At 42.5% G+C, this 144179-nt stretch overlaps 1 protein-coding gene across 1 annotated transcript; it reads right to left on the bottom strand.

Annotated features, from left to right (window-relative positions):
* Window positions 1-45133: 45133 nt before the first annotated feature.
* On the bottom strand, window positions 45134-113333 carry LOC119539714 (androgen dependent TFPI regulating protein). Its single transcript, XM_037843430.1, has 6 exons — window positions 113046-113333; window positions 103003-103137; window positions 101358-101459; window positions 71422-71537; window positions 54189-54340; window positions 45134-45972 (listed from the first exon to the last, which is right to left on the bottom strand). The coding sequence occupies exons 1-6, from the start codon at window positions 113196-113198 to the stop codon at window positions 45938-45940; spliced, it is 693 nt and encodes a 230-aa protein (XP_037699358.1). The 5' UTR covers window positions 113199-113333; the 3' UTR covers window positions 45134-45937.
* Window positions 113334-144179: the final 30846 nt, after the last annotated feature.

Genomic DNA, 144179 nt, shown 5'->3' with positions numbered 1-144179 from the left:
ATTTCCATATTTCAAAATCTATTTAACTTTGCAGTTGAGGAACTTCTACCTAAAATTCCATTGAAAGTGATTAAACTGTAATGTAATGACCTGCTAAAAGGCAAGGAATCTAATAGAACTCTAGCAGAATCAATAGAAATTCTAAAAATGCCTTCCAAGCAAAAAATATGCTCAAATAAAATTATGTGCACCTTAATTGGTATCAATATTTGGCAATACCTTATGCATGAAAAGAGTTTCAAAGATGGATCTTTGTAAAATTTCATTAAAGATCGTCACTAGCAGATGGATATTTGCAAATAATATTGATGAGAGGAAACATTAACCTTGAACCTCAATTAAGTGACATATTATCCCCCAAAAACATTTCATTCCTCTCAATAGTAGACCTATATTACAAGAAAAAAATGACCAATTTGAATTATTATTCAAAATTATTTTGAATTTTGACAGTAAAATTTTGTTGAATTTGTTTTTTCTTTGGTTATTTAAGTATCAATATACTATATTCATTTTTGCCTCTTTACATACAAAGCCTAAAATATTTACTGTCTGGTCCTCAACTGGAAAAGTTTGGTCAACCCTGACTTAGAGCAAGTAACAATTTCATAGGTAGCACATCTACTGAAGTCATAGGAACAAAGATCACTGTCTTGCTACTCTTTCCTGGGAATGCATTCACTTTGTCTTTGGTGGTAAATGCTATCAATTAGCCCATGCTACTCTGGAATCTCATCAGCATCTCCACCATCAAACCAGGCCTACAGAGGACAACCACTGCAGACTGACGCTGATGATCCCCTCACTAACACATTTCTCAATACTTTTGTGAAGGAAGTATCCTTTTGGCCTTCTTGGGGTGTGGAGGGGTGAGGGCAGGGTGTTTAGTTTGAACATGATAATTCTGCATCAATGGCCGTGTTTCCCCAAGCCTTTCAATTCCTTTACAATTTACCAGGGAATATCAGGCATCTCAATCTCATTAAAAATAGGCACCATTGAGTTAATCTACCAACCAAGCAAACCATTAGAGTCACTTCATGCTACACGAGCTAAGACATTAAATCCAGTATCTCTGGTCAGCTTACCTGTCCGGCGCCTTCTCGCTCGGTCCCACGCGTCCTGTCCTCGGCCGGCAAGGAGAACAGAGGGAAAGAGGGAGAGACACAGACAAACTGACACTTGAGGCACACAATGGCAGTGAATGCAAGCCCTTTACTGGAGCCAGGAAGAAAACTTTCTCTGTTACATATTCCACACGAGGCCCTACACCCCGTGGGAGAACAACCTCTATGCGGCCGTCAGGCACGGCTCCCTGTGGGCTGTCTCCCCGAGGCTAGCCCGGGCAATTTCTTATATACAATAGTTACAACCAATGTGCTGGCACTACGTAAGCGTGTACAATAGGCTAGCAGCAACCGCTGCCTCATGCGTCATATGCGGAAGCAGGATACGGTCGCCATCTTGGCTCAAACGATGGGCGGGGGCTACTCTAGAGCAGGTCGCGGCGTGTCCACCAGGCCTTAACCCGGAAAGCGGCTCCCCACATCTCCCCCTTTTTTATATATTTCAACCCAGTGTCTCCATTGATGAGTGTACTCCCGTGGGCTTGAATGACCCACTACATGTTTTGGTGCTTTGGGGAGTCTGGACTAGGCCCCTGCCATTTTACGGCGGAACCTCTGGCACCGACCAGAATGCTTACCTCATATAGAGACCGGAGAGCCCGTGAGCTGGAAACAACGTGACTCTCCCTACAGTACTTCGCCTCGTAACTGGGGAAAGACGGTTGGGGCAGGAGAGTGGCAACCAGTGTCAAAGGCGTCACTAGGCGTCTCTGTGCAATGGCCAGAGCCCAGTCTGGCCACAACTGGGACTCCGCCTAAGAGACTCGCCTGAGACAAAAATTAAGACTGCTGGAGCTATATGTTATATCCGGGATACGGCCATGGACTTTGCCGCGAACCTGGCCCCAGAGCGCCCCACCCCGAGTGGCCGGGACGGGGATCGATCAGTATAGAAGCTGCTGTCAAAAGTACTACAGGTTGAAGACATAGCCATCATAGTGGTAACACGCAGTTGCTGCTGTGCTTGAAACAAGCGTTCTAACAGGCATTTGACGATTACTAAACCCACCAACAACCCTACAGCGAGGAAAACCCAAGTGGTCAGATTAGGCCATGAAAACCAGGAGGTAACTCGGTTCCACAGGTCAGTTACCAAACTGGCAAGGTTGAACTTAACGGGGGTCAACCTAACTTTTCCAATCGTGTCCAGGCTGACGTCCACCTGCTGGGTAAGATTGGCAAAAGTTGGCAGATAAGTATTTTTAAGCCAGTCAGAGACTTTCTGGGTGTTAGTAGTTACATTGGCCCTGACCGGAGTGACGCAAAGTCTGAAAAGAATCCATCGGGTGTCACACAGTTGCACAACTGTTTTCCAGAGCCCATCTATCTCTTGTCCAAGTTCCTGTATTTCACTTTGCATTTTCTGGATCGCTTGCGAATTCAACTCTAACATTAGATTGTGGGCGTGCAACGCGTCCCGGGTGGCATTGGCTAAAGTGTTGACTGTTTCCATCGTCAGGGCGATCTGCTCCGTTGTCCAGGCTTGAAGCACCGCATTCCCCACTGCTGGAACGAACACTGAAGCGACAATGCCGCCGAGATTCCACAGCCAGCTTTTGACACTTCTTGGTTTCCTGTTAAGAGAGGGATTAAAAGGCCCAGAAAACGGAAAGTTTTCCGTTGACACAACCTGGGTAATAGGGCCTACCCAATCAGTGGTATTGACCGGGACCCAAACATAGCTGGGACGGTAGGTTAGGATGGCGTAGGAAGGGAATCCGTTCCAGCATTCAGACAGGGTACATGGGACGCTAGAACAGTTGAAGGTAGGCTCTGTAGAGAGTAGAAAGGCGAAGGGAGGGAGCACACAAACCTGCCTGTGCAAAGGGAAGGAACAATTTTTATCCGCATATGTTCCCTCTGTACCCGAAAAAGAACAATTGGAAGAGTTACCCGTCGCGTCGGTTGACGTGTTGGTAAGGGTACCATTCAATAGCATGAAATAGCGCAGGTCCAGACATGCCCCCAGGGGGTTGCAGGCCAAATGCTGAGCGAAGGTTTGGATACGGGAGGCTATGGGGTCAATTAGCGGTTCTCGACATTGGTTTACGGTACCCCACGCCGATGCCTCAGTATAGTTTCGGATCTTGCTTATTGCTGTGAAATTACGTATGTGAGGGCGCACGGACCAGAGCCACCAGTCCTCACTTAAGAGGAACGGGTGTCTCACGGGCACACAGCTGTGCCAAGAGAAGTCCTCCAGAGTGGCTTTCCTGTGCAGGTCATGCGCGCAAGGAGGGAGAGAAGGCTGCGGGACATCAGGATCTCGAGAGCAGTTAAGGACTGTTGGTCTAAACCCAAAAAACTTGAGGCATCTTTTCGTCTCATTTTTGTTAAGCAACCCCTCACAGTCCTGTTGATAGCCAGCCGAGGTATTAAGAAATTCTAGCAAGACTCCAAAAGTCACCTGAGTGCAATGGGTATCACAGGCAGTACTTGTGCTGTTTGCGCAGGAACAATTAGCTATAGAACGATTAGCAAATGAAAGGATCAGCGTATCATCGGTTAGAGGAAAAGTCTCGTTGAAGGTTATGGAGGAAGCATTGGCAGGCAAAGGTAGATGATGGAGGCTAAGAGTTAAATTAGGAGTGAAGAACTGAGGAGAGGCGGGAGACCCCGCAGAAAAGGGAGCTAACGTCGGGGGATGGTGCCAGAGGCCCCAGAGGAACTGATCTTCTCCCTGAACCACTGCAACACTGCTGAGAAAGAGAAAACAAATCAGGAGGGTATTTATAGGGGAATAGGGGTTGGGATCACCGGTCCTCCCCCTGGACGACGGGGAGGCGGTCAGGATCATTCTCATCATCTTGCTGGTCATCTTGCTGATCGTCACCAGCGTTGAAGGTTGGGTCTCTTGTGTCATATTGGGGTTTTCCCAATTGGTCAGGCTGCAGCTTCTCAGCGCTCTCGGGCGTTGATACGGTTCTCACCAATCTCTCCGGAACCCACACCGGTTGACGTCCTGGTTCCTGTGGGAAGACACAAACAGAGCCTCTGGCCCAGCTGAGCACGGGGTCAGGGCCTTGCCACTGTCCTGACAGGACATCCTTCCATCGGACTAGACCTCTATGTGGAGGACTCGGGGTGGTGTGTTGAAGGGCAGGTGTCATGCCCTGCGAATTTTCATTTAAGAAATTATACGTGAACAAGGCTACAGACAGTTGAGCCCTTGGGGATAGGCCGTGACCTATCCCCTCTTTCTGTTTGTTGAGCAAGTCTTTCAGAGACCTGTGTGCTCTTTCAATGATACCTTGTCCTTGAGGGTTGTAAGGGATTCCGTGCTTCAATTGTACTCCCATATTATCACAAAATTTTTGGAAAGTTTTACTGGTATAAGCAGGTCCATTATCTGTCTTTAACATTTTTGGCTTGCCCCACGCTGCCCAAGCGGCAAGGCAGTGTGCAATGACTTGGTGGACTTTCTCTCCTGTCTCAGCAGAGGCAAATAATATTTGAGAACATGTGTCTACTGACACATGCAGGTATTTGACTTTTCCGTACTCTGAATGATGAGTGACATCCATTTGCCAAATGTCTCCTGGGACGAGACCTCTAGGGTTAACTCCCACAGATGGGATATGCTGTTGAGTAACACAATTTCCACAAGCTCGGACTATGTCTCTAGCGGCCGCTCGCGGTATACCAAACCGCTTAGCCAGGGTACCTGCATTGATATGAAATTTGGCGTGGAACTCTCGGGCTTGCTGATATGGTGTCAGCACGGGGAAGACGTGTGGCTGTCGAGTGGCCACATCTACTATGTGATTTCCTTGGGCCACGGGACCAGGTAGGCCTGTATGGGCCCTAATGTGAGTTGTGTAAAAGGGATGTTGCCTAGTACGAATCGTCTTTTGCAGCTCGAGAAAGAATGTGCTTACAGTGGAGGAGCATTTTATAATGCCCACAGTTTCTAGGATTTGTAGAGAATTTACGACATAAAGGGAATCAGAGACAATATTCAGGGGGCCAGGAAACTCTCTCAGGACTGTAATAGTAACCTGCAATTCAACCCACTGCGGTTTTTGTGGTTGAAAAAACACTGTTTTGGGAGTGTCCCCTTCCACACAATACGCCCCTGTACCGGAGCTGGAGCCATCCGTGTACACGGTGAGGGCGTTCGCTAGTGGCCTAGACGAAGTCACTTTGGGAAAGATTACCGGATGTTGGGTGACAAACTGTAAGAGGGGGTCTTTGGGATATTGGTTATTAATACATCCCGAAAAGGTGCATCGGAGAACAGCCCACTGATCTATGCATCCGGTAAGCACCTCAATTTGTGGGAGAGAGTAGGGTACTCTAAGGTTTTTTGGTGGTTGGCCAAAATGTTGGATGGCCTTCTTGATGGCCTCCAGGGCCAGATCTGCAACTGCGGTAGGGTAATGCTCTAAACTCTTTTTTGGAGAAACTCCGGGGTGGATCCAGAGTAATGGCCCCTGTTGCCACAGCACCGCCGTGGGCTGTGACACCGTCGGCAGCAGGCAAGCTTCGAAAGGCTTATCAGGGTTTATTCTTTTTAATGTGGCACTACTGAGTGCCTGTTCTACTTGGCATAGTGCTTGCCTCGCTTCAGGGGTGAAGGACCGGGGCGAAGCTAAGTCCGGATCCCCTTTAAGCAAGTCAAACAAGGGTCTTAATTCGGCATTGGGTAGCTTCAGGTATGGGCGAATCCAATTTATGTCTCCCATGAGCTTTTGTAGGTCATTGAGGGTGTTCAGGTTATCTAACCTGAGAGACACCTTTTGGGGGGAGACTTGAGTAGACGTAAGTTTCGCCCCCAGAAAGGTGACAATCTCGGTCATCTGGATCTTCTCCGGGGCTATTTCGAGATTGACCTCTCTAAGTGTAAGAACCAAATGTGATAGTGCAGCGTTAAGGAGATCTGGGCTTTCATGAGTCAGCAAGATATCATCCATGTAATGAAGGATCCTTACTTTGGGGAATTGCTGCCGGGTATCGGCCAACTGTGCAGCGACATACAACTGACACATGGTAGGGCTGTTGGTCATGCCCTGGGGCAGGACTGTCCACTCAAAGCGGTGACAGGGCCCCTCTTGGTTTAGAGAGGGCACAGTAAAAGCAAATTTTTGGGTATCCTCTGTGTGAAGTGGGATAGAGAAGAAACAGTCTTTGATATCTAAGATGATAACAGGCCAACGCTCTGGCAGGGCCGAAAGGAGGGGCAACCCCATCTGAACGGGCCCTAAAGGCTCCATGCAATTATTGATGGCTCTTAAATCGTGCAGCAACCTCCACTTGTCTGATTTTTTCTTTATAACAAAAATAGGGGTGTTCCAAGGTGATGTGGAGGGAATGAGGTGGCCCTCTCTTAGCTGATCTGACACCAGAGTGTGTAATGCAGAGAGCTTTTCCCGTGATAAGGGCCACTGAGGCACCCAAACCGGAGATTTGGTCTTCCATTTTAGCTTTATGGGTGTGGGTGGGAACATTCCCTCAGTGGCCCCCAGGAAAAACCCAGGCCTTGCTTGGCAATGTTGGAGGTAGCTTGTATGGGCTCTACACGTCCCTGTAACGAGGCTCCTAAGCCTTTGCCAGGGACATATCCCATTCCTTTTAACAATCGCTTAGAGGTTGGGGAACAACCACTGGTCAAGGTAACGTCCATCTGGGTAAGAATGTCTCTTCCCCAAAGGGAAACAGGCAGGGCCAATACATATGGCTGAAAACTACCTTGGTGTCCTTCTTCGTCTGCCCAATGAAGGGCAGCGGCACTCAGCATGGGTGCCGAAACCTGGCCTATTCCTCTGATGGTATCTTCCGCCTTGCACGTCGGCCAGGTGGAGGGCCAGTCCTGTTGTCTTATAATTGACCGATCGGCCCCGGTATCTAGCAAGCCTAGGAAAGATCTGCCTTGTACCTTGATAGTCAGCATGGGTCGAGACTCCAGAGACATATGGAGGCCCTCAAAAACTTCCCCTGAAGACCCAAATCCCTTATCTCCTCTCTGTCTGGGTCTACTCTGAAAGAGTGTATGCAAGCTGGGTAGGAGCAAGAGCTGTGCCAGCTTGTCACCTTTTGCAATGACCAGCGTACCTTGCTGAGATTGTACCATAATCTGGACGTAACCTGTGAAATCTGAATCCACAACACCTGGTATGACATTTAGTCCTTTCAGGGCTGTGGATGCTCTCCCAATTATGAGCCCAACAGTCTTTGCTGGCAAGGGCCCTTTAAAGGAGGTCCCTACCAATTGGACACCCATGGAGGGGGTCAGTACGAGTCTGGAGGTGGCACAGAGGTCCAGTCCCGCTGACCCAGGGGATGCGCGAATTTGGGCGGACTTCGTGTCGCCGGATGGCATGCAGGGGGGCCCACCGAAAGGGTGGACCCCCCCTGCCCGTTTTTTGGGTCCTGTTCAGGACGGCCAGAAAGGCGCACACCTTGCGCATCGAAGGCTGACCTACAGTCTTCTGCGCGATGAGGTCCCTTGTGGCAACGGCCACATAGCCTGGTTGCTGCATATGGTCTACCAAACTGTGGAGTGGCAGGTGGTTGACCTTTATTGGGACAGTTCCTCTTAATATGTCCCAGCTGGCCACAATGAAAACATCCTCTGGGCTTCATTTCTAGTTCTTTAGATTTCTTTGCAGACACTTGTAAGGAGTTGGCTAGCATGGCAGCTAGACCTGCATTAGTTAACGGGCTGCCAGCATCTCTGCAAAGCCGAACCCAGTCCGTCAGCTGTTTTCCTCTGTTTTGTGCTAGAATAACTTTACATTCTTTATTACACTGTTCAAATATCATTTGTTTAACTACAGTCTCTGCCACCCCTGGATCTGAGAAAATTCTCTCGGCTGCAGTCTGCATTTTGGCTACAAAGTCCACAAAAGGTTCTGTGGGGCCCTGATGAATATTACTGAGCGAGGCTTGAGCCTCTCCCTCACCTGTCAGCTTTTTCCAAGCTCCCACAAAACAACGGAAGATTTGGGCATAGACCTCTTGAGGGAACCGCGTTTGATTTTGGGCATGGGCTCCCCTTCCTAACAGCATGTCTGTATTCCACGCGCCATGTCTTCCCGCTGCGTTCCTAGCCGCTTGTTCCTCAGCTAATTCCTCAAACCACGCTTTCCAATCTATAAATCGACCTGGTGGCAAACAAGCACGGGCTAACTGAACGATATCTGCGGGCGTATGATTTAGGGCGGAGAGGTTTTCAACCATGTTCAGGGTATAAGGGGCATTGGGGCCGTACTGATGGACGGCCTGCCTTAGCTCCTTCAAAAGTTTGTAATCATATGCTTCATATTGATTGTTGCCTTGGTGGTTAATAATAACCGGGTACATTTCTGGGGATGGTTCTGGCTTAAGTGGTTGGTACCCACCTAGTATACCGAAAGGCCTAAAGGTGAAAGAGGGGACCCATTTCCAGAAATGCCTCCCCCTACATTCTGATGATGTGGGGTCTAGGGGGCCTGAGTATTCAGGTGGGGGATACGGCTGTGAATGCCCCTCCCCCGGCCCGCCTGCAAGGGGTTCCGGGTCCCGCAAAGGCGGACCATCGTGATTATCGGATTCAGGCACTAGTGGGAGCTCTCGGTAAGGGCCTTTGGCGGAACCGCTCAACCAGCCCACCGGAAGCCGCGGCGTTTTTTGTGACGCGGCGACAGGCGCCGGCGGGGCGGAAGGCCGCGTGGGTGGGGCGGGAGGTTCCTCCCAATCAATTAATGGAGGCGCTTCCGCTCCCTCACCGTCACCGCTATCCGATTCTGAGGCAGAGGTGTCCGAGCTACCACCACTCAACTCTGGCTGCTTGCCTTTATGGGAGCCGACCGCAGATGACACCGACTGGGTTTCTTGGAGAGCGTGCCGTACCTCTTGCAAGGCGGAGGACGGACTTAGGCCTGTAGTCGACTCCAGTTCAAGGACCGCGCGGACGGTCTCCCATATAGGGACTAGAATTGGATCCAGACAAACGCCCGTCTGACGCGCCCGGTCTATATCGTGACCAAGCTTCAGCCAAGAGGGCAGACTGAGGCTGCCGGTGGAGGGAAACCAAGGGGCAAAAGTTTCAACATCATCGAGAAACCTCTGTAGGGAGCTTTTCTTAACTGAAATACCCCTCTGCTTCAGGAGGGTTTTTAAAGGAGCCAACAAAGGTGAACTTCCAGACTGCCCCATGCTTGCAGTCGGCACTGTACTTTAACCACTCGGAGAGCTCTTCCGAGTCCCCGGGACCGCCTGAGAACCCACGGGCCCTGACTCTCACGTAAAAGGAACACTCACCTTCTCGCGCTGATCAGGCGCGGGAAGTCCGCTGCAATGAAAAAGGAGCGAGGCGAAAGGTATGTGTTTCCCCGTATGGGCCACCACTTGTCCGGCGCCTTCTCGCTCGGTCCCACGCGTCCTGTCCTCGGCCGGCAAGGAGAACAGAGGGAAAGAGGGAGAGACACAGACAAACTGACACTTGAGGCACACAATGGCAGTGAATGCAAGCCCTTTACTGGAGCCAGGAAGAAAACTTTCTCTGTTACATATTCCACACGAGGCCCTACACCCCGTGGGAGAACAACCTCTATGCGGCCGTCAGGCACGGCTCCCTGTGGGCTGTCTCCCCGAGGCTAGCCCGGGCAATTTCTTATATACAATAGTTACAACCAATGTGCTGGCACTACGTAAGCGTGTACAATAGGCTAGGAGCAACCGCTGCCTCATGCGTCATATGCGGAAGCAGGATACGGTCGCCATCTTGGCTCAAACGATGGGCGGGGGCTACTCTAGAGCAGGTCACGGCGTGTCCACCAGGCCTTAACCCGGAAAGCGGCTCCCCACACTTACCCATATCAACAAATTCAGTCCAATCCAGTGTTATATTCCATTTATCCTGGTCTAACATTCTTGGAATCAATCCCACACATATTCCTCAGGTTTCAGCTATTATAAATGAGCAGAATCTTGCATTTATTTTAGGGTAACTAAATGAAATAGTGTAACTATTTCCTTCTAGGTCAGACTTTGTACATGCTCTGCTGAGATCTGACCCTAATTGTGGGTGCAGTGGCAATAGGGGATGACTTGGTTGTATCTTGAGAAGAATGGGTATTTCCTGGCAAGTCAGCATCCGCATTATCAGAGGTTATTCAAGGAAGAGAAGGCTAGTCTCTTTAGACCTTTGGAGGTAGACTTCTTCCACTGGCAAGGGAGGTTCAGGTGGCTCAAGTCTTGAGGATTCTGAGCTTCATCTGAATCCAGCCAGATATCTCCATTCCAAGTCTCAGGATCCCACACCTTCCCAATCAATGACCTAACCTTCATTTGAGAAACTCAAGAATCTATGAATTCAACTTTGATTATAATTCTGCAATTGGACAATTAACCTTTATGTCTTATTTCCAGCAAGCAAATAATAGAACTAAGGAAAAGAATCTTTCTGGACTAGCACAGGTTTCTGGTGTTCTATGACTTGAGCTGAGAATTTAAGGATGCAAGCTTGTCATTCTCTTTCATTAAGTGCTTTGATGCACTCAGAAGAAACCATTCCATGCTACAGTCCTAGAAGTCAATATTATTGCCATAAGAGTCAAGAATAGCAGTTACTTGGTTTTCCCAGGACTCTTTTTTATTCCAGGTTTTTTTTTTATTTTAAATAGAATCATATTTACGTATTTTTCCATGAGGCCTTTATTTTCTGCACATGTAAGTGCAACTTATTCATTTTTTTTTTTACTTTAACTTTTTTTTTTTTATTAAATTCAGTTTTATTGAAATACATTCAAACACCATATGATCATCCACGGTGTACAATCCACTGTCCACAGTATGATAACATAGTTATGCGTTCATCACCACAATCTATCTCTGAACATTTTCCTTACATCAGAAAGAACCAGTACAAGAATAAAAAATAAAAGTGAAAAAAAACACCCAAATCATCCCCCCATCCCACCCCATTTGTCCTTTAGTTTTTATCCCCATTTTTCTACTCATCCATACACTAGATAAAAGGGGTGTGATCCACAAGGTCTTCACAATCACACTGTCACCCCTTGTAATCTCCATTATTATATAATTGTCTTCAGGAGTCCAGACTGCTGGGTTGGAGTTTGGTAGTTTCAGGTATTTACTTCTAGCTCTTCCAATACATTAAAACCTAAGAGGTGTTATCTATATAGTGCATAAGAATGTCCACCAGAGTGACCTCTTGACTTCATTTGAAATCTCTCAGCCACTGAAACTATTTCGTCTCATTTTGCATCCCCCTTTTGGTCAAGAAGATACTCTCAGTCTCACGATGCCGGGTCCACATTCATCCCCCGGAGTCATATTCTGCATTGCCAGGGAGATTTACACCCCTGGGAGTCGGGTCCACGTAGTGGGGAGGGCAGCAAGTTCACCTGTCGAGATGGCTCAGTTAGAGAGAGAGAGGGCCACATCTGAGCAACAAAGAAGTACTCAGGGGGAGACTCTTAGGCACCATTACATGCAAGTTTAGACTCTCCTTTGTGGTAACGAGCTTCATAAGGGCAAGTCCCATGCTCGAGGGCTCAGCACATCAAACCGCCAGTCCCAATGTTTGTGACAACATCAACACCAGTCCAGGTGAGGATGTCCAACACGTCCGCACCTTCCCCCAGATCCTCGGGGCTGGAGAGGGGGAGGCTGTAAATATATTTTTTATTATCTGCCCAAATTACTTTACCCAGGACTCTTGATTTAGTAAGTACTCCATCAAAATCAACCATAGGTAAAAATTTAATTGTGATGCCACTGCATGCCATTGGTTGCAAGAATCCCATTTCTCATTGGTGAGTAGCTCAGTATTATACTCAAAACCAAGTATTGGAGTACAGTATTCCCCAAATTCCATGTTTTGTTATTTTTTTTTCCTGTATGAATCAGGATCCAGTCATGAGACAGAAAACATTCTAGTTCTTGTAAGGGAGAATTATTAACTAACTAATGAAGTACTGAAAAAGCAAAAGGAGAAGAAACTGCAGAAAGCACTTACCTCCCTGTGGTGGTTTGAAGCTGTACGTACCCCCAGAAAACATGTTTTTAAACCTAATCCATTCCTGTGCATATGAACTTATTGTCAGTAGGACCTTTTGATGAGGCTACTTCATTTAAGGCATGGCCCACCTCAATCAGGATGGGTCTTAATCCTACTGCTCAAGTCCTTTATAAGTGGAATGAAATTCAGACAGAGAGAGAGAAAGCCACAGGAAGCAAGAAGCTGAAAATCAAATGGAACCCAGAAGACAAGAGGGAGACCAGAAGACACTGCCATGTGCCTCGCATGTGACAAGCTAAGGACCGAGGATTGTTGGCAGCCAGTCGCAGAACATCACAGACTTTGGGAAGAAGACTTGATGACACCTTGATTTGAACATTTTCCCAGCCTCCACCATGAGCTAAAAAATTCTCATTGTTTAGCCCCACCCATCTGGTAGTATTTGCTTGAGCAGCTTAGGAAACTAACACACTCTCTTCGACCTGGGGGAACGAAAGGAAGAGGTTGGAATTATTAAAGCTTAGAAGCTTGGAAAGGGCTCACTATGGATCCAAAACAGATCTCTGGGAGGGAGATCTGTTTGGCTAGTGGTGTTGTCTTCGAGCTTGGATGAAGGGACCCAGTGACATTATTCCAGTCTACTCGTGTTTCTGACGGGGCACAAGCATTAGAAAACTACAAATTGGAATCATCTTCCTAATGTAGCAAACTGTCACTGCCAAGGTGAAGAAGCAAGGCTGGGTGATGCTGAGAGCAACAAGATGACAAGAAGAAGAAGGAAATCCCTTCATATTCCTCCATCGTTCCAGTCCTCCTCTATCACCCCCTGTCAAAAGAGGCAAACATGGAAGCAAATGGCAGACAGGTGGATTTCAGACTGTTCTGGAATTACAAAGCTGGGTATAGAAGGATGGGTTTAAAGCTGAGAGAGACTAGCTTAATAACTGGCTCACTAATAAAGTGCACTAGGATGAAGTCTTAACCATTTTTTCTTTCAGCACCCTTCTAAGACATGGTCAGAGTTAGGACAATAATTAAGGTTATAGCAGAAGACCTACATTTCCCCAGGAAAGGAATACTGTTGATTTCCCTATGAAAATGTTTCTTTTTAAAGTAGCCTCCGTGGAGTTACTTATTTATACTATGAACATTATTTGTTAGCTCATGTGTTTATTTAATGCATGCTAGGATGAACCTCTTGGGTTTATGGTGTTTGCTGCCTGGGGATGCTGTAAAGTAAAAAGGAGGGCTCATTTAAGGTAAATGTGTTTTCCATTACACCGGTAGCAAATTTGTCTGAAGTCAGCCAGGGTCCTGGGCGATTTTCTATTTACCATAGGCCATTATTTATCACCAGAAGGGGGTGTTTTAAAAAAAGAGAGAGACACACAGAGATTAAAACACCTCATCCATGCTACTTAATTCATTCTCACAACCTCCTGGGGGAATTGGGAGAGGGTAGGAAGCCTCAGCACCTCTATTTATGTCCTGGATGTATAAAATGAGATTAATTTTTTCAATAGTATATAAAATCCATTTCAGAGATTTATCATTGGTCTTTCAAAAAATTATTCTTCGGAACAAGATCAGTTTATTTAATTTCACATTTTCACCTAAAGATTAGGTGTTGACAACTGCCATGCCACTAATTTCATCATTGGCTTAAAAATACTGGGGAACTGGCTACTCAAGATCTGTTTTCTGGTGTCCCATTTCCTTAGTTTTTTTCTTTAATTTTTTTTGTTAGAGAAGTTGTGGGTTTACAGAACAATCCTGTATAAAATACAGGGTTCCCATACCCCACCCCACCACCAACACCTTGTACCAGTGGGAACATTTGTTACAATTGTTGACAGCACTTTTTAATAATTGTACTATTTTTAAAAAAGTAATTGCATTTGTTACAATTGATGAGGGATTATTAAAATAGTATTATTAACTATAGCCCATAGTTTACATTAGGTTTATATAATTTTTCCCATATGCCTCATTATTAACACCTTATATTATTGTCATATGTGTCATATATTTGTTATAATTCATGAAAGAACATTCTTATGCTTGTACCATTGAATATAGTCCTTCATCTATAATAGGATTTACTGGGCTATACAGTCCTGTGTTTTATCCTTCAATTTTTACTCTAGTGACATGTACATCCTAAAGTTTCCCCCTTTTAACCACATTCACCTATACAGTTCACTGCTATTGATTACACTCACAATAATGTGCTACCGTCATCACCATTCATTTCCAACCTTTGCCATCAGCCTATATAGAAAATCCATATGAGTTAAGCATCAGCCACCCATTACCTAACTTCAATGTGTCTCCTGTGTAACCTATATTCCAGACTCTAATGCCATGAGTTTGTCAATTATAATTAGTTCATAACAGTGAAATCATAAAATATGTGTCCTTTTATATCTGGCTTATTTCACTCAGCATGACATCCTCAAAGTTCCTCCATGTTGTTGTCTACATCAGGACTTCATTCCTTTTCATTGCTCAAAAATATTCCATCGTATGTATATACCACATTTTGTTTTTCCATTCATTAGTTTGTAGGCACTTGGGTTGCTTCTGTCTTTTGGCAATTGTCCATAATGCCGCTATGAACATTGGTGTGAAAATATCTGTTCCAGTCCCTGCTTTCAGTTATTCTGGATATATTTCGCAGCTCTACTTAGTAGTGGGATTGCTGGATCATATGATAATTCTATACTTAGCTACTTGAGGGACTGCCAAACTGTCTTCCACAGCAGCTGCACCATTTTACATTTTCACCAGCAGTGAGTGAGTGTTCCTATTTCTCCACATCCTCTCCAACACTTGCAATTTTCTGTTTTTTTTTTCAATAGTGGTCATTCTAGTAGGTGTGAAATGATATCTCACTGTGGTTTGGGCTTTCATTTCTTGGCTAGTGATGCTGAGTGTCTTTTCATGTGCTTGTTAACTGTTTGTATTTCCTCTTTAGAAAAACGTCTGCTCAAGTCTTTTGCCCATTTTTAAATTGGATTGCTTGTCTTTTTATTGTTTAGTTGTAAGATTTCTTTATATATTCTGAATATTAAACCCTTATGGGATATGTGATTTTCAAATATTTTCTCCCATTGAGTAGATTGTCTTTTCACTTTCTTGACAAAATCCTCTGATGCCTGAAAGTTTTTAATTTTGAGGAGGTCTGATTTACCTATTTTTTCTTTTCAGACTTCTGTTTTGGGTGTAAGGTCTAAGAAACCGTTACCTACCACAAGATCTTAAAGATGCTTCACTACATTTTCTTCTAGGATTTTTATAGTCCTGGCTCTTATATTTAGGTCTTTGATCTATTTTGAGTTAATTTTTGCATATGGTTTGAGATAGGGGTCCTCTTTCTTTCTTTCGTATATGGATATCCAGTTCTTCCAGCATCATTGGTTGAAGAAACTATTCTTTACAACTTGAGTGGACTTTACAGTCTTGTCAAAAATCAATTGGCCGTAGATGTGAGGGTCTATTTGTGAACTCTCAATTCAATTCCATTGGTCAATATATCTATCCTTATGCCTGTACCATGCTGTTTTAGCCACTGTAGCTTTGTTGTATGCTTTAAAGTCAGGAAGTGTAAGTTCCCCAACTTTGTTCTTACTTTTCAAGATGTTTTTGGCTATTTGGGTCTCCTTACTGTTCCAAATAAATTTAGTAACTGGCTTTCAAATTTCTGTAAAGTTGGCTGTTGGAATTTTGATTGGATTGTATTAGATCTCTAAATCAATTTGAGTAGAATTGATATCTTAAGAATATTTAGTCTACCTATCCTTGAACCCAGAATGTCCTTCCGTTTATTTAGGACTTCTTTGATGTCTTTTAGCAATGTTTTGTGGTTATTTATGTACAAGGCCTTTACTTTCTTGGTTAAGTTTCCTCCTAGACATTTGACTTTTTAAGTTACTATTGCAAATGACTTTTTTTCTTGGTTTCCTCCTCATATTGCTCATTACTAATGTATAGAAACATTACTGACTTTTGCATGTTGACCTCATATCCCACCACTTTGCTGAACTGGTTTATAAGCTCCTGTAGCTTTGTTGTTGACTTTTCAAGACTTTTGATGTATAGGATCATGTCATCTGAAAATAATGAAAGTTTTACTTCTTCCTTCCCAATTTGGAGGCCTTTGATTTCTTTTTCTTGCCTAACTGCTCTGGCTAAAACTTCCACTGCAATGTTGAATAATAGTGGTGATAGTGAGCATCATTGTCTTGTTCCAGATCTTAGAGGAAAAGCTTTCAGTCCTTCATTCTTGAGTACTATGTTAGCTGTGGGTTTTTCGTATATGCCCTTTATTGTGCTGAGAAAGTTTCCTTCTATTTCTGTTTTTCAAAGTGTTTTTTTATCAAGAAAGGATACTGAATTTTGTCAAATGCTTTTTCTACATCAATCTATATGATCATGTGATTTTCTCCTTCAATTAGTTAATGCAATGTATTACATTAATTGATTTTCTTATGTTGAACCACCCTTGCATACCTGGGATAAAACCCATTTGATCCTGGTGTGTAAGTCTTTTAATGTGCTGTTGGACTCCATTTGCAAGTATTTTGTTGAGCACTTTTGCACCTATATTCATCATAGAAATTGGTCTGTAAGTTGTCTTTTCTTGTAGTATCTTTACCTGGCTTTGGTATTAGAGTGATGTTGGCCTCATAGAATGAATTCCCTCCTTTTCAATAATTTTGGAAGAGTTTGAGCAGAAATGGTAATAATTCTTCTTGGAATGATTGGTAGAGTTCACTTGTGAATCCATGTGGTCCTGGGGTTTTCTTTGTTGGGAGGTTTTTGATGACTGATTCATCTCTTTACTTGTGATTGGTCTCTTGAGGTCTTCTATTTCTTCTAGAGTCAGTGTAGGTTGTTCATGTGTTTCTAGGAATTTGTCAGTTTCATCTAAGTAGTGTGATTTGTTAGCATACAGTTGTTCATAGTATACTCTTATGATCCTTTTTATTTCTGTGGGGTCGGTAGTGATGCCCCCCCCCTTTAATTTCTGATTTTATTTATTTGCATCTTCTCTCCTTTTTTCTTTGTCAGTCTGGCTAATGTTTGTCAATTTTATTAAACTTCTCAAAGAACCAAGTTTTGATTTTGTTGATTCTCTCTATTGTTTTTCTAATCTCAATTTCATTTTTTTTTCCTGCTCTAATCTTTGTTATTTCTTTTCTTCTGTTTGCTTTGGGATTAGTTTGCTGTTTTTTGTTTTTTGCTTTTTGTTTTTCTAGTTCCTCCAGGTGTAAAGGTAAGTCTTTGATTTGAGCTCTTTCTTCTTTTTTAATGTAGGCATTTAGGGCTATAAATTTCCTTCTCAGCACTGCCTTCACTGCATCCCATAAGTTTTGATGTGTGTATTTTCATTTTCATTTGTCTTGATATGTTTACTAATTTCTTTTGTAATTTCTTCTTTGAGCCACTGAAAGCTTTTGAGTTTGTTGTTTAACTTCCATATAGTTGTGCATTTTCCAGTCCTCTGCCTATTATTGATTTCAAGCTTAATTCCATTATGATGAGAGAAAGTGTTCTGTATAATTTCAATCTTTTAAAATTTACTGAGACTTGTTTTGTTACCCAACATGTGGTCTATACTGGAGAATGATCCATGTGCACTTGAGAAGAATGTATATCCTGCTGTTTGGGGTGCAATGTTATGTATGTCTGTTAGGTCTAGTTCATGTATCACATTATTCAAGTTCTCTGTTTCCTTATTGATCCTCTGTTGAGATGTTCTATCTAATGATGTGAGTGATGTATTGAAGTTTCTGACTATGTTTGTAGAGATGTCCCCTCGGTTTTGCCCATGTTTTTGTTTCATGTATTTTGGGGCACCATGGTTAGGTGCATAAATATTTGTGATTGTTACTTCTTCTTGGTGGATTGACTCTTTTATTAATTTATAGTGTCCTTCTTTGTCTCCTATAACAGTTTTGTATTTAAAGTCTATTTTGTCTGATATTAGTATCAGCTCTTTTTCAGTTTCTATTTGTGTGGAATATTTTTTTCCATACTTTCACTTTCAACCTATTTGTGTCTTTGGTCTAAGGTTAGTCTCTTGTTAACAGCATATAGTTGGATCATACATATTATCCATTCTGCTAATCTGTGACTTTTGATTTGGGAGTTTAATTCATTAACATTCAATTTATTACTGTAAAGGCAATACTTCAACCATTTTATCCTTTAGGTTTTTAAATATGTCATATCATTTATTTATTTATGTCTCTCTTTTTACCCTTCTAGTTACCCTTACTGATAGTGTTCCTTTCTACACTCTACCCCAAGCCTCTCCTGTCTCTTCCTTTCAGCCTGCAGAACTCCATTTAGTATTCCTTGTAGGGCTGATGTCTTGTTGACAAACTCTCTGTTTCTGTTTATCTGTGAATATTTTAAACCCTCCCTCATTTCCTCATTTTTGAAAGTCAGTTTTGCTGGTTAAAGATTTCTTAGCTTCCAGTTTTTTCCTTTCAGTACCTTAAATATATCATACAACTGCCTTCTTGCCTGCATGGCTTCTGATGAGACATCTGCATTTAGTCTTATTGCAGTTCTGTTGTATATGATGAATCACTTTTCTCTTGCTGCTTTCAAGATTCTCTCTTTATCATTGGCATTTGACATCCTGATTGGTATGTGTCTCAGAATAGGGCTACTAGGGTTTGTTCTGTTTGGAATATATTGCACTTCTTGAACATGTATATTTATGTTTTTCATAATAGTTGGAAAAATTTTGACCATTATTTCTTCAAATATTGTTTCTGTTCTGTTTTCCTTCTGGGACACTCACAAAGCATATGTTTTTGTGCATGATGCTGTCATTCAAATCCCTGAGACCCTGCTCATTTTTTCCCATTCTTTTCTATATCTGTTTTTCTCTCTGTAAGATTTCAATTGCCTTGTCTTCTATCTCACTGATTCCTTCTTCTACCAGTTCCAATCTGATGCTGTATGCCTTTAGTGTATTTTTAATCTCTTCTATTGTGCCTTTCATCCCCATCACTTATGCTATGTTTCTTTTTATACATTCAAATTATTTTTTATTCTGCCACAGTGTCTTTTTAATATCATTTATCTCTTTAACCATATTTTCCTTCAGCTCTTTGAATTTATTTTGGAGATTTGTTTGAACATATTTGATTAGTTGTCTCAAATACTGTGTCTCCTTTGATTTTGATTCATTCCTTTTTCTTAGCCAGATCTTCCTGTTTCTTAGTATTGGTTGTAATTTTTTGCTGATGTCTAGACATCTGATTATCTTGATGGGTTTATGCTGAAGGTCAGTTTCTCTCTCCTGCCTAGAGGTTTATGGTTGATTGGCTTTGTGTTAAGGATCTTCTTCACACTTGGTTCAACTTATTCTAGACCTTTAGAATAATCCATGTTTAACTGATCAGATTTTTTTCAGTTCTTCTTCATCTGATTCTTGCCCTGGATATATGGTACAATTTGGGGGATTGAGCCATTTTGCAGTTGTTTCACACCCAGGAGAAAGCTTCCTTTCTCTTTTCCTTCTCCGGGAATGTTGATCCATTCTATTTGTTTTTTATTTGATGCTATACTTTTTTAAACCTCCTTTCATTGGCTCTTGCTGCTTTTGCCCGGAGGGAAAATTCTGGTAGGATGGTCACCCCAGAGAGGACTTTCTCAAGTCAGTATTTTCCAATCAAAACAGGCCTAGGGCCACCCCACCCCCCAACAAGGGGCTTAGACCAGTTTCATAGTGCCCTAGGAGAGGAAGCCAGGAAGGAGGCCAAATGTCTCTTTGACAACTCCCTGAATCGCATTTTCCTGACCTGCCCAGCAAATGGCATTCTTCAGCAGTCTGTTCCCCAGAGGCCTAAGGGTACTGTGCCTTTAAGTGTCCGCCAACGCTGCACTTGTTGGGGTGGGGTTGAAACTGAGGCTGCTGCTTTTGTCTGGGAAGGGTTGAAATGTAGTTGAGAGCTGAGACCCTGCAACCTGAATTCACTAATCAATAGCTGTGATCAGTGCTTGCTGTGCCCTATCCCCCACACCCACCATTTTTGGGAAAGAAGATTATTATGTCCCTTACTGTCAACAGCAGCTAGTTGAGGACTGGATCCTGAAGTGGCCTGACACAAGAGTTGGGGGTGGGCACCAGCCACCATTGGCATGGTGAGAGCTACTCACAGTTCTTCACTGCAGTTTATTGGTCTCTTCTTCCCACTCTCCCCTGTATGCTGTACAGTGTTCTTCTGGCCTCCAGAGCCCCAGAACAGTTGTTTCAGACATTTCCTGGCTGTTTACTAGCTGCCCTGGAGGACTGAGCCCTGGAGCTCCCTTTTCCATCTCTCCCCTTTGTAGTTGTACCTTTGCCTCGTGTTAGTCTATTTGCATCAGGTTATCCAATAAGAGTAGGGTGTAATTTAGAATAGAAAAGAAAGAAATGACAAGGTAGAAAGAGAGGAAAAGGCATGGAAAGCAAATTGGAGACAAAAAAAGTTTATTTCTAGGCTCATCACCTACTATGGTTTAGTTATTCACTGAATCATGTAATATTTATTGAACATTTACATGCCAAGTACTGCAGGATACAAAGTCTCCAGATATCAGGCATACAAAGATAAGCAAGACATGACCCCTACCCTCAAGAAGCTTTCTGTCAAGCAGAGAAGATGGATGAGGAAAATAAGCCTCATCAACTCTGACAGATACATGCACCGGGGACTATGGGAGAAGAAAAGAAGGGCATCAACTGCAGACTAGATATCAGAGAAGGCTTCCTTGAGTGGATGGTATGTTAGCTTGTTGAAAAAAAAGGAAATATGATTTTGGGAAGAGAGACCAGCTTGTTTTAAGGCACAAGGGCAGAAAACAACTCAGGACAGCTATGGCATAGGATGAGGACTAGAACAAGAGATATGAGGATGTAGCTATTTAAAACAGTGAAGGGTGTGATATTTCACCTTATTTGCAAGCTAATAGGTTAGTTCGTCACAATTTCTTGGATGCTGGTAGAAGACATGAGACTCCTGGGTCAGAGACAAAAGACTTTATTATGAGCACAGCAACAGTACGAGCCTCAGCATATTTGCGTCAGTTCCCTTTTCCCCTACTTCCCACATGGACAATGTGATGGACCCATATAGATGCTACACGTGCAATGAGTTTGCACTGTAATGAGGAACCCATGGCCAAGGGTCTAGCATTTTTTTTAATCAAGCAGCAAACTAGCTAGTCCTCCCCCCTAGGGAGCAAGTAGTTACATGGTAGTCATGCTGGGGTCACCTTGAGCTATTTAGTTGCCTATGTGACTCACTACCAGGACTGCTCAGTATCAGGAGATGGATGAGCCTTGCTGTCTGGGACCCTCAGCAAGAACACGCGGGGACATTCAGGGCCCACGGTGGACTACCTCTCCCAACAGGGACTAGAGACTTAAGCAATGCTAAGGAATTTGAACTTTGTCTGAAAACATGAGGAGCCACTGAAGAATTTTGATCAGAGGAGTGGGATGATCATAACTAAAATATGAAAAGATCACTCTCATAGCTATGTGTGGAAAGGATCAGACAGGTAGTTGGGAAAATGCAGAGAGATAGTTAGGAGGCTATTCTAGTGTTATGTGTGTTGTAGTGAACTTATCAAGACCAAGGCAACAGAGGTAAGGCTGAGAAGAAGTTGGCAAGTTCAAGGATATTATGTAAGGTAATATCTAATGTATTTTTGTGGAGTTAGTAAAAAGAACAAACTGAGGAAATAATTATTAGCTAATATTTATTGATAACTTATTTTGTGTTATGCATTTTTTTTGAGAATTTAAGTGTATTAACTCAATCCTCATTCCTTGTTAAGAAGATTCAGTGAATATCCCTATTTTATAGATGAGGAAACAGAGACACAGAAAACATATAAAGGGACCTCCCAGTTACCCAGGCCTGTGGGTGGTGCTGGTGTCATGGAGACGGGGAACAGTATACATGTAGCTGATTCAAGAGGGAAAGATAATGGTTTGATTTTGGCCCATTTGTGTGTGAGGTACCTGGGGAACATCTTCATGGTGATCTCTTCTTGTTACCAGAATGCATAAATCTGGATCCAGAAAAGAAGTCTTTGCTGGAGAAATAGATTTAGGAGTCATCACTGAATAGGTGGAAACAAACCATGAATTTAGATGAAGTCACCCCGAAAAGCATAAAGAATGAGAAGAACAAAGGACTGTGGATGGAGATATGATGAAGACCAACATTTCAACAGCAGGAAGAGGAATAAAGCCGGAAAGAAGACTAAAGCAGAGTGATCCGGATGGTAGAAGAAAAGCAAAGAGAGAGTTGTAGCACAGAAGTCTTAGTTTTCCAGGGCTGCTGCAAGAAAGTACCACAGAGGAGTTAGCTTAAACAATGGGAATTTATTGCCTCACAGTTTGAGAGGCTGGAAGTCTGAAATCAAGGTATCGGCCATTCTTTCTCTGGAGCCTGTAGCATTCTGGTGGTAGGTAGTTCACTGGCAAACCAAAACTCAATCTCTGCTTCTGTAACATGGCTGTCTGTCTCCTTCCACCTCCTCCTCCTGAGTCTGAATTTCCCCTGCTTTTAAGGACTCCAGTCATTTTGGATTAAGGCCCATCCTAATTCAGTTTGGCCTCATCTTAACTAATAACATCTTCAAGCTCCTATATATAAAAAGGGTTCACATCCACAGGACTAGGGGTGAGGATTTGAACAAGTCTTTGTAGGGGCCATGATTCTATCTATAACAGAAGCCAAGGGAGAAGAGAATTTCATGAAAGAGGGCGTGCTTAATGGAATTAAGTTCCTCAGATAGGTCGAGTAATGAAAGCACGTAGCCAATTGAATATGGCAGCTTGAGGCAATTTCTTATTGTAAAGAGAATAGTCTAAAGAAGCGGGGAGTCACTGAAAAATTAATTATATGTGAGAAAGTGGAGATACCATGTGTTGCAGGAGCTACCAAGATGATAAAGGCTTTACAGGATGGTCATTCTGTGCTGGTTTAGGGGGTGTGTGAAGCAGAAAGAAAGAATGGCCACAAAATGGAGAGTTTTTCTTTCTTTTCCTAATTTATTTTTTAACTAAACCATATCTCTCTGGAAGATAATGCAATTCATTTTTAAGAAGGTCATAGCAAGGCTATGCGTTCTTCTTACATAGGTTGCAACAAGAAAATGGGCATGTGCCCCAGACATTCCATTTGTGTTTTGGACGGGGCCTGGATTCTGGACTAGTACCCCTGGGCCTTGGTCTTCTGCAACAAAAATTACAAGAGAAGAGTTGAGAGAAGGGAGGAGAGCTGGCTATCTTCATGGACAGCGTAAAATGTACTGTTGCTTTTTCAAAGTGCCGGGAGCATTTAAAGGAAGTCAGGGGCAGGGACAGGCCAAGTAGACCATATGATGTTGGAGTCATCTCTTACTCTTCACTGAAGTTAGTTAATTAGTAACCTAAGGGAGAAAATAAAGGAGAAAAGAAATGCCAGAAATAAATAAATAAATGAATAAAATACAGGCCCCCGGGTCAAGCAGCACGCCCATTGTAGAAGCAGATGATTATTGTAATTAGCGTTGATGCATATGGATAATGCTAATTTGTGAAAGCTGTGCCAGGGTTAATATTCCTTCTGTTCTCCTCTCCTCCTCCAGGCCTCTGCTGACCCTGCTACCCGCTCTGTTGACCTGCTGACTCTACCTCCTTTGTGTTATCTGCTGTGTGTGGGTGTCTGTGCGAGTGTGTATGTGCATTTCTCGATAGCTAGAGATATGGCCATGGCAAGTAGCTCTACAATCAGCAAATATCGCAAACTAGCCCAAAGGGCAGGATAATGTTCTTGGTTGGATGTAATCCAGAATGACAGTCAAGTTCACATTTGCCTGTGATTAATGTGAACTAAGCCCCTCTCACCTGGAGATGAGAGGATGATTGTTTGCCTTAATATTCACTATTGCATGTTGACTAGTCTATCAAAGAATTACTGAATTTGAAAGCTGGAAGGGATTTTGGAAATCAAATTCTCTAACTTCTTTTTACAAATGAGGAAATTAAGGCCTAGATAGACTAAACTATGTCTCCGAGATCCCTGTAGTGCCATGGAGGCAGAGTCAGGATTGGCACCAAGATTTTCCAGTAGCTTTATTGTTGCTCGTTACATGTGACATTCACATGTAGAAGAGGTTAAATACACTATACATACATTTAGGCACATTTGAACGTGACATGTTTTAAAAATCTGCTCTGTCAGCTCCATACTGATTCTTTCTCATGACCGGTCATGGGCCCAAGACCTATTAGGCTATTACTATCTTCTCAGACAATAAAATTTCATTATTTATAAAGCTTCAAATGATATCCTTGATAACCTTGCCCCTTTTATCTTTCTGCATCCTGCCTCTCAAAAATTTTGGGGGGACTTTTTCAGGATGATGAGAAAGGGTATAAGACGGATAGCTCAACACATGCTCATGCCTTCTTTGATGACTGTTTAAGGAGAGCTTCCCCAGGAGACAGGGTGGTGTCTGAACTATGAAGAGATGTATAGGAAGCAGGGAATACTCAAGGGGAAGGCAAGGAAGAGAAAATCATGAGGCATTGGCAGCAGATCTCCCCAGCTCCTGCTTGGTCTCTCTTGGAGCCCTTTGTCACCCTGCGTATTTACCTTTGAAGCTTGCTTCGATGTGTTAATGAGTTTTTCCTTTTAAAGACAGTCGTGCAATCCTCTCTGGTATCAGACAGAGTGCTCATGTTCTTTGCTGGCATTAGTTCCAATAGCCCAAGAGCGGACTCCATTAGCAGGCCCTGGGCTTGTTAGTCATAATTTCCCATCTTTATTCTGCTTTACTTACTCTCCATTAGAACCTGTACCATCAATTGTCAAATCATTTATTTTAACAAATGTTTACTATTTATTTCCACTTAGCATAGGGAAGGCCACTGTCAAAATTTCTGATTTGATGTTCCAACTCCACCACTTCTTAATTGCATGGCTTCAATCAAATCATGTGACAGCTCAGAGTCTTGGTTTCTTTCCCTATAAAGCTGGAAAAATTATTCTTGACGTGGTACTCCAGTGAGGTAAAGTGGGAGATGTTTGTCATTTTTTGGTAAGTGTGGCAGGTAAAATTCTAAGATGTCCCCAAGATTCCCACACCCTGGTATACATGGCCTGAGTAACCTGCTCCCCTTAAGTGTGGGTGGGATCTGAGCATATGGTGGAGTTTCACTACCATGATTAGGTTACTGATCAGTTGAGTTTATCGAACGGGAGATTATCCTGGGTGGGCCTTCCCTAATAAAGTGAACCCTTAAAATAGGAACTGGGCCCTTCTTGAAGAGATTTGAAACCAGAAAGATTCTCCTGCTGACCTTACGGAAGCAACAGCTGTATTGTAAGCTGCCTGTGGAGGGGGCCGTATGGCAGGGAGCTGAGAGCAGCCTCCCTGGGGCTGAGAGTAATTCTGCTGACAGACAGCAAAAAAGTGGGGATGTCAGCCAGACAGCTGCAAAGAAATGAAATCTGCCAACCATCCGAGGGAGCTTGGAAACAGATTCTTACCCAGTTGAGCCTGCAGATGAGAATACAGCTCAGCCAACAACTTGAATACAGCCTTATGAGACCTTCAACAGAGAATCCAACTGAGCTGTGCCAGACTTCTCACCTACAGAAACTGTGAGATAGTCAATGCCTGCTATTTTAAGTCACTAAGTTTGTGCTCATTGTTTTGCAGCAATAGAAAATTAATACAGTTACCCAGTAATGAACACCAAGAGGCAAGAGAAGGGATGAGTGGATATTTTCTCTTTCTTTCCTCCTCACAACTGGGGCAGAGTCTTGGCCAATCAGATATGCCCTTCTGGGACTTTGACTCTGGAGGGAGGGATGGAAAGACTTAGAGACTCTTAGAGATCAACCCCAGAGGCCAATGGCAGCAGCAGCAAGTGCCCTGGGGTTGGCAGAGGCTGGGATGGCTTTCACACCAGACACAACTGAGGCATGATTTTGTATGTGCCACAAGGAACCGATTCCCTTAGACCCTGATGGTTCTCCCTGTTGTGCTGTGCATGTAAGTCCTGAAACTATTCATATCCTTCCAATCCACTTATTTTCTGCTACAAATAGCCAGAATGGCTTCTGCTACTTGCCACCAAGGACTTGGATTATTATAGATCATATATGGAAAAGTGCCTTGGAAACTGTGATGAATGCTATAAATATAAGACACTATTTTAATTGTTTCTCTGCTTTCACTTTCCTTTATGCTCACATGTATCTAAGCCCTCTCTGAGCTGTTATAATTCTTGGTGGCATTCTGTGATGCTGATATTCCAATAAATAAATCTACCTTTATTCCAATAAATAAATGGAAACAATATATGAGTCTGTGGAAATGAAGAGATCATTAACAAAACATCAAGTCACAGCATTTAGGAACTCAGAGGAGGACCCTCTCCCTGGGAGTTTGAAAGGCTTGGTCAGGTTTGAAGTACTTGCCTCAGTCAAACTCAAAGGTTGAACAGAGCAACCCTCTACCTCTGCCTTAAACCATTTTAGAAAATAAGTGTCTGCCATTGTATCTCCAGGGAAGATGTTTCCTTGACTGTTCTTCAGAATGAACTTAGTCTCAGGAATATATGCTCTGACTGGTTCAAATACACATGTGGGATTCACATCTTCACTTGCAATGAACCGAAGTCTGTATTTATTGTCACCGGCTCCCTGTACTCTTGCTACCAGCAGGTGCAGAATGGGGAGCAGGTGAATATGAAGCATTATCTTTGAAAATAAATGATGGCAAAGCACAGTTCGAAAACCACTGTGTTCATCAGAGCAGTCTGAGGGGCTTTGGAGTCAGGGTGGGAAAGAGGGCCCCAGAGAACCACACTCAGTACATGCAGTGCTGCTCTTGCTAGGGTTTGAGGTGATAAGGAGTTTTGAGAGCACTTGAGAGCATATCTATTCATTTGGACCATGCAAACCCAGGGCCTTTGGGTCAAGTTACATATGGCCAAGGGGGCTCTGGGATCCTTCATGCAGAAAGGGAAAAGACTTTGAAGCGGACTTCTTCCATCTACCACATTAGCATCTAGTCTCCAGAAAGAGGAAATGTGGTTTTCGCCTCTGATCCCTGAGAAAGGAGAGGGCCGGGAGCAGCCAGGAAATGTGTTTTCTCTTCAGAGCACAGGGAATGTGGTAGGAGGAAGGAGAGTTGGGCCCTTGGGTGGTACTTTGCCGAATAGCTTCCCCCAGTGCAGCATCCTGAGGACTTCATTTAAGTTGCTACCTAGAGAAAAAGCTACCAGCACATCTCAATAGGAAAAGCCATTGCTTTAGTTTGCTAAGGCTGCCAAAATGCAATATACCAGCAATGGGCTGACATTTAGCAAAGGGAATTCATTAGTTTACAAGCTTACAGTTCTAAGACCATGAAAATGTCCAAATCCAGGCGTCATCAAGACAATACCTTCTTCCCGAAGACCGGCTGTTGGAAATCCTGGACTCCTCTGTCACGTGGCAAGGCACATGGTGTGTCTGTTCATCTTTCCCTTCTTTCCAGGTTGCATTGCTTCCAGTGTCTCGCTTCAGTGGCTTCCTCTCTCAGCTTCTGTGTCTTTTTTTCTGTGTATTTCTCTGAATTTCATCTTCTTATGAAATGCATCCAATAAGAGGATAAAGACCCATCCTGAATGAGGTGGGTCACACCTTAACTTAAGATCCTACTCACCAAAAGATCCTACTTACAATGACTCTACACTCACAGGAATGGATTAGCTTTAAGAATATGAACTTCTGGGGTACATTCAGCTTCAAACCATCACAGCCATAAAAATGAATAAACGCAGCAAACTTGTTAGCAGTGTACCTGAAATGCTTGGGACAGAAATGGTGAGCACACCAGAAAGTCAGCAGCAGAGGGAGGATGGAGAGGAGCGGGGTGCATTGGCAGTGCCCACAGCTGCTGCAGGAGAGGCAGAGCAAAGAAATGAAGCCTGCTCACCGTCCTCACTGGCATTGGAACTGGAGTGGGGCAGGGGCCACCCAGAAGGCTGGGGGCAGCCCAGGCTGGCTATGGGCATAACTGGATCTGTCCTTGAGGTGACTTGGCACTAATGGTAGAGCGCAGGAGCAGAGGGTTTCCAGGCACCATGGCAGTGCCAGAGGCCCATAATGTTTACAGATCATCTGAGCCCTTGGCTTCACAGGTGTGGACTTGGCTGGGGATAAGGGTTGTGTATCGATTGACTCTGCAGAGTTAGCTTGACAATCGATCCCTTTTGAATGATAGGCACTTACGAACATGGTCCATGACTTAGACATTGTAAAACTTTAAAATTCCCTGTGAAAATTATGCTTCCAGTAAAGGATACTATAATTTCAGTATTTTCAAAGCTCAGAAGATAACCAAAACAAGAATGCTAAATGCAGTTTAAATTATATTCCTCAGTTTACATGAAGAGGAGAATGGCTGTAAGTGAAGTGCTTTCTAGTTCGGCAAATTGATGGCTGCTTAATACATTCCTCACTTTATTCACTTTAGTGAAAAGTCAGAGCTGCAACTTTGAAACTAAAGGCTTAAGGTTCTGCAAGGGAACAAGTGACACTGATGTTTGCAACGCCTTTGATTCATTGCTGGACCTCTATGTGATTGACACTGGTCACTTCTCTAATGTACGTTCAAACTGGCTGATTTGATCAAAGTTCTGGATGTGACTGCGAGCGAGAATCATGGAGCCTGAGCAGGAGCTCTCCTGACTAACAGGGACTGATGAGTTGGCCAGGAATGAACATATGAACGGCAAGAACCAAGACGAACTGTGACATTACCAAGCCAAGGCAACAGCAGCAGCAGCTGATTCTCTGTAGGGCATTTCTTCCAAGCCAGCTACTGTGCCGGGGCTTTATATCCACTGTATCTTTTCATCTTCTCAAGTTAACAGTAACCTGCTGTTCCAGTTTGCTAATGCTGCTGGGATGCAAAATACCAGAAATGAATTGGCTTTTATAAAGGGGGTTTATTTAGTTACACAGTTACAGTCTTAAGACCATAAAATGTCCAAGGTGAGTCATCAACAATCAGGTACCTTCACTGGAGAATGGCCAATGACTTCTGGAAAACCTCTGTTAGCTGGGAAGGCACATGGCTGGCATCTGCTCCAGAATTCTGGTTTCAGAATGGCTTTCTCCCAGGATGTTCCTCTCTCGGCTCCTGTGTGTTCTTCAAAGTGTCCCTCTTGGTTCACTCCTTCTGTCTGAGCTTTTATAGTGCTCCAGTGAACTAATCAAGGCCCACGCTGAATGGGCAGGGCCACAACCCCATGGAAATTATCTAATCAGAGTTATCACCTACAGTTGGGTGGGGTGCATCTCCATGGAAACATTCAATCAAAGAATTACAATATAATCAACACTAATACATCTGCCCACACAAGATTGCATCAAAGACAATGGCATTTTGGGGTACATAATACATTCAAACCGGCACACCTGCCTAAGGCCACACAATTATTAAGTGGTTGAATAATGATGATGATGGTGATGATGATGATTGTCCTATCTATCAAAATTTTATGTGTTGCCTAGGCATCCATCTCACTTTGGCTAAGCCTCTACTTGCCTCAACAATGACCTTTGGCCTAGTCAACATAGACTTTTGACCCCAGGGCATAAAACTTCCCCAGAGCTCCAAACCACATCTGCAGCCACCATCCACACGCCTCAGTCCAAACCCATAGCTGGTTCCAAATGATAAGCTCACCATCCCCACCACCCTCGGATCCCCAGTCCTTTTCCACATGTGCTTTGAACTAACCAATGCTTTACTTCCGTGGGAAATCTACTAGCCTCCACCCCTGTACCCAATAAGGACACAAGCCCACGGGTCCCTCTTGCTCTGTTTGTGTGCTCCCCACCTGCTGGTTGGGGACCCTAGCTGATTGTGATTCCTGCCAACTCCTTGTGGCCTCCCCTCTTTCTGGAACCTGTAATAAACCATCTTTCCTCATGCATTATTGTCTCTGTCTCCCCTTGTGTTGCACCTGACCTCCACCCAGATCCAAGTTTAAAATCCAGCTTAATGCAAAACCATGATGATGATGATATCTTACCTCTCATACTGCTTTTCTGTTTACATAATGAATTAAAACAAATTCATCTCATTTTGTCCTTGTAGTATTCAGGTGATGGAGGTATTTTTATCATTTTAATTCTTTGTGTAGGAAAATTTGGAACAGAAATTGCTTTCATAATATTTAATAAAATAATAAATTATACTTCCTCCTTTATATCCATTGCAGGTCTACCAATTTTTATGTGTGTGACATTAAACAAATTACTTAACTTCCATAAGACTTGGTTCCTTGTACTGACTTTGTGGCGTGTAAGGAATGAATGTGATGATCATTATAAATTGTTTAGCACTGCTGGGGTTCAATACATATTAGCATTTTAAAGATTATCAATAGAGTATCAAAATTTTGACATTTTCCATGGGATTTATTTTACAAAATTGTCAAAAGGACTTTTTAAAAAGACAATTGTGTTCTTAGAACAGTACAATGGTATAACCAAGGACATGGATTGAAGATGTATTGTTTGGTTATGTCTTTTGTGTTTTTAAAATATTTTCTCCTCATTATATTGTGTCAAGAAATATATAATGCTTCCAGGGTTCCATTTACTGTGTGAAACATTGGAGATAAACCAATGAACCAATCTGGTTCCTATTTTCAAAGAGCTTATGGTCCAGTGGGGCAACCATTTATGTGGGTTATTGCAATACAGTGTGATGAGTGCCCTATGACCAAGCAGTTTCACTTCTAGGTACTTACCCAGGAGAAAAGAAAACATGTCTACAAAAGGACCTGTAATGGAATACTCAGCAGCCTGATTTATAATGACCCCAAACTGGAAATATTTCAAATGTCTAGCAACAGGAAAATGGAGAAGCAGATTATGATATGTACTAAGCAATAAAAGAGATGAAAAATAGATGCAAAGACATGAATAAGCTTCAAAAACATGCTGAGTGAGAAAAGCTAGACACAAAAGAGTACATTCTATATTTTATAATTTATATGAAATTCTGTAAAAGACAGAACTACTCCATGGTAAGCAAATTAGAACAGTGGTTGTCTGGGGTTGGAGTTGGAACAGGGATTGCCTGGGAAGGAGTATAAGAGAGTAACTGAAATGTTTTATATCTTGACAGGTGTAGAATACACAGGTGTACACATCTGTCAAAACTCATCAAACTGAACAACAAGATCTTCATATTTCATAGTACATAAATTTTACCTTAACTTAAAAGAAAAATCCCAAAGTATTTTATGTTTTAATGCTTTTGGAAATTATAATTTTGAAAATTTTTTATTCCAAATATTTGCTATCGATAGATAGAAATATAATTGAATTTTGTATATTTACCTTGTATGTTCTAACTTTGCTCAATTACTAATAACTTCTGGAATTTTTTATATAAATACTTTTCTTTGGGTTCCACATATTATAGATCTCCTGTTATCCTCCATTCTCTTAAGTACCCTCTCATGTTTCCCATCTTTTTGTCTCTCTGAGCTACAGTTGAAGTTTCTTTTGATCCGTCTTTTATTTCCTCTCCTTTTACCTTTGTCCATTCTGCTGTCAAACTCATCAATTGAGTTTTTAATTTCTGATTTTGTACTTTTCATTTCTAGAAGTTCCACTTGGTTCTTTTTCAAATCTGCTAGGTTACTTTTAAAAATTATTTATAATTTCCTATTTGCTGTAGATATTTGTAATCTTGTCACTTATTTCTTTAAACATAGTTATTTTATAATTTGCACATGATATTTCTGGTACCTGCAGTCTTTTGAGGGTCTGCTTATAGCATGTATTTTTGCTGCTGGTTCTTTCTCATCATAACTTATTTTCTTGTGGTTGGCTACATTGACTATGCACCACTCATTTTCTATGAAACATTATTTGTGGTGATTCCTGGGACTTGAGTGAAGATGCTCTTTTCCAGATAGTTTTGCATTTGCCTCTGTCAGGCACTTAAGGACATTACCTCTCTGTAACCAGTTTAAATTAAATTTTGTGGCTTGAAGTTTTGAATCTTAGCTATAAACCTCAGGAGATGGTTCTGGTAGAACTCCCCAGGGACAAATTAGGTTTTTTTTCCCCCTCTCTCCTTTGCTCTACTCAGCATTAAGACACTTCTATCTTGGGACCTTGTTGTGGGGGCTGGTTTTATTCTGGTTTACCTTTACTGTGAGGATACTAGGCTAATGTAAGAGGGGGTGGGTTCTTGTAAAACTCCCCAACCTTGGTGGACCCTGAACTTTTACCTCTCTCCTGGTTAGTCTGTAAGATCTTCAAAACTGTAAAACAATCTTCCCTGACAAATTATGTCCTTAGAGCAAAGGGCTTTGGTGCTTTCCATGCACCTTTGGTTTCTTGGAGTCTCTTAGACCTTGGTCTTGGAATTCCTTATTATTTTATCATTTCTTTGATGTTCCTAAGGTGACTAGAAAATCATTTTATCCTTTTTTTTAAAAGTGATTTTAGCAAGGGGCTTGATTCAAATAGTCTATCCTATCATTATTGGACATGGAGGAAAAGGAATTTTAGGATTTTTTTTCATAATCTTCTCTTCATAATTTCTAAGTATTAAAGTAATCCCCCAAATAAGAAAGAAAGGAAGAAAGAAAGAAAGAAAAAAGACTAAAAGGCAATTAACAATTAGGGAAAATTATTTGGAACTCATAAAAAAGAAGAGAGAGAGAGAGGGAGGGAGAGAGAGAGAGAATAAATAAGGAAGACTAATAGGCAATCAACAATTCAGGAAAAGTATTTGAAACTCATAAAAAAGAAAGAGAAAGAAAGGAAGGAAGGAAGAAGAAGGAAGAAAAAAGAAAGAAAGAAAGAAAGAAGGAAAGAAAGAAAGAAAGAAAGAAAGAAAGAAAGAAAGAAAGAAAGAGAAAGAAAAAGAAAATAAGGAAGACAAATGACACTCAACAAATAGGGAAAAGTATCTGAAACTCCTGTCAAGAAGCTCAAACTCAAGAGAAAGTTCTGGTTTTCTTAACGTATTAAGAACACTATAGTATTATCAATCACTGCATAACAAAATCCGGCCAAAACTTTGCTTCTTAAAACAACAAATATATTATCTCACACAGTTTCTGAGGATCAGGAATCTGAGAGCAGCTTAGCTGCCTGTTTCTGCCTCAGGATGTCTCAAAAGGTTGTGGTAGAGCTATCGACCAGGGATCAGTTATCCAAAGGCTTGCTTGAGGCTGGAGGATGCATTTCTAAGCTCATTCACATTTCTGTTGGCTGGGGGTAGGGTGGGGGGCTTCAGTCCCTCACTGGCCGTGGGTTGGGGGCCTCGGCCATCTCCACAGGGCTGCCCATGGCATAGCAGCTGGTTTTCTGCAGAACAAGCAACCAAGAGAGACAAGCACAAGACAGAAGCTGAATGTCTTTTATAGCCTAATCTTGGACGTGATGCACCAGTATTCTGCTGTGTTCTCTTGATGACACTCACCAACCCTGGCACAGTGTGTGAGGGGACTGGGCAAGGTGTGAATGCCAGGAGGTGGGGGTGTGGGTGCCATCTTGGAAATGGCTACCACAAACTCCTACATTCAATAAGACTGAAAGGGATAAAAAAGGCCAAATAGAAAAGTAGACAAAAGATACAAGAAAGTTTGTTCATAGAAAAGAAAATGCATATAAATATATGCCTGGTAAAGCATATCTCAAGCATAAAAAATATGCTTAGTCTCCCTCAAGATAAGAATAACACAAATTAAAACTATATCAATATACCATTTCTATCCATAAGATTGGCAAAGATAAACAAAGTTATAGCCCACTGCATTGGTGAGGATTTGGGGAAAAAAGAACTCATAGTTTGTCAGTGAGAGTAACCATTGGTCAAACCTCTATGAAGAGCAATTTGGCCATAACCATTGAAATTAAGAGTACGCATATTTTTTGATCCAATAATTCCAACAATTTATCCTATATATATTCTGGCATATGTGTGAGATGATCTCTGTATGAAGATATTTATCTCAGTGCCAACTTGTAATAGCAAAAGATTGGAAATGATCTGAATTTCCAACCATAGGAAACTGATTAAATAAATTATGATAATATATATATAATAAAATTCTATGTGTCTCTTAAAAAGAATTAGGCAGTTTTCTTTATACTGACTTGGAATTTTATCCAGCATGTACTAAAGATGTAAAAACAACGTGCAGAACAGTGTGTCATCATTTATGACAAGAAAATTTATGTATTTGCTTATACATGCAGAGAGTATCTCTGGAAACATATCCAAGAGAATGTGACTAGTAAATTGCTTTTGGAGAAGTGAATTGGATGGCTGGGGAAAGGGGTGTGAGAGAGACCTACTTTTTATAAACTGATTATTGTATACTTTGAATTTTATAGTGGTTGTATGCATTAACTATTCAGAAATAATTTAAAAATTTATGTTTAATTGGGAAAGCCATAAGGACCACAGTCCCCTTTGTCTAGTTTATGGATGGATGAGTAGAAAAATGGGGGAAGGAAACAAACAAACAAACAAACAAAGGCACCCAGAGTTCTTTTTTACTTTACTTGCCCTTTTTCACTTTAATTATTATTCTTGTTATTTTTGTGTGTGTGGTAATGAAGGTGTCAGGGATTGATTTTGGTGATGAATGCACAACTATGTAATGGTACTGTGAACAATCGAATAAACAATTTGTTTTGTATGACTGCATGGTATGTGAATATATCTCAATAAAATGATTATAAAAAAATTTTATGTTTAAAAAATATATTGTGATAGCCTGAAATGATGGCTTACAAGGAGGAAAAGGTGACTGAATTTGAGAGTGGGAGAAGGAAGTTTCCAGAATAATAATCAGGAGCATACCTCTTTTAAGAGAATTTAGGTATTTGATAAAATGATTGAATTTTAAAGAAAAACCACATTTCTAAAAAGCCAAGGCTGTTCTTTTCTATAGTCTCATATAAGCTTCTTGCAATTAGAGATTATAGATGCCTTTTTCAGTACCTAGCATGGCTGAGTAAACATTTGTTAGATGGATGTCTGAAAGTTACATTTCTGAAAATATGTTCCATCTTTTCAGAAGGTGGACTAAACATTTGCCCAAATGCAGAGTGTGCACATCAAAGGCATTGAAAAGAAAATATCTCATTAGCTCTTTACCTGATGGTGAGGGGGCATGGAGGTAGACGCTAATTGGAACAGGGCAGCAGACTCCAAAACCCAAGCTCATTTGTTTTAATATCACCAAGAGAAAGGATGAGCCCATTTAGCCACCAGAGGGCTCTCATAACCCCATTTAGTGGTGGACCTAGAACCATTCGTGAGATAAAGTAAAAATGAAGTTGGCAACCCGAAGGGAATATATATATCACTCTTCAACCCCCGTTAAACTTATACTACCATGGTAAGTACTTCCTGCCAAGACATCTTATGATGAAACCCAGCAAATGTGCTTTAAATACTCCATCTCCAAATGTCAGGGAGGGCCTCCTTGTCTTTTGCTAACTGCAAAGCGAATTTATTTAGGTCTGGTGACCTGTAATGCAAGGACTGCTGGGGAGGTCTCCCCATATGTTGGGTGGGAAGAAGGAGGAAGTTAAGATGTGGTGCTTCCGTTTGAAGTGGTGATATGTATTTGTTGGAATTTTAGAGATTTATGGAGATACAAGGGGTTCTAAAATTAGGGTTGCCAGAATCTATGGCATTTACAATTTTTCATTGACTTCTCCCATTTTTATGTCGTTGGATCATCTCTAAATAGTCCTTTAGTTGAACTTCAAGTCAGGAAATGGTTGTTGGAATGTGTGACTTGGGGCCCTCCTGCTGATTTTGTGAAGTCATAGAGGCAATAAATTTGTTTCTCTTCCATTAACATCTGCTGATTCCTGGTCTAATGATCTATAATTTAATACTAAATCTACGAGGCTCACAAAGGATAACCTGTAAATATTTCTCATGGGATTAATATAACTTTTGAGTTAAGAAAGCAGAGAAGGAAATGGGTGTTTCTTGAGTGGCAGACACTGGGCTAAGTGCTCTAGGTCCATTATTATATTTCATTCATATTATGGGTTGAATTGCTCCCCTAAAATATGCGTTAAAATCTTAACCCCCAGTACCTCAGAATGTGACCTCATTTGGAAATATGGACATTACAGATATACTCAGTTTAAGACGAGGTCATACTGAATTAGGGTGGGCCCTAACCCAATTGAATAGTGTCCTCATAAGAAAGGAAGAGCTAAAGATAAGAGGGGGTGTTCTAGTTTGCTAATGCTGCTGGAATGCAAAACACCAGAAATGGATTGGCTTTTATAAAGGGGTTTATTTGGTCACACAGTTACAGTCTTAAGGCCATAAAGTGTCCAAGGTAACACATCAACAATCGGGTACCTTCACTGGAGGATGGCCAATGGCATCCAGAAAACCTCTGTTAGCTGGGAAGGCACGCGACTGGCGTCTGCTCCAAGTTCTGGTTTTAAAATGGCTTTCTCCCAGGACATTCCTCTCTAGGCTGCAGTTCCTCAAAAATGTCACTCTTAGTTGCTCTTGGGGTATCTGTCCTCTCTTAGCTTCTCTGGAGCAAGAGTCTGCTTTCAACAGCCGTCTTCAAATTGTCTCTCATCTGTAGCTCCCGTGCTTTCTTCAAAGTGTCCCTTTTGGCTGTAGCAAGCTCGCTCCTTCTGTCTGAGCTTATATAGTGCTCCAGTAATCAAGAGCCAGGCTGAATGTGTGGGGCCATGCCTGCATGGAAATTATCTCATCAGAGTTATCACCTACAGTTGGGTGGGTCACATCTCCATGGAAACACTCAAAGGATTCCAATCTGATCAGCACTATAACTTCTGCCCCACAAGATTGCATCAAAGAATATGGCCTTTTCTGGGGGACATAATACATTCAAACTGGCATGGCGGGGAGGCCATGTGATGGGAGAAGCAAAGATTAAAGGGCTACAGCTGCAAGCCAAGGAATGCAAAGGATGGCCAGCAAACCATCAGATGCTGGGAAGACACAAGGAAGGATTATCCCCTACAGGTTTCAGAGGGAGTGTGGTCCTGCTGACACCTTGATTTTGAACTTCTAGCCTCCAGAAGTGGAAGGCAATACATTTAGGTTGTTTTCAGCCACCCAGTTTGTAGATCTTTGTTACGGCAGCCCTGGAATCTAAGATAATCCCTACAATCAGCCTTCAGCAGTTGCCCCATCCAAGGAGAATTCCCACACATCAGTGCTTCACCACCTTGGCTGCCCACTGGAATGGCCTGGAGGTGCTTTTCAAACCCCCAACACCCAAATCATACCCTGGACCAATTCAGAGTATCTGAAGGAGGGATCTGGGCATAAATATTTTTATGAGGCTCCTGGGTGGCTCATGCAACAAGGATGAAAAGCTCTGCCATTCACATCTCAAGCAGCCCTTAGAGTGTATGTGTGTGTGTGTGTGTGTGTGTGTTTTAAAATAAACTCAATTTTTAAAGCAGTTTTAGGTTTACAGAAAACTTGTGCAGAAAATATGGAGTTCTAGATACACCCCCACCCCCACAGTTCCCCTTATTATTACATCTTGCATTAGTGTGGTTCACTTGTTGCAACTGATGAACCAATACTGATATATTATTATTAACTAAAGTCCATAATTCACATTAGGGTTCACTCCTTGAGTTGTGAAGTTCTGTGAGTTTTGACAAATGCATAATGTCATGTATCCACCATTACAGCATCATACAGAATAATTTCACTGCACTGAAAATGCCCTGTGCTCCAACTCTTCACCCCTCCTCCATCCCCCTGAAACCCTGGTGACCACTGATCTTTTTATGGTTTCTATAGTTTTGCCTCTTCCATAATATCATCATGTTGGAATCATACAGTATGAAACCTTTTCAAATTGGCTTCTTTCTCTTAGCCATATGCATCTAAGATTCCTCCATGTCTTTTCATGGCTGGAGAGCTCATTTCTTGTTAATCCTGTGTATTTTCTTTTTCCCTTCAGCACTCCCCTCTCAAGGTCCATTTAAACCACTTTCATGTACATTAAAACTGGTTTCCACAATGAAATGGCTTTCCCTAGACCTGCATCCTTCCCACATAGTCTCAGTAGGCTAGAGATGAAAATGTTCAGAGTTTTGTCCTTGAGGAGACAGAAGGAGGGTTGTTCTCCTAGATATGAAGGAAACAGAAGCAGGTTTCGGTAGAAGGTTAATGGAGAGGGGGCAGGTATCAGAGCCAGCCAGGTTGGGCTTCGGGGCTCCATTCTCCCCAGGCAGGTGGTCTTGGGAAAATCAGTCAACCTCACTGAACTTCAGATTCTTCATCCTTAACATAGGGATTATGATGTCTACTTTTCAGGGTTGTACAAAGGACTAGAGATAAGGGGTAGTGAATGCCTGGCATGTCATGGGTGCTCAATATATGATATAAATCATTGGTAAGCACTTGAACTAAGAGAAGTGAGAAGAGTTAAAAGCCTGAATTTGACATCCAATGACTTCTGACCATCCATCCCCTCATTTGTAAAATAGGGAAAATAGCTATATACTTCTAGATTACTGCAAGTAATAAAAGATGAATTTGTATCACAAGTATAATGAACTTAGAATTGGTGAAGTTTTACTTAAATGTACTTTGGGATTATTTAGATGTTGGGTAAACAGCCCAGATGGATGACCCTTGATGGATCTTTCAAGGATGCTTATGCAAGGGGATGAGGTGAAATGTCAGGGGTCGAGTGAAGGAGGGGACAAGGGACAAAGGGGTAAAGCAATAAGTCAGAATCAAAGAGTCGCCTATCCTGAGCACCTCCACCCACTAACCAAACCCTGTAACAGACACATAAACACACTCACAACAAGTAGCTTGGAGCTTCATTGACTCATCCTTGGGATCCTTTGTGTTTTGCCTTCAACCCCATCCTCAAAAAATAACAATGGAACCAAGAATTACATGCGTATGACATTTTCATTAAACCCACTAGAATGAATAGAAAAGGTTTCTTTTGTCATTGGTAATACCACCATGCAAGAAATCCCTGGTATTACATGCCTGGGATGTAAAAGGGAGCCCGAGAGAAGTTGATCCATGAGTTGGAAGGACAGTTTGCAACCACTCTTTTCTTTCCCTTCCTTTGAATTTCTTTGCAGAAATCCACATCAAGTGCAGAAACTATGACTGAACTGGTGGCAAACAGATCTCTTGGCCTCTTCCTCTTAGTTTGGCGATACATGAGGGCAATAAAAAGTTTGTGATGGCGGGAAGGGTCTGACAGGGGAAAATATCGGCAGTGCCAATGCAATCTTTTTTGCGAGAAAGAGAATTTTATTTAACAACATGATTTTAAAAATTGGCAAAGTTGAGTTCATGCATATTCATAAAATGACAATGTAAGTGCATTTTAGGATGCATTTAGAAAAATTTTCATATGGAATAAAACACATCTAGATTGAGAGTTTTCAGAGTGGCAGATCAGATTTGCTCTAAGAGTCATGTTTTCTAATGCTATGTCATCTAACTTCATTATTTGAATCTGAATAAAATTAAATGTTGAGTGAAAACAAATACCTGAAGTATAACCCGGCCAGATGTAAACCTCAGTGGGTTTGTAATCTCTTGTAGGAGGAAGTGTTCCCTCTCTTCTTCCTTTCAGCATCCCCCCAGGAGCTAACTCCAGCACAGCCGCTGCTAACAGGGTGAGCTGGAAAAACAAGAGCTGGTTTTGCTCAAGGGTGCGAAGAGTGAAGAGATATAAAACTTTCATCCTAATGCAAATGGCCCCAGGCGAAGGCATGCATAAAGCTGGGGCCACACACCTAATAGGCATTTTCTAAGTATTTGTTGGATGGATGAATGAATCCTACAGGATGATGATAAGAAGAGTTCAATTGAGTGGTGGCGACTCCATTACTGGATTAATAAATCAAGTGAATGGGTCACAACAGATTTTAAATAGTGGAATAAAATATGATAAAAAATAAAGGAGCCTATCAAACATATTAAAGAGATAAAAATTATGTTGTAAAACTTCTGTTTCATCCATACACATGCATATACAAACGTGTGTGTGTGTGTGTGTGTGTGCTTCTACTGGATCATAACGTAAACTGTATATCTGAGGGTATCAGTCAAGAAAGATTAAAGCCATTGGTATAGTGGAAACTTACAGGACAATTGGGTCAGGCAGATCTATCTGGGTTTGAATTCCAATGCCACCTTGAGACACTGGGCACTTGAATCTTAAATCTTTCTGAGCAACAAATAGGTATTTAAGCTAATTCTACATTATGCAGGAGATGGGAGATCCAATGGTGAATAAAGACATACTCCCTGCACTCAAAGTATGCAAATGCCCTTGTTAAGTGTCTCCTCAACACCTCAGGATTTCCATGCCTTGTTGATAAGACGTCTAGGTAAGAAGGGATTGTGGGGAAGTTCAAACCTGACTGTGGCATTTCAGGAGCCTAGGCTTCCTCTGCCCTTTTTTTTCTTTTTAACTCTGTCTCCTCTGTTCTTAAGAATTGTGATGACCCAACCCTAACTTCTCTCCTCAGCCACAAAGCAGGCTTAAATTTTTACAGTGCCAGACCATCAAGCCTAGTGATAAAGAGTGGCCTGTCACAGCTATGTTTTCCCCTTCCCTGCCTCCTAAGGCATATGGAACTTAGCTGCACCATCAGCTGCAAAGATCATTGTCCAGCTCTATTTTGGGGTACTCTAACCATAGAGATGCTCTCTCAGGGAGGACCGGGGAAGGAGAGATGAGATATATATGCAGTCACCTCTCGGCAGCTCACAAGGTAAGAAATTGCGAACCAGGTGAAGTTTGTCATTGGAGTCTGCAGCTGACCTTTTCTGTAACCCATTTCTTTTCTCACAATATCCCCATTTGCACTCGGCCGTATTACGACTTGCAGTCAAAAGTATCTAATATCCTTCATGTCTAACCGAACGCGAATGCATTTAAGTCAATAAGTTACTTCCCTCAGAAGTATTTAGGTGTTAAAATTGCCTGTCGGTGGAAAAGGTATGCTTTCTCCCTTGTGAAAGATTTTTGTATGTTAGCAAGATCTCTGGGATGGCAGTAAGGGCAGAATTCCTTTCCATGGCCTTTGCAGAATCACCCCAGGAGAGTAGCTTGGAGATGTCTCTGGGATGATGACATAAGTGTGTTAGACTAGATCAGGCCTTAAAGATAGGGTAGTTTGTGTCATCTGTAAGGACGGGGAGTGCAGGTACCTAAAGTAAAATCAATTCTGACGTGAACAGACCGTCTTGGATGCCCCCCTCCCCCACCCTCCCATCCCCCATTTCTGTCTTGATCGGTTCACTCTGCAGCTCTTGCAGCACACATTCTCAGTGCTCCAGGCCATTCCTCTTCTCCTTTTCCTCTTCATTAAAATTTAGTTGTCCTGTGTCCCAGTCAGTCGATGCTAGGGCACAGGAAACTATAATTTTTTCCCCAACATTAACAGGATTCTGCAATTTAGGGTGGAGAGCGCTCCATGAAACGGCCATTCTAATGCTGGGACTCTCTGCTTCTGCGGAAACCTAGGCAGGAAGATGTGTGGTGATGAAGCCTATAAGACAAAGAGGCTCTAAGTAATCCTCAAGTCAGTCTGCAGTGTTTTTAGTACTTTCTAATGGTGCAGAGTTAGGTCTTGTTGGGGATCAGACAACTAAGCATGGCCCTGGCCTTAAGAGGTTTGCAATCCACAGCATATGGGATGGGGGCTCTTGGACTTGCACCCTCCCCTTGATATAATCTTCATTTAATCCTGGTAGGGATTGTCATCTGAGGCTATGGTTGAGAAACCAATTCTCAGGTAAAATATTTCCCCCAAGTTCAATACAGAAAGTAAGTGGTGGAGTCAGGGTTTGAACTCAGATCTGGTCTGGTTCTGAAGTGTATGTTCTTTCCAGGATCCCATTTCTGGAAACAGAAGCCAAGGGGTACATATGAAGAAGAGAGTGCAGGAATGCAGCATGGGACTGTGCTGACTGCTAAGGGGGGTTAGAGAAGGGGGTGAGCTGAAAGCACTGGAGGGTTGAGAGAAAGCTTTTCAGGAGAGCTGGGGAAGGAGGAGTCTAGTTAGGTCTGAAGGCTTGACGTAACTGGAAGGAGGGAGGTCTTTCCAGGTAGCGTGCTCAGGGCAAGCAAAGACTCGCGGCAGGGGGGGGGTGGGTAAGAATAAAACTAGTGTGTACTAGAAGGGAAAAAAAGAGGAGGAGTTTTGATTAAAAGCATGGAAGTTACTCCTTGTGAGTCACTTTCTCATTTACCTCATCTTAGGTCCTCTGATGGATGGACAGCCAAAAGCAGGAGGATTTCCCTCTAAAGAAGGGGCAGATGTTCAACAAACCCAGGCCTCCCCACAGTGTTACCTGAAGCCATTGTCTGGCAAGGAGGATGTACAGGCCAGAGATCCCCAAGGCGAGGAGACTTTTCTCAGAAATCCCTTGAGGACTCTGCAGGTTACAAGCTTCATGGGAAGTTGGTGAAGGAGCCAGGTGGCTCTCCCTTCCCTTTTTAGAATCCTGGCCAGTTTCAATTTACATAACACAGCTTAATCCACAGAAACAGGAGCTGCCAGGCAAGTTCTTCCTCTTTCTTTCTTTCTTTTTTTTTTTTTTTTCCCTCTCCAAGACACGGAAACCTTTATTTTCTCCCTATACCACAAACCAGTGCTGTTAAATAATATTGGATAATTGTACCTGTCGTGCTCCCCATATTGTGCTGAGGAAAAATAATTGCTGGTTTTCTGCTTTGCCGTTTAGCTGTGACTCCATCATTTGACGCAGAGCATGTCATTTTCTCCCATTTTAGACTGTGTACAGTCAAACCGTGTGAAAGGACTCACAGATAGCGGCCCTGCGTGTGTGAGTGGGCGCGGGCCTCATTCAGCAATGATTTCTAATTTATACAGCATTGAAAATCCACAGCTATAAATAAACAGTTCTGACTGGCTTTGCTGCCTACTCAAATGCTTTATTAAAAAAAAAAAAGCACAACCAATTCTGTGAGAAAGGAAAACAAGCCTGTGTGGCTATGGATTCTGAGTTCTGATGCTCAGGCCTGGGAGGGGAACATCCAGACTTGGGGAGGGTTCAGTGCTCAGTCTGGTGGGCTTCTGTGGGGACCAGCCTCCCCCTTCTTCCCCCAACCCCCTTGTGCTCCCCCCATGTGGGTACGTGTTTGGAGATTCCAGTATGTGAAACTGGCTTCCTGTTATGATAAGTATTGCAAGCAAGTAGGTGCAGAGGAGCTGAAAATAACTTGAAAAATGTTATGACCCCATCGAATGGAGGGAGGCTGGGTTAATGCATTGCTTAGGCAAACAAGATAAGTCTTCCAACTAAATTCAAAATTACCTATCCCACATGAGAGTATCCCGTGTGAAATAGTCTCTCTCTGTTTATTTGGGTGATAGTTTCCACCAAATTGGAGTCCATTGACCACTTCTCTTCTCCAGCCTTGCAGATGTGGATGTATTTTTTTTTAAGATTTTGGTTGAACAGTGACCACTTTACTGGGTATAAAGGAGGAGGGAATGTGGGCTCAGGTATCAACTCTCTGTGTGACCTTGGACCTGTCATTTCCCTCCTCTGAACCCAGGGGTGTGCTGGAGCCAGCCCATACAGGAGTGAGAGGACCAACTGATTGTGCACATCTTTTCCAGATTCTGTGTTCAGCGACATATCAATAGCTTGAAAAAGGCCATGGAGGAAGTATTTACACCATGGAAATTGGCAAACACTGTAAATCAGGGCTTTAAAATTTACTTTTCCAGAGAGCTGTTCATTAAACATTTACTAGCATACTGCAACCTGAAACTCAATTTGCTCATCTGTAATCTGAGGCCATAACACATTTTCTACTTAACTTATAAGGTTCTCACAAGGATCAAATGAAATAATGGAGGTGAAAGTGGTTGTAAATTGTACAGCACTGTATGACTCTTATTGCTGGTATAATCGCTTGGTTTTTATTGTTGCTTTATAATTAGTAAGGACCTAACTCAGCCTTGCATAGGCAGCAAATACTATACACCTTTGCATGAATGTTTAATCAATGGTCATTCCAGGTGTTTTGTTGCTTATCCTTTCCTAATCTACAGCAGTATCGAGGAAGAATTTGTGTGCTTGCATTCGTGCCAAATGGGAAATGGTTCTGAGGTATTTCTGGTGTTGGAAGAGATACTGCACGTTGACCAGTCATGCAGTAATCAAGGTTTAATTTTGTCCTGTGGAATGAAGCCACAAATAGAAATCTGCAGGTTCATGCCAGCCAAGAGCTTACTATGACTAGGAGCAATGTGCAGCGCAAGTCATCTTTGGGGTGTAAAAAATTTGGACAGTCCCCTGTGGGCTACCCAGTTGGGGACTTTCCACCATGACAACTCCTTCTGGGTTCCTGTCAAGACTGGGTGTTTGGGCAGTCAAGAGACAGCAGGTATGGGCGAGAAAAGGTGGTGTTCCAAGCGCAATAAAAAATAATTTAAAAAAAGACTCGAGGCTCTTAGTTATCTAATAGTTGAGAAGGGAAGAGGATTGAGCAGGTTTCTTGGTGCCTGTCTTGAGCTTCCCTTGGGCTGCCTACCCTGTGGGATATTCTTTCTTCTTCCTTCCTCCTTTAAGACTGCTCTTGGGTTCATTTTTACCTGATTTCTTCTATATGATGAAAAAAGGTTAGCAAGCTCTAGTAAACTTACTCTGATGCCCACATCCAACATGGATGGGCCTGGTGACATTTTGGTAGACTTGAACATATTTATCCACTGCTAAAGGTCTGACGTTTGTATTCTTCAAAAAATTTGGCTATAAATAAAGACTCAGAAAATCCACTAGGAAAAACAAAGCAGTGTTCATCAATTTGCTGGTTGATCACATGACAGTCAGCTTTGGCAATCCATGAACTAGCTCAACAAAGTGCTTTATACCCAAGTAATCTCATCAGTCATAATCAGATGACTTCCCATCCAGATTATTCCCCAAGTACAATGTATAACATTTATTTGGTGAATTAACCATGGTTCAAATAGAAGAGATTTTTGACAGTGTCATTGTGTTCAATGTTTATACCTGTCCCAAATGCTTACTCATAGAAAGGACAATATTTCCCAATGTTTTTTTTTATAACATATTTTCTCATAGCTCCAATTAATTTAATATCACATCAGGCAGATTACTTCTGAAGCCATCTCCTTACTTTTATCTATATCTAGAAAAGATAGACTAGCTATCCATCAAAATAACTAGCTCACTAAAATCCGATTTTTAGGAAAGTTGATAATATTTAAAAATGGCACTGGACTGGGAGTTAGAACTGGGAGATTGAAGCTATTATCTTGGTTCTAGCACTAACTCTTTGGCCTCATGCAAGTAACTTCTCATCTAGGGTCTTTGGTAAGGTATCCTCTGCCGAGGTTAAGAGTTTGAATAATGCTAAGTTCCTTTCTCTCTCTAAATATTCTCTAACAGAGTGTATGTGAGTTTTTTTGGCCTTTGATGAAACTTTGACCACAGGCCATTCCCCACAGAGGTTAGACAAAGATAACAAATTCTGAGACAGCAGGATTTGTTTTCGGTGTGTCCTATAAATCTTTCAAAACACACCAAGAGTTCTCAAATTCAGCTACCCTCATAAACCTCTTATTAAACTTCAATAGCACCCCTGTCCTTTCTAACTTTCTATGTTGCTCCACCACCTCCCCCCACCAGAAAAAAAATAAAAATAAAAAACCAGAAGGATGAACTCTGATGTTTTCTTCCTCCTTGATTCTTGGAAAATGGTGTGCGATCACTTCCTCTTCTTAAGTGGTTGCACTGGGTCACCTGTACAAAGAAGAACAGAGAAAACCCTCAGGCTTCAAGGTTTCCCCATGAGGTCTTCTTGTGTGGTAAAGATTTACCCTGACTTGGGGCAGTGGCACTTTCCCCAAGGCAAGTTGATGTTCTTCAAGGGGTTCTGAGAAATAACCACAACTACCACAGAGGCAAGAATCACTTCTGATTCTCCTCGGTGCCCTGCTCACAGTTAACCAGTTAACAGGTAGTGCCCTTTGCCTTCTTGGAGCTCTGCATGTCTAACATGAGGAACCTTTTGCTATTGCTTCTGGCAAGTGTTTGCAGACTGCACCCAGTTCATTGAAAAGCTTTGAGACTTTGCAGAAGGAAGGAAAGACATAACATCAAATTTGTAAGGAGATAGAAGAGTGGATATTCACCTAATTAGGGTCATTCCATGACCTTTCATCAAATCAACCTATCAGCCCCAGTGGAAAAATACTGGCATATTGATTAGTTTTTAGTAAGTTCATTACAAGGGCTTTATTCTACTGAAATTATAGTATTGGATTTCTAGAACGACTTCCATCCAGCCAAGTTGGTACCTCCATATTTAATGATCTTAAATCTCTGCATAAGCTTTAAAATTTCTATAACCTCATTAACTCATTATTCTTCCTGCCTTTTGCCAAATGCTGCCAATTCTACTCTGAAAAATTTTCACATCTAAATCTCTTATCCATCCCTGAAGTTGGAGCCCTGATCACGATCCTCAGGAATTGCCACAATAATCTCATGCTTCCAATGCCTTGCTTTCTATCCCTCAAATCCCAACCCCTCCATCAATTCTGTCTAACAGTGAACATTAAATATCTTCCACTAGTTTTATTTTGCTGTGACTCTCCTACTCAGGGGCCCTGGTGATGGGTGACTTGAACTATTTGTGTCTCCATCCTAACCACACTGATCTTCTAGGACAGCCCAGGTCATGATCACACAGCCCGGCTTCACCATCCTGTCTTCATCTTTCTCAACACTTTGAAAGACAGTTCTCCCCCTTCTTCTCCTCCTTGTCAATCCAGACTACTCCCAGTCATGCTAGTAAAGTGTTACCGTTTATCCAGCTTTGCAGGCTTCCACTTACTTTTCATTTTTGATGTGAATTCTCTCTTCCCTAATTGGATCCTCTCGAAACTAGGTCTCTAAGTACCAGCACAGTAGCTTCTCCTTTCTTCAGTGTTTACCTTGGGTCTTTAATCCATTAATGACAAGTTAATCTGGTGTTCAGGAGCTTGGTCAATATAAACTTCTCAAATTTGTTCTCTGTGAAATCACTCTGAGGGCTCCTAAAACTTCCTTTATCCAGGTGATTTATCAACCTTCAGCCCCTTGAATCTAACTATAATTATAACCTCATTCCTTTTACCCCAGGTGACAATGATTTGAGACTCCATTCTCTGTTTAAGAAATGTAGCCAAATGTGAAAGCTTAGAGAGAAACTGCCCAGGATTGGGAGTGGTTGGTGTGAAGTTCAACGGGGGGGGAGAAGAGAACAGGTGTCCCTTCAGCTGGAGCAGAGTTTCCCACAACCAAAACCAAGTAGCTCTGTGGAGTACTAAGAAAATCCCACCTACCCACCAGGTGCTAGAAAAGACCCCTTCCCCAAACATGTCAGAGTGTGGCGCCTCAGAAGTCATTTCATTCTGTAGAGCCTTACATGGTGTCACTACCTTAGAAGTCATATTTTTCTTTTTGCTTCTAGCAGAGCAGGGTCCCCTCAGCCTGAATTCTCAGGTAGCTGAGCAGTTTTTCTAGCCTTTTTTGAGCCTTGAGATTTCATCTCTGACTGTTTTGCTAGAGTGTCAAGATATGGCTGGAAGTAAGGGAACTGTTAACTTAGTAATAAATCACGTATCTTACCCAGATAAAATTCATAGAATGTATCTCAAACTCCAATTGGGATATAATGTGGTTTGTTATAACTCTTTCCTTGATGGAGGGGAGTTTTCCCAGTAGAAAGTGCCTAGTTTGCTGTTATGGAGTTAGGTCTTAAACTGTGGCTTATTTTCATCCTTTCTTTATCCTATGTCAGATAGTAACAAGTGGGTAGAGATATTTCAGGCCAAATTTGTAATGTTTGTCTTGTGCAAGAGACCCAAATGTTTTCTGCTTGTTTGGCAAAGAAGGTATTCTTTTAATCACCTTCACTATGGATACCATATGTAATTATATACTTTATTATTCTAATAGTCGGAGCACAGGATAGGTAAAAACATACTATTCACAAAAAAAATTACACCTATGTATCTACAACCACAAAACTACTAGATTTTGAATTGAAAACTTGAAGTGCATTTGCCTAGTTTCCGTGGGTTGGCTGGGAAATGAGTGAGAAGGCAGATGGTTGGGGAATACAAGATGTTAGAGGAATGAGGTCTGAGCATAGAAGAGAGAAGTCCACAGTGAGGAAATAACAGGAAGGAGAGGTTGCTGAGGGCTGGATGGAGAACCCCTATGAAGGAAGAGACTGAAGTAATGGAAGAAACAATAATCCAGAGTAGACTCTCTCTGACTTTAGGAGAGATGAAAGTAGGGCAAGAAAGGAGATAGATAGGTAGATAGATAGATAGATAGATAGATAGGGACTAAATGTTTTCAAGTGTACATGGAATCACCTCCATGATGAGGTTCTTGTGTTATTAAATCACCAGGGATAGTATGCAAGAGAGATACACCTAATTTCTTCATGTATAAAACCAAAGCGGTTAACTAGATGACCTCTAAGCTTTTCCCAACAATAAAATCTCCTTTTAAGAAAAATCTGATCTACATCAAATAGTGTTAAAGGAAAGTTTTAAGGTCATTCTGTCAAGGGACCATAACAAGATCACTTAGTCAGACTGAAATTTCCAATTTATAACCTGGTCCTTGGGCGGAAAAGGATCTGTGATCTTGGACCCTGACAAAGGAAAGCCTGACCCCCGGTACGTGTTCGTCATGAATGTAGGAAGAGGGGTCATGGGTCACAGGTAAGCTGACTGCCTCCCAGTCCCATCACCCCCACCCCCATATCACAGGCCCTGCCATTTTAGCCTGGAGGCACTTAGCAGTCCATTCTCTGCCTGATTGCTCTTGAGGGTTGGGTTTCCCTTTCTGAGGGACTTGTGTCCTGGTGTCAACATCCTTATGTCCTAGCACCAAGAAAAACAAACAAACAAACAAGGGAATTAGGCAGTTAAGTGGTGGAGAAGGAGGCCTAGGATGGCACTTCCTTAGAGACCCTTTCTCCCAATCAGGGTGGAAGAAAATCTGGGGCATGCGTAGATGCGCAGAGCAGTTGGCAAGCTTACAATGACCTACCAGATACCGCATCCTCCTGTCTGTCTCCATCGTTGTTTGGAATCAATGTTCCCACATAACTTCCCCCAAAAGTAGAAACTGAATCTTTCTTGGTGGGTGATTGGTCCCAGTAACTAACTCAGCACTTTTGCACCGCTCTGCTCTATCACACATAAAAGCCACTCCATGACAGAAAGTGAGACAGGGACAAGTCAGGCAGTGGAGCCCACGGGAACCTCCTGAGAGCTTTTAGAGCAACAGCATCTTCCTGAAGTCCTGCAGGGCCTTCCTGAGGTCAAAACCACATTTGCCTCCCTGGTACATGGAGCCAGTTACCTGCATCCATGTCCCCCGAGCAGGACCTCATTGCACCCACTCCAAGTTTACATTTGATTCCTGTTATCATTTCTTATGATTATCCTTCATGCTCCCCTTTTCATTTTCACCCCCTGCCAATCACAGATGAGGAGGGAGAGAGGGAGTAGGTATCAGTGCCTACAGCCATGACCAACACCCTTCTCAGTCCAGCAGCCTCAGGACACTGCATTGGGCAAGGATGACCGTAACTGTCATTATCTAAATTGGGATGCGTCCAGGAATGTAGACACTTGTCCTTGGACAGCAGCCTCAGTATCTCCAAGGCACTTGTAAGAAGGGCAGAATCTAGGGCTATACCCTATACCTACTGAGTCGGAATCTGCATTTTAAAAAGATCCCCAGACAATTTAGAGGCCCATAAAAGTTCTGTAATAGTGGTTCTTGATCCTAAGTGGAAATTTAAAATCCTGATAATCTTTGAAAACTCCCACTGCCAAGGTGCTATTCTCCAGAGACACAGATTTAATTGGTCTGGAGTGAGGCCTGAGAATTACTCCCCTAATGGTTCTACAATGTGTGGCCAAGATCAAGAACTATTGCTAGAGAGATCCTTGGCATATTGTGTGGGTCTTCACTGATGAAGATCATTGTTGACCACCTGGGGCAGGGTTTGGTGGCTCCCAATCCTGAACACTATGTCTCAGGATTTCAGAAGCAGCGATTTTGATTTACTCCAGTATCTGATTAGCCTGACCTCCTATTTCACTCTAAGTTATTATTTCGGGAAATGTACTATCTCTGTCAATTTGTATTCGGTTAGATGGGGATTCACTTTTTAATAACCTTAAGCTGGAAAAATTAGAAACTGAAGCAGAAAATGGGAGGGGAGGGTTAGGGATATCCACACAGAAAAGAAGGTTCCTGATTGTAACTGGGAGGGAATGTGATTAGCAGCAATTGTGATCTACCCTTCCAAGGTGTTTTGAAGATGCCAGACCCTGTTCCAGGCACTTGGCACATAGGCAGTTATTTAATATCTTCCTTGACTCTAGGAGGAGGGCACTGCTATTGTCTCCATGTGCAAAAGAGAAAACTGGTAGAGCAAAGAAGCCTTATGTGACTTGCTCAGGGTCACAGGTCTACAAGTGGCAGTGCCAAGATTGAACCCAGCAGTCTGGCATCAGAGCCTTTTACTTAACTACTCCCCGACTCCACTGCCTCACCAAAGGTCTCTTTTGAATTTCTGCTCTCATCCAAGGGGGCTCAGTCTGTGAAAGGAGGCGAGAAAGTAGGTTAGCCCTGGATCTACACAGAATCGAGGCAATCTACATGCTTCCATAGCTCCAGAACATAAGGTCTGGAGAGGCACTCAGAGGTGGGGGAACCACAATTTACTGTTCAAGCCTAGGCAAGTTTATCCAGAACAAAGGCTCCAAGATGGACACTGGGACAGCAGGCATAAGCCAGAACTGTCCTGGGCAAGCTTGGAGGTGGGGTCAATCTACCGAAAGCTCATTTTCTCACTGAGGTTAACGGCCAGGCGTTGAAGTGTATACCATGGGTTACATGGTCAGTTTGTGGCCAAGGGAGGAACATACCCTTGTTTTCTTAATTCCTATTCCATTTTTTTTCCCTGTGTTGAGTATTGGCTGCCCTGGACAGGTATATGTCCTTCAACAATTCACCAACCAGTTTATCATAGCTTCACTCACCTATACTCCTTAAATCCCCTGTCCAATATTCTAATATCCAACCATTAGAGTCACTCCTTATCCACTGTCTCTAGAACACTTTGGAAAACAGGGAGGAAGAGCTCTTGAATATCCTTCCTGTCTATACCGATAGATCTACTGGGAAAGCATAGGAAATGGGGAATTCAAAGATGGATAAGCTATAGTACTAGCCCTTAAGAAGCTCAGAGTCTAACATAAAAGCAAATCCCCAATAATGATAAAATGGTAAGTCAGGTAAATGGGAGGTATACTGGAAGCTGTGGAGCACATGGGAGAGATTCCTAATCCAACTTGTACAGATGGGCAAGGATTCCTGGAAGAGGTGAGGGCCTCAAGTGAGCTAAAATGGGTAAGTCAACGTGAGTCGGGCAGAGACTGTGGTATATGAGAGACAGAAGTCCACAGAGGTGAGAAACATCAACATGTAGGGAAAATAAGTTGTGGGGCCCCTGGGGAACACATTTAAAAGAATGAGAGCAAGGGCTGATGGGTCACAAAGAGCCTGTGTGCCATTGCAAAGGCTTGTGCTTTAACCTGTAATTAGGGAAAACCTTAAAGGGCTTTAAGCAGAATGGGGGCTTGGTAAAATGTGAGCATGTCATCACTCTAGTTTTAAGCAATTGAAAGAGGGTTGCTGCCTTTACAATTTCAAGGGATCTAATATTTCTTTAAATTTTCTTATCCATCCATTCATCATTATTTACAATCTCTTCAGTATTTAATACATTTATGACCATATTCTGATGCTGTACAGAACTTTATGCCCATTCTATTCTTAAAGTGTTAAAAAATTTGCAAGAGAAACACACACACACACACATAATCACTTACAGTATTCTCTATCACTCACGTGAACATTTGCACCCTCATGATGTGAACCATGTAAATGAAGATCCATATGTTGATACTAGCCTGTTTGCTCATTGGGCCCCAATTATAGTGAAAAATTGGATATAGTACTTAAACAATCAGGCTTGTTAAAGAGAGCTTTGTGTTGAAAATAGTGATTTCAATGATAATAAATGTGAAAATTTTATTTTTTTTAACTCAACGGAGGTTTAAAATTCAGTGTAGATTACCAATTTAAAAATTAACCATTATTGAATTCAATACAATTGACTTTAAAAGTTATTGTTCTCTAAGCACTGAATAATCAAGCTTTTCTTTACATTTCTTATATAGCCAAATTTCAAGTGGATTCGTGTCTTCTTTTTTTAATGTAGATTTCGGGAAGGCGTTTGTGTTGGTTTGAAGCTATGTACCCGCCAAAACACATGTTCTTAGATTTGGTCCATTCCTATGGGTGTGAGCTCTTATAAATAGGACCTTTTGATGAGGTTACTTCAGTTAAGCTGGGGCCCAGCGGAATCAGGATGGGTCTTAATCCTATTACTGAGGACCTTATAGGGAAGGTCACAGAGAGAAAGTCAGAGGGAATAGTCAGAAGCTGAAAAGTCACAGAACCTGGAAGGGAAGGGAGGGGCCAGGAGAGGCCAGCATGTGCATTGCCATCTGACAGAGGAGCCAGGGAGCAAGAATCACCAGCAGCCAGTCCCAGAATGCCAGACACCTTATTATGAGCTTCTCAGGCCTCAAAACCACGAACCAATTAAATTCCCATTGTTTAAGGCAACCCGTTGCATGGTGTTTGCTTTAGTAACAAGGAAACTAAAACAGCATTAAAATTTTTAACCAGATTTTCAAGGAGCAAACATTAGGTAGAATTAGATTCTGGTTCTGAAATGTCAACACATTTTTCTGGATAATTTCCTGTGCTTTGGAATCCTGATTCTGGAAGAAAGTTTTAGCATTCCATTTATTAGGGTTTACTTTCAAAGGGGATATTGCCTTTGAGACTTTCTTAACCAGTTAATTTCTGCAAGAGTAGAAAACACATAAAACTACTAGTTGTATGCTTATTTCTCCAGGGTCTCAGGCTCCTCTCAGAAATAAACACTTTTGTACTGAACCTTCTGAAACTGTCACTTTTTTTTTTTTTTTTTTTTTTTTTTGTATATAAGGGCTTATGTTTTCACACCAGTTCGTAGATTGGGTGGAATATGCCATTTCTATTTTGATAGAACAGAATGGTACGTGGGTGTGTGATGTCGGGGGCTGTATGTGACTCCTTGCCTTCCTCATATGCAAAATCAGAGTAGAGTTCCCATATCCCCCCATTGGGAAAGTACTTTACAGCCTGACTTTTTGGTAGTTATTTTTTTTTTTTTTATGAAAACTATTCTGGGGGCTGGGGGTGGGGATTAAATCTTCCACTTTAAAATCAATTCAGATTCTTTTTCTTATGAAGAAGTAATACTGTTCTGCCCACTTGAAATTAGAAATCTCAGCCTACTGACATATTCACATTGCCCAATCTCCTGTCAAAATTAAAGTTCTAATCTCAAATATAAGAGTGATTTCTCTTCTTGAGAAGCAACCTAATGGGAGAGGATGGAAACTCATCTGGGGAATTTGCTCTGTGGTGGGGAGAGCTAGGGGTCACCTGGGTCCATTTCCTTCAAAGAGGAAACCACAGCATTCTAACAGCTTGCGCCCCTCGAAACCTCACTCAAGGAAAGGGGACCCCTGATCCCATTTTTTCATGCTGGGGATAGTGACACCTTCTCTCTGAGTCCTAAGCTCTTTAAACAAGAATAGTTTTAGTCTTAAACCAAATGAAGTGTTGTCTGGGGGACAGAGGGGATATCATTTGATATGATTTTTCCCCCATGTTTTTCCTTCACCGACTTTGGCTGGATGAAGGCATTAAGCATCACTGCCTTCTGGGTGGGACTAGTTTTTCCTTCTGTTTCCAGGAGGAGTGGGGAGAGGGTAAGATTAAGAGGCTCCATAGATGAAAGAGAAAAAACTTACCCCATTTCAAGTGGTTGAGGTTCTCTCCAAGGAGGTAGATGCCAACGCTCAGGAGATAGCTGAGAGAGAAGAAGGCTGTCAGCCCCAGTGGGCTGAGTTTGGCAAACACAGGATACACCCACGTACCAGTTTCAGAGTAGATCCACAGGACCCTGTCCAAAACGACAAGTCACAGTGATTAGGATAGCAGGAGACAAACAAGCCATTTCCTACTCAGGATCAGTGTTAGCTCTAGAGCCTGGGCAGGTGAAAGGAAGGCTTCGGTGACGTTTGTCAATGGCTGAAGTGTTCCCATGAACCAACAGAAGTGAGAGTCTTTTCTGAATAAATAAACTTGGTTAAATAAGACAGAGTGTTTTATGGGCTGCCCTCGGTGGTTTAACTAATCCAATAGGATTCAAAATTGGTGAAAGAATGTGGGAGAACATCAAACACACTGTTAGTCAATGAGAGTATGTGAGAAACCAGGAATTACTCCTTTCCCTGATATATTTGACCTTGTGTCAAGACATGGAGCCTACTTAGATTACATCCATTTGCTGTGCTATTGGCTGGAGAAGTGAGGTTTAGTTTTTTGGCACATGAGAATCAGGTGCTGCTTTCTATTGGGTCTCCAATAGATTAGCCATTACTGTTCTATGCAACATGCTTGGGGTCTAATTTTTGGTCCTGTTTTCAGCTTATCAATTTAGCCATGGATAGAGTGTTAAGCAGGAATGGATGGATGAATAGGGAGGCTCAGATCTTGCTCAGGTGAAGACAGTACATAAGTCATCACTGTAAGACAAGAGAAGGAAAAGAAATTCTAGGAAAGGAGCTGCTCTGCCTCAGTGAAGCCTAAAAATGCAGTTTGCTGGAAACCAGCTGTACCGGAAGATGCCAAAGTCAGAAATAACTTTTAAAGTTAAATATGGGAAGACGTATCAGCTACAGTTTGTAATTGCTTGAGAGTACAGAATCTGAAACCAGGTTGCTATGGTTCAAATCCTAATTCTGCCACTTACTAGCTGGATTATGTTCAGCAATCAGTCTCTTCCTCCCACCAAGTGGAAAGTGGGGAGACTAACACTATATACCTTCTAAAGCTATAGTAAGGATTAAGAGAATTAACATGTAAACAACATAGAACAGTGTCTGGCATACTGCATTTATTAAATAGGGATTCAAAAGCTTCTCTCCCTACCGAGGGATGGCACAATGAGAGCCTTCCCAGTCACCTTTCTTTGAGGCTGCTTATCTCTTGTAACAGGAAAGGCTGGGTCTGAACAACTTTCAAATTTGAGTGGTTAAAACCACATGGATTCATTTTTCATTACGCTCCATGTCCATCCAGGTCTACACAGGGCTTCCACTCAGGGTAGCCACTGAGGATTCAGGCTGATGGAACAGCCACCATCTGGAATTTTGTCCTTCACCTTGCCAGAGGGAAAAGTGGCCACAGGAGGTCTTGCATTAGCAATTAAATGGCCAGAACCCATTAACAATCCCACCCAACCACAAGAAAGCCAGGAAATGCATCCCCACCATGTACCTGGAAGGCAGGGGAGGTAAGGGAGAAATGGAAATATCTGGCAAACAGCCCTAATGACTACCTCATTTCTCAATCTAATTTCTAGCTGAAAACCCCCTTGTTGGTTTTTAATGGCGAACATTGTATCAAATGAGTTTTAATGACTAACTTGGTCCGAACTTCCTTTTTTTCTAATCTTTTACTTAGAACCCAGCCCATGTAGCCCAAATCCAGCTATTTGAAAGCCCTTTGAATAATCCCACTGTGAGGCCAGAAAAGAGGGTACTCAGATACCCCAGATTGTCTACAGAATTCAGATGGAAGAATGAAAATCTGCATTTAATTAAATGTTCAGAAACTTCAAGGGTGACCTCTACTGTTTCAAATACTTCAGTTTTAGTTTGTCAAGTATTTTGTGGCAGAGACGAGAGCTAATATTGAGTGCCGGGACTAGGGTGAGGCAAGGGAGGCACCCAGGGCACAAAATTAAGGAGGCATCACCCTCAGGGTTGCACAAATGCAGGGTCAGCACTTGGTCCTTAGTCTTGGACTGGCAAGTATCGCTGTTCTTCCAAACTCATCTAGCTGCTGCACCCACCTAATCAAAACTTTACTATATTGAAATGGAGGCCACTATGACAGATGGTAATTATTATCATTATTACTAATATTGGAATTCTGAGACGTGAGTCCCATGGATGCATTTTAGAAGAATGTCCACAGTGCTTCTTTCCTTCATGATTGCTTCTCATGCCCATGAGATGATTTGGAGCTATGTACCCCACAAAAAAAAAAAAAAAAAAAAAAAATGTTCTTAGATTGAATCCATTCCTGTGGGTGTGTATCCTTATAAATAGGATCTTTTGATGAGAAGACTTCAGTTAAGATGTGGCCCAGCTGAATCAGGATGGACTTATCCTATTAATCCTATTACTGAAGGACATAATCCTATTACTGAAGGCTTTACAGGGAAGGTCACACAGTGAGAGAAAGCCAGAGTTGGCAGCCAGAAGCTGAAAGTCAACAGAAGGTGGAAGAGAAGGGAGAGGCCAAAAGAGGCTGCCATGTGCATTGCCATGTGACAGAGGAGCCAGGGACCAAGGATTACCAGCAGCCAGCCCCAAAATGGGAGAAAGCATTGCCTTGATGACAAGTTAATTTTGGACTCCTCCTATCTCCCAACCATGAGCCAATAAATTCCTCTTGTTTAAGTCAACCCATTGCATGGGATTTGCTCTTGCAATGGGGAAACTAAAAATGCCAGAACAGAGGAGGTTTAAGAGAGTAAATATCCCCAGCTAGGTAGAACTAGGGATTTTGGAGTCAGGAAGGAGACCTGAATACATTCCTAAAAGATTGTATTAATTAGTTCACTCTGTTTACTTTATATACCTTAAATTAGGTCTTCCTGGTTCTCATGCACATGTATATAAAATAATACACAAATAAGCACATTCCCCCTGAGGCCTGGAAAGTTTCTGCTTACTCCTTCATTTTTATTTCCTTCAGCATAAGGTTTGAAAAGGAAAATTCCTGAGGTAAGCTAATGAATTCTGCATTTTCACAGAGAAAGTGCAAAGAATGTTATAGGTGTGTCGACTGACAGTGGAACAGTAAAGAAACTGCAAATAAAGTATTAGGCAAGATTACAGTAATTTAACAAAAGGTGGTCAACAGACAGATGTGGGGAGGGGGAGAGTTGCACCAGGAGTTGCCATCACTTCTTTATGCTATGCCTGAATAAATAAATGTAAAAAAGAGTAAGAAAGAAAGAAAAAAGAAAAGAAATAAATTGGTACTTATAATCCCATTAACAAACAATCATTTATGTATCAGAGCTGTATTGAGGGTGAATAGGAATGAAAGGGGTTGTGTAAAGGCATGTTTCCCACAGATCAGCACCACAAATATAGATAGGTGCTTGCATGATATATTTCTCAGTTGTGACACTAGCACAGAGAGTTGACAATAGAAGGGTACATGGGAAAAATCTACCTATTGCATACTAGGGACTATAATTAATAGGAATACTTTACTGGTACCACATAAATACTAGGGACAGATAATTAAGGGCTGCCAAGAGCTAAGAGGCATTTTGGGTCATGAGAATTGTTTAAAATGGAGAGCGATGAGGATTTTACAACTAAGTGATGATAATGTAAGATATGGATGGATTATTGTAGACATAACATATGCTATGTGAATTTAGGAACCCCCTACTTTATAAGTCAAGCCCTTGATCTTGAAGCTTGCTCTGGTGAAACTTATGGTTGTAAAGGGGAGGCTGAGCCCACCTATAATTATGCCTAGGAGTCACCCCCAGAGAACCTCTTTTGTTGCTCAAATGTGGACTTTCTCTCTCTAAGCCCAACTCTGCAAATGAATTCATCACCCTTCCCCTGACATGGGACAGGACCCCCCAGATGAGTGAGTCTCCCTGGTGATGTGGGACATGGATTCAAGGAATGAGCCTGACCCTGGCATCTAGGTATTGAGAATGCCTTTTTGACCAAAAGAGGGAAAAAGAAGGGCAACAAAATAAAGTTTCAGTGGCTAAGAGAATTCAAATAGAGTCAGAAGGCTGTCCTGGAAGTTACTCCTATGCAAGCTTCACCTAGATAAGAAAAGAAAAAAAGAAAAGAAAAGAAAAGAAAAGAAAAGAAAAGAAAAAAGGAAAGAAGGGAAAGGAAAGGAAAGGAAAGGAAAGGAAAGGAAAGGAAAATAAAATGTACCTAACTCCTGAGAAAACATTTTCCATGGGGAAGTGACTGATAAGTTAAGAGCAAGCATCATTTGGAGAAAGATTATAAAGTGGAATAAGAAATTGGCTTTATGACTTTACCTTCTATTCATAAGAGTTCTTGCACAATTAGAGTAATCAGAATAAGAGTCCTTGGGTTCCTGTATTAGTCAGGGTTCTCCAGGGAAACTGAACTGACAGGATAATGTGTGTGTTTATTATATATATAATATATATGTAAATATTATGAGATTTATTATAGGAATTGGCTCATGCAGTTGTGGGGATTGGCAAATCCAAATTCCATAGGGCAGGCTGCAAGATGGGAGCTCAGATAAAGGTTTCAGTGAATTCCCCAGAAGAAGCTGGCTGGCTGAAGTAGAGACAGATATTCTTTCTGACTGCTGAAATCATCAGTTCTCCCTTTAAGGCCTTCAAAAAATTGGCAGAGACTTCTCTCCTTGCTGAAGGCAATCTCCTTTGTTGATTGTACAAGTAATCAGCCAAAGATGCAATCAATTGACTAATGATATGAAGCCACAAAAAAGCATCACAGTAACAATCAGGCCAGTGCTTGCTTGACACATTAATGTAACCACCACATTCCACCCCTTGCCATCCTGGAACCATACACATCTCCCTAAACCATACTTACTCTCTAAATAAAAACAGTAACAGTCATACTTTCGCCTAACATAATTCGACTGTCTTGCATACAACCGGAAATGCACTAACCCTTTCCCCAGAAAAGGGTGCGAGTCCTTGGGTAATATTCACTCGTAAACTTGATATCCTATAACTTAAATACTATGACATAAAGTTAATACAATTTATGTTATATGATAAGGGGGTAAGCTACTGAAGAAAACAAAGATGTTTGCTATATATATATATATATACACAAACATGTTCATAACAAAACAAAGAAGAAACACTCATAACCATTGCAGTCCTCATTTCTGTAACTAGTCATGTAGTTGTAACTTGTATTTCTAATTACGTCCCTTCCACTACCCATTCCATGTGCCCTTTACCCTCAGCAAACTCCTCAGTTGGTCATGTTCCTTGCTTGGTGGGGTGACCCAAACCTTTATTCCTAAAGGGTCTGGGTCATTGGTAGTCCTGCTTGGTTGGATGTTGCAATTTTGCATTGTCTTTAATCACAGGGCATGGTAGTAATAAGAGATACAAGAGGGGATCTCCTGCATTCCAGGTGTACTCTTCTTTACTTCCATTGTGTACATGCAGTCCTATTTCCCCTTGATAATTAGAATCAATCACCCCAGCCAGTATAGTAATTCCCTTCCCTTCCATGTTGATTCAGAGGCATGAGGAACCCAAAGTGGCCAGGTGGCAGTCTTAACTTCCAGTTCAATGGAATCATTGTTGTCTTCTTGGTGGAAGCACTCCTTCTTTTGGAACTAAGGCCTGAAAACCAGCAGAGCATAAGGTCACTGGGACAGGAAGCAAAAATGTTTCTAGTGGCTTCCTAGGGTATAATAGTGAGTGGTGACACTCCAACTTCCACTCCTTGATCCGGGACCCATGAGTCCTGGGAAAAACAGCACCATCGAGTGGTCACTGATTTAGTGCATATACAGCCTCCTGGAGAACATCATGCCAGCCCTGCAAGGTTTTGCCATCCAGTTGGCACCATAATTGAGTCTTCAAAAGAGCATTCCACTGTTCTATCAATCCAGCTGCTTCAGTATGATGGGGAACATGGTAAGACCAGAGAATTCCATGAGTATGTGCCCATTCCTGAACTTTATTTGCTGTGAAGTGGGTTCCTTGATCATAAGCAATGCTGTGTGGAATACCACATTGGTGCATAAGGCATTTTATAAGTCCACAAATGGTAATTTTGGCAGAAGCACTGTGTGCAAGGAAGTCAAATCTGTATACGGATTATGTGTCTATTCTAGTGAGAACAAAACACTACCCCTTCCAAGATATAAGTGGTCCAATGTAATCAACCTGCCACCAGGTGGCAGGCTGAGTACCTCAGGAAATGGTGCCATACTGGGGACTAATTTTGGGTCTCTGCTGCTGGCAGATTGGGCACTCAGCATTTGCTTTAGCCAGACCAGCCTCGGTGAGCGAAAATCCATGTTGTTGAGCCCATAATCTTCTTCCTTGCCACGTGACTGCTTTGTTCATGAGCCCATTGGGCCATGACAGGGGTGGCTGGGGAAAGAGGCTGACTGGTATCCTGTTTTGTTTTTTTTTTTAATTGAGATTGTTCACACCATACAATTATCCAAAGATCCAAAGTGTACAATCAATTGGCCATGGTACCATCATACAGCTGTGCATCCACCACAATTAATTTTTTTTCAATTTTTAGAACACTTTCATTACTACAGAAAAGAAATAAAAGCAAAAAAAGGAAACTCAAATCCTCCCATACCCCTAACCAACCCCCCTCCATTATTGATTCATAGTTTGGTATAGTGCATTTGTTACTGTCGATGAAAGAATGTTAAAATACTACTAACTGTTGTATATAGTTTGCAATAGGTATATATTTTTTTCCTATATGCCCCTCTATTATTAACTTCTAGTTATAGTGTCATACATTTGTTCTAGCTCATGAGAGAGATTTCTAATATTTGTACAGTTAATTACGGACATTGTCTACCACAAGGTTCACTGTTTTATACATTCCCATCTTTTAACCTCTGACTTTCCTTCTGGTGACATAAATGACTCTGAGCTTACGCTTTCCACCACCTTCACACACCATTCAGCACTGTTAGTTATTCTCACAACATGCTACCATCACCTCTGTCCATTCCCAAATGTTTAAGTTCACCCTAGTTGAACATTCTGCTCATAACAAGCAACTACTACCCATTCTTCAGCCTTATTCTATATTCTGGTAACTTATATTTCATGTCTAAGAGTTTACATATTACAATTAGTTCATATCAGTAAGACCCCACAATATTTGTCCTTACGTGTCTGTCTTATTTCACTCAATATAGTGCCCTCAAGCTTTCTTCATCAACCCATTTTTTAAGATGGTTTTGTTCACACACCATCATTCCATCCTAAGTAAACAATTGTTTGTTCCCTGTATAGTCACATATTTATGTATTCAGCACCATCACCATTATCTATATAAGGACATCTCCATTTCTTCCACAAAGAAGAAGGAAAAGTCAAAGAAGGTAGAGGGACAAAAGAAAAAGAAAAAATAAAGAGAGAGAGAAAAAAAAAACATGACAGCTAGAAAGCAACAAAAGGAAAGATAGCATTAAACTAAAGTAGAATAGAGTCGGACAACATCTGACCATATCCTTCCTATATGCCCCCTCCCCATATGCATTTAGCTTTGATATATTGCTCTTGTTATATTAAAGGAAGCACAATACAATGTTTGATAATTATGGTCTCTAGTTTGCATTGATTGTGTTTCCCCCCAATCCCACCCTATTTTTAACACCTTGCAATGTTGACATTCATTTGTTCTACCTCATGTAAAAACATATTTGTACCTTTTATTACAATCATTGAGCACCCTAAGTTTCCCTGAATTACACAGTCCCAGTCTTTATCTTTTGTCTTTCATTCTGGTATCCTACATGGTCCTAACCTTCCTCTTTCAACCATGCTAGCAGTCATCTTTGTTCAGTGTACTTACATTGCTGTGCTACTATCTCCCAAAACTGTGTCCCAAACCTCTCACTCCTGTCTTTTCCTTTCTGTATACAGTCCTTCCTTTAGTGTTTCCTGTAGAGCAGGTATCTTGTTCACAAATCCTATCATTGTCTGTTTGTCAGAGGATATTTTAAGCTCTCCCTCATATTTGAAGGACAGTTTTGCCAGATATAGGATTCTTGGCTGGTGGTTTTTCTCTTTCAGTATCTTAAATATATCACCCCACTTCCTTCTTGCCTCTGTGGTTTCTATTGAGAAATCTGCACATAGTCCTATCAAGCTTCCTTTGTATGTGATGAATCACTTTTCTCTTGCTGCTTTCAGGATTCTCTCTTTTTCTTTGATGTTTGATATAATCTGATTAGTAAGGGTCTTGGTGTAGGCCTATTCAGAACTATTCTGTTTGGGGTATGCTGCACTTCTTGGATCTGTAATTTTATGTCTTTCATAAGAGATGGGAAATTTTCATTGAATATTTCCTCTATTATTGCTTCTGCCCCCTTTTCCCTTCTCTTCTCCTTCTGGGACACCTATGAGACGTATATTCCTGCATTTCATGTTGTCCTTAAGTTCCCAGAGAGTTTGCTCATATTTTTCCATTCTTTTCTCTATCTGTTCTTTTGTGTGTAGGCTTTCAATTGCCTTGTTCTCCAGTTCTTGAATGTTTCCTTCCGCCTCTTGAGATCTGCTGTTGTATGTTTACACCGTGTCTTTCATCTCTTGTGTTGTGCCTTTCATTTCCATAGATTCTGCCAGTTGGTTTTTCAAACTTCCAATTTCTGCCTTACGTACACCCAGTGTTTTCATTATATGGTTCATCTCTTTTGCCATATCTTCCCTAAACTTTTTGAATTGACTTAGTATTAGTTGTTTTAATTCCTGTATCTCAGTTGAAATGTAAGTTTGTTCCTTTGACTGGGCCATAACTCCATTTTTCTTAGTGTAGGTTGTAGTTTTCTGTTGTCTAGGCATCTGGTTTCCTTGGTTACCCCAATCAGGTTTTCCCAGACCAGAACAGGCTAAGGTCTTGGAAGGAGGGAATAGTATGCAGTCTCCCTGAGGGTGTCTTAGAAGATTGATGCACCCCTTGAGGCCTCACATCACTGTGCTTTTCCACCCAGCAGGTGGCACCTATCAGCCTGTAGCTCCAGACTGGTGTAAGAAGGTGTGGCCCGTGGCTGTTTTCCCCCAGGCTCTGGAGTCTGGTTCTGAATGGAACCTCTTAGGGATGATATATCCCCTAGGGAGAGGTCATTTACATATAAATAGTCTTTCTGCCTGTGCTATCTCCACCCTTGTCTGGGTCAGAGTGCTGGGAACTGACAGTGGCTGAGGCTTTCTCCACTGAGTCGAAAAGGGGACAGAAAGCCCTCTTCAGGGCCAGTCTGCAGCCACCCTCTGGCTCCCCAAGGTCAGTCATCACCAGAAGCTTCTGTCTGCTTGTTGGGGATTCGTAGCTTGTATTGAGCAGTCCACATTTGTTAATTAAAACTCTAGTTTGCGCTCAGCTGAGTTATATTCGCTTGCTTGGAGAGTGCTGCTCTCCAGCACCATGAGGCTTTGCAGTTCAGGCTGTGGGGGCAGGGGGCTCCCAGCTTGGATTCACAGTTTTTACTTACAGATTTTATGCTGCGATCTTGGGCATTCCTCCCAATTCAGGTTGATGTATGATGAGTGTACAGTCATGTTTGTCCTCCTGCAGTTATTCTAGATTATTTACTAGTTGTTCCTGGTTGTTTAGTGTTTGTTCCAGGGGTACTAACTAGCTTCCACTCCTCCCTGTGCCGCCATCTTCTTCCTGGTTTCCTCTTGATCATTAAATTCTTCCTCTGCTGAAGTCTCACTTTGGTGAGCATTCACATGGGACACAAATATCTTCATGTTTTTTGCGCACTCAGAAAGAAAAGTCTATCCACATACCTCTTCCCCAAACCTCTTTGCCACCAATTTTCTGATCACACTCCTTCCAAATCCCTGATCATCCAACCAAACTGTTGGCCACAGCCCATGAATCGGTATATAAATGCAACTCTGGCCATTTGTCCTTTCAAGCAAAATGAACAACCAGGTGCACTGCTCAAAGTTCTGCCCCCTGGAAGGATTTCCCCCCACCACTGTCCTTCAGGGATGTCCCAGAAAGGGGCTGTAGTACTGTATCTATTTATTGTGCTGAACTGTCTGTAAACCAGGCCAAAGTTTTCACTTCCTCAGTCAACTGATCATAGGAATACCCCATGGGCTCATAGCTGTGGACTAGGAAAGAGAAGGTAATAAGGCAGGAGTGGGGGCCTTGGGCACTTAGGCCACTTCCTTGTATGACTTACTTGTGCCTTCAGTGCCTGTTTGAGCCTGATCTTGTTTATAGCACTTCCATTTGATGATGGAGTACCGCTGAGCACACCCAACTTTATGGCATGGTGGGTCAGACAACACCCAGTTCATGAGATCTCATGGTAACTTGGCAGCCTCATTGTTAAGTGTTCAGTTTCTACTAAAGCCCAGTATTAGGCCAAAAGCTGTTTCTTAAAAGGAGAGTAGTTATCTGCAGAGGAAGACAAGGCTTTGCCTCAAAATCCTATGTGGCTGCACTGTGATTCTCCTATAACAGTTTCCCAAAGGCTCCAAAAAGCATCTCTATTTTCCACTGAAGCTTCCAGCACCATTGGATCTGCTGGATCATATGGCCCAAGTAGCAGAGCAGCTTGCACAGCAGCCTGGACCTGTTGCAAAACCTCCTCTTATTCCAGTCTCCACTCAAAACCAAACAACTGGACTGCCATAGTTTCTTATCTGGGAAATTGAAAACAAAAATGACTGGGCATCTTTTATGTGCCAGGTATGATGCTATGCTCATTCTTATGCCTTATGTCTTTCAATGATAGAATGATAAAGCTTATCTGGCAGGTGGATGGGAGGATAAATGAGACACTGCATATAAAATATCGAGCCCAGTATAGAAAGAGCTCAGTGTAGAGATAGTAGTTCCCTGTATTCAAACATGCATTATTATTTTTGTTATTACAAAATGATAGACTTTGCCTCCCTATCATAGTCGAGACTTATATCTCCTAACCCTAACAGTTGAAGAGAACAAAGGACAAATGAATGTAACATGTCAGTAAAGAACTAATCAGAGAAGGAAGCTCTACAAAGGGATGGGGGTGACAGGGGGTAGGTGCAGTTTAGTGTAATGATCATGGTCCTAGATATATAGGCTTTGGAGTCCAGCCTAGCTGGGGCAGAATATCTACTTTCCACTTACAATTTGGGAGATGATCCTGCATTTCAGGAGAAAATTGCCAGCTGAACTGGGGCAATGTCAGAGGTAGAATCAATAGGATTTCAATACGGAGGTTTAAGGAGAGGGAAGGGTCTGGGGTGACTGGGCTAGTGGGTGGACTTTTATAGGGGGGCAGAGCAGTACTGGGAGTTTTGGAGGAGTAAGGGGAAGAGTTGGGTGATGAATACATCTTTGAACCTGTTGGAACTGAGTGTTTTGGAGTCATCTGTAAAGACAGTGGAACAACCATATCTGGGACTAAAAATCAAGTCCTTATAGATATAGGCTTATAGATACAGATTAGGAAATCATCAAAAAATAAGTAAACAAGGCCATGACCATGGATGGAATTATATACGGAAAGTGTGTATAACAAGGGCCAATTACACCACCTCAGGAAGTACTGAGATTTAAGGGTCAGAGGAGAAGGAACCTATGAAGCAGAACCAGGTAGGAAGGAAGAGAAACAAGAAAAAGCAATATCATTAAAGCCAACAGAGTTTTAAGGAGGAGGAGATGGTCAATAGCAGCAATGGCTGGTCAAAGCTGCAGACAGTTGTATAAGTTAGGAAGCTTCAAACACTAGTAAATCCCATTTCAAAGCACCTTTAGTGATAAGGAAAACTTATCATCTCATCTAACAAGAGAGGGAGAGAGTGGCTGGCTCCATGGCTGGTTAAACCAGTGGCTCAACATCATTGAGAATACAGGTTCTGGTTGACCTCTGCCAATTAATCCACAAAACCTATTGTTTCTTCAACAGTATCTCTCGGGTGTACCCCTCATTTCTGATTGCTCAGTTGCTACCTTCATCAGGGCATTATTAGTTCTTATTTCCATTGTAGGCATGTTGGTTGAACAGGAAGCTGAGATTTGGGCAGGGAGGATGAGAAAGACATGTAGACCCTTCCTCCACTTGCCTTCAACTTCCACCCCTGCCCAGTTTGCCTCCTGGCTGTGCTGGAGCCCAGATGCTGATAATAAGAGGAGTTGTGGACATTCTTATGTTTATTTTCATATATTAATTTACATGAGGGTTAAGAAGTCCTTCTGGGGAAAAATGGGGCTGAGAGTCAAGTTATTAAAATACAGTGAGCCTGGATGACCCCAAGTGAAGGTGGCATTTCAGGAAAGGGTAACAGTGCCCTGGGAGGGAGATCACCACAAGGAAAAAGAAGAGAGATACATGGAACTCAGCTTAGTCTGGGCCTCTGGCAGTTTTTAATGTGTCCTGGGGGTATGATGTCTGTAGGTCTAAGTGTGTATGTGTATAAGGGCATACGGACTTAGAGGACGGTGACACCCAGAGGCCCAGGAAGCATTTCTGCGCACCCTCCACTGAGTGAGAATGGTGTAGAAGAAGGGAATCATGGGAGCTGCTATGGGAAGTGATTTTACGAACATCTCCACCAAGGCTGGGTTATAGCAGCATAGCTGAGGGACTATTGTGCTTGGCATGCAATACCTTGCCCAAGTAGCAGAAATACCTACGGTCTCAGCAGATTCCTGGTTCTACTAAGAGCAGAGGTGGTGCTGCACTCCAGGTCAGCTAGAGCTGCTAGGGTAACCAGGAGCCTTGTTTCACTTCTCCCAACATCGGGAGCGGAGGCCAGTGCCTGGTGGAGATGTTGGGCCCGTGAGGCTGCAAAGCGTGGCTCTACAATCTGCGTGGGAGAGCCGTGCACAAGACAGGGTGCAACGTGGGCGTGCAGGGGCTCTCTGTGGGATATTAGAGCTCTTGAGGCTGGTGGCCTTGGAAGACGGCACTGCCTGCAGCCAGGCGGAAGAGTGCACAGAGCCCCAGCAGGGTGGGACATAACTGGAAGTGTGACACAACCGTCGATGGAGAGTAAGACATTGTGATGAAACTAGACGATGTAAGAATAATCTGGCTAAATTTTATTTTTATATTGTATCATTTTATTTTGCTTCGCATCTCTTTCTATTCTATTTCAAGCATTATTGTCAAGACAAACTCTTTAAAGCCTAATTCTCTGGTCAAGTTATTCCCTCTACTCACCCCATTACCACATCTAACCTTCTTTAGTCTTCCATTTGCAAGCTGTCATGAGCTGCTAGTTCCAGGGTTATTTCCTATTATTCTCTTTCACTAACCGGTCCAACTAAAACAAATTACTGACCCACTGCTCTACTGGGTTCTGCATTCTCTTGATACTCATATTTTTCAATTTGTCCTTTTTTTTTTTTGCAGTTTCAATCCTGCCAATCCTTCAAGATTGCCAGATGCAATGCACATCTTCCATGAACTCTTCTCATACTTCTCATACAGATGTAACCTCTTCCTCCTCTGCATTCTTGTGGTCCCTGGTATTGTTTATGCCACGTTATCACTTTCCATCTTGTGTTCTTATAATATGTATGCATGGCTCATCTCCACTTATTAAGCATAAACTCCCTGAAGGCTGGGACTTGGCCTTATGTAACTTTGCTTTTCCCAGCATGACTACCCCCGTGTTAGGGGAAATATTTGTTGAAAAAAAGAATGAATAAAAGTCAGCAGAAGGAACATGTCTATTTTCCTGCTCCTCACAACTGCCTCTGAGAGAGCTAGGTGAGGTGTTTTGGGGTGAAAGACAAAGAAAGGAGCTACCCTCGTGGCTATACCTGGTTGTAAGTGACTAATGCTTTCCAAAGGAAACGAAAGATTTGCAGTCATTATTACTTGGCGAAGCTTTATTTTCCCACTTAGGGGCCAGCCCTTCAATTTTGCAATCTGAAAAATAACAAAAAGCAAGTGCCACATGTGAGGCCGTCCCCACGGTCTCGGTGACTATTTTTAGGTCATTGTAACATGGTTTCAACAGCGAAATGCCTCTCTAGCTCAGAGTTATTGCCGATTTTCTGACTCATGTTTGTTTCTCACGCTCTCTCTGGCTCTGTCCCATATTCTTTACCTCGTTCCTGATATGCTCGTTCCCTATTTGACCATCCAACTGGCATGCCTCACAGCTGACCCACTGCCACTTCCCTAAATCATCTCCATCGAGAGCTCTGGTTTGTGGGACGTGCCCTGGCCACCTGTGGCCTAAGAGCCCAAGGGACCCCCCAGGGCTGGGTAAGCATGGAGATGGCAGGCAGCTAGGATTGTGAGCACCCCGGATCAGGAACCGGACAGAGGGAGGGAAGCTTCAGCCAATGGAACAGTATAAAATGCCCTTGCATATGTGTATTTGATTTATTCATAGCAAATATGGGCCTATTGGACCAAGTGCTGATTTAGTACCTCTCATTAATGATAACAAGGCCCAAATCCCAAACCACTTCAGGGGCCCCCTTTGGCCCATGGTGACAAATTTCCATCCCTTCCTTCTACTCACTCTCTTGCCATCCCTGAAATGTAGAATCTAAGCACAGAGCTGGAAACAACAAAATTGTGAAAGCATCCAGAGTGCAGAGGCTTGTTTAGGCTTTTTTTTTTTTTTTTTGCATGTCCCACTTCTCCAACATTTAGCAAAACTTTTTTTTTTTTTGCATATCCTGGATGATGAACAAATATCTGGCCGTGAGAATACAGTGAATTTGATTGGGAATTATGAACCCTCAATTTAAGTCCCAGCTTTGTTTGTCAGTGGCCACATAACCTTGGGCATGACATTAAACCTACTGAAGCTTCAGGTTTCCAATGCCAGAAGAGCTCTGAAGCCCCTTCCACCCCCCACCACCTCTGATTCTATTTGTGGATTGATTGATATTGTCATCAGTGGCTGACATCAAGTCTCCTGGGTAACCATGATGCTACCAACTGGCCTCCCTGTCTGCAGACGTGTCCTTCTTCAGTTTAATTTCCACACATCAGCCAGAATTGTCTCTCTAATCATCTTTTATGTGAGCCACTTCATTTCCCTCCTCTACTTAAAGCTTCTCCACAGAAAAGTTAGTTTGAAAGCCCAAACTCACTAATGGCAAGTCACAATCTAGCTTTCCACTGTTCTCCAAACAGCCGTACCCTCGGCTCCTTCTGCTGTTTCCCCTCTCTCTTCTGACTTATTTCTACTCATTTTTTGGGTCTCAGCTTAGGTGTCACTTCCCTTAAGAAGCCCCCTCTGAATATCCCTCCCACGTGTCCAAAGGGGATCCTATAGTCTCATCACCCATCTTCCCATTGTCTGCTGTCTCTCCTCTCCCACAGCCCCCAAGGGCAGCACACTGTCTTGTACAATGCCCTCTCCTCAGAATATTAGCACAGTGCCTGGCACTGATGAGTAATTGAATGGACATATGATGCACTTGTCTATCCTTCTCCCATCTTGTTGCATCTCCTTTCTCCAACTCCCCTCCCCGCCCAGTTCTCTGCATTGTCTGAACACGGACCCAGGTTCAGACAAGCCAAGCCCCCCTGACCACAGCTTCTCATCTTCATACCCCCCACGATTTCCCCACCCTGTTATACCATAGGCCTTAGGTACTCTTTACCCTCTTGGTACCCCAAAAAGGAAAAGAACAACCAGGGTCAGATGTGAACCAATGGTCAACTTCAAAATCCTTGGGGAGAAAAAGTCAATATGTCAAAAGTGCTAACGTATATGCACAAAAAGGCAAGTTAGAAAGTCCACCAAAGTAACAGAGTATGCAAATTCATGTGCGTAATCACCCTACTTCTCCTTGACACACCCAACATAAAGAAATATCTTTATGTAGCCCACCCAGGTCCCAGATATTCTGCCTTTAGTGATTTATTCCTTTGGGTTAAGCCAGATATGGCAAATACTTGGCATATATACCTCCACTCTCCATTCTCATGCTGCTGAATAATCACAGAAGTCTTCCTGATAGTCCTCAGAATCCTTCTCAACACAGGGCTCCAAACAGCAACCACCAGTCGATCTCCAACTTCAGCATTAATCTGTACAAGTGTCCTTTATTACAATGCAAAGATCCCAGGCAGGAGAAGAGTGTAGGACACTGAAGTCTTGGGGTGCACTGATTAAGCCCATGCTTTCTTCAGGAAAGGAGCAGCAAGAAAGAATTTGGACAATCAGGGAAAGAAGGAGAGCTGTGAAAGAATGGGGTGGGGGGTGCAGATACTGTGAAAGGGAAGGAGGGGCTAGGGAGGAACTGTAATCCGAGTTCAGGGCACAAAGTTTCCAAAGTCTAAGAGGTAGGTTGATGGAATCCATGACATAAGCCTTACAGAAGCCCAAGTCCTTTGAAATGTGTCCTCTCGGTGGCTTCCATTCCTGACAGCTCCATACGGAATTAAATCCCACCCACCCCCCGCCCCCCTGCAGAGCAGGGAATTACCCAGATTGTCAGACATGAACAGCTTCTGAGAGCCTAGGGAAGGACTATCACCATTAGCCGCTGTCTGCGGGTATCCTGATCCACATATGCCTGTCAGTAGGAGGGAAAGCGCGGTGCTGGGTCAGAGGCCAGGGGATGGAAAAGGTGTTTCCAGCCACTAGGGGAAGGCCAAGCACAATCCCTTGATTCCAGGCTGTCAGGCAGCCTCTCTGAGGATCCGTGTCGCCAGGTGGTTGAATGACAATATCTGGGTTGGGTCCGTGAATCATCTCCCCTGCCTCCAGCGGAGGCTGCACTGCAGACCCCTGGGCGGTTGCCCAAATGCCCTCTAGGAACTCTGGGGCCAGATGTTGATGCAGATAAGCTCCAAATGGTGCAGGCAATGGGAATGGACAAAACCAAGCAGTCTCCACCTGTGGAATCCTTTTTAAATGGAATGTGTTCAGATGCCTCGAATCATTCAGCCATTCAAATATTTTAATTACAAATGGAACCAAAGATCCACATTTTCATTGGAAAGCAACCTGGGTGACATTCATGACTTGAGAAGGATGGTGTGCTATGTGTGTGAGTACACCTGTGTATTCCTGTGCGTTGGATGCGTCCATGCATATTGAAATCAAACGATAATACTTCTTCTTACCTGCATGTTTAAAGATGATTAAATCTCTGTTAACCCAAGATAAAGGGACTCTGACAGAACAGTACACTTTTCTGGGATATTGCACAGAACCCTGAAAAGACAAGCCTATACTGACTTTCTCTGGGCAATTCTTACCTGCTGATGTAGGCAAGGCCCCCGGCAGCCAGCACGGCCATTCCTTTCTTCCTGGATGAATAGTGGTGTGGCCTGAGGGTGAGCTCAACCAGCGAGGGCAGTAAGATGGAAGTGTGCTGTAGGGGAAAAGATGACAAGTCATCATGGAGGGAGGCCCTGGCTGCTTTTGGGGTCCATAATTCTCTCTTCCCCTGCAATCTCTCTTCTTACACAACTGCTAGATGAAATTTTTGAAGAGTTGGCTTAGATCGTGCTCCTTGGATGCTCAAGGACCTACATTGGCTCCCTAATGCCAATGGGATTGGTCCAAACTCCTGCCTTGCTCCCAAGGCGCTCTGTGATGTGTCATCAGCCTCTGGGGGCCCCTTATCACTCTGCTCCCCTATCCTCACACACATGCACAAACTCACATACACACACACACACACAACTCTCACAAATAGAATTATACACACAAACACATACACTCATACCACAGATGCTGTCACACTGACACACAACTCACTCTCACATACTGCACACTCTCACCCATACTCACGCACTCACATATACACACACACAACTCTCACAGACACAATTATACACATTAACACACTCACACATATTACACATGCCCTCACACTCACTCTACACATTCACCTTCATACTGCACACACACTTATACACTTATACATACTCTAACACACACTCTCCTTCACACCCTCACACTCACACATGCATATGCACACGTACTACACATACAAACATTAGCAGTAGATACACACATATTACACATGCTTTCACACATGCACTACACACACACATACATACACGCACACATACACTACACACACTCTAACACACATATACCCCTGCTCTCACACATGCACTACACACTCGCACATACTACATATTCTCATACATACACTCAAAAATACACACTCAGACGTACTGCACACACCTTCACACCAACACTCTCACACACACACACCCCCCACTAGAAAACGGCTGTTTCCTTCGCTGTTTTGCATTGGAGTGCTTGCTCCAATCTTCGTGTGCTCTCCCCTTGTGGAATGGACCTCCCCTCTCTGTATTAACAGCCTCCGTGTTCTTTGCTGCCAGCACAGTCTCCCGCGATGCCGTCTCTCAATTTGCCTCTCGCTCATTCCTCTCGCTCAGCTCTCCTACATTTGCATTCTGTGCCGCACAGTCTAGCACTTCCTGTGCATGCCCACGAGCCACGTGAGGCCAGAGAAGGAGTGTCACCCCTTCCCTGAGCTCCCCTTGGCACCTGGCGCTGTGTGACCGAGCTGGGCACAGCGCCATTCCGTCCTGCTCACAGGTGGTGGGTCTGCAAGTGGAGTGGGCGAGCCTCCCTCCGGGCCTGTGCCCCCAGACCCTCCACCTCCTCCCCACCCCCTCCCTGCTTCACCCCCTCCTTCCTAACCATCTGCTTTCTCACATCCTTTCCTTCTTTCACACTCTTAAAACTAGCTTTTTAAAAATGACATCATCCAGGATAAAAAGCCTTTAGGAAGAGTGGTGTTTTCAGATGCAAACACCTCTGAATCCTGCTCCCCTCTTGGTTCTGAGAACTAAGTCTGGGAAAGATCACTTGAGTTGCTGCCTGAATCCTTGCATGTATTGTACACATGTATTAAGCTCTTCTGCCTGCTCTTTGTGTATTGACAACATCTAATGGGATTTGTATTTTGCATTCTGCTGCTATCATTGCTGTATCGCTGTCCCCACCCCCCCCCACCCCCCCACACACACTTTTCTCTGTTCCTGGCAGCCTCCCGCACCACCAGCCTCCACCTGCCTTCACCTGTCAGCTCCATCCAACACGTCACTCCCTGGGCCCCGAGGCAGCTGTGTCTGTCACAGTGGCCACTGGGGCTTAGGAAGGCCACCGGCCCCATGTCACTGTGCTCCAGCTGCCCAACTATGCTGCAGGAGCCCCGGGCACCTGCTCTGGGCTGCCTCTGTGCTCAGATAATCCCCAAGGGGCAGTAGCATCCTCCCACCCTGGCTGAGCTAGCTAAGGGCACAGTCAGAAGATCAAAACCATGAGATCAAGCAGTGTGACATGTTTTCATGGGGGTGGGGTGGGGTGAGAAGGAATGAGTCTTAAATACGAGGCGTTATTGGGCAGAGGTTGCATCCTGCAGTGCCCCAGGCATGGCCATAGGTAGATAACACAGAGCTCCTGGGCATCTTGAGGGCTCTGGGTACCCCAGGAACAGCACTGGAGATGAATCATAGCTTTCCTTTACTTTCTCAGGTCGGTCCTGAGCACGCTGACTGGTCAGGTACAAGCACGGACAGTCTCCCAAACCCACTTCATTCCCTGTTATCCTTTGGTCTGATTTTAGGCTGCAGCTTCTGGGTGTCTCCCTTCAATAAAGGAGCATGAGAATTTGGACAAGTTACTGCCTCTCTTTGAGCTTCAGTTTCCTTGGGCTATAAAAGGAAGACAATGAATGGTGAATATCTCCCTGGGCTGCTGCTATGGGGATTGAGATAACTGCATGCAAAATGCTTAGTCCTTGGCCCCTGAAAGCTTTGGTTGCGGGTTAGCTGTGATGGCCACTATTGTGATTGTGATTGTCCTCCTTGGCCACACTGGTGGGCCCAGGGTATGGCAAGGGCCATGTCCTATTGCACCCTGGTTGCACCATGCAGCCTTCACAAGCGAGCAGCTGGAGTCTCGCAGCACAGCCAATCCCAAAGCCTCCCTCCCAGCCCACCAGGGTGCCCCAGCCCCAGCCAGGGCCACCTCCAGACCCGGGTGACAATCTGTGACTGCCATTGCAATTCTTGTCACCCAGAGGACATTTCAAGAGGCGGGAGAGGGAGCCACCTGCCCCTCCACCCACCTTCACTCTGCAGAGCCAGAAAGCTCCAACTTCTCTTAAGAACCATTAACAGGCCCCATTGCTCTGACAGATTTTATTAACCCTGTCCAAAGTCAACAACTTCCTTTCTGTACCTTAACGATCATTTGGAACAGAATTCCAGTGGAATAATGCAGGACGTTTGCATTCGGAGCAAATGAGTTCGGGGTGATTAATGCTTTCAGGACAAATAGCTCAGGAATGCATGACTGGTTACCTCTTCTAGGAACCTGCTCTTTGAAAGTGACATTCAATTGGATTTCCAAATGAATTCTCCCTGATGGCTTCGGGGAAGTTGACTTCAGTGATGTCATTAGTGATGGACCATATCCTGTGACTTAATACTAGCTGAAAGGTCTTTAAAAGAATCACATTTGCTGGTCAGGGTTGGGGGTAAGAAGGAGGAAAGGAAGAAGTCTGCCTTCTGCGAGCTTTCTAAATATTGAGCTTCTGTGAAGAACCGAGTGTGACGCAATAAACCTGGTATTCAGATGTGCTGGTATTCCACTTCGCATTGCATAAATTATATAACCTTCGTCAGGCAGCACATAATTTTTAAAAGAAAAGGAAGAAGAATTTCAGTAACAGAAAAATCAAATATGCTTTCTGCTTCCAAAAAATCTAATAATTAGGCTGGGATTGACACAAATTAGAATGCTGCCAAAAATTACTGGAAACAGTGACTCATTCTGTATTTCAATTAACATTTTCTCAGTTTCCCTTATAAACAGGGAAGCTGACAAAAATTAATTATCTCAGAGGGGGTAAAATATTTCCTTCTAAAGTAAACACTGAAACAATAGCATGTGTAAACAGAGGAGATGGAGTGCATCTGTCTTTCCTTATCAGTTGAAGCATCATCTTGGTAGATTTTTCTTTAAATATCTCTCTCCAAAAACACTGGTTATAAGGACAGCGTTGTTCTTTTCTCACCCGTTTCTACTCAATTACAGCTTCTCCTCCTGTCCTCTCTATAAAGCCTACTTCCATCTGAGTATATTGGAGACAGAACTAAAAGCCTGAATTATTATTGAAGTATTAGTATAAAATTGCACTTTAGATTCTACGGTTGTAAAATAACCTTGTGGATAAGTACTAAAATTTACCAGCCCATAGAGAATTCTTACAAGGTTTTGTGGGTGACAACGTGGGAAACAATAAGCCCTTGTTTTCACTCACCGGGTCTCCCCATACCAGTAGATAAGTAGCTGTCATAAACAATTTCCCTGGGTAGGAAGCTAAACTTACAATGGGGTGCATTTTATCTGACTCTTGCAAAAGAGGCAAGCCTTAATCACTGAGATAATCCATGGGGTCCACATTCATCATTGTCATGCAGGCTCTAAATCCATGAATCCACCAGGCTGGGCTAGTCATACTCAGAACTCAACATTTTTGGAGGACCAAAAGCATTTAATTTTGTCTACTGAAGGCATTTCAAGGAGCCTACCCATGTTTAAAAAATCAGATGATAACAATTTAAAAATACGATCTCTGTCTCTTTCCTTTATTCCGCTTCTCTACTGGGACTATCTCTTGTGTTGAGTTGACCAAGATCAACAAGCCAGCTTCTACCCTCTAAGACCAACCATGGAGAGGTGCTGTCTCTGGGATGCTGTTTCTAAAAACGAGCTTACAGAAAATCACCCACTTTATGTTTGCTTCCATCTCTCCCTTTCCTATGTTCAGGCAATACTTGGCTCTGAGGATTGCTCTCTGATGTCTCTTCCCGAACTGAGGTCCTTGTCCCCAAGTCCCTAAGATAATGCCCTTGTTTGTTTATGGTGCTAATGGATAGAGATTTTTTACAAAGAAGTTTTATTACAAGATCTTCTCATTTCTGGGGACATTGAGAACTTAAATACATCCCTTTTAGAAAAATGCATAAAATGGAAGCCTTGCCCGTATCTCCTCAGAGGCAAAACACATGGCCGAAACATCAATTAAATCTTAAACACAAAAATAACAGATATGGAGATGGAAGCCAAACATACCTTAATAGAATGCTATTATACCTAGGCTTGTCACTACACTGCTAGATCATGTTTCTTAAGCTTGTAAAGTACAGGCAGTAAAGACCTGCAGTAATAGTTGTTTTATTAATTCTTGTAAGGCAATCCTGGCTTTTATAATGCCATCCATTTGCCAGCTAAAAACTTTTACATCACTCTTCACCAACTTCCCCCACCACGGATCCTGCCTATACCTCCCCACCGGTACAGACTAATGTGATGGCTTTTGACCCATTCCCAGAATACTCTGTATCCTAAAAGCAGAGACCCTCTGTATTCTCCATGTCCCCTGTGTGGTAAAAGGTACCGTTGTGGTTTAAGTAAATCTGATAAATGGACACCTGGAAATGTAGACATACGCTATACTGCTGACACCTCTGGGGGACAACTTTTTTTATAGAGGACTCTTCCATTTAAGTAGGAGTCTTTTCAACCTCACATACTAGAACTTTTAAACAGGCTTGGGTTTGTAAAAATTCCCTTTTCCACTTTCTAGGAACACATCAAGTGCAAGGACAGGCACCACTGTAATTAAAGAGAAACTATCAAAATGCCTGGGGAGGCAGGGCCTGGGAAGATAACCCACCTACAAAAGGAGCCACAGGCTTCTCTTTGATCTCCAGAGACTAGCTAGGCAAGCTGACACAGGTCATCCAGCCTGGCAAAAATTCAGAACATAGAAGTTCAAAACCAGTAGCTTTATTTATGGGGGATAAGTAGTGATATCTGTAATTTACTTTGGAATGCACCCAAAATAAGATGAATGAGTGATTGACCGAAGGATGGCTAGATGGATAGATTTGGGATAAAGCAAAAAAAACAAAAAACAAAAAACAAAACAATAACTTACTAATAGGAGAATCCACATGGTGGGTAAACAGGGGTTCATGTAAAATTCTTTCAACTTTGCTTTATGCTGGAAACTTTTCATAATATCAGGGGGCAGAAAATGAATGTTCTTTACATATCTGGAGAGAAAAATGGCTGTTCCATTGGGCCAGGAAGGAAAAGCAGATGATTTATTGATGAACTCTGATATAAATTGAGAACTTTTGGAATCTTATAAAGAGGGTATCTAAGTGACCTTTTCCCTACTGTGTTACTGTTTTTTGGGTTAATATGTAGTTTGGCCAACTTGTCAAGGCAACATTCTTCTAGGAAGCTACATGGCTTTGAAGGTGTCCAGCCTGGTGAGGGAGAGGTCATTTGGGTAAGGGTGAGACGTAAGAAAGAGCTGGGCTCTTGGAGTCCTACGGTCAGGGATAGATCTGCCTCAGTGCTTAATTACATTCAATTTTAATTTTTGCACCAACAATTTCATGTTATTTCTCTCTTTTAACTCCTAATCTCAATTAGATTATAAACTTATTCAGGGCAAAGTTCTCAGCTCCTGATATTTCCCCTGCCCTGCTTAATGCATGCTTTTTCGCTTTTTAAAACATATGAACCTATGTGTCACAGAGGAGGTCTAAATCCTTTATCTGGCTGGCAGAGCCCCTTGTGATCCAGTTACCCGTGCAGTGTGATTTCCATGACCCGCTGCCCCCACCCCGTCTTCATACCCTAAACACTCTGCACTCCAACGAGGACACACTGCAGCTCCCTCTCCCACCACTGACGTGTGGCCCACTTGTTCCTGCCCTCCCTCACCCCCTTGGCCTTCTTTTCACCTTGTAGGTCTCAGTGTAGACACTGATGCCTCCAGGGAGCCTTTGCTGAATCCTGAAACCTACAGTAGATGCTCTTCCTGGGTGCGGTTGGACCTCCCTGTGTGCTTCCCCACCAGAGCAACACCCTAATGCCCTCAGCTGATTCTGGCCATGGCCATCCAGAGACTGCAGCAACTGAGGCTGGGGTCTGCCACCTCTGTTCTCCATGGCCTAGCACAGTGCTCAGCCCACTCTAACCTCTTCATATCTGTGGCATCCACGAATAAACAAATGACACAACAAGATGGGGTGGAAGGGGAAGAAGCGGTCTTCTGCATTTCCCGGGAAGACAAATCCTGGTTCCTTGTGGGAGGAGACAACTGCAGGAGACCAGATACAACTGATACCTGTGGCACAGGTCAGGCTGTGTCAGCAAGAGTAGGGTGACAGAATCAACTCCAATTCAGGCTCGTCACCTTTATCCTTTCTCATGGCTGGGTGAGAAAGTATGACTCCTAGGGACAACCTCTTGGTGCCCACTTCGTAGCAACTAGGCTGTAAAGTCAATGAGCCTTAACTCAATGACCATCCAGGATGGCAGTCATACAGGAAGTTGGAAGATACGCAGTAAGGAGAGGCTTATGAGTCTAAGCCGATCTTGGTTTGTCTTGGTACTTGCTGGCCTGTTCCCTCCCTTATTATGAGCCTGGGTCAGGTAGAAAGCCCCCCAGGCTTTGGTCCAGATCTTCTCTATATGCGTCTGGCCTTCATGAAATCTGTAATCCACTCCTTCTCTGTGCTTCTGTGCCTGGCTCCACATGGCGCCCACGGAGACTTGTTTTTAAGACATAGACAGATGGGCAGCTCTCTAGAAAGCTGTTCCAAGTTGAAGGAAGGAGACTGTTCTTTTCAAGAAAGAGAAAGTTTAGGAAGCATGGGGATCTGCTCTTACATTAGAGGCTGAATTAGTTTCCCTGCTGCTAAAAAAAAAAAAAAAAAAAAAAAGAAAAAATTATACCATACAATGGGTTGGTTTAAACAACGGGAATTTATTGGCTCATGGTTTTGTGGCTAGGAGACATCCAAAATTGAGGCATCAGCAAGGCAATATTTTCTCCCTGAAGCCTGTGGCATTCTGGGGCTGGCAGCCAGTGATCTTTCGTTATTGGCTTTTCAGCCACAGGACAATACACATGGTGGCATTTCCTGTCTCTTCTGGGTCCTGTTGCCTTCCAGCTTCTAGCTGCTCCCTGTGGCTTCCTCTTCTGTGTCCAATTTCCTTTGCTTATAAGGACCTTGCCCATATTGGACTGCAGCCCACCACTTTTCAGTTTGGGCACATCTTCACTAATAACACCGTCAAAATTTCTATTTACAAATGGGTTCACAACCACGGGTCCAGGGTTTAAGACCTGAACATGCTTTTTGTGGGGATGTGATTCAATCCCCAATAGAGACGCCATCCCTCAGAACACCTTCCCTTCCTGTCGGAGATCTCATTACAATTTCAGTAAAGGACTTGGAATATGTAGGCCAGTGTTTTGCCTGGGAGATCGTAGTGATTCAGGAAAGTACCCTGTAAGCACAAGCTCCCGGGCAGAGTTCCAAGCCCTCCATGTGACTGGTTCTATGGTGGACCAGTTTCCACACTTTCTCCTTTCTGTTCTGACTTACCCTTGCTGATCCATCAGGACTGAACCATCGGGGCTGTCCCATTCCTAACAGGACTCAGCAGCTGTGCTATAGGAATGGCAGTTGCTCACCAATGATTTTCTGAAAGCCTGAATTAGGGTTAGTCTGTGTGTGTTGGGGTGGAGAGGGACATACGAGCTCACTTTGGGAATCTTGCCAGTAGAGGAGGAGAAGGACAACTGGGAGGAGTTCTAGAGGGAAGAAGGAGACGTCCATTTGGGAAATGCCTCCATTCAATATCCATCAGATATTTATGAGAAACCGTTACCTTGCAGTACTCTAGGCCATTGGGAGTTATATTAAACATGGTCTGCAAATTCAAAGAAAACTCAGTGTCTTTCAATTTATATTGTACCTCTATAGTGTCACCCTAGGACTAGGCTAATCCTATCACATCAGATGGCAGAGGCTCTGTAAGTATTTGAAAACAATAGAAAGCACCATCCTTTATGAAAGAGAGCAAGTCCCTGTTTAATTCAAAGAGCTACTTCCCTTTGGCAAGACTCACTAAAATCGTTTTGACCTAAAAAATTCAAGTGTTTACCTTCCATAAAAATTCCGGCTTTTGTAGTATCCCAAACCATGTCTGATGATCATATAAAGTGCCACTAAAATTGTTTTGTTTTTTAATTTCAAAATATTAAAAATAGATAACTACACATCACAAGTACTTTTTTCAACTATGAACATTATGATAATGGTTATTATCTTGCTGAAAATAAATGAAAACCAAAGAGCTGTCAGTAGGATATCAAACTGGAGTTGTCTGGTAGGAAGGTTGATATATGAATCTGGAGCTCAGAAGAGAAATCTAGCTAGAGACAGGGATTTGGGGAAGTATCAGAGTGTACATATAACTTTAAGTGGCAGTAGATGAAATGGCCCTAAGAGAGTGTATGAATGAAAAGAAAAGTAGATTTAGGACTAAACACTGTGGACAGCCACAGCTAAGCCAGGCTTTCTCACCCTTGGCACCACTGACATTTTGAGCTAGATAATTCTTTGCTGTGGGGGAGGACTGTCCTGTGCACTGTAGGATGGTTTAGCAGCATCCCTGGCCTCTATCCACTAGATGCTAGAAGCACTTCCCACTCCTTCCCCCAAGTCATGACAACCAAAAATGTCTCTCGTCATCTGCCAAATGTCGCCCCTGGCTGGGAATCACTGAGTTAAGTGATGCGCAAAGGCAAAGCATCATGCAAAGGAAATGACAAGGAGTGGTAAGAAAAGATGGCGGTCAAGAAGGAAAGAGAGTATTTCAAAGAGAGAGGTAAAGTCATCATCACCAAATCCACTGGTTTTAGAGACAAGAAAGTTGTCACTAAGCACACAGGAACTTGCTGCTTGTGTTCCCAAATTGTTTCCTCCCCTGCTGAGTCCTACGCTCCTTGTCCAGTCCCCTGGGCCTTTAGGTTTCAACCTTCTGTTCACAGTATGCTTAGCCTTGGGTTCTGGGTACACCAAGAGCTGGGGGCAGGATAACAGGCTGATGTCCCCATTGCCATGTTCCCCAAACCCTGAGGGGGGCATGGCAATCTCAACAAGTTGGCAAATGTAAAATTAGGGAACCTAAGTGAAGGACAAGTTGATGACACATCAGCTTGTTGAGAACTCTGTAGGGTCCAGGGCACACAAGCCTGGAACCTTGAAACAAACTGCCAAATGTCAAGAAATTTGGCTCACTTCCTTACCATGGACTTTTTTTTTTTTTAATTAAATTCAGTTTTATTGAAATACATTCACACACCATACAATCATCCATGATATACAATCCACTGTCCACAGTATGATAACATAGTTATGCGTTCATCACCACAATCTATCTCTGAACATTTTCCTTACATCAGAAAGAATCAGAACAAGAATAAAAAATAAAAGTGAAAAAAGAACACCCAAATCATCCCCCCATCCCACCCCATTTGTCCTTTAGTTTTTATCCCCATTCCTCCACTCATCCATATACTAGCTTATCATGGACTTTTTTGGAAAAACAAAAACAAAATTTCTCAAAAGGTCACAAAATTCCTTCTCACTACAGAATAATAAAATGTGACTTTCATGAGTTCCTAGTTGTGCTTGGAGAGAGATGCTAAAAACACACAAGCTTTTATTCCTAACCAATTCACATTAAGGGAGCTCTCCAGAATATCCTTCAGAAAAGATCGTGCACTTTTCAGTTCCAAACTCAAAAGAAAAAAAAAAAAAAAAAAAAAAAAACCCAAGTTTTTACTCAAGTGCTTTCAAATCTGAATTTTCACTGGTAAATCTTTTCCTTTAATAGGAAGTGAAATGTTGAAATCTCCCCAGTCTTTATGAGACTTAATTTTCTGATTCAACCCTCAACATTAGACCCCTGATTATCAGTAAGCTGTTAAAATCTCAGGTTTCATGAGAGCCACCAAAGAGCTTGTCCTAATTCTCTTTGTGGAGGTTCCACATTTGTGGATGCAATTTTCATGTACACATATTACTGAATATTCTACCTGCCCTTGGCCCCTGGGAAGTGTAGAAGATAACGTCAAAGAGACCGAGTTCTCCAAAGCTGGAAGGTGATGATTAGCAAAGGGTTTTCCAAGCGGGAGCCATGGTGTTTGCCTGGGAGAAGGAGACACTCAAAGGTCTCCTATCCTTGTCCTTTGCTGTTTTACTCTTTGCTTGCCCAACCCAATTCCTGAAGCTGCGCTTAACTGGAAATTGTCATCACAACCAGTTCACACTTCATGATTTACAATGTCCACAGCATTCTCACACTAACCTTCATGATGTTGCAAAGCAGTCAAATCAGAGGCCCCAAAAGATTAAGGGATCCACCCAAGATCGTGTAACTCAATGGACAAAGCCAGGCTTTCGCTGAGCCTTCAGCACAGCTCCCTCTTGCCCCAGAAGGAGAAACTCGAGGGTCAGTCAAGGATAGAGTGAAGCTACCAGAATAAGGGAGGAAGTCTACCCACCTCATGCTAAGCACTGTGTGAAGAGCTGAGAATTACATGGCAAACAGTTATAGCACCTGCTCTTGTAGAACTTACAGTCTAATGGGTGAGATTCTCTACGAGCAAGTTAAGAAACACATAGATGCCAATGGTGCTGTGTGTTATGAGGGAAATAAACAGGAATCTATGCATCAAGATAAAGTGGAGGGATATGCTTCATGAAAGGTAGTTGGGAAAGGCAATTCTGAGAAAGTGATATTTAAGCTGAGTCCTAAAGGATAAGAAAGAGCCATGGAAGAGCAGATGAAGAGCAATCCAGGCAAGGAGAGGGCAGCATGTGCAAAGGTCCTGGGGTGGGAAAGAGCTCCAAGGGCTGTAGGAACAGAAAGGCGAAGACAGTTGGAACATAGTGACCCGGGGGAGGGAGGTTTGACCTGAGTGGTGAGCATGGGCTAGGTTTGATCAGGCCTTGTAGACTACAGAAATGATGTCAGGTTTTATTCTAAGTGCAGTGAGAAGCCAGTTAAGACTATTAAGAAGGGGGGTGATATTTTCCAGTCTATTTTGCTGCTGTATGGAGAATGTTAAGGATGGAAGCAGGAAAGACTAGTTCCAAGATGTTGATCAATCAGGTGAAAGGGGATGGTGGCATGACCAGGGTGCTGGCAGTGGAGATAGAAAGAAGTGAACAGATTTGTTACATACTCGGGAGGCAGAATGGACAAGATTTGCTAATGGATTGGCTACGAGGATGGAGGGACAGAGGGAGGCGGCAAAGTCAATTCCCGTTTCTGGCTTGAGCAATTCGGAGGATGGGGATTCCATTTCCTGGGATAGAGGAGCCCAGGACAGATTTGGCAGTGAGAGTATAACATGCCCAATTCAGAGATGTCTATAACGTGGGTTAGGGCAATGTCAAGTTGGTAGTCAGTGTGCGAATCTGGAATTCAGGAAGGAGATCTGAGCTGGAACCTCAACAACTGGATAGAATGGGTGTGAGTTGCTGGAGAGAGAGTACTAGCAAAGAAGAGGGCCCAGGTCAAGGGCAGAGGAACACTGCCATTTAGAGAGTATTTAGAGGACAACAGAGATGGAGGTAAGAGTTAAATATGGGGAGTGTGGTACGAAAGAAGCCAAGAAAGGAGAGCTACCCAGAGGAGTTAGAAGCCTCTGATGCTGAATCTTGCTGAGAGGTGAGTAAGATGGGGCCCAAAGTAGGAACACTGGATTTGGCAATGTGGAGATAGCTGATAACCAGAATGAGAGGAATGAGCAGAGTCAGTACAGATAATATGCATGGGTGTGGGGCAATGCTCTTTGGCTCTATTCTATTCTGAGAGGCATAAATACTTCTTTCCTTTCCTATGTGACTTAAATGGTGGTATCTGTCCTGAAGGAAACTTCTAATTAGCCAACTTCCCCTCCTGCAAAAGTCCTAGAGAGAATCAAGGCAGGGCTCAGTGCCATGAAGTTATGACTTGAGGGCTTCCTGTTCTCCAAGGAGTAGGAAGAAGGGATATTCTTTCCCACAGCTTTACTTTCACCTTCTCCTAGTTGGAGTGGTTGGTTCCAAAGAGCAGATCACAAAGAATAGGCCTCTGAAACTGGTAAAGCCTTAGTAAGGCCTTAGGCTACAGAGGGCCAAATCCAATTGCCAAGAGTAGATGAGTCTGGGAAAATGGAACAAGGCAGCATCTATGTTGGCACCTAATGGAAGCTTGGAGGAGACCTGAGAGTTTGGGTTCTGGTTAAATCTCGCAATGGGGGAAATTCCAATTAACAAAACAGAACACGCATTTTCCTCATGAGGCAGCCTGAGTGGGTCTTGCAGGTTTGTATGCAAAACCCCCATGCTGACATCAACGGGAAAGTAAATCAAGCCATCCTGGAGACATTAAAACCCAACCCTGAAACTTTAATTATCTACATACTAAATAAACAGCATGCCCCAGAATATAAAGAAATGCAAACTTGTGCTTAATTATGACATTGCATAGAATGGAAGGCGGGCAATTTGATCACCTCCAGTGATCACACTATGATCAAGGCCTTTTCTTAATTGCCAGAAACCCTGAGGGCTTCTGCTCCAGAGACAGATGCCAGGATCAGAAAGGAGAACACTCTGCCAAATTTGTCTAAAATCACAACTTAGTATTATTAACTAGCAGCCTGTGGAATAAACCTTAGGGAAGAAGGACTGCTGTCCTTAATAAAGGGATGAACAAAACTGATTACTTAATCATTAGTTCTCTTTCTTTGCTTATGCCTATGCCATTAATATAAGTATTTTGGAAACTTTGCAATTTCCTCTCAAGTATCTTCTGACCTTTCCATATTGCCATCCCCAAGTCTGACTACATTATTGAGTAGAATATTGATTACGTGTTAATCACAAAACTGAGAGTTCTGTGCCTTCAAAACAGTAGGGATGCCTCCCGGGGTAGGCAAGCCCATAACAAAAATGGTTTTCACCATAAGCCTTTTCTTGCATTAATTCATTTGAACCTCCCTCACACCAGTCCTGATCCCCTTGCCTTTCTATAGACCTCATATGGCTTCAGAAGAGCGATTGACCATAGATTCTAATTCTCATGTTTTCTTTTTTTCCCTATTCAATTTTCCCTCTCTTACAGGTATGGAAGTGATACACTCCATTTCTATTAATTTGATGGTAAATTGGAATTTATAATGTGCTTACTTAACTTGCAAATGGCTGATGTAAGTAATTATCTCTAGTCCCTCTGCCCAACCATCCAAGGAGTTCTTAGAATGCCTAACTGCAGTCACTCCTCTCCCTTACACTTTATTGTCATCCAGTATTTTAATCTTCTTTTTTTAAACATCAATTAGACAAATTGCTTGCCATTACTTTTGACATTTCAAATGTCCCATCTGAGATCATTTTCTTTCTTCCTGAAGTATATCTAGAATTTTCTTTAGTGACGGTCTGTAGGTGGCAAAGTCTGGCTTAGCAAGCCTGAAAATGTCTATTTTGTCTCTGTTTTGGAAAATACTTTTGGTGAGTAAATAGCTTGACAGTACTTTTTTTTCTTCAACACTTTGAAGCTATTATTCTATCATTGCCTGGCTTTTTTGTTGCTCTTGAGAAATCAACTCTCAGCCTACCAGTCGTTTCTTTTTAGTAAATCCATCTTCTTAATTTGGTTGCTTTTTTTTTCTTTTTGTCTAAGGCATTTTGCAGTTTTACTATAATGTGGCTAGGTAAGCGTGTGTTTTGTTTGTTCCTGCTTTATCCTGTGTGGAATTTTTTGTGCTTCCTGAATCTGAAGATTAATTTTTCATAAATTCTGGGAAATAATCAGGGATTATCTCTTCAAATATTGCCTATATCCCACTCTCTTTATTATCACATACTCTAATTTCAGCTTTGAGGAATTTCCTTTACTTTCTTGTCAGTAAGCCAAGAATTTAACAAGATTTAAAAAATTAATTTTATCCAGCATTTTAGATTTTTCTCAGGCTACTGCCCCACCATAGTGCCAGAAATGGAAGTCATTCAGAACCTTGCCTCCTTTGAATGGGTAACGTTCCCATTCCTTTCCTGGCACGTTAAAGGTTATGGGCATGATTCGAAAAGAAGCATGAATTTTATGGTCATGCATCAGTCAGGAAAACAGAAGCTAAGCTAGGGATTCCAAGGAGGAAGGTTTAGGCAGCTGTTAGAAAGGTTAAGGCAGTAAAAGTCAGGGAAACTTCTGCTGGAACGAGGTGATTCATGGGAGCCCGCCCAGAAGCTGCGGGGAATTTCAAGTCTCAGGGAATTGCCGCTTTTGATCCACTAACCTCGTATCTGCAAACTCCCCACCCGTCTGTCTCCTATTACCCTCCACCAAAGAATAATGGCTTCTTCTCTTCCAACGCCACTCTCTGAGGATGCCTCTCATTGGCTGGCCTTCTGAGACTGTCTCTCATTGGTTAGCTCTCTGAGAATGCCTCTCATTGGCTGAATATATGAAGAAAAGGATTCTGGGAACTGTGGTTCCAGACTTAGACCCTGCGATGTAGAGGACAAGGGAGAAGGGGCGTTGGTGTTTCTGACTTGAAAAATCAGCGTGGGTCATTATGTGTCACTGATAGCACTTCATGTTGTAAACATATTTATTTACTCCTAATAACAGCTCTGAGAAATAAGGAAAGTAAACCTCTTTTGCCCATTTTAAGGAACTGGATTCCCTGAGAGGTTTACTAACTTATTCAAAATCACACAGCAAAACGTGGCAGAAATGGAAACAAAATATAGATTTTCTGGTAGATGGGTTAGTTCTTTTCATGAAACCACAGATAAACTTGTAAAAGGTATCTGTGCTCAATCATTTTTGCAACTTAAACATAAAGCCAAGAAATTTTGCTTTCACTTACTCCAGTCTGCCTTTTATGGATCAGCTCCAGAACCTTTCTTCCTAATACTGTGCTCTCGTTCAACTTTTTAGCCCAAGTGGGCACTTAAGATATGAAAGGACATTTATGAAGATACAAGATGATTCACCAGATGGTCTGTCTCCTGGTGACCTGTACCTGGAGATGTTCTGGAGTATCTGCATCATTCTCTAAATGTCACCACGTCAACAAAAGCCACTTAGACTAAGTATCGTTCTCAGTGGACTTGCAATGCAATATTCCAGTTGTCAAATAGCATTCAACAAATATTTCTTAAACATCTACATGTGCCAGGCTTACAATTTCTGTGATTGTTATATTTTAATGTTACTGACTCTGACATTAGGTTAGCTAAATATTATTTCTAAATATGTCAGTAAAAGTATGCATGTTAATTAAAATGTTCCCACATATAAGTCTTAAACTAAATTCCCTGGGAAATCTGTAGAGAAAAGATCTTTTTATTAAATACTACTTGATAGGTTAAGTATTTTAATATTTATGCCAATCATTGCTATAAGAGAATATTCATTGTCTAGCATGAAATGAGTACAGAAGGAGATATCATCATGGTATTGTCTGTTAGAGTCACATATCCTAAGACAACAGCAAAAACAGCATTTTACAGCAATGGCTGTGCCCTCCTGCCCCTGATCTGTGATCCTGGTGTCAAACATCAAGTCTTTGTTATTTTAACACCATCATAATTAGCTGATTCTTTTTGTGGATACGTGGAGTGTGCACCAACACACCTATCAATTTTTGTGTCAAATGAGGTGCCCTTTAAAGGCATCTGAGCACTTTGACTAGTCAATCCACTGTTAAAAGATTATAACTATATACTCAGTGCCTCTGCACAGTTTAAAAACAGGATCCCAAATTTGAGTGCATCTTTTTTCACACTTCCACCGACTGGAAGTCACTTCTGTCTCACATTGCTAAACATGCGTGAGCTCCCGCTAGAAAGAGCTCTTTCTCATTCCCACTGCCTCACTCCTCTTTAGGCTTGCTCTAGTGTAAAATGTTAGAGAAAATGAAAAAATATGCAGAGCCCCCCTGAGGAGCTGGGGGAGAGGCTAGGCCTGCTTATAGTTGTGCCTAAGTGTCTCCTCCTGAGTGCCTCTTTGTTGCTCAGATGTGGCCCTCTGTCTCTAGCATAGCCAACTCAGCAGGTGAAATCACTGCCCTCACCCCTACATGGGATCTGATACCCAGGGGTATAAATCTCCCTGGCAACGTGGAATATGACTCCCGGGAGGAATCTCAACCCGGCATTGTGGGATGGAGAACATCTTCTTGACCAAAAGGGGGATGTGAAAGGAAATGAAATTAGCTTCAGTGGCTGAGAGACTCCAAAAGAAGCCGAGAGGTCACTCTGGTGGGCACTCTTACGCACAATATAGATAACCCTTTTGAGGTTCTAATGAATTGGAATAGCTAGCAGTAAGTACCTGAAACTATCAAACTACAACCCAGAACCTTTGAATCTTGAAGATGATTGTATAAAAATGTAGCTTATGAGGGGTGACAATGTGATTGGGAAAGCCATGAGGATCACACTCCCCTTTGTCAAGAGTATGGATGGACAAGTAGAAAAACGGGAGCAAAAAAAACAAAAACAAAAATGACTAAAAGAAGAATGGGGGGAACAATTTGGGTGTTCTGTTTTTACTCTCTTTTTTTTTTAATTCTTGCTTTCACTTTTGCTGGTACAAAGAAAATGCTAAAAAAAATTGATCAGGGTGGTGAGTGAACAACTATATGATGGTAATGTGATCAATGGATTGTGTACTTTGGATGATTGTATGGTATGTGAATAAATGTTAATAAAAATATAAAAAAGCAGGGCAGAGACGATAACTGAGAATTCAGAAAATGAAGATATGAAGTATCTGAGAGCTAAGAACTCTGCTCTGATGGACCTGTAACAAGTGGGCAAGTGTCCAGAAGACCTGATAACGCCCCATGGAAGTATTCTTGTGGCTGTTAATGAGTGTATCCAAGGCCCTGGAGCAGGAGAACCATAGAGGAGTTGTACAACCTGGAATTCCCAGTTAGGTACAAGTGGAAGAGACCAAGGGAGGGGAAGGACTGTTTGAGGTTATGTAAAAGTTCCCTGTTCAAGGCAAGGATAGGATCCCACAGCCTGCAGGGTTATTAAGCCACTGTGATGGAGGCTTTCCTGAGTGGGTCATCTAATCAGGAAGGAGGATGACCATTAGAATCTGGAAGAGAAGTCTCTCTTACCCATCCAGCAGGCCGCTCTTGAGCATTTTGGTTTCTAACCTGAGATCATGGATTTTAACTCTTTCCTACTCCTGTAGCTGCTTTCATTGTTTCTGTTGATATTTCAAAGTGGTATAGGATTGTCAGTTGTTTCTCCATCCTGGTTACTCTCAGCATAAAGTCACTTTTCCCATTGCTTGTATTACACACAGTTACCATGGAAACGAAGATTACATCATACAGGAGGGGGAGACCAGCTAGCAAATCCTCAAGGATGCCAAATGATTTCCATTATTTAATGTCCTTGTAACCTCTTAGAAGGTATCTCTATACTTTAGAATCTTTTTATGGTGGTAATTTTATTTATCATGAAATTTGTCATTTTAATATTTTTAAGCAGACACTTCAGTGGCTTTAATTACATTAACAATGTTGTGCTACTATCACCATCATCTATTATTAAAACTTTTTCGTCACCCAAAACAGACATTCTGTACCCATTAAGCAAAACCTTCCCATTCTCCCCTCCTCCTGGCCCTGGTAATCTCTCCTTTCTGTTTCTATGAATTTGTTTATTCTAGATATTTCGTGTAAGTTGAATCATATAATTTCTGTCCTTTTGTCTCTGGCTTGTATATACTTTTTTGATCACTAAAATACTTTGACCTTGAAATTTAGAAATTAGGAAGTGTTTTCGTTGGTATTTCAATGTATAAAAAGCAGCCTGTTGATAAATAGGGGATCTCTGGATAACGGAATTTTAAAAGCAGGCTACTTTTTTTCAGGACACATGGAAAATTCTCTGAATTGGGATTAAAAAAAAAGCCTGCTTTCCCTATCCTGGCTTCTGCTCTCAAGAGACGGAGAAGCAAGCACCACTATTGCTTGGTAGAAGTTACATAACATTTTAATGGGACAGCTAATCCTTTTGGTAGCTCATTATCAGGATCACTTCAGCTTACCTTAAGACTTCCTGAGGTGCCAGATGAATTTACCGTCTTTACTCAGGTAACTCTTTCTAATCCCAATTTAGCTTCTGATTCCACTGTTGAGCTTTAGGCAATCATTTAGCCTCTCAGTGTTTCCCAGGTGAGTTGCTAGAGGAGATTCTAACCTACCTTAGGTTAGGAATGAATAAAGCGATGGGTTGCAAGTGTTTTAGAACCATAGAGCCTCCCATAAATAACAATGTAGTGGTGAAGGCTGATCTATCCAGGTAAATATCAGGGTGTAGGATATGATTAAGATTTCACTCTGGTTCAGTGGCATTAGTCCCCAGGTCAGCAAAGCCCCAAACACAGTTCTTTCCAGAACCTTTATACCACTGAAGCCTCCACTCATTGGTGGAACAAGTTTATCTCTCCCCTCCCTAGAGTCACATGAGAAGTTATTATGGAGTTTACTGAACCTTGGTTGTTGGCGTGACTTGTTGGGCTCTCTGGTCATGGTTGGCATTCATAATTCCTCTTTCTAGTGGGGGCCTGGTCTAGTGTGGAAAATGGCCAGAGTACAATTTAGAATTTGATGGTACAAAAAATTGGGAACAGAGTTGGGTGCCTTGACAGTGAAATGGTTGCTTTTGATATTATGAATTCAAACTCAATGATATTTCACATGTTCTATGAGGAGCATTCTGTTAAAAATGCATTAAGCGATGTGACCCCTGGGAAAAAGCTGTGTAAAGGGTACACAGGCCTCTCTTGATTATTTCTTACAACTTCATGTGACTCTACAATCATCACAAAATCGGAAGTTTAATGAAAAATGGAGTAAAGGCATAAAGGAAAACTATGTAGATAGTAAATGCTGAATGTGTTCATATAAGGGTTATGGAGGAAAGAAACCTGTTTTCTTTCTGGCTACAGATTGGGCTTGCCTTAAGTAAAACATGTATGAAGTATATAAGAGTATTGGAGAAAATTCATATTTAGTGGCCAGCTCTGCCATTAACCAGTTTTGTGGTGTTGGGCAAGTCAGATAATTACTTGAATCTCAGTTTCCTCTTCTTTGAGGTGAGAAGTTTATAGATGACACACATTTTAGCTCTCAGATTCCAGTTCATGTTTATGTTTCCAGGAAACAACACAAGGGAAGATGAATAAGGGCTAGCAACTATTTGATAGTGACTAACACTGACTGAAATCGTTGCCAACACAGAATATAAACAATTTGCAAATACTAAGTTCATTCAGAAATAGAATCAAAATGGGTAATTTAAGTATGTGTTAGAAATAGATTTTTACTCTTCTCCTTTTGCCTCCTTTAAAGCAGGATTTAATAGAGGTAAAACAATGTACTGTCTCTTTCCAGAGTCTCTGTGCCCCACCCCCCACCCACCCACCCAAAAGAAATGTAGAATCTGAAAGTTAGGGAGAACTCCTGGTTTTTCTAGCCAGTCATGTAAGTAGTCCAAGTCCCAACCCACTGGCTGTGGCATATGATGGCATCTCTTCCTGAATCCCCCCATCTTTTAGTCTGTAGTCTAACTATTAGCACTTTGAAATAGACACTATTCCATGTTCTAGAACCTTCCATTCATCTCTTTTGCCTACAAAATATGAAGCATTTTTAGCATTCCTACTCTTTATCATTTGATGCCACTTGTCTTTCTACACCTATCACCCACTTGTTTTCCTTCAAGACCTCTGCTCTTACCAAACGGATCCACTCCCTCATGGTTTCTTGACCTGCCATGGGCCGTGCTGCTTCTCTTCTCCGCCTTGGCTCATGCTTACTTCTACGCAGGCATCACTTGCTGTCTTTTCCACCCATCCTTTGAAACCGAGCTCAAATCTCCACCTAGTTTATCCACCCTTCCCCATTCACCCAGTGGGAAGTGATTGTTCCCTCTAAAATTATGCTCACACTGTTCACTGGAGCTTATCCAATACCTGTATTAGTTGGTGGCACCTTGTGGCTTGCTCCTTTACTTTTTATGAATTTCACGGAGGGAACCTTGTCTTATGCCCTCCTAGCACACACAGTGCCTAGTCTTTGCCTAGCATATTATGGGAGTTTACTGAACCTTGGTTGTTGGCTTGACTTGGTGGGCGTGAAGATGTAACACCTTTCTTTAAATAAAAGTCTCAGTTGGAAAGCTACTAAGGCACAGAGCCTCCTGGTTCTCTCTCCTGTCTCTCAAGAAAGCAGCTTTTGAATACCCACATGAAGTCACTCAGGGTGGATTGTGGGAGAGCTGTGTGGGTCCTTTAATTCTGGCCATGAAGAGTCACATCTAGTCAAATCCATTCACCCAGCAGCCTGCTCTGTGATAGTTTAGAGGGCATGCTCTCTCCATGTCTTGTGGTAAAGCCTTGACTCTCTCGCATCTCCACTCTCTCGCATCTCTTCTCCTAATCCCCTTACTGTGCTCATGCTCCAGGCCAGTGTCACAGAGAAAAAAATCAAAGCTGACATTTTTAAGATGCTATGGGGGAGGGGAGATCATCTTTTGGCAGGTATAAGATGGGGCTCTCTTCATCACTCACACTGAAGAACATTTGCAAACGGAGTCCTGCTGTTCACTAGTGAGATGCCAAGTCATATCCCTTTGTTGGGCCCTTTGGAAGGCTGAAGCTGAGCCAACAATCCTCTTTGAGGGAAAAGAGGCAGTGAGAGGAGGTGGAAAGAAAGAGAGAGTCTATAAGCTCAGGAAAAAGCCTAAGCACCTAAGTTATCATCAGCATCTGGGAATGTCCTGTCTCACTCTCTGTCACTTCTTACCAATATCCTTCAAGATCTGGTTATCACTCCCTCTACTTCCACTATTTTGATCTTCCCTTTTTCTACTGTTATCATACAACTGACATCAAAGTATAGAGTGCTTTTACTTCTACTGAAGGGTACTGCGTAACTTAAAAAAAAAAAAGTTGATTTTCATTATTTGGGGTAGTTATGTTCTATAGTTACTATGAACCCAGAATTTAGTGAGTTCTGAACCACTGCTTCTAGGAGAAATACAGAGCTAAGTTCCCACAAGCTTCTGGTCACAACATTTTCATCAACCGATCATTATATAACCTTGTTTCATGTCTGCTTATTTTGGAAGACACCTCATTTAAAATATATCATTGATTCACTATTATTGAAGTCACAACATTGAATGGCTCTATAATTCATGCCTGAATGAAGCATATCTAACATATACATTTACTCCATAAGGCACAGCACAGCCTTTTTATGCTTAGAAACACTAGATAGCACTACTTTGGGGGGCCATTTTAAATAGTGAAATCACCAACAAAAAGCACAAAAATGTGAAAAAAATAAAATGGCACTAAGTATACCAGAGAAAGGACACTTGTTTATAGGATGAGAGCTAACAAGAAGGCAGAATGTCACCTCGTTCAACCTCAGCTGGGAACATGTACCTAGGGGGACTCAAATTTTTCTGCAAATAACAGCAAAAGTGCTGTGAAAAGTGCTGTGAGTATTGACTCAGGGGTTTCAAATAAATTGCAGTGAGTAGGCAAATTCACAAATACAGAATCTGTGAATAATGAGGATTGTACTTACAATGTGGGTCATTATTACCAGAGTTTAAATAACATCCACCACTTTTATAAAACAAAACAAACAGAATACCTTGTTGTCTGTAGCATTAGGCATCCTTTTCAAAGTTGAGGGAGAATGTGGGAGTAAAATGTAGAGATCAAGGTTTGCATTAGATAGTCTTATCATACACTGTGATAGGCTGACTTGTGGCCCCCAAAGATGTCTAAATATTGTAATTCCCAGAATCTTTGAAAATGTTACCTTCTCTGGCAAAAGGGATTTTGCAGATGTGATTAAGTTAATGATCTTGAGATGAGCTGATTATCCTGGATTATCTGGGTGAACCCAACATAATCACAAGGGTTACTTATAAAGGACAAGAGGATCACTTAGATCTTCCCTTTTTCTACTATCATACAACTGACATCAAAGTATAGAGTGCCTTTACTTCTACTGAACCCACTAAATTCTGGGTTCATAGTAACTATAGAACATAACTACCCCAAATAATGAGAAGGCCATGTGATAACAGGAGTGGAGGCAGATTAAAAAGGTTACTAAACACAGAAGCAAAGAGAGTGGAGATGTGATGGGGAAGCAGAGGTTGGAGAGATGTACTTTGAAGATGGAAGAAGAGGTTGTGAACCAAATGTAGGTGGCCTATAGAAGCTGGAAAAGGTTAGGAAACAGATTATTTTCTAGAGACTCCAGAAGGAACCCAGCTCTGATGATACCTTGATTTTAGCCTAAAAGACCCATTTTAAACTTCTGACCTCCAGAACTTAAGATAATAAATTCATGTTTTTTAAGCCACTTACATTTGTTGTAATTTGTCACAGTGGCAATATGAAACTAATACATACAACATTATTGAGGCTGTACTTCCCCTACCACTCCATCTAAACCACTCTTACGCAGCTCTCCAGTGAGTTCAATATTGCCAAATCTGATGGAAAATTCTTACTCAGGTCAGCTTATGTCATCTGACTTGGTGTCTCAGCAGCTTTTGACATAAAATACTTCCTCTTTCTTGAAATATTTTTATGCTTAACTTCCAAGAGATTGGACTGCTGTGGTTTTCCTCATAGCTCATTGGCACCTCCTTCTCAGTCTCCTTTGTTAAGTCCTCCAGCTCCTCTTTTCAACCATTGAAAGTTGGCTGGGATATCTTCTCTAATCATACCTACTCCCTAGGCTATTGCTTTCAGTTTGACTATAAAACCAATCTTTAAGTTGAAGACAGCCTAATTTGTGTCAATGGCCCAGAAATCTCCCCTGGGCTGAAATGTCCAGCCGTCTATTCCACTCTTTCACTTCAGTGTCTCATGGGCATCTTCAACTTAGAATACCCAAACAGAACAGTTGATTTCCTCCTCTACAACCCTTGTACCTCCTGAGCACCTGTTGCTTAGGCTAAAAATCTCACCTCCTCTCTTTTTACCACAATTCAGTGAATCCTGTTGACTCTACATTCAAGATCCCTCCTCAATACAAGCACATCAACCCCATTGCCACTAGCCCAGCCCACACTTCCATCAGGTCCTGCCACGCTTTGCAATAATTTCCTAACTGGTCTTCACGCCTCCCCTCCCCCATCCCACTTTTACTTGTGTCCACCCTAAGAGACTATTTTCACACCATAGTGAGTGGGATACTTTTGAAATGCAAGCAAATATAGAGAGAGATTAGATAGAGATTAGACAGGCAGACATAGATGATAGATAGATGATGACAGATAAGATAGAGATATATATCAATAGATCAACAGAGGTGCTAAGGAAAAAATATATATATTTATGAAGTATATGTGTATTAGGGGGGTCAGATAAGGCCTCCCTAAAAAGGTCTCTTATTCTCATTATACTGAGAATAAAATCCAAATTCCTTGCAAGTCATGCAAGGCCCAGCCTGCATAATCAGAACCCTGCCTTTATCCCTACACTCTCCATCTAAACCCCTTTACCAACTCTGTGATCTGGCCACTCCAGCATACTGGTTGTTTCTGCAATGTGTCAAGCTGATTTTCCTCTCAGGGTCTATGGACTTTTTCTGCCTGCTTGAACCATCTTTCTGCCAGATTTTCCCGGGGCTGTCTCTTTCCCTTTACCCAAATTTCTGTTAAAATATCAGCATTCCCTGACCACCCTAATTCCCTTACACCCTATTAAACCTACTACCACATATACACACACACACATACGTACTCACACACACAAACGTATGCACATCACTCAGGGCCCTTATCCTGCTTTATTTTTAGTTTTGGCACTCCTCACTACTGAGCATTATATTATGCATTTATTGTCTACTTGTTCATTGTTTGCCTTCCCCACTGGAATAAATGCATGTTTCACAAGGAAAGGCTTTTTGATGGTTTCATTTTTTGTTGCATCCTCAGCTCCTAGAACAGGGCCTGTTGCTTAGTAGGTACTCAAGAAATACTTATTAGCACTCCCTTATGTTACGGTCCAATGCTTTGCTTATTAATTATAATATACCTTAGCTAAACTAGATATAATATACACATATTATAAATATAGTAAATATACATATATACTTAATATATTTACTTTACTTTAAGCTTCTTAAGATTAGAGACCACATCTCATATTTCTTTTGTCATTCCATAGAGATTTAAACAGTGATAAGCACATAATAATGCTTTTTTTTTTTTAAGGAATAATTCTTGATTTTGTCTTTTTGATTTGAATTCAGCTTTGAAAATGACCTGGATGTCTCCTTTTCAAGTGAATGCTCAGTTATGTCAGGAGTCCTTAACCTGAGGCCCATAGATGGAATTTTGAGGATCCATAAACCTCCTAAAATTATATACAAAATTTTGTGGGTATTCACATTTTTCTTTGGGAATGGTCCAGAGATTTTATTAGATTCGCAAAGTGGTCTGTTCCCTAAAGGTTGAAAGCTACTGAGCTATCTAGAAGGTCATTTGCCTTTCTAGACTGTGGGTCTCCTCCACCCAGAGGCAGGGCTGGGGTGAAGGCAGGGAGTGAGGGCGGGGAGGGGAAGGGGTTGGTGACACTTGGGAAGGAGGATGGCCTCGTGCCCACACTTGACCTTCTTCACGCCTCATGAGGCAGCCACCTCTATTCAGCAGCCCAACAATTTCCCACCACATCAAGCTTCTGGGTGGAAGAGCAGATCTGAGATTGGGTCTGAATCCTAGTGACTGACAACATCTTTCACGCTCTCACTGAGGGAGAAACTGGAAGGCTTAGAGTGTCACTCCTTTGGCATTCTGACACCCCACCATATCCCTGGGAAAGGGCTCAAAGGCTTTGCAGCTCATCCAGCCATGCCTCCCCTGTCAGTCACAGCCAGGCCGGGGCATACAAGCCCCCAAATCCACACCACTCATTTGGCAATAATCATTTTCCACTGCATGTCCCCACCAAATCAATGTCTTGTATTAGTAACTAACAATTATTTTATTATTTCAACATTATGTGAGTATACTAGTCTCAACCAGATTTAAGGATGCTAGAAGTCAAGTATCAATCTCAAAGTTCCGTACACATTAGGTACATGATAATTATTTTTCAAGTGAATAAATGACAATACGTTAAATAGCTAAGCTGTATCAGGTACTACCTCCAAGGTAAAGAGCCAAGGTAAGGCCTGTCTCTTAATAGCAGATTGATTTGAAACTGCTATTTACCAATTTGTATATATTATGTCCCCCAGAAAAAGCCATGTTTTTTGATGCAGTCTTATGGGGGCAGATGTATTAGTGTTGATTAGGTTGGAACCTTTGGATCAGGTTTTTTACATGGAGATGTAACCCACCCAACTGTAGGCGATAACTGATTAGATAATTTACAGAGGTGTGGCCCTGCCCATTCAGCGTGGGCCTTGATTAGTTTATTGGAACCATATAAGAGCTCAGACAGAAGTCGCTTGCTACAGCCTCAAGGGACACTTTGAAGAACACACAGGAGCTGAGAGGAGCTGAAACGCAACCTAGGAGCAAGCAGACACCAGCCACGTGCCTTCCCAGCTAACAGAGGTTTTCCGGATGCCACTGGCCATCATCCAGTGAAGATACCCTACTGCTGACATCTTGCCTTGGACACTTTATGGCCTTCAGGCTGTAACTTTATAACCAAATAAACCCCCTTATTAAAAGCCAATCCATTTCTGATATTTTGCATAATAGCAGCATTAGCAAACCAGCACACCCTATTTATTAATATTAATGAAGTCTTTCATAGTTTTAAAACTCTATAATCATGGCTTGAGAGTAGGATGGATAGATACCGGCTGGGAATTCTTACATTCTACACAATAACATATTTATGTAGTCCTTATCAGTTTATAAAGTGCTTGCACACACACTCAGTAGTCATGGATTATTTTTTACTATGGAGGGGCTCTGAGGGGGTTCTCTGATCTATTTTATTTCTTCTTCATGGCAACCTGAACAATTTAGGTTGATTCCCAGAGAAATAAATTCCACAGCTCCCTCCGGTTAGGATCTGATAATTTCCTCAGTTACTGAGAGTTCTCTTACTTCTATTTAAATCTGTCTGCTCTGGTTCTATCTTTAGTAGTCATTTAGATAAGACCTGAGGAGTTAATGTTTTCCTGGCAAAACCTGAAGGAAACCTTTGCTGTACTTTCCCTTCTTTCAAGCAGGCTAGAGAACTGCTTAGCAATAAAACACGAAGGTTGATCTACTTTAAATAAGGCAATCAGGCAGAAATGGCACATCTTAGGTCACCAGCAAAGACAGCTGGTCGATGGTTGAGGCGTGTACATCACTGGCACTGACGTCACTATTGGGTCTGAATACCTAATGAGAGCAGGAAAATGGCATTTAGAGACAACAGGCAGCTTGGAATGGTCCTACTGCAATGGCACATTTCCAGTGACCTGGAAGGGTTGGGCTGGGAGAAGTCCAAGCACTCATGATTAGTCACGGAGGTCTTAGAACCACTCTGTCAAAGGGGGAGAGTGGCATTTCTTAATTTGACAAATACTAATCATAAAACCCAGGGCAACATCACAAATGGCAACAGGGAAAATATTTCCAATCTAAGGCTAGAATAGCAAACATAAGGACTGTTGTAAAATGAAAGAACCTTTCAGGAAAGCATGATGCTGGTTATGCATGGCAATAATTCTTATATTGTGGAAAGGGAAACGGAGCATACAGGGAATGATTTCCTTTGAAAGCAGGGCCAGCCCCAGGTGGAGGCAACTAGTACCAAATGTCAAGCCTGATTGCCCATCATCCTTCCCCTGGCTGCTGCGGTGGCTGTCACCCAGCACTGTATTTGCTCCTTTGGGTTGTCATTGAAGGCCACTGTTAAATGTGGGAAGTGTTCACAAATTGGCCCAGTAACAGTCATTTCCATACTGGTCCATACTAGTATTTAAGAAGTTGTCAGAGAGCATTCCTTGAGAAAATGTCCGGAGGAAAAGACACTCCTGGGAGAGAGGGACGAGAGGCTGCCATGAGGACACCAGGAGATCGGAGCAGACACCAAAAGGACGTGCGGATGTTCAGGAACGACCACAATGGGGACACCCAATGCTAGTGTTGCTGATGTGAGTTTCTCCTAGACATGGCTCTGTTAGGAGTTTCTTCAATTAAGTTAACAGCCAGACAAAGGGTTCTTTGACCGAAGGCATGTTGCTTCCATTGCTTCTTTCCTCCTTGCCATTGTCCCACCTCCTTTGACCTTAGCCCCTTATCTCTCAGGGATCCAGTTTAATTGATTGACCAAAGGACAAGGAGCATGGTCAACAGAAACCTCCAGGTGGTGAAAGCACAAAACTATTTAAGGATATCTATTGTACAGTATCTGCCTTGCTAATTAGCACATGCATCTGATACACATTAACTATGTGCTACCAAAATTATCAAAAATCCATATGGCTGTTTAGCAAGGTCATAAATGCTGGATGTTACCATCACAACTATCTGGAGGAAATCCAACTTTGCTTCAATGTGGAAAATTGGACCCCAATGAGGCGGCAAGCTTAGTTGTAAGAAAATTACAAGATGAGCACTCAAGACCTTGAAATGGTGTTTGATATATAGGTTTGGCCCCAAATAAAAGATACTTTCAAGCTTGTGCCTTTTTATTTTAGTAACATTTAGCTCAACCAGTGGTTTTGAGCCTCTTCAATTTCTTACGTTTTGGCTTTTTTACCATACAGATGGGGATTCTGGACTTTTTTAACGTGAGAATTCTCACTTTACTATGTTAATCAGGCAAAGTGACATCCTTTTAATTTGTCTGGTGAACTATGAAACCAGACCAAGCTACAAGTTCTGGACTTCCTGTATCAAAAGGTAACAAAGTACAAATTGGTCTTAGATTTAAAGCCTAGCTATGCCACTTAGGAGATCCATGGCCCTGGGCAAATCACTTAACCTCTCTGAGCTTTTTTATTCCCATTCATAAAAATTAGGATTATAGTAACATGTAAAGAAGATTGTGTGAGTTAAATGAGCTCATCTCTGAGGAACATACTTCATCCAGTGTAAAGTTCTACAAAAATGCAGGAATATTCTCTACATAGCTTTGCCTGGTATTAATGATAGCGATAAATGGAAAGGGTGATAGGATTGTCTGACAAGGGGAAGATGGTAGAGCGGGTATCCCTGTGAGGAGAATATGCAACATAGAGTTTTTGGTACTCAACTCTAAAATCAATCAGAATCTGGTTAAAGTAATCAGTCAATAATCAATATCTCACTGATCACATAAACTGAAAATAAGTGCTTTGGGGAGGAAGGATGCATGAGAGGGAGCAGGGTGTTAGTTGACTGAGTTTCTTTTCCAAATCGGCAATTCCTTGAATTTTAAGACAATGGAAGAGTTGGGAATAGAAGAAAGACTGAATTTGAGAAGCCTGGCTATTCTACTACCTGGTCGTTTTCCCCCTGGGTTTTAAATGTCACAGGATCTGAGATCTCCTCATAAACTCCTGAGTAATGTGGAAATACGCCTGTAATGTTGAGAAGCTGAGCTAGGATTTTGAACAATTAGCTAATGCTTGAGGCTTCGATGACTCAAGAATCTCGCCTCCTTCAGAGACCTTGACAACCTTATTGCAGCCCCATTTGCTCATCAGCCCATCACAAGTAAATGAATGAATAAAAAAACCAAATGGGAATTTATTCATGGAAATACGTAAACAATAATTCCACTTGCGATACCTCGTCCTGGTGATGTGGTAGCTGAGAAGCTGCTGCTGAGCTGTGAGTTAGTCTTTGGATGTTGGGGTAGATTTTTTTTTTCCAAGCTTTCTTTCTTCCATACCTAGTGCCCAGGTTGGAATGTCATTATATGTCATTTGTTGAAGCAGCTTCTCTTGTATCAATACAGTTGTCAAAAGTTGCCTGCCCTTACGGTTGCATGTCTTTCCAATGACATCATAAGGAACTTGGTAGAGAATCTTGCCTGAACAACCCCTCTTTTCTCAGCAACCTCTGTACCATGACAGCACTAGTTTTTGTTCATTTCATCCTATCAATGGGCTCTTTTAAATAAATAGTGGCAGGTGGAGGAGGAGGAGTGAAAGGCATGCTGGGAGTTGGGGAGAAGTTTGGAAACATAAAACACTTTGGAGTTTTCAGTACAGAAGCTATTGGCTTTCTATGTTCTTTATTTTTTCCCCCTCACTCACCATTGCATGATTCAGCCATGCTGGAAAGATACCATCCAGGGCCTTAGGGTAAAGGAGTTCTCGATCGTACAGAAACAGTGTCCAGAATGACAAAAATACAAACTAGAAAATAAAACACAAAAAGGGCACCATTAGTTTTTAATCAGAAAATAAAACACAAAAAGGGCACCATTAGTTTTTAATCAGAGCTTTCTAAGACTGTCAAGGAAGCATGGTAAAACAAAATATATATCAGTTTTAAAGATACTTTGTGTATACCTTATAGGAATGCAAAAGGAAGAAAAAAAATTGTTATAGAATTGTTTTATTCTCTCTCTCTGGGGATTCCTCAGTTTGCTTGAGAGATAAAGATCAATTGTTTGTCATTGTGGCAGGTGGAGAGGATATGGATAAACAAGATTCACAGATCATTAAGTATTTCATTTTAACCAATGAATTCTCTCTTCTCTATGCTTTCATCACGAATGCGGACAGTGGGTAAACTGAATGGCCTCAGTTTTCTTGCCCAGCCGATGAATAGGCATGGCAAAGGGGAGAAGGAAGGCTGGGAGAGAAGTGACAAACTCCCAGGGTTATTAACTGAGAGTTGGACTTCTCCACAGCTCAGAACTTGGGTTCGATCCTCTCCTCTTGTACACCTTAGATGACCTATCAAAGCATCTGTCCTCTATGTTACAAAGTCAGTGCCGAGATGGAAAAATAAACACCATTAATCCGATCTTCCTATCTTCTTCAACTTCATAGTCTCAATTTCTAAGCTTTAAAAAATGAAGAGACTCCATCATTAATAAAAACTTAGGCTTTAGAGGATTTATGGGGGATGGGGGTGGTGGAGATGTCTGCCAAGTAGACCCGGAATGCCAGTCCTTGCTCTATTATCTGAGAGCTCATTAGTGTTTAGAGAGTTTCATTTTGCATTTTAGTTTGAAGTGTCAGTAACATAGGAAGTTGGAAGAAGATAGCCTTTTCTAATTATAGTCCTGCTCGATCTCCATTTGTTTCCATTCTAGCTAATGAATGGAAACCTGAACAGTGCAACATGTTCAGCAAACAAGCCGATGGTCCCTTGCGTATGTCTTGCTTTTTCCCAACGTCCATTCATTCAACAAAATGAATGAGTACCCACTGTGGGACCTGCACCAGGTTATTTCAGACAGTCTGCCTTTCCATGTGCCAACGCTGAAGGTTCTCATTATATCCTTTTTTTGTACAAATAACTTTTATTTGATGGTTTTCCATTGCAGAAGTAACAAAGGCTTATCAGAGCAAGTGAAACAGGATGTAAAAGGGCAAGTAGTTATCTCTCTCCCCAGCACCTGCCACTGCCATCACCCTGATGGAACCAAGGTTCTCCCAGTTGTGTTTTGGTTGAGAAAGTTCCTTCGAACTTCCCCTTTAGAAAACAATAAGTATCTGGAGTGAAGCCTTCACTAAGTTACAAAAGGTAGTGAGAAAGTTCACCAGTAATGAGCCCCAGGTCATCCAGGCTCTAGGCAATGCCTTGCAGACTCCTGACAGGACATTTGTTCAAATGCAGTCATTCTGGTTTCCCATTAAAGGGCTCCCTGGCAGCCTTGCTACCCAGGAGAAGTGTCGGTCCATGTGTACATGTGTATTGTATTATGGATCCATCTTTACAACTTACTGTGGATACAGGAAAAGCCAGTGTGGTGAAAAGCAGGTCTCTGAAGGCGGTTATGAACTTGACGTCTTCTTTCCCTTTAATTCTTTTCAGCACATCATCCAGGCAGGCGACCCCAAAGAAAATGGCCTGCAAGAACTACATTCATTACAACAAATGAGGGCATTTTCATTTGCTTTAATTAATACATTCTTCACTGACGTAGAACTCCATCCCTCTGGGAGCAATGTTGATTTGAGAAGGAGGGGGGTGTTTGGCTGTTTTGATTGAAGCCAATCCAAGGGCCAGGCTTTCAGCTCAATGGGCCCTGACCTCGCTCGCTAAAACTGATTGAGTAAAGTCGTTTAGGGGCTAATAATGTGTACAGTATTTAGTGTAATGGACTTCAGCTAAAATGAAAACAAAATAGTCAGCTTTAAAGGAGACTATAATGAGATGGATATCTTGGCTCAAAGAAATGAAGAGATGGGAAGAAGTAAATAAGCAGTACAAAGGCAGAAGCAGACACAATGGTGGACATAACCTGGCCTCTTCCAGGGAAGAAAAATTAAGAAAAACGTCTAGTGCTGAAATATCATTTGAAGAAGCCGAACTCAGGGTCAAAACAGCCATGAAGGACCTGGGTGCTCTCCTGGATGAGATGCTCAAAATGGCGCCATGTTTATCTGTGGGAGGAGCCAGTGTACTTCTCACCATAAGAAGGGATGTCGCAGGCACTACAGAGATATGGGTTCTGCTGAGACCCCAAGTTCCATTACATCCCTGAGGGCAGGTACAAGGGAAGCAAAGCCTTTTTCGAGGAAGTAATACAACATCTAAGGTAACCATGTCCCATTCTGACTGCTTTGTGCAAACCCATAGCTTCTGACTTAAGGCCTCATGGGTCACAAGACCAAGTTTGCGTTTGCCTTGGGATCCATCCTATTCTCTGAGAGCTTTGGATGGATCCACACATGAGGCGCCATCTGGGCTTACCCTTAACGTCTGATCCAAGGCAAGTTCTGGAACCCTGGGAGCTGGGCAAAGATGGACCAAGTCTGCTGTGGGGAAGTCTGGACTCTGGGAAAGCTCTAGTGAGTCAACTTCGTGCCACTCCCTGGGCTGGGGGTGGAAGGAGAGGCCACAGTGGCGGATGAGGTCAGAGCTTATACCACACGGGTCCACAAACCAGCAGCGTCAGCCTCACCCGGGAGCTTCTAGAGATGCAGAGCCTCGGTTCTGCCCCAGTCTATGGAATCAAATCCCTGGGGGCCAGGAAACTGTCTTTTTAACAAGCCCTTCAGGTGATCCTTAAAGAAGACTGGATTAGATGTAAATTCATCATTTAAGAATCTTATTGCCGTCTCCAAGCTGTAACAGCTTGTGTTTATGGATCACTTGTTATTGTCCCTGGCACTGATCTCAGCTTTTAAATCTCACAACATACTCATGAGGTAGATCCAGTTATGACCCTTTCTCCCATTTCACAGATGAAACAGAAGTACAGAGAGATTAAGAACCTTGCCTCAAACCTGATGGCTGGCAAAAGCCAAAGCCAGGATTCAAGCTAGAGTCTGGTTCTTGAGCCACACTTTAAAAACAAAAAATAAAGAAAAGCTCAGGGTTCTAAGAGCAGTCCAGATACAGCACTATAGGAGATCAGGGAGAGACAATTATCTCCAAATGGGAGAATTAAAACAACTTCAAAAAAGAGTGAAGCTGGAGTCCCACCCCCAAGATTCTAATTTAATCCATCTGGGGGTTACAGCCGAGACACTGGGGTTCTTAAAATCTTCCCTGGTGATTCCAACCACGTGCTGCTAAGGGTGAGAACCACATGCTAGAGGAGCTTGCATTTGGAGATTCATACCTGGTAGTCTAAAGAGAGAGAAGGGCTGGGGGGATACTGGGAATTGAGCCCTCCTCAGGGAAGAATGAGAATGTTGGAGAGAGAGAGAAAAAAAAGAGGAGAGAAGTGAGAAGCAAAAGCTGGCAGGAAATGTCCTCCTCTAAGGCACTGTTAGGGGCAGAGGACAGCAAAGGTAGCAAAGAACGATGAGAAGGGCAGAGAACTAGGACTGTACAGTGTAACTCCTGCATTCCTGAAGGAAGGGGGCTGGAGACAGTCCAGGGAGGGCTGTGGTGACACTGTCAAATGCCATGAAGGGGCTGCCACCCCACTTTTCATTATTGGGTAATTTTTTAAACTCAGTTTTATTGAGATATTTTCACACACCCTACAGCCATCCACAATGTACAATCAGTTGTTCACAGTACCATAATATAGTTGTGCATTCATCACCAAAATTGAACATTTTCATTACTCAAAAAAAAAAATAAAAATGAATAAAAACAATAATAAAAATTCAAGTAAAGAAGAACACCCAAAACATCCTGTCCCCCACTTTCCCCCTATTATTCATTTAATTTTTGTCCCCATTTTTCTACTCATCTGTCCATACAATGGACAAAGTGAGTGTGAACCACAAGGTTTTCACAGTCACAGACACACCGTGTAAGCTACATAGTTACACACTCGTCTTCAAGAATCAAGGCTCCTGGGTTACAGTTTGGTAGTTTCAGGTATTTCCTTCTAGCTATACCAATACACTAAAACCTAAAAAGGGGTGTCTATATAATGTGTAAGAATAACCTCCAGAGTGACCTCTGGACACCATTTGAAACCTCTCAGCTGTTGTGGGTAATTCTGACACTGGGCTCCTAAAGGGCCTGCATTTGTACCTGCCAGGCATGGAGGTTATAAATGTGCCCAGGCCCCAGCTGCTTTCAGGTCCAGAGGTTCAGGCCACAGCAGGCTCACCCTCACTTGGGAACAGCAGGCCGGGGGCCCGGGCCCGGGAGAGGAGTTCCACACTGTTCCATCAGCCCAGCAAATCACCAGGCACTGAGCAACCGCCAGGCTTTCCCTCTCTGGGGAGAGGCGGCCTCCACCCAGCGTGTGAATCCCACGTGACGGCTCTCCTGCGGACAAAGCTTCCTAGAGTCAGCATGAGTCAAGCTTGTCCTGACTTTCTCTTGCATTTTCCAGTCACAGAATGTGGAAATTGGATTGGGGAAAAGAACAAATTACTCAGACCCTCCGTGACTTCTCCTTCATCAATAAAAATTTTCTCCCCTCCCCATCCACCCCCAGCTCACACATTAGTGCCCAGGCAAATGCCACAATGCACGGATGCCAAGTGTGCAGTCAGGAAAGCATCATCTCCAGTGATCTTAACCAGCGTTGACGTGCAGGATCGGAATCCACAAGGAATATTTATTGAGCCCCCACTTAGGCGTTTACAAGCTCAGGAGGGAGGCCCTAGGGTGGTATCCAAAAAAGTAATCCGGCGAGTGCTGGGACATAAAGTAGCTTGGTGAGCAGCCACTGGGTCAGAGCTGGAGGGCTGGGAGTGTGAGGAGTGGTGAGCTCAACTGGGAGGTTTCCTGGAGGCTGCCTAAGACAGATTTGGCTCAGCTGCTCATCCTCCGAGGACAACATACCCGTTTATATCACACACATACACAAAGAAAAATCTGGAGGGACAAGCTGGTAGCGTTCAAAATTAAGATAGCAACAACTGGCCTTCTTTTAAGGATCTTCCAACAAAATGACTGTCATTTACATTTCTCAACAATTCTGGCTGCCCAGGAAAGCAGGGTTAATGGTGTTTTTTTGTTCAAAGTTTACTTCAGGGCTGCTGCTCTCTGGCTTTTCTTTTCTACCAGTTTTTCCTAATTCCGCGCTCCTGGCGAGTGTTCCTGGGTGACTCTCATTTCTTTTGCTAACTGAAAAACTTATCACCTGGGACAGGGCTGAATTTATTTTATCTATTTATTCATTCATTCATTCATTCATTTATTATAACTAGTGCAATTGGAGAAATGGTAGCGCAAGGATATTTAATGTTTACATTAATGTGTCCAAACAAAATCCACACCCTCTTGAAATCACAGAAACTTCGCTTTTCGAAGTCATCAACTCTATTTCCTTGCCTTTAAGCCAAAACCCTCTTAAAATACCTCAGGAAATGAGAATTTCTTCTATGTAAAAAATAATTCCAGTGAGGGAGATTCCACGAGTTTCCTGGGCAGTATATTACCACTCTTGTCGGATGAGTCAAGTAACCCAGCCCCTCGCTCAGCACTCTGGGCCCCACTGCGCCAGCTGGGACTTTCTTAGTCTTCTCCTCCCTGTGATGCAACACCTGCAGTGGAAGACTGTTTCAGAAAAAAACAGCAAATGCTGACTAACCGTGATGAGTATTTTGTAGAGCGGGGGTGGTAAGGGTGGTGGAGTTGGGTGTGAGTAGAAGACAGCCTTTGTCAAGTACCTGTGTACTTGTGCAATACATTATTTCAACAAGCATTCTTGTGTATTTAGCTTTAGAAACTGAGATAGAAGAATGAGTTAAAGAACTTAAAGAAGGAATGAGAGGAAGAACACAAGTTGGAATGATGAGGGGAAAAAAGAGAAGAGACCAAGACCACCGAGGGACAGATTGGGAAGAAGAATCCTAAGAATGCTTGGCGAGGGTTGTAGACTGATGACAGCTTCGGGCAGCAGTAGTCTGGGACGGAGTATCCTGCAAGTAGGATGGAGCTCCTTAGAAAGTGTCTCCTGCCAGTTGAGACCCCTCCCTGGTCATGCAATTATAAGCCAACTGTGCCAGTTTGGATATATTATGCCCCCCACAAAAGTCATGATCTTTTAACCCAATCTTCTTGGGTGGGAACTCTTGATTGAGTTTCTATGGAGATGTGACTCATCCAACTGTGGGTGGGGCCTTTGATTAAATTATTTCCATGGAGTATGGACTCCACCCGTTCAGGGTGGGTCTTGATTGGTTCACTGGATTACTTGAGAGAACTCAAGAGCTGACACAGACCCTTCCTGACTCTTGGAGATGCTTGGAGACAGAAGGACATTTGGAGAAACTAAGCTAAGAGATGAAGCCCAGAGTTTGCTCCAGGGAAGCTAAGAGAGGACCACGGGATGCTTAGAGAGAAAAGCCCTGGGAGAACAAGCAAGAATGCACAGGAACTGAGACAGAGGAGCTGAAACACAACCCAGGAGCAAAGGACCAGCAGACACCAGCCACGTGCCTTCCCAGCTGACAAAGGTGTTCTGGATGCCATCAGCCTTTCTTCAGTGAAGGATACTCTTGTTGATGCCTTAGTTTGGACATTTTTATGGCCTTAGAATTTTAAATTTGTAACCAAATAGCCCCCCCCCCCTTATAAAGCCAATCCATTTCTGGTATTTTGCATAATGGCAGCTCTAGCAAACCAGAACAGCAACATTCACCAAGTGCCTGTGAGAGGCCAGAGGCTGTAGTACACATAATACAGACCAGGGAGGCTCTGTGTTAACATAGTAATAATAGTAGGAACAGTATGAAGAACTGGGAGGAAGAGGAGGAGGAGGAGGTAGTGGAGGGAAGAAGAAGGAGGAGGAGGAAATGGGAGAGGAAGAAAGATGAGAAGAAAACTGCCTGTTTACTATTTTACAGGATGATGCAGGTCAGATTCCCTGGGAAACAGGATGTGAGATTGAGATCTGCCTGCAAGGGGTGGTCACTGAGGAATGCTCTTTGGAACACCTGGGAGAGGGAGGGAGCAGGAATGAGCATCAGAAGGAGCTGAATGGCAGCACAGTTGCATGATGGTCTCAGTAGACCCTTTGAGGAACTCTGGAGCTGGAAAGGCCCTCAGCGTTGTCCTGGAGCTAGGCCCTTGAAGCCCAAATCAACCAGGCATTGGCTGCAGCAATTTCCTGGGAGGGGGTGTAAACCTTGGGTGAGGCAGCTGCCTTCTTGCTGAGGGCAATTCCGGGAGCCTTGAGCCATTAGCAGCACTGGAGTGAGCACCTCAGTCCAGGGGAGATGGGGAGATCTGGTTGCCTCTCCACAGTATCCACCACATGTGAGAAAAGGGAGTTCTTAACAGAGAAGTTAAGTAACTCACTCAAGATCACACAGCAATTCAGTGGGAGAGACAGTCTGGCTTCAGATACCAGGCCTTTGATCACTAATCTATCTACTGTGAATAAAGAGCCTTCGAAAATCCTGTCATGGTTGTTCAATAAATTATAGCTATTTTATTTCGGGGGCAGGGGGTTGATGAGTCCCCTCTCTGAGCCCTCATCCTCTCAGCTATCAAAGAGCTAAAAAAGAGGCCTTAAATATTTTGTGGAGCAAAGATAGACATTGTCTGACTCTGTTTAGTTAAGAGTTCCAAAAACTAATGTATTAACCTAATAATGGAAATTAAAAGTCAGCCCTAAGAATCGAAGTGAGTGCTGTAACGTGAATGGGTCCCCATCTTCTCACCATTTAGGGTCTGCCTTGAAGTTTGGACCAAAGGAGGTCCTCAGAACCCCTCTTGCCAAGCACTGCTTTCCCACCCCACAAAGACCTTTGTGATACTGTTGCCATTGTTTGAGGATAATGAGGTCAGATTTATGAGGACAAGGGAAAGGTCAAGCCTCTAATGGAGAAGGGGAGTGGGGCCACAGGGTGGCACCTACCCAGAATCACCCCTGGAGATCCCAATTACAAACCCTATGAGCTCTGCAACAGCCAGATTGTTATGGCTGAGTGTCTCCCTCCCCCCCAGTTCAGGTTCCCTGGGGTCAGGGGCCATCCCTGGTTGGGAGTGGAATGGATGGAGAAGAGGGCGAATAACCTTTGTGGGAAACTCAGGCATTTGCTATCCACAGCAGTGTCCTTGGTCTCCTCACCCACCTTCCGGGGCTTCCCCATTAAGCTCTGACTTGCTGCCCCATGCCTGAGCCACAGCCTCCACCACTAGGACGTCAGGCCCCCGTGTCTGAGGACACCCCTGCTCCCTGCCTCCACAGACACCCACTAAGGCTGAGGGTTGGTCAACAGACTGGCCAGTGACCACAGAGTGGGGCAGGGAGGCTCAGTTGAATGGCTCACCTTTGCAAGGCTTACTCATTTTTGTTCCATACTCCAGTGGACGCAGAACGGCCCCAAGACCTGAAGTCAGGGTGGCTCTGGTGTCAGAGCCTGGCCAGCTATAGCAGGAGAAGCAGTGGTTCAAGCTCCTCTAGTTGGTCTACATGCACCTTGCCCAGATCCGTCATCCACCAACCTAGTGCTCAGTGAGAAGGACATCCTACTAAATAACCCTCACCTCTGCAAAGATGAGATGCCTCGAAGCTCACCACCACCTCCCAACTTCTCTCCATCATCTAGCACTCACACTGTGCAGACATGATTTTGAGTGTTTCCCACGTGTCAGCTCATGGATCCCTCATGGTCACTCTGTGGCTAGGTACTATTTTTATTTCTATTTGACAGATGCGGAAATGGGAGGCACAAAGAAGTAACTTGCCCAGCATCACAGAGCCAGCGAGTGGTGCAACTGAAGTGGTACCCCAGACAGGCTGTTCCAGAGCCTTGCCTGTAACCACTGTGCTACACAGCCTCTCACTCCCCAAGGAGAACTGGCTGCTTCTTCCCTGGGGCCAGTTTCCTCTGCCATTCATTGGAGACTCACATCTCCTCTCTCCTTCTTTTACTGTCTTAGGTACTAGGCAGGAATTGGTCACAGAGCCTAATTTTAGGGGCAACCACCACTACCACCAATTCCAGGAGTGCTTGTATCCAGTTCAACCTATCTTAACCTATTAAGAAACATGACATTAAGTCACACTTTCCAGATGACAGCCTAACAGAGCTCAGCAAGAAAATGGCCACAGTTAAAGAGCCTCTCTGCTCATTCTCAAAAGCCAGAAGATGTCAGAAGAGACCCTATTGCACAGGGATGCAGAAAAAGCTGAGGTCAAGTCAAGTCAACAGACCGAGTCACCAGTTTTTATTATGGGGATCCTTGGTGCCTACCATGGTGGCAAAAACAATGTAGAATTTTAAAATTTTAGAGTTGGTAAGGACCTCTAACTTCTGATTTTGAGCCATTTGCAGTTAATTGGAATGTTACTAGTAACATGGGGTGGGGGTGGTTGAAAAATAGACTGTACTGTACATAAATAAGCAGGGACAGAGAGATGCTGTTAAAAAACAAACAAACAAATAAAACCAAACCACCAACTCAGAGAAAGGAAAAATTGGGGCTGGAGTTGGTCAGCAAAGATTTTGGGGGAAATATGGAATTTCAGGTGGTCTAGGAAGGCAGCAAACAGTAGAGAGGGACTGGCTGGCATTTTGTTCAAGGACAGTGTGAGCATGGGTAAAGAAGAGAGAGCAAGCAGCCTGTGGCCAGCAGTGATGAAGACTACGGCCTTCCTACAGACGAGACCAAGCTTCCCAGGGTGGAGCCACACTTGCAGGCTGGTTCTACAGGTGAGCTCTTCTGTCAGGAGTTTGGATTTGATTCAATTAGGTAAGAGGTAACCACTGTAGGTCCTTGAGCAGCAGACCACAAATTCTCGAGCCAGGTCATAATATTAAAAACCAAACCAAGCAAAAACAGTGCTTTGGGAAGATTAATCTGGAATCTGAACGGTCAATGAATGGATTGGATAAGGAGAGGACAGTTTAGAGACGATATGGTCATTCTGTTACAAATAATAAGAACCTGGAATGGGAGATGACTGTATGACTGGGGAGGAAGGGAGGAACCTAAGAAACTTTTAAAAGGAAAAACTAATAGAATTTGGTGGCTGATTAGTCAAGGAAGCCAAAAAAGAGATTAGTGCTTAGGAAAGTATCTTTGACAAGTGTTTTTTTTTTTCTACTCTTGGAAAAATGAGGGCTCTGGGGCTTGCAAATGAACTCGAATTAAGAAGTCAGGCAAGACATGGTAAAAGGGGGCTGGTTTGTGGGAGTAGGTGATAAATGTGTCTTTAACACACTCGGTGTGGGGTGGGACCTCCATACTGCAATTTGGATTCTAATGTCAAGCTCTTTCAGTTGCCAGTTTTTAATATAAAGCAAACAGAGGCACAAAGCTGTTCTTTGCTATGATTCTCTAGCTCCACAAAAGTATTTTTTCTTCCTTTTCTGTTTTGTTTTGTTTGTTTTCATAAAGTCCTAAAATTGAAACAATCAAACACCTTGATATTTTTAAGGACACTAAAGCTGCACTTGGAGCTCGGATCTTTCAGGCCCATATTCAAAAGCTATTTTTTAAACAAGTACTGGCAAAATGGCAAAATGTTGGAAGTCCAGGGTTCTTCAATCTGAATTCAGTTTCCTCTCCTTGGTATTTCCAAATGTCCCTCTTTCTGACCATACATAGTCTATACAAGGACTATGATTCCAGAGGATTGGAATACTTTGTACAGTTTCTGAAATCAGGTGTTTATACAGCACCCTACCTTTTAGTCAAAAATCCCAAACATTTATTAGCATCCCCCAAAGATGTCCCACTTGTGTCTTTTAACTTTAGAAATACTTTTACATATTCCCTGAAGATTTTTTAAAAATCTGTTTTTCTCCCATTCATTCACACTTCATTCATCAGAATGTAGCCCAAAGGGTTTAGAAAACAATCAGAGATTGTGTCCTAAGATTGGTTTTTAAATAGCTTTTTTTAAAAAATAGTTTAAAATATGTATTTGCCATTCAGTTGGGTGATTTGTCCTTTAAGATGGAGACCGCACTTATATAAAATTGGAGTGGGATATGAACATGGCAAAACGTGTTTGCTTTTCTTAGAAAATCTACTAGTCTGTGTGTGCTTTAAAATGGCATTATTCCTCTATTCCAAATTGCACTTCCTACACAACATACGCCACTCTGCTGTTTCCTCCCAGACTTCCCAAGTAGACAACAGCTAAAAATCCCTCCTGCATTTGTAGTCAAACCCATGCTGAACTCATTAGTTTGGACCCTTAGTCTGGGTCATCAGAGAAAAGTTCCAGGATAAGATTATTTTCAAAAGAGCATTTCTACAATTAACTGGAACAAAACGTAGCTACAGAAAATTTCCAAGTTGGGTTTCTCAGAGCAAATTATTAACTAAAAGAGAAAGCCCAAATTCACAAACAATGACAAAGGCAGAGAAAGAACAGAATTTTGCATTTAGTTCTGCAAAGTTGATACATATAAAACGTAGAGACGCCCATTTGGGCTTACCAGATTAAGGAGTGTCAAGTACTTCCACCGACCACCATTTCGAAATATTTCGGATTTCTGCTGGACCCCTCCTAATAGTGAAATGTACGAGTTGAGGAAAATATACCAGCTCAGAACAAGGAAGTGGTATATGCATGTAGCGGCCCTTGTCATGGCTAGCTCTGAGCAGACAACTGTGGTTGTTTCAGGAGCTTCCTTCTGGAGTCCTTCCTTGGGTCACGGAGGAGGTTGTTCCACACGCCCCAGAGGTGGAAAATGCACTCCTCAGGGTGGAGAATTCCAACAGGGGCTGAACTTTGCTTCTCTTAAAGGCTCCTTACCTAATAAACCTGGGAACAGGATTACTGCTGGTTTTTAGATGCCTGCACTTACGTAATAGCAAATAATCTATAGATTTGCATAAATTTCAATGTTAGGGTTAGGAAAGGGCAGGGAGCCTTGCAAGGGTGGCACTTTGTACTCTGCCTTTACTCTCTGTACGTTATTATGAAATAGCCACAAAATCGAATGAAATAGCGCCAGGGCAGTATTCTCTTTTCTTTTCACTCAGACAGAACAAGGAAGTTGAAATATTATCTCCTGAGGAAATGACAGGTTGATAAACCTGGAGGGGGAGATTAGGGGTGGGTTTAGGGGGTGGAGAGAGTAGAGTAGAAAGGAAAAGTGGATTGCAATCTTGCTCCTGAGAGCTCCCAAGCCCTATAAAATCTGAAACAACCTTTGATCCTCCAGGGAGCAAAGAGTTGTTTTTTCTAGTTTGGTGGTTGTACCCTGGTGAGCCAAGGGTTACCCAGGGCCTTTCCAGACACTACATTTGCATAGGTGCTTCAGGGCCCTGGGGGCTGGGGGGTGGGGGAAAGGGAGAGTAGCCTAGGAAGAGATTTCTGCAGCCACAACACCAACATACCTGAGTTTAGACATTGCTGGGAGACAGCGAGAGCCTCTGCATTGCCTTGGAGAGGACAAGAAGGGGCTTGTCTGGGAGGGAATGTGCAGCACCAGTCCCTGACTCGAGCTCAAAAGAAAGAAACTGAGGGAGAGCTGGAAGCGGGGTGCCTTGTGACATCACTGGCTTGTTTCCCTGGGCAACTAACTTAGGATTCTGGGCAAATCCCTAAGAGAACTGCTCCCTGGCCCAGTTTTGTAATTCTGTTGATTTTGTAATTCAGTTGATGCTGTTGGATGATTTAACCAGGGCTTACCAGCACTGGAAGAAAGAAGTGCAGGCTGTATACAGTGGAGACAAAAAAACAAACACAAACTCCTAAGTGAAAACAGTTGGCAAACATCAGGAACTGTAAGATCTGTGCTGCCAACATTCCCAAAGGAGGGTGATCCAGGAAATGGGCAACATACAACACTGTATGGAAATCCCTGGCCAAGGTTAAAATTGCACATAATCATAGCTAATAGTATTGCTAGGCATTGAAGTAAGAACATACATTAACTCACTCAACATTGTCAGCACCACTGTCATAGGTGCTCACCCCCAGATGAGGAGATGGAAGCACAGGATCCTAAAAAGCCATATTTAACAAATAGCGAGAGGCAGAGCTGCACTCTGCAAATCTTACCCAGCATACCTGACTACAAAGTATGCTGACTACAAAGAGACAATGTTTGCTCTCCACACCCCTCAGGCTCTCTTTCCCCTATTTCTTCCTTCTCTGCTGAGCCCCTTTCTCCCCTTTATCTCTCCCATCAGAGAATTCTCTCAGGAAGGGATTAGATATGCTTTGAAGCTTGGTGCACATATGAACTATTATGCTATCCCTCCCAGAGATGTTCCATTTTAAACTCCATTATAAAAATTTGGAGGTATCATCGCCTTATACAAAAATCTCAAACATGAGTCTGCAGATGGGAAAGGAATCAAGGCAAGTGTAGAAAAGGAGGGACAGGCAAGGATCCAGATCCCTGAAATGTTTGTATCCAAGCCAGGATTAGCCTGGGTGCCCATAGATAAAGTCTCTCGCTAATACTGGTGCAGTCATTTAAATTTATTGGTAAGAAGCTCATGTTTGACATTGGAATTCAATTACTTGCTAGCATTTTAATAAATTAATAAGTTTATTAAATTTGTAAATAATAATATGCAATATATTAAATGAGGATTTGTATGTAGAAACTATGTAATTTCATAATTCTGTATCTCTATTTTCTTATACAATTCTTCACAAAAGTATTTCCTACAAGAAACTCTAATTGTGGACGTATTCATATCATAATTTGTATCCTTGGTTCTCATGAAACACATTAACCATCTGTTCCCCACCTGAAACCAGGTGGAGCTTTGGGGAACAATGACAGTTTCACCATTTATTACACAATATTACAGACTGATACATACTAAGTCTGCTGTCAGCCTGCTTCATACCAGATTCAGGAGAAATGCAAGAGATTTGTTCACCGACTTAAAAACTAAACAAAACAAAACAAAAACCTGACACAAATATATTATTTTTACACAGGAAATCTTAAAAATGTTAAAACACACATTTTGTTGTTTGATTTGAACATTGCACAGGCAGCTGTTGGCTATTAAAAATGATGCTCTTTGAAACCCTTTCCCCTCTGGGTGTCTGGAATGCCATTTTCCAACTTCACAATTATTTATTGAACAACAAATATTTGCCAGACACTTGTTAGGCCCTAGGGATTCCCTGGGGGGAAAGAGAGAGCGTATCCCTGGCATGCTGGAGCTTACATTCTAGCAGGGGAGACAGACATTAAACAATTATGTAATGAGGAGTAAATTTATAATTAATGGCAGCTGCTGTGGAGGAGAAGCACAGGGGATTATTAGAGGGTATAACTATCAGACTTGGGTTGTTTGGGAAGTCAGAGGTGTCTGCCCTGAGGAAGCCATGTGTGGGCAGGGCTGGTCCCAATTTCACTCTGGTCATCCTCATTCCCCTTCATGGGGTCCTCTTCCTCTTCCAGCTCCTTTGGGTTGGTATTTCCCAAGAGCTGGCCGAGCCCAGTCCACTGCCCATCTCATGCTACATACTCACCTAGTGATTTTATCCACCATCCCGATTTTGACCTTGCCCTCCAGTTTATGACCACAAATTTTACACTTCTGATCCAGGACTCCTTCCCATCCACACCAAGCTTCAAATATATAGTCAACTATCTGTTAGTCATCTGCTTAATGACTCAGAGGCACCTCAAACCCAATATGTGTGAAATGAACTTATTACCTTCTCCCCAAACTACCCTTCTTTCTCTAGTCTCTGTCTTGAGAAGATGGTCCCGTCTTCTATCTGGGAGTCTTCCTCATCTGTTGCCTCTCCCTCACTCCCCAAACCAATTGATCATCAAATCCTACCAAGTTCATCTCCGCAATATAGCTCAAAGCTGTCCCTTTCTTTCCACGCAATATAGCTCAAAGCTGTCCCTTTCTTTCCATGCAATATAGCTCAAAGGTGTCCTTTTCTTTCCATCCTTCTATCATTGCCTTAGATCAAGTCTTCTTTATCTCTTGCCAGTACCAGAGCAACTGTCTCCTAACTGGTTTTCTGACTTTAGTCTTATCCCCCAAATCTGTCCCTCACGAGGTCAAGGAATGATTCCATCTGAAATGCCAATGTTACCACACCCCTCCCAAGCTTGATTCCCTTTGCGTTATCAGTATCACTCATGGGATAGTATCCAAGTACTTTGCATAAACTGCCCACTTCCATCTGGCTCTAGCATCATCTCCAGCCTCACTTCTTGTCTCACCCTTGATCTTCTTCCAACAGCACAAAATTGGTGGAACTTCCCATCCACACCTGGCTGTCATGCCCCCAGGCTTTTCCTCTCAACTGTCTCCTCTCCCTTGTGACCTCCTCTCTCCAGGTCTTTGTCTGGTTATTTCATAACCATCCTCTAGAAGACAGCTCAGCTGCTTCCTTTTCCAGGATCCTTCCCCGCACCTCCCCCCAAAAGGCCATATTGAATAGTCCCCTCTATTTTTCTTTAATACCCTGTGAATCTCTATTCTTGCATGGTGATTAGGAATTTGTCTTTATTATGGGCTCTCATCAGACAGGGTTCAGGGACCATGTGAATTCCCATAGCTTGGGATAATGCTGGGGACACAGTATTTAATAAATATCTGTTGAATAAATGAATATGTGAGTACCAATGTGGTGGTTAGGAGCTGTATGTACACCATAAAAACATGTTCTTAAACTTAATCCATTCCTAGAAGTGTGAACCCATTGTAAGTACGGCCTTTTTAATGAAGTTACATCAGTTAAGGTGTGGCCCACCTCTAATTAGAATGGGTCTTAATTCTATTACTGAAGTCCTTTATAAGAGAATGAATTCAGAGAGAGGGAGAGGGAGAGAGAGAGAGAGAGAAAAAAAGAGAGAGAGAGGGAGAGAAAGCCATAGATGGAGCAGCCAGAGCTGAACGTCAACAGAACCTGGAAGAGAATAGAGGGACCTAGAAGAGAATGGTGGAAAGACACTGCCATGTGCATTGCCTTGTGACAAACTAAGGACCAAGGATCACCAGCAGCCAGCCCCAGAATGCCACAATCTTTAGGAAGCAAGCATCACCTTGATGACGTCTTGATTTGCCTTTACTCCCAGCCTCAAAACTGTAAGCAAATAAATTCCCATTGCTTAACCCAACCCATTTCATGGTATTTGCTTGGGCAGCCAAGGAAACTAAAACAAGCCAGCATACCTGTCTACTTAAACTTACTATAAAGCCAGTTTATTCATTTAAAACCTACTATGTTCAAAGTGTTCAGTTGCTGAGTTCTAGGGAGAAGGGAGAATACAAAGATGAGTAAGACATTGCCTAAACCCTGGAGGAACTCAAAGGAAAGTGGTGGAGACAGATATGTAAACAAAAATTACAGCACGATGTGATAAGTACTATAATAGAGGTATGCATAAGGTAGTAATGGAACCTAAATTATCCCACACATTATTCTGTCATTCTAAGTATTCCACAGATTGAGTTAAAGATGGATGCATTGTGTAAATCACGGGAAACTCCAGTCACCATGTAAGAGAAAAAAAAGATTAAAGTAATCTTACTGAGCAAAATAGTCATGGACACCAGCACAGATAGTTTTTTCCTGTTAGAGATTTGTCATAGTTTTCCAGGCTGCTATGACAAATACCACACACAGTGGGTTGGCTTAAACAACAGGAATTTATTGGCTCATGGTTTTAAAACTAGAAGAAGTCCAAAAGCAGTATATCAGCAAGGCTTGCTTTCTCCCAGCCCCTGTAGCATCCTGGTGCTGACTGCAAGCCATCCTTGGGTTTCGTTGGCTTGCCTCTTTGCCTCACGTCATGTGGTGATGTCCTCTCATTTCTGGTTTTTGTGACTCCCAGGTTCTCTCTATAAGCCCTCCAGCAATCCAGATTAAGACCCACACTGCTTCAGTTGGCCACACCTTACCTAAACCTAACATCTCCAAAAGGTCCTATTTACAACGGGTTCACACCTAGAGAGATGCAGATTAAGATTAAGAACATGTGTTTGTTGGGGTGCATAATTCAATCTATTGCAAGATTATAACCCATTCCTATGGCCTATCACAGAATGATGAGGCACAGAGCAAGGAATCAGGAAAATGGGCATGCATCTGTGCCTTCATTCATGGGGTAACCTTGGACTGGCCAGCCATCAGCTTTGGGGTGGTAGTTCACCTTGGGTATGAAATGGGGCTCAGAGAATCTGGAGAAGTGACTATTGCATTTTCCAAAGCTAGAACATCCGTTGAACTAAAACAGCAACTCACCAGGGTCCTCTACTCTTTATTGCCACCTGGCCTCTGAAGAGATTGGAGGAGAAAGCCCCAAGGTGGGGACCCCTGCAGATACACACAACCACTCATAGAACAGAGCCAACTTCCACCATGGTGGAAGGTATTGGAAGACTCTGCAGTGACGGCCAGAGGCAGCACAGTGGTGAGAAGGAAGACAGGGATGGCAGAGTGCAGAGTCCTTGGGGTTATGACGATCAGGACTCAGGAAGGGGCTTTTCACACTGGCAGCTGGAAAGGCCCTCCAGCTGCTGGTGCTTAACCACAACTGTTTTGCTTTGGTAGCTGCCAGAATGCCATATACCACTGGCTTTTCCAATGAGGATTTAACTTAAAATTTACAGTTCTTAGACCAGGAAATGTCCAATTCAGGGCATCAACAGGATGATAGCTGGGCTCTTAAGACAAGCTGCCAGCATCTGGGTCACCTCTGTCACATGGGAAGGCACATGGCCAGTGTCTACTGGTCCTTCTCTCCTGGGTTTCATTGCTTTCAGCTTCTGGCTTCAGTGGCTTCCTCTTTGTTTGCTGTGGGTCCTCTCTTAGCTTCTCCAGAACCTTTCTCAAAACTTCTCTGGGGCTTTGTTGTATCTTTTATCCTCTCATAAAGGACTCCAGTAAGAGGATTAAGACCCACCTTGACTGAGGTGGGTCATATCTCAATTGAAATAACTAATCAAAAAGGTCCCATCTACAACAGCTCTACACTCACAGGAATGGATTAAAAGAACACGATTCTTTCTGGGGTACCTACAGCCTCCAACCTATCACAACAACTAACCAATAAATCCTAATAATTCTTAAGCTTCTATAAAAGGCAAGGCAAGGGTGGGACTTACTCTTAATTCCACTTAGCTACTTCACTTGTACAGCACCCTTTTGAGATGGCCCATTTCCTTTTAAAACAGATGCATACTTCCATAGCCCTTACAGTATCCTCAAACTTTGCCCACCCTTCAGTAAATAGTCCCATCTCTAAACTCCCAGCTGAGTGGGCTGCCTTTTCCTATTGGAGCCTTAACTGATAGAGCTAGTCAGATTGTGAACTCCTTCTGGGGTGCCTGATGCACCTCTGGGTTCTGAACAGTATTTACAGCATTAGGTAAATTTCAGATGCTGAAAAGATTTGTTATTTGCATGGACCAACTCTGGTGTTTTGGTATTCTTAATATCTACCTAGGATGTCTCAAACTGTTGGATTTCCTGATTATTGTCACCCTGATCACCCAGTGCTATTGTCCTGTATGTTTCCTAAAACCCCTGCTGCCTATGAACCAGTAACAATTTCACTGCCTTCTAAAGAACCTCTTCCCAATAAAAGGTAGGTGATGCTGGCAATAATTAAATGTGTGTGTGATGCTCAGTTGGAAGAGAGAATTCCAGCCAGTATCTTCCTTCCAGTGGACTTTGCATCCCTAGGAGTTCTGTCCATTGGCTGTACATGCAGGTGAGAATGGAGTCAGAGAAAAGAAAGTGTTTGATCCATTGGGTTATTTTTACCATATCCAAGAGCACTTGCTTTTCTCAGAGGTCACTATGACTGTCCTGCTTTTTAAAAAACCAGAACATTCAGAAAGAGCTCCCATCTAAAGTCTTTGGTGAGAAAACATGTAGGTTTCTAGCCACCAAACCAAGACAATTCCGAAGGGCACCAAACCTGTTGTTTAGCCTGTGACAACTTTCCCAGCCCATTGCTTTGCCTGCTGCATTGGGAAACCTGATTCAGATCTGTCTTGCCTTTTGAGCTCCAGCTTTGGTTTTACAGTGGAATGCAGTGTTCTGTGGCAAACTTTTCAGACTCACTCAGAAGGGCAGAGAGTTCTGTGCTGGTAGCTTTGAAGATGTGTTTTCAGTTGGGAGGTCAAAGAACTCTTCCTGTTTACAAGTATGAAATTGACTCACACTGTTTAAAAAGTTTAGAGCAGGAAAGAACCATTTGAAGTCAGTTAATTCAACCTCTTCATTTTCCAGATGAGAAAAATTAAAGCTCAGAGAGGTTAAGGGACTTCCCCAGAGTCACACAGCTATTATTGGGGAAGAAATGATCAGAACACAGGTTTTCTGAACTGTCAGTTTGGTTGGCTTTCACTGTTCTTTGAATTGCTTTGCTTTGTACCCAACTTTTAGAATTTTGGATACAGGTCTGATGGAGTTATTAAAGAGAAACTGTTCAGGTATGCCAAATTTAGATTCTGAGTCAGATTTCATGTTTTGCACAGCCCCCATTAGGCAGAAATGTATATTTTCTCACAAGAAAAACTCAGACATCTCATAAATATTTTAATATCCTGAATTAATCATCACAATTTAGAAATAAGTTAAATGCTGACCATCAGCACATTCCCCCGTTTCCTGTTTTCTTCGGAAAACCATCACCACAACAAAATAGCAGTTAGGCTTTGGTTATCTTGGTTTAGCATCCTATATAGAAACATGTATACTTATACATAAGCTGCATTTTGCTGATTTTCACAAGTGCTACATTTGCTGAGGAGGGGATATTCAAGTCCCTAGTAGTAATTATGGATTTGTATATTTCTCCTTTCAGCTCTATCAGTTTTTGCTTCCTGTATTTTGTTTAGTGCATACACATTTATGACTACAATATCTTTCTGAGGAATTGATCCTTTTCTTGTTCTGGAATGTTCCTCTTTGTCTCTAGTAGTTTTCTTTGTATTAAAGTCTACTTTATCCGATATTACTATTAGCTACTGTTGCTTTTTAAATTGCTTGCATGGTATATCTTTTTTACCTTTACTTTCAATCTACCTACTTTGTTGAAAATGAAGTTTCTTATAAACAGTTGCAGGGTTAAGTTCATGTGTCAACTTGGATAAGTTATGGTGTTCAGGTGTTTGGTCAAGCAAGCACAGGCCTGATTGTTACTATGAAGATATTTTGTGGATTAAAATCATTAGTCACTTGACTACATGTGTGACTGAGTACATGTACAATCAACAGAGGAGATTGTGTTCAGCAATGAGAAATGTTTCATCCAATCAGTTGAAGTCTCTAAAGGGAGAACGGATGATTTCAGCAGTCAGAAATCAAACTCTACTTCAGCCAGCCAGAGTCTTCTGAGGAATTTGTAGAAACCTCCATGGAGGTCCCAACTTGCAGCCTTCCATACAGAATTTGGATTTATCAATCCCCACAGTTGTGTGACTATTGGTTCCTTTTCCCTGGAGAACCCTGACTAATACAGATTTTGATACCAAGAGTGGTTCTTGAGAAACTGAAACTCATTTGATCCAGGGACTCCAATGGTGCTGGAAGAGGCAATGGCAAATAGAGATGGCAGGCCCCTATAATAGAATTACAATGCATACCATCAGGATTTTGGAGCAAAACCCTGACATCATCATCTGCAGATAACTACTCTCCTTTTGAGAAATAGCTTTTGGCCTGCTACTGAGCCTTGCAAGAGTCAAAATGTTTAACCATGGACCACCAAGTTACCATGAGAGTTGACTGCCAACAAATGGGTGTTGTCTGACCCACCATGCCATAAAGTTGGGTGTGCACAGCAGTACGCCATCATCAAATGGAAGTGCTATATACAAGATAGGTCTCAAGCAGGCCCTGAAGGCACAAGTAAGTTATTCAAGGAAGTAGCCCAAATGCCCATGGTCCCCACTCCTGCCACATTGCCTTCTCTTTCCCTGCCCACAGCTATGGCATCATAGGGGGTTCCCTGCAGTAAGTTGATTGAGAAACAATTTACAGATCGTTCTGTGTGATGTACAGGCACCACCTGCAAGTGGACAGCTGCAGCATTCCAGTGCCACTCTGGGGCATCTCTGAAGGGCAGTGGTGAGGGGACATCCTCCCAGTGGGCAAAACTTCAAGCAGTGCACCTGGTTGTTCATTTTGCTTAGAAGAAGAAACAGCCAGAAGTGTCTTTCTCTAATGATTCATGGACTGTGGCCAATGGTTTGGCAGGATGGTCAAGGACTTGGAAGGAACATGATTGCAAAATTGGTTACATAGAGGTCTGCGGGAGAAGTATGTGGATAGACCTTTTTGAATGGAAGGAAAACATGAAGAAATTTGTGCCACATGTGACTACTCACCAGAGGAGGATTTTAATGATTTAGAGAATAAGGTGACCCATTCTGGGGATACCAGTCAGCCTCTGTCCTCAGTTATTCCTGTCATTGCCCAATGGGCTCATGAACAAAGTGGCCATGGTGGCAAGGACAAAGCCTATGTGTGGGCTCAGTAACATGGACTTCCACTCACCAAAGCCAACTTGGCCACAGCCATTGCTGAGTGCCCAATCTGCCAGCAGCAGCGACCAATACAGTCCCCAATATGGCACCCATTCCCTGAGGTGTCAGTCTGCTACCTGGTGGCAGGTTAATTAGTTTGGACCACTTATATCATGAAAGGGGCAGCATTTTGTTCTTACTGGAGTGGACACACCTTGGATACAGGTTTGCCTTTCCTGCACACAATGCTTTTGCCAAACTACCTTCTATGGACATACCAAATGCCTTATCCACCATCATGGCATTCCACACAGCATTGCTTCTGATAGAGGACTGTCCACTTCATAGAAAATGAAGTGTGGGAATAGGCACATGCTCATGGAATTCACTGGCTTTACCATGTTTCTCATCATCCTGAAGCAGCTGGATTAATAGACTGGTGGAATGGCCTTTTGAAGACTCAACTGGGTGCCAACCGGGTGGCAATACTTTGCAGGGCTAGCACAATGTTCTCTGGGAAGCTGTAAATGCTCTAATCAGCAACCACTCTGTGATGATGTTTCTCCCATAGCCAGGATTCACTGGTCCAGAACTCAAGGGTAGAAATGGGACTGACACCACTCACTATTATGCCTAGTGAGCCACTAGATAATTTTTTTTCTTCCTGTTCCTGTAATCTTATGCTCTGCTATTCTACGGGTCTTTAGTTCCAAAAGAAGGAGTACTTCCACCAGGAGACACAACAAGGTTTCTGTACACCTAGAAGTTAAGACTGCCACCTGACTTCTTCGGGTTCCTGATGCCTCTGAATCAACAAGCAAAAAAGGGAATTACAGGCTGGGGTGACTGATCCTGATTATCAAGGGAAAATAGGATTCTACTACATGATATATACTTTTATATATGTAGCTTCTATATCAACACTTGCTTCCTCACCTTGCACTTTTATGTTATGGAGATGGCTTCTTTCCTTAAATCTCATGAACCAACTTCTGCTAGATTGAAACTTTTCTGCAGCTTCCTCACCTCTCTTAGGCTTCATAGAATTGAAGAGACTTAGGACCTTCTTCTGGATTAGGCTTTGGCTTAGAGCAATATTGTGGCTAATTTAATCTGCTATCCAGACCACTCAAACTTCCTCCATATCAGCAATAAGGCTGTTTTGCTTTCTTATCATTCGAATGTTCACCAGAGTAGCACTTTTCATTTCCTTCAAGAAGTTTCCCTTTGCATTCACAACTTGGGTGCTTGGTGCAAGAGGCCATGCTTTGGACCTATCTCAGCTTCAACCTGCCTTCCTCACTAAGCTTCATCATTTCTAGCTTTTGATTTAAAGTAAGAGATGTGTGACTCTTCCTTTCACTTGAACACTTAGAGGCCATTGTAGGGTTATTAATCAACCTAATTCCAACCTTAAATCCTACTCAGGAAATAGGGAAGCTGGAGGAGAGGGAGAGAGATGGGGGAATGGCTGGTCAATGGACCATTCAGCACACACACAACATTTATTCACTAAGTTCACCATCTTATATGGGCATAGTTATGGTGACCCAAAACAATTACAATAGTACCATCAAAGATCACTAGTCACAGATCACCATAACAGATACAATAATATTTTCCCCTTTTCTGTTCACCTACTGTGAGAATTACCAAAATGTGACACAGAGACATGAGGTGGAAAAATGGCATGATAGACTTGTTTGACTGAGGGTCGCCACAAACCTTCAATTTGTAAAAAGCACAATATCTGTGATGTGCAATAAAGCAAAGTGCAAAAAAAAAAAAATGAGGTATACCTGTACAGGAGACCCCTTAAGGAGTCTCTTAGAACTGCCATGCCCTGTGATTAGAGTCAGTGGAAAACTTCAGCAACCCAATCCAGGTGGGACTACTAATGGCCCAGAACCTTCAAGAGTGAAGGTTTGGGACAAGCTTCCAAAGAGCCATGACCAGCTGAGGTGCTTGCTGAGGGTAAAGGGACTATGGAATGGAATAAAAGAAGGAAGTTAGAAATACGAGTTATGTCCATGTGACTAGTTACAGAAATGAGGACTGCAATGGTTATGAGCATCTCTTCCGTGTTTTGTCATGAACATGTTTATATGTCTGCATAAAGCAAAGATCTTTGTTTTCTTCCATATCGCATGTTATCTTATCATTTAACATAAGTTATAATAACTTTATGCCATAGTATTTAAGTTACAGGATATCAAGTTGAAGAGTGAATATTGCATTCACTGGGAAAAGGGTTAGTACATTTCTGGGTTATACATAGGATAGTTGAATTATTTTAGACAAAGTATGACTGTTATTGTTATTACTCAGAGATTAAGAATGGTTTAGGGAAATGTGTAAGGTGCCAAGCTGACAAGGGGTGGATTGTGATGGTTATGTTCATGTGGCAACTTGGCCAGGTGATGGCGTCCAGATGTTTGGTCAAGCAAGCACTGGCCTGTGAGGCTATTTTGTGGATTTAAATCATTAGTCAGTTGTTTTCCTCTATAACTGATTACATCTACAATCAACAAAGGAGATTGCCTTCAGCGATGAGAGAAGTCTCATCTAATCAGTTGAAGGCTTTAATAGGAGAAGTGATGATTTCAGTGGTCAGAAGGAAAAAAATCTGTCTTGACTTCAGCCAGCCACAGCCTCTCCTGGGGAATTCATCAAAATTTTCATTGGCGTTCCCAACTTGCAGCCTGCCCTATGGAGTTTGGACTTGCCAATCCCCATAGTTGCAAGAGCCAATACCGATAGTAAATCTCATAATATTTACTTATTTTGAAAGGGGGCCAAATAGTGTTTTAGGCTTTGCAGAACATACAGTGTCTGTTGCAGCTACTCAGCTCTGTTACTGTAGCATGAAAGCACTGTGGACAATAGAGAAAAAAGTGGATGTAGCTGCATTCCAATACAGAAACAGCCCAAGGGCCAGATTTGGCATGCAAACCATAATTGGCTGACCTCTGGTTCAGAATCTTCTAAAGCAGATAAATACCACTGTAGAAATGACCCACATGTCCTGTCCTCAGATCAGAAGCCTAACCATTTTCCCTGTCCATCTGACCTCCTTAGCCAGAGTGTGCCCCTCCCCACCTCATCCACGGACTCAATCTTTAAACCACTACTACCCTGCCTGGCAACATTTTTTTTAGGTTCTAGGTGGACCAAACATCTAAAGATGCAGCATTGTCTCATTGGCACCTTCTCTTAAACAGGAATAAAAACATGAGCAATATTATACACTCTACAAGAGGATTTCTCAATGTGGCATTATCAATATTTGGAACCAGATAATTCTTTGTTACAGGAGCTGTCCTGTACATTACAGGATGTTTAACAACATCCCTGGCCTCTACCCAGTAGATGCCGATAGTACCTTGGAGTTCTGAATACCAAAAATGTCTCCAGACACTGCCATATACCCCACCACCACCAGGTGAGGGGGCAAAATTGCCCCTTTATGGGCCACTGCTTCACAGGAGCCTGAAGAATTTATGTCCCCAGTGTGGACAGAGCATGATCCTGTGGGAAGATGGGAATTGATTCTCCCCTAGAGCCTTTTGGAAGCACTTTAGGATCCATACCTGTGTTTGCATGAACTGACCTTTCTACCCTGGAAAGAGGATAAGGCTGGATCTGCCTCTCTCTACATCTGGCCAAACTTGTACTCAGAGAAGATGTCGATAATGCCGCCCTTAATGGAGCAGGACTCTATTTCCTCCACAACCCCACTCAGAGATTAGTCTAGCCCTCGACAAACAAATGGTCTTTATTAAGGAATTACAGTTATCAGGTTCCAAAGTGAGGTCCCTCTAGAACGACGTATATGTGTGCACAATTGTATGCTCTACTTAAAAACTTGCTGCCAAAGACCATTATCAGATGCAAACTTTTTGCTTGTTATTTTGCTTGCTTTTTATTTCTCTTTTGCTGAAATGACATCACAGGACCTTTTGAAAGTTTTTGCTTTTCTGTCTGGAAACAGAGCATTGTTTCATAAAAGCAAGGAAAAAGTAGCTGTGATTTTAAAAATTCCCTTATCTTTAAAAAACTAAAATGGCTACCAGAGTGTTCATTGCAGAATGATTCATACTCATTTGGTTAAAAGGAGATATTTTGGTTCATCTTTTACTCTTTGACCCTCAGAATAGAAATGCCACCCTCAAAATTTATGGAAGCACAATAGTACCTCACAGAAGCACTTATTCAAAGTGGCTAAATTTGAAGGTCAAACCTATTGGCTTCCTTGGCATTTTTCGCCTGTGAACCAAGTTTGAATTACTGCATATTAATTATTCATCTGAGATCATTTCCCATTATCTGGTTGGTTGAGGTGCATCCATGATCACTAAACATTCTCCTCTAATTTCCTCTAAAATGTCCATGATGTTTTGGGCTACTGAAAGTGATTCCAGTTTATTTTGTTGGTGCTTAAAATAAATCACCCACAAATATAAAATAAAATCAGTCTCTCAGTTACTTTCAGCCAAAATTGGAACTTGGCCTGCTCAGAATAAGGCTGTTTTACAGAGTGTGAACTCTTGGAGACAGCAGGGCAGCTAGTTATCAGCTGGTTAGAACAACTGTTTCCCACAGACCCTCTCCTCCAGACCCCACACCTTTGTCTCGAAAGCTGTCCAAACTTTTTCCCATATATTCTATCTTTTCCCCTTTTCTGTCCACCTACCAGAATTCTGAGGAAGTCATGTTACAATGATTTGAAAAAGGCCGACCTAGAGAGTAGATGAAGTGGGACCACTTATCTCCAAGGCTATCCTCAAACCATTGGCCTCCTTGACAATAAACGTACTTGAAGTGCTGGGGAGCTGACTCTTTTCCGTGCTGGGAAGTGATTATTCCTCCACTGCAATCAGCAACACCATTTCAAGGGACCCTTGCCTAACAACACCCTCTCTGCTTTTGTGGTAACTTAGGACAGTTTTTTACATAGTCTTTGGCTTTTTAGTGGAGTTGGTGGGAATAGCCCTATTTCTATCAATATGGCAGGAACTTTCAAAGTGAGCACTGACTCAGGAGCTAGGAGAGGAAACCCTGAGTCTAGAGGCCACTGGGTTAAGTGGCCCTGTAGGAAAATCCAGGTTTTGACTTTGGAACTGCCATCATTCAGGCCTCTGTTGTCTACCATGAGTGACGTCATCGTTGGGAAGCTAAGAATAAGAGGGCAACCAAATAAACTCTTGCAAGCTGTTAGCCAATTTATGGGGCTCCCAAATTGCTTTCTGTTCTTTTTGGTGAAGTGGCTGGCATGCAGTTAAACGTTGGCTCCTAAAGGGGTTTGGCCTCCAAAGCCAGGTGAGGTGAGACATCTTATGCAGTGGCCAAGTATGTGGCTTCTGGAGTCAGACTCCCCTCGTTCAAATTCTGGCTTCACTTCCTGCCACCTGGCTTCACTTCCTGTGACCCTGGGCAAGTTAATAAAGCTTTCTGGGTCTCCATTCCCTCAACTGCAAAATGGAAGCAATAATAATATCCAACTCATAGCCCTGTTACATGGATGGAACAAGATAGTACATGTAAAGGGCTATGGATAGAGCCTGGGAGGAAGTAGGGGCTCAGTAAGCATTAGCTTTTATGATAGCAAATACTTGGAGAGCCTCTGTCCTCACAGCCACCACCAGCCAGGACACCCACCTGGGCCACCACAAGTGCCACCTCTAGGAAGTGTGTTTGCGGGAGCAACTTGTGCAGCAGATCTTTAGTAAACGGCAAGGCTGAGGTACTAAACCCATCCCCAGTCTCTCCACCGCACAAGGCCTGAATCCTTTCCAGAGAGCATTTGGTGGCAACAATTTCCAAGCATATTTCAGAGTTGTCTCAAGGCCAAGATTAGCTTTTCAACTGAAAATCTGTACTGTTTTTGTGGGGCTTTCCATTAAGGCTATTAGGAGCCCAGAATTCCCCACCTGCCATAGCTAAATTTCTTAGGAATTGAAAAGAACAACTGAAATTGACCTAAAGCCCAAGGTTTCTCTTTGAGAGAGACGTGTGTGTGTATGTGTGTGTGTGTGTGTGTGTGTGTGTGTGTGTGTGCGCGCGTGCGCGCGCGCATACCACAAGGGACAGGGCCACAGGGAAGACGAGCAGGGAGAAAAGCAGATACTCAGTGTTGAGTTATTGTCCTTGTTTTAATGAAATGTTAAGGGATACTTAGAAGTATCTTCTGGTAGCAGAGAAAAATATGGAAAAAAACTCAAGATTGGGCCAATGATTATCACATTTCAAGTCTCGAAAACTGATTTTGAATGCATAGCAAAAAAAAAGAAAAATTGTTTAGGTAGAAACAGTTTCTCCTAAAGAAATCCTATAGTAGGTGTGACTGAATATTCAATGATGGAGAGAAATGTACCTGACCCAAAAGGGCCACACAGAGCCCTGGGAAATCCTGTTTGAGGAGGGAAACCACTCTCAGTATCTCGAGATTATAGAAAGGCAAGGAAAGGGGATGCTGCAGAAGGTACTTTGCCCTGTTTTTCTGCCTCTCCACCTTGAGCCCCAGCTCACTTGGGAGGCCGTGGGAATCTGGGTTGCTGGTAAACCTCGGTCCCACGAAAGTGAGAAACTCTGTCCTCCACCCCAGAGTTCCTCTACTCTATCAAGCCCCCACGGAGCAGACCAGAGCAGAACATTTCAGCTTCTGAGCAGTTTTACCCTTTCTGATTTCCTCCCCTCCCTCCCCTCCTCTAGGTGGGATGGGATTTGTTGACGAAGTGAGACCAAAGTACAGTGGATCCTTTTGGCCTGGTGTAGACTGGGCCTGGGGGAAGTTTAGAACAGAGTTCTTTGAACTGTCTGATAAAAAGGAGAGAGGCTGAGGGGGAAATGTACTTTATCCTTTGAAGAGCTGAAACTATAATTATTAGACATTATGGGCCATTTAAAAGTATTGTAACATATGATTTCCATTAATTTGTTAAGATAAATGTATTTTCCATATAAATAACAATATGTGCTAATGTTTATTAAGCACTTTACACACCTTCTCTCATTTTTTCTTCCTTACAGTCCTCTAAAGCAGGAATTATAGTGACATTTTACAAGTGAGGAAACCAAGACAAAGGACATGAGTGGTTAAGTAACCACTTGTCCAAGAACACACAGTTAATAACTGGCAGTCCTGAGACTTGAAGCCATTACAGTTGGGCTCAAAAATCCATCATCTCATGGAACTCTCCATACTATCCTGCAACAGTTCTGTAAATCTGAAATTATTCCAAAATAAAAAGGTTATCTAGAAAAAATAAATTATCCAAGTCTCTCTACAATGCTCTCTCTCCTAATAACTTACAAGAGGGTTTGCTTTGTTTAGATGCTAAATTTCCCAGAAATCTTGAGAAAAATAGAATGTTATATTATCACTAGGGGATCATTCCAGCACCTGTTTTCAAAGTACTGACTTGTACTGTCTCATATAAAGCACCTAGAATAGATTTTGCCATCTTGAAATCTCCCAAGAAATGTTATTCTTCGTCATCATCATCATCACCGTCTTCATGTTCTGTTATACTTAAAACCACTATATTAGACTAGAGTTAGGCTCACTATATCAGTTTGTGAGCTACTCAAGAGCAGGGGCCAAGGCAGATGCTCAATAACATTGTATGAAATGAAAAAATTCCTATGCTTGCCATTAGTCCTTTTAGCAAAGAATCTTCTAATGCACCAAGAGAGGCCGTTTCTAGCTTGCCTTTACCCTGGGGAAAGAGGGACGTTGCCAAAGACCTCTCCACGCCTCTTGGCCACTTTGTATGTGGGGAAGTCCTATTGCTCAAGGAAGAGACACAATGAATTTAAAAGTAACCCGTTCCAAAGCTGGTTTTCCTCATGCCTGCCCTCCTTCAGTACTAACTCAGTCAGATCCAGCTATCCTCCATGCTGCCCTGCTCCTCAAGGAAAAGTCTACAAATTAGAACAAGGTTAGTGTGACTCTTATGGACACAATTCAAAATGGCCAAATTGTCTTTTCTTGCTCTCATGTTAAATGTTTCTTAAGCCATGCCTCTATTAAGTACTAACAACTATTTATAAATTCCTGGGATCCAGGGATATTGAAACCATGGTCCCTGATGCCACGGGAAATGTGAACTTTGAAAAGCAAAAAGCTTTGCTGACCCACATACTCTCGTGTTTTCACTGAGATGACATGGTGTCACTCGACTGGAGATTAAAGGATGCCAGCTCTAGGTGTATTTTATAGGAGATACCCTCCAGCTCAGCATTATCCAATAGAACCTTCTGCAGTGATGGATATTTTTTATATCTCTCTTGTCTAGGGCAGTCACTAGCCACATGTGGTTTTCAAGCACTTGAAATATGGCTACTGCAACTAGGATCTGAATTTTTAATTTAATTTAATTTAATTTTATTTACATATAAATAAACACATGTGGATAGTGACTATCATATTGGACATGCAGCACTAGGGTGACCAGTTGTCCTGGTTTACCAAGGACTGAGATATTTTCCAAGATGCAGGACTTTCAGCACAAAAACCAAGACAATTCCAGGCAAACGGAGACAGTTGGACAACCTCAAGCTGGTCCCTTCTAAAAATTCATTTGGCATTTTTAGAAGTGAGAATTGGACATGTGCTGGCTACAGTGTAGACCAAAAGGGAGAGAAATGTGGAGACAAGTTAAAGAACAGAGTTTTCCTTCTCAAGCAAAAACCAAATAAATTAAAAGAAAATTTAATGAAAGGAAAGCATCACTTTTGATGAGACCCAAGGGGTGATTCTTATAGTTGAAGTAGTCCGTGCAAAACAGCAATAAAAATATGAATAAAAAAGCACAAAAAATACAAGGCATTCATTCTCAAACTACCTGCAGAACCCACCAGGAACCTATCTGATTATATCTTGAATCCCGGTGGAAAGTGACAGTCGACTGGTGGGTTCACTGAAGAATCATAAGTGCCTTGAATTTCTGATCCCAGCAAAGGATGGGATAAGAAGCATAGGAGTTTCTTTCAGTTATGGTTCTCCTGGAAAAGGCTTCTCCACCCCAACATCTCACCTGTCTGTCAACCAAACAGCCTGACGCTCACCATGAGAGATGGTTTCCTCAGGTTAAGCATCATCATTTGTTAAAATACAGATATCATCGGACAGAGGTTGTATATGATATTAGTGCCATATTGAATCTTTTTTATTTTCCAAATGGATTTCAACTGCAAAATCCTGAAGGAATGAACTGGACAGAGCAGTAGTCTCCAAACATCTTTTGATTATGCACCCTTACTGGTAAAAAAAAAAAACAAAAATTGAGTGGTGGCCCCAGTATATGTATATTTGTTGGTAATTACTGCCAATCCATATGTTAATAAAGCATATATTTTTAGGGAGAATCCCACTGTTATTTTTTTTATTTTGTTTTATTTTGCTTTGCTTTGCTGTTCTCACATCACTAGTGTATTTGACTTAAGTCAGCATCCAAATTAAAATGTGTATGTATTTAGATAATATTGGTTCCCTGAATCACTATGACTGTCTTTAAGTAATAATATCTTGGGTGTCTTTGAGTCATTAGGAGAGATAAAAATCACTCTAATGTTCATCATTCTAGCACTTATCACTTGGATTTTTGTTTCTCACATTTCTTTCCTTTGCAGGTAATTCCTTCTGCATTTCCTTTTCTGGTCATTGACGGTTAGCGGATGGTGCTAGAGACAAGAGCCACATTTGCTGGGATAAATAGGATAATGAAGTCAAGGCCTTGGGTCTGATTTCTGTATGAACTAATTTATTTGCAGTCTTTCTAGCAGTGGTTAGCAAACTTCAGGGTTCATAAGAATTACTTAGGGGTCTTGTTAAAAAAAGAAGATTCCTGACCTCTCCCCAAGAGGTTTTGCTACAGTGGGTCTGGAGAGGGGCCCAAGAATCAGCATTTGTAATAAGACTTCGTCCCAGGCCCGTGCAGTTGGTTCAAGGCAGAGCTGTGCTCATATGGCCAGAAGCATGAGAGAAGAGAGTGGGTATGAGGTAAAGCAACCCAAAGTTTATTATATGACGACCCCTGCTCAGAAGCCTCATCTTTGTAGAAGAATTGATATCACCTTTGCTCTCCCAAAGACTAAGCTTGTTTTGAATATATCTACTGTTAGTAAAACAAGTGATCCCTTCAAATGACATCTTTTAAATCTTGTATCTCCGTAAAATTATTTCTAAATTCATGTCACATCAACAGCTATGCCTTTCTCTCCACCCCCCCCCCCCCAAAAAAAAAGAATTATTTAAATTGGATTATCTCGGTTAATAGTGAGACTAGGTCCTGGGTGAATCTTGACCCCCAGGTAAACTTATTACTGGGGCACCAAAAGGATATACATATCATGTAACATCCAACTGTACATTTTGCTACTTGCCACACAGGAATATTTAAATTTATTTTGGTGGGGGTGGGGGGCAGAGTCTTGAATGATGTATTTCTTAGAAAGCTCTTAAGCCCCAGTAAATAGAACCCAGCTAGGCAGGCTCCCCAGACCTAGAAATTTCCAGAAATGCCTGTTTCCTAGGGTGAATGCAGGCCACGATTCTAAAGGTAGGACTCTTAGACATACTCCTGGTTAAACAGAATGACAGTTATTGTTGAAAGAGAAATAAAACAGTATTTCAAGTCCTTCATAAGATTTTCCAATATCAGGGTTCTTCATAAAGTCCTCTTGCAATTTTTAAGCTCTCACCATTCTCATATCTTTGGTTTGGAATATGACCTTGAAAAATCAATCAGCAGCATTGATCAGAAAATTGAATGCCTTTCTCTTTGCTTATGGGAATTAATTTGGCAAGCCAAAGTTTATTTAGCAAGCCTGTTCTCATTAACCATATTTTCTATGTCTCACACATTATATACACAATTGTGCGCTCTGATTACTTTGGAATGCTGCCGACAGCCTGTGTTATGAAAGTTTAGGATTGCACCAGGGCTCTGGGAAGACCCGTATGGTGTGAGAAAAGAGGGTTTCTGATTTCTTGACTTCACTCAAGGCATTTTCACTGAAGCCCTTTAAGAAAAATATCCTTGAGACCATTCTAGATCAAAGCCATGATAATTTCTGACCCAGCATCTCTGAGACTGGCTAGTTCTGTTCAATAGGAAGATTTAACCACAAGGTCACCCCCCTAAAAAAAAAAAAAACTGTGAAACAGGTGGCTTACCCTTCAGCATCTCCTTTTACTGCCATTGGCTGCTCTCTCAGTTTTCTCCCACTGCCTCCTTCCTTCTGGGGCTACCATGCCCCTCACCAAAACTCATCAGCCCTCTCATTCCTTCTGGATGCTTTCCAGTGTTTGCCAGGTACCTCTCAATTATATCATGCCAGGTTAATGGAAAAGTCTAAAGAACTGTGATGGGAGGTAACAGGTAGATGTCAGGCTCGACTCGATGGCGTGACAGCCGCTGGCGATTTCACATCTGCTGGCAGCATGAGAGATTGGGGCGGGGGAGGGGGGGGGACATGCCCTTCTCTTCACCCCGCCACTCCCAGCTGGAGCATGAGCCAGCAAAGGACCAGGCACTACTACCTGGCCCCATATCTGAGCCTTCGAGAAATAATTCAGGCGAAACTCCTCTTCAGTTTATTCTTTCTTGGGAGTTAGGGGAAAAAAAAATTTTTTTCTGATTGTAAAGAAGAAAATAAAATTACAGTTGGATTCTTAGGCTTCAAAAGGGAAAAGGATCCCGGAAAAGAGCATTTTCTCTACGTCAAGGCACCCAATGTCTTGTTGATGATTCATTGTGTGTTCAAATGGCTAGTGCCCGGGGAGGTGCTGTGGCTTGTCTGGATTGGTGAGTTGGGCAGACCCAGTGTGGGCGTGCTTCTAAAAACAGCAAGCTGCAGAGCAAACCTGGGCTTGCTCTGGTCTGTTTCTCGTCGGACTCGTGTGGTTGACGTTTTCCAGGGAGAGGTGGCTCAGCAGCTGAGCCTGGGATGCCGTGCATATTTTACCAGGGGCTTTCTGGCAGTCAGCCCTGTATTGGGTTGGCTAAATGACTAGTGACTTTAATGGTGGAAAGTTTAGGCAAATTAGAGAAGTAGGGAGCAGTGCCCGGGCAAGTCACTGGGGAGCGGTTTGGAAGTGAGGAGGGCCTTGTGATGCTTTGGAAAACACGGCCTGCTGACACCTGCCTGCTCTCTGGTTTTTTTTTTGTTTTTTTTTTAATTAAATTCAGTTTTATTGAAATACATTCACACACCATACAATCATCCATGATATACAATCCACTGTCCACAGCATGATAACATAGTTATGCGTTCATCACCACAATCTATCTCTGAACATTTTCCTTACATCAGAAAGAACCAGAACAAGAATAAAAAATAAAAGTGAAAAAGGAACACCCAAATCATCCCCCCATCCCACCCCATTTGTCCTTTAGTTTTTATCCCCATTCCTCCACTCATCCATACACTAACTAGCTAAAGGGGGTGTGATCCACAAGGTCTTCACAATCACACTGTCACCCCTTGTAATCTACATTATTATATAATTGTCTTCAGGAGTCCAGACTGCTGGGTTGGAGTTTGGTAGCTTCAGGTATTTACTTCTAGCTATTCCAATACATTAAAGCCTAAGAGGTGTTATCTATATAGTGCATAAGAATGTCCACCAGAGTGACCTCTCAACTCCATTTGAAATCTCTCAGCCACTGAAACTATTTCGTCTCATTTTGCATCCCCCTTTTGGTCAAGAAGATACTCTCAGTCCCACGATGCCGGGTCCACATTCATCCCCGGGAGTCATACTCTGTGTTGTCAGGGAGATTTACACCCCTGGGAGTCGGGTCCCACGTAGGGGGGAGGGCAGCGAGTTCACCTGTTGAGATGGCTCAGGTAGAGAGAGAGAGGGCCACATCTGAGCAACAAACAGGTACTCAGGGGGAGACTCTTAAGCACCATTACATACAAGTTTAGACTCTCCTTTGTGATAATGAGCTTCATAAGGGCAAGTCCCATGCTCGAGAGCTCAGCACATCAAACTGCCAGTCCCAATGTTTGTGACAACATCAACACCAGTCCAGGTGAGGATGTCCAATACATCCGCACCTTCCCCCAGATCCTTGGGGCTGGGGAGGGGGAGGCTGTAAATATATTTTTTATTATCTGCCCAAATTACTCTAGGATGTGTCACTATTGCTCTCTGGTTTTTATCTGCAGGTTGTTTTAGCCTCATCTGTCATGGTCATTGCCTAAAGGGACAGGAAGTACATCCACCCCATAGGAGTTTGATAATAAATATCCACCGTCAGTTGGGTGGGTTTTGAGAACAAAAGGAAACAAGATGTCCTGTATAGTGTTTAAGTCAGAGAAAACTGGAAGTGGAGGATAAAAAGGCATTCTAATTTTGCATCCCAGTTTATCTCCGGGGCTGGAAGTTTCCGGCTCATCCCTTCCTCATCTCTAACCAAAGCAGCAAATGGCATTAAACTCCTTCATACAACTGCATATTAAAGCTGAATTTGAGCTGATACCAGCCTATAATTTACTGGTATGCAGGATAAATGTTCAGAAAACCAAGCTGCAGCTCTGAGAAGCTACACTGATCCATCTTCCTGCCCCTCACCTTTGGCAACTGTTTATACTCACGCAGATGAACCTCAGGTGTGGACTATAAAATGCATGGAGCTCACATGGGCTGAATCTCATAAGATGGGAAACACAGAGCGCTCAAGGCTGAGCTCAGCTTCCTGTGCAAAGGGGACTTTCCACGCTGCTGAGACTTGCTGGTCTTGAAGATCAGAAATGGTGGGAGTGGCACGGCTGCATGGCCCCTCACCCCGGCAGGCAGCTGCCTCTCCATCCAAGCCAATTGTCAGGCAGGGCAGACACTTGCTTGAAAGCTATACGTTTTTAAGATCTGGCCTCTCCTTGTGGGGTTTGCTCAGAATGAATCTCTTCCTGAGTATCATCATCAGGACTGGTGCTACTGAAGCGCTGACGTCTCCTTCGAGGGTTAGTGGTAAATGATTTTGTGGATTGGAACAGAAAAAAAAGAAAAATAAAGGTGGCTGTGGTTTGAGAGTTTCTTTGGCTTTTTGGCTCTGAGAACGGTGTCAAAGGTGAAAAGGCAGCATACCTGACAGAGCAACTGCTGGGAAGTGTGGGTGAGGTCCCTGGCAAGATCGCCTTTTTTCTTTTTCTTTGGCGAGTGGGAGTTCAGAGGCAACTGCCTCCAGAGCTGATACCATCCTCCTGGATTAGAAATTAGCAGGATGTGCAAATGGAGGGTGTATGTGTGTGTGCGCACACCAATGCAATCGACCCAGGTTTCTACAATGAGGTGAAACACTTAAAATTTGTTTTCCTTTAGCTAAAAATTTAAAATTGGTTTTTCTTTAACCAAACACCAGTTTTACAAGAGCCTTGCAATTCACTTCCGTGAGGTATCATGATTTAGAACCGGTTTTCAAACATGTTTAAAATCACTAGAAGCCTCTTTTTACGAACAAGATCCTACAAGTGAGCCCCAAAAGTTGATCTACTGTGCTTGGAGCGTGTGCTGGCCCCAGAAAACCAAACCCTGGAAGGCCCCAAAGGAACCACTATAGAGTCCCTAAAGCTCCCCAGAACAAGATGTAGCAAACCTGTAGGTGAGTAGGAAGAGCTCCGGCATCCAAGTCAGACAGAACTGGGATTGGATACCAACTCTGCTACTCATGAGACGTGAGGCCTTCAGCAATTCTTTCACATATCTGTACCTCAGTTTCCTCATCTGTAAAATGGAACTAGTAACTCTTAAGTTGTGGAATAGTTAGGATCAGAGAAAATTGTGTGTAAGGCTCTCAGGCCTGTGTCCAGCATAGAGTCTTTACCCAACTTATTGTAATTATTTCAGGTTGGCTTTGGGATATTGGCTGCCCACTGGAGGACTGGAAAGAAAAACTGACAGTGAGGAGACTTCCCTTAGCTCAGAACTACTGTGGCTGTTACAATCCAGTTGGTACTCCTTTCCCAAAAGCATCTGGCAATCTTGTTTGGTACCTCTTCTCTAAAACAAGATAATCAAGAGAGTAAACTGACAATCCTCAAAATAGAAGAGAATATTTCTAAATCATATATCTGGTAAGGTTCTAGTACCCAGAATCTATAAAGAACACTTAGAACTCAACAGTAAAAGGACAAACAACCCAATTAAAAACTGGACAAAGGACTTGAATAGACATTTCTCCAAAGAAGATATACAAATGGTCATCAAGCACAAGGAAAGATGCTCAACATCATAAGTCATTAGGGAAATGCAAATCAAAACCACAATGAGATACCACCTCACAGCCATTAAGATGGTCAAAATAAAGAATAAAAATTTAAAAAGAAACAGACTGTAACAAGTGTTGGTGAAATTGTGGAGAAACTGGAACCCTCATACATTGCTGATGAGGATATAAAATGATGCAGTCACTATGGAAAACAGTTTGGTGGTTCCTTAATAAATTAGACATGGAATTACCATATGATCCACAATTCCTCTCCTAGGTATATACCCCAAAGAATTGAAAATAGGTGTCCAAACAAAAACTTGTACATGAATATTCATAGCAGCACTATTCACAATGGCCAAAAAAGTGGAAACAACCCAAATGTCCATCAACTGATGAACTGATAAACAAAATATCTTATATCCGTACAATGGAATATAATTAAGCCATAAAAAGGAATGAAGTACTGACACATGCTACAGTGTGGATGAACCTTGAAACATTTTGCCAAGTGAAAAAAGCCAGACACAAAAGACTACATATTGTATGATTTCATTTATATGAATTATCCAGAAGAGGGTAATTTATAGGGACAGAAATCAGATTAGTGGTTGCCAGGGTCTGGGGAATGGGGAGTGACTGCTCAATGGGTATGGAGATTCCTTTTAAGTGAAAGAAAAATTTCTGAAACTTAGATGGCAGTGAAGCTTGCCTGACATTGTGTGAGTATACTTGATGCCACTGAACTTTACACTTTAAGATGGCTAAAATGGCAAATTTTGTTATGTGTATTTAACCACAATTAAAACAATAACAATAAAAAAACTGGATAAGAGTCCATCTAGCCAAAAAAAAAAAATTGTGCATTTTTTAAATGATTTTGAAGACTTGGTTTTCCTTCTTAGCCTTCTTGCTCAGAAAGGCAAAACCCAGTCCTGAATGCCAGGATATTTTGTTCCAACAGACTCTTGTTGAAGAGCTCACCTCCCTCTGTAAGGCCAAAGAAAATTGGCTTGGATAATATAAGTGCCCAATATTCCCTCAACGGACAGCTTGAAACGGGGCCCTCCCAGGAGTGGAGAAAGGAGCCTACTTATGCCTACAATGGGTTGAATTGTGTTCCCCCAAAAAGACATTCAAGTGCTGATTCCCTGACCCATGAATGTGAACTTGTTTGGGAACAAGGCCTTTGAAGACGTGATCAGTTAAGATGAGGCCACGATGAATTAGAGTGGGCCTCAATCCAACATGACTGCTGCCTTATAAGAAGACATTTGGACACAGAGACAGGCAGACACAGGGAGAAGACTGCCGTGTGAAGACAGAAAGCAGAGATTGGAGTGATGGGTCTACAAGCCAAGGAATGTCAAGGATTGCTGTAAACACCAGAGTCTAGGGGAGGCAAGGAAGGATTCTCCCCTATAGGTTGCAGAGGGAGTAAAGCCCTGCTGAGACTTTGATTTCAGATCCCCAGCCCTCAGAACTGTCAGAGAACACATTTCAGTTGCTTTAAGCTACTGGGTTTGCAGTACTTTGTTGCAGCAGCCCTAGCAGACTAAGATGATGCATCGCCGAGCTCCCCAGCCACTGTCTTGGACATAGCAGCTCAGGTCTCGGCTTGTCACGTTGCCCTGTTAAGCCGAGAACCCTTCCCCCCGGCTCATTCCTTCAGAAGGAGGCATGTCAGGAGCTGTAGTCAGGATTTCGAATGTGACCCAGCTCTAGGGCAGGTTTTGGAATCCCGTGGGCCGTGTTTGGCCCAGATGCTATACCTCTGGCCACTTTGTTGTCGCTATTACTTTTAATTGGTGGGGCAATCATTTCACACCTTCGTACAGCTTTCATCTGACAGCTCTTTACTTCCATTGTGGTCTTTGGTGGCCCCTTTGAAAGTGCTTATTCTTTTGCATTCCAAACTAGAATGACAAAACTTTGGGTGGAGCAAACAACCTCCCTTCCATCAAGGAGAGGACATCTTGGAGAGAGAAGTACCTGGGCCTGCTCACCTGGGATGACCCAAGCTGTCTTCATAACAGGGAGGGTTTAATCTGATCTTGTGTTTCTGTCTTTATCTGCTTTCGGTGTTATCATTCAACAGCCTAAATTTAGTTCAGCAATCCATCCTTCTGGTACAAATTTCAAATGTGCCATGAGAAGCAGAAGCAGCTCTGAGTGGGAGTCACTGGGGGTGGGGTGGGGAGGAGGCACCCCTGTATGTGCAGAGCTGGGTTCTGACGGCCTCAGACTTTGCTAGCACAGGCTCCCCCTGATTCAATTGCAAGGAGGTACAGAGCTGCCTACAACGCGGGGGTAACTAATCAACCCTTTCCTTCTTACAGAGTGGTGTGTTGGCACAATGCACAGTACTTGATAACCACTCCAGGAAAAGAAAGAGCCACTCTTTCTGATTAGCTGTCAGAACTAATTTTAAGGCATGTTATTATATGGCAAGGTGGAAAAAGGAAATCCAAGGAGACCGTGCTTAAGCCCAGTGCCTAATCGGGTTTTTTTTCCCTTCAACTGTTTCATACAAAAGCTGCCTCGAACACTGGTGAGAGCCATTAGGTTCCTCTCTTCAAGTGTTAATTAAACGTGATATTTTAGCATTTATACTCTTCTCTCCAGGTAGAACTAACCGAGCCCTTTGTAAATTGCTCAATGCCCGTTGGTTCCCCCAGCAGCTCTACCTCGTTGCTTTGTACCTCCCATCCCCCTGGTGGGCCACAATTCCAACAGCAATAAGTATAGAGTAATTATTTCTGCCAGAAATGATCTCCCTGGAAGGGGCTCACCTTATTTTGGTGTGTATGTGTGCGTGCCTGAAAGAAAGGCCTATTATAATAGCAGGTTTCTTTGTTTTCCACTTTGAATAGTTACGGGTCCTCCAAGATGTCATTGGAAACACACCACCACTCGCTTTTATTCACTTTACAAATATTTCCACTCAAGGCCTATTTCTTACTTACAACTGCTGAGAATCTAGCTATGGAAAGCAACAGTTCCAAAGCGGTAGACGGAATGAATGCAGACTGTACTGTTTTGACTTAGGAAATATTTGCTAAGCTCTTGGTCTAAAACTCCTCAGAATCTGGAACTGCTTAGTTTCTCTTGCATCCTTGAAGAAGGACAAATGGTAGGTCATTGTGTGTAAGGCAGGTGTTGAAGGGCAAGGCAGTGGGGGAATTTGGAAAATCCAAACAATCTTTTTTGTTTACATCTGTTTCAATTACATATCTCTCCATTCAACAAATAATTGCTGAATGCCTATTATTAAGTGGTGCTCCAGGGCAAATTGGGACACCCCATCCCACCAAGGTTGAATATTCAATCCAAGTAGAAAGCTTGTGTTAGAGACTCATGTCAGGAAAGTCCCAAGACCAAACCTCAAGACTGTCACAAGTCTATGCAACACGAGGGCTCTATCTGGAAATCTGAATACATTTAACATTTCCCTATCTTTGAAGAATGCTCACCAAAAGACGATGACATAAATAGTAAATACTCTTGTTATTAAAAATAGTGAATGGATTTTGTATTATGCCAGCAGACACAGAGCATTATTGTCTGTCTTCTACTTCGGTAAAATCTCCAGATTCGTTTACAGAGTGCCCAGCTCTGTTTTTGCAGGAGTTCGTTGTAGTAAGTTGCTTATAAAACATTCTTTCTACAGTTTGCTTAAGATCGTAAAGATAGTGAGTGGTGTAACCAAAATTCAAATGCGGGAACATAGTTATAAGAACCTCATTTCAAGTCATTTCATCCTTAGGACTGTCTACAGGAGATACTACAAGTGGCATATGTAGTGTATTTTACACCACAGAGCAGGTGACTTCTTAACACAGCCTTCTCTATGTGACAAAATTATTTTCAGTAATAGTCGTTTTCTTTATTTGTTCTTTAATTTAAAAATAACTCACAATAAATAGCAATTTTAAAGATATTATTTAAATTCAGTAAAATAATTTTTGCATGCAATAAAACTTGTATTTACCAAATAAAAATGTTAAACTTTCTAGTTCACACTCTGTTGAATTATTTTAAAATTTAAACACAAAATCTCCAAGTGGTCACATAGAATGACAGAACTAAAGTAACTCAAGTTTTAGTTTTCAGTGTATAAGTTTTGTTCATATTTTGTTAAATTTATCCCTAAGTGTTTTCTGTTTGGTGCTATTACAAATGGGATCTTTTTAATTTCAATTTTTAAATGTTACTAGTATATGGAAATACAATTAAAATTCTTTTGAGGTATAATTTATGAAAAATATCATGCACACATTTTAAGTATACAGTTTAATGGGTTTTCACAATTATATACACCCATGTTGATCAAGATGTGGAATATTTCCATCACTGAAAGTTTTCCTTGTGCTCTTTCCCAGCCATCGCAAACCACATCTCTGGCCCCAAGCAACCACTGATCTGTTTTTTTATGGCTAGGGATTTTATCCTAGAGTTACATGTAAATGGACTCAAACAGTAACATCCTCTTGGGCATCTGCATTTTTTAGCTCAGCATGTTTTTGTGACTCAGCCATGTTCTGTGCGTATATGTAGTTCCTTTTTGTTGCTGTATAATGTTCTATTTAATGAAGGAATGTACCATGATTTTCACCTGTTGATGGGAATCTGGGTTGTTGACAGTTTTAGGCTGTTATGAATAAAGCTGTTATGAATATTTGTGTACAAAAAACAAACAAATAAAACTCATCCCTTCTGTCCAGGTTCAGCTTATCCGACAAAGCCTCTGCTCCTCCACTAAGCTGCAACAATGAGTGGCTGGAACTAGTGGGAGTCTTATGTGGGCACCATCCTCAAAATTCTGCCTTCTTCCTAGCCTCCCCCCACCCCCAGAAGCCCTCCAATTTAAATTTGATCACTCTACTGTCTGTACCTCATTTCCAAGAAGGGGACCTCATGCTAGACCACATTCTTCCAATCCCTCCTTTTTAAGGGATTATAGCAAGTCACTAAAGTGATTCCTTAGTTTGTTCCTGTTAAGGTCTTGATAGGTTTAGGCAAACTTCCCACAACTTGCAGAAGTGAACTAGGTAGACTTTGCAGGGCATGGGTGAGGGGTTGTCCATCCTAATGGGATTCTCATTTCAAGCATCTATATCTAAGCAATTTGAGTATGTGAGACCTGAGGGCAAGTGCTGGAGGGCAGGGACTGACTCCTTACTTCCTGTTCTGGTTTGCTAATGCTGCTGGAATGCAAAACACCAGAAATGGATTGGCTTTTATAAAAGGGGGTTTATTTGCTTACACAGTTACAAAAGCCATAAAGTGTCCAAGGTAACACATCAGCAATCGGGTACCTTCAATGGAGGATGGCCAATGGTGTCCGGAAAACCTCTGTTAGCTGGGAAGGCACGTGGCTGGCATATACCCCAGAGTTCTGGTTTCAAAATGCCTTCCCCCAAAAATGTCACTCTTAGTTGCTCTTGGGGCTTTGTCCTCTCTTAGCTTTTCCAGAGCAAAAGTCTGTTTTCAAAGGCTGTCTCCAAAGTGTCTCTGAAGCTGAAACTCCTCTCTCAGTTCCTGTGCATTCTTCAAAGTGTCCCTCTTGGCTGTAGCAAGCTTGCTCCTTCTGTCTGAGCTTATATAGTGCTCCAGTGAACTAATCAAGGCCCATGCTGAATGGGCAGGGCCACACCTCCATGGAAATCATCCAATCAGAGTCATCACCCACAGTTGGGTGGGGTGCATCTCCATGGAAACACTCAATCAAAGAATTACAATCTAATAAACACTAATATGTCTGTCCACACAAGATTGCATCAAAGATAATGGCATTTTGAGGGACATAATGCAGTCAAACTGGCACAATTCCTGTGTATCCCCGTACGTCGTCTAGTGCTAGTAGTGAGAAGTACTCAATGTATTGCTCCAGGACAATAAGCTTGGGATGCCCTATAACTTGGCAGT

This window comes from Choloepus didactylus, chromosome 7, assembly GCF_015220235.1.
Source record: "Choloepus didactylus isolate mChoDid1 chromosome 7, mChoDid1.pri, whole genome shotgun sequence".
In the NCBI taxonomy this organism is placed as follows: domain Eukaryota; kingdom Metazoa; phylum Chordata; class Mammalia; order Pilosa; family Megalonychidae; genus Choloepus; species Choloepus didactylus.
Note: the sequence above shows the minus strand (reverse complement) of the source record. Positions and strands in the feature narration are given on the sequence as shown.

Excerpts from the sequence above, each read along its gene's own strand:
- LOC119539714 (XM_037843430.1), bottom strand. The coding sequence starts at position 113,198 with ATGACAAGGGCCGCTACATGCATATACCACTTCCTTGTTCTGAGCTGG. Across the intron at positions 103,138-113,045 it reads ACTTGACACTCCTTAATCTG|TTCTTGCAGGCCATTTTCTT; the intron begins GTAAGCCCAAAT and ends TAATGAATGTAG. Across the intron at positions 45,973-54,188 it reads CCTCAACCACTTGAAATGGG|GTGACCCAGTGCAACCACTT; the intron begins GTAAGTTTTTTC and ends TTCTTTGTACAG.